Here is a 144,179-nt window from a genome sequence, read left to right as displayed (position 1 = left end):
AGTTCTTATGTTGCTACAACCACGAGCTGGTGGCCTAGTGGTAATTGCCGGATTACGAAAGGCTTCCTTAAAACTAAAAACAAAAGCTCTCAGGTTCGAAATACGTTGCTGGTGTGGAAGCCAGACTTGTGGCCAGGGGGGAGGCTGAAATGCCTCTGTGAGTCTTCCCGGCCCCTGGAAGGGGTGGATAACCATGGCTTGCCACCAATTGTCCCTTTTAAAAAAAAAAAAAAACAAAACAATTCTTATGTTGCTATGATTAATGAAATAGCAGTTGAATATCAAAGCGCCACGAACAAGATTACAAAATAGAATATTATTAAACAAACAAGAATGCCAAAACGGCTACAAAACTACATTGTGAATAACTTGTTTCTCAAACTAAATTACAATATTTATAGAGAACTAAACCTAAGAAACCCTAACTCGAATGGGCTAGGCCCAAATCCTAAACTAACAAGGAAAACCCAAATACTAAAATAAACATAAATATTGATATTTTTGAACACCCCCTATCAAACTCATGGCGGTACACAACATGAGTTTGCCAACAGACGATGTGGATGCAAGCTTGTTATGCTAATTTTCGATGCCAATTTTAAAACGAAATTTCATCGGTGCAACAGCAAGATTCCAAATTCCTTTGCTAGTGCCAATGCCAATGCCAGTGTCAATGCCAATGCTAATGCTAATCCAAGTTCAAGCTACCATGCCCAACCATCTTTTCTAGATTCAGATTTTGAATCAGTAAACAGAAGTACAACTGCTGCTACTGCAAGTGGTGATTTATGTGGAAATTCATGTTGTTGAGATAACTTAGGACATTGGGATTTCCAATGCCCTTTCCCTTTACAATAAGAACACTCATCCATAGCAACACCAGACCTCCCAATACAAGCCAAATAACAACCTTCTCAAGTCACCCAAGTTGGCCTTAAAAACAACCAAACCCCCAATATTTCTTTCATCCCCGTGTGGGCCTCTAAAAAACAATCAAGCCTCTCAAAAACAAACGACCACTATTTCTTTTTCTTTTTTTCCCCTTTTCCCTCCTTTTTTTCTCTCCTCTTTTATTTCTTTTTCTTTTCTTTTCCTTTTTTTCTTCTGTGCTAACAATTGCACAACTCTAGTAAACAGGTGCAGAACTTAAAACACATGCTGGTGTGAGATTTTAAGGAATGCAGGTCAGACGCTAGAGTACAGGGAAAGATGAACAATGACAACCCTTTTTTCTTTTCAAACTACTATGACTGTCAATACTGAATATCCAAAGACAAAAAAGGGAACATAAACAGAGTGACCAAAAAGAACAAAGGACACAGACCGAAGCGGAAGCGAAAGCCTAATCGAGACCAAAACTAAAACGACAAAATAAACTGATATCATACAAGAGCATATTGGACCCAAAGGATCGAATCCGCCCTAATACCAAGTCACCATGAACAAGATTACAAAATAGAATATTATTAAACAAACAAGAATGCCGAAACGGCTACAAAACTCCAAGAGACTACATTGTGAATAACTTGTTTCTCAAACTAAATTACAAGCAATATTTATAGAGAACTAAACTTAAGAAACCCTAACTCGGATGGGTTAGGCTCAAATCCTAAACTAACAAGGAAAACCCAAATACTAAAACAAACATAAATATTGATATTTTCCAACAATAGCGAGTTAGAAGCTGTCAGTTTGTGATTCTTCAGAGATTTACATCAAGTGTCTTTCTCTCTTCTTTCTCTCGTCTATATTGTATCCGTACAATGTAAACTGAGCATGAAATTTGCCCTTGCGCACTTGGATCAGTTTGGCTTCAGGTTAAAGTTGGGCAGGTTCGACACATCTCCAGATTGCAAAAGCATTATTCAGTTAATCTGTTTCCTAAATAGTACTGTCCTGTGCTTAAAAGTAGCAAGTTAGATTGATCGTTCTTCACAAAAGAAAGAAACATTCTGCAGATGAATTCTTTCAACTTAGAAATATAAGAATATCATTGTAGTTTTTAAATTAAATTTGAGTAACATAAGTTTTCCACATATAAGAAAGCAATTATTATATTTTTATATCTACATACAAATTGCCTAAAATTTGACAAAGATGACCCTTATAATTGTCAAGATTTTGCAGGTCAAAGCTAGTGCAAAACTTAAGATATAAACTATTAACAAAATTCTTAGAAATGAACTCGATGCTCAGTTAGACAATATATATATATATATATATAATACAATTAGATCCAAACAAGAATTCCCCTAATAATTCATGATCTTGATTCAAAGTTCAGCAAGAAATATTTTATTTTGAGTATTTCAATTTCCCAGCATATACATATAATTACAAATCCACGAATTTCATATGCCAATCTTTGTTTTTGGTTATTCATACATGTTTTGATATCTGGCTATACCTTTGTACTGGGAAAGATTAATTATAGGGAGAGATATTCCTTCTATTATTTTGCACAAACTTCAACTCGAACAAATTTAATTATGTTTTTTATTTAGTATCTAATTAAAATATAAATTAAAGGCCAAAAATATCAAAGTTTCTCAACTCCTGCTCTCTATCCTCAGCACTCCATTGGAAGTATTTGCTCGACGTCCCTCCATAGCGAGTGCTTCACGAGCTGAAGTGAGTCCTTTTGGCACTAACAACGCATCAAAGGGAGAGTAGTCGATCCAATCCTTGAGCAACTCCTCTTGACTCCATGAATCCGGTATCACCACGTGGCCGGCCACCTCCTCTTGGTGCCTCTTTAGTCTCTCATGCCCTAAGCTATCCATCTGAGGAATACTAACATATCCGCCGACAGCTTGCATGCTATGTGATCCCACAAGATTGATCGCGTCACTGTATTTGTTTCTTTTACCGGAAAATGCAGGATTCTGTTGGTTGCTCATGTGAATAAGATTGTTGTTAGGGTTAGGGCTTTCTTCCATGAATGAGAAATGGGTTCTCTTCATTTTGGAGCTAGCTAGCTCGGACTGTGGTTCTTCTCTATGAGATCTGCTAGGTACTTGAGATTTTATACACGGAGCTTGCAATGTGTTTGTTTGTGTGGGTGTGAGGGACTAAAGCAAAACTAGAGAGAAAATGGGTGGGGGTTTACAATACACGTCATGAAATATCGGGTTGTATGGTACGTGAGTTATCTACGTTTCATGCTAGCTTTATGGGTTTACATTTGTGTGGTTTAGTTCTCATAAGGGAAAGATTTGGAATAGTTTGTGTGTGTTACGGTCTGTGAGGTGGACATGTGTTTAGTGCATGATTTTTTAAACAGTTGGGAGGTTCGTCCAATGAGGTTGGTCGGTTGAATTGCAGGGCACATGAGGTGGAACAACCATTGAGCATAAAGAAATTGATTTCTGAATATGGCTAAGAAGTGGACGAACTTGACACAAAAGATTGAGATATTTTTGGCTGATCTTACCCCTAAAAACAACCTCTTTTTTTAATTCACATAAGTACTTAGGGTGGCTATTTGAGCATCCTTCAATTTTTTTAATAGAAAAATACTTGTTTTCTAAAATGAAATGATTGTTGAAGCCATAAATATAAGTTTGAGCGGTAACAACCGATCAAATATTGAGTAACGTTTCAGTAGCCAACAATCGACAACCCCCAAAATATTTAGTTGCTTTCCCTGAATACTTGAAGCCAATCATGAGTCTTGGAATTCATTAACAACCAGTTGAAAATGATGTAACAATTCAGTAGTGATCAATCGAAAACTATATAGGTTACACATAAGTTCAATTGCATTTTGCTGATACTACAAGCCCACCATGAGTCTAGTGTTCCACAAAACCAGCCTAAAATTATGCACATTTTAATGTACATTGCAACAGAAAATTCTCAACATTTTGGTAGCTTTCACTGAATACAGGCACAGTTGTATTTGTAAGCACTATCGTCGTTGCAAGCCATCTCGATTTCCAACGCAACTGAAATCTTCAACAATGGTGTAATCTATATATATTCATTATTATAGACATTTTCTTTTGTTGGAAGAATGTTTGCATTTAAAAACATATATATATATAGATAATTTTCTACTAGCATAAGTCCACACAGTTTGTGAGTAAGCAGTTTTTTATTTGGAGAAATTCGGTTTTCATTCCTTATTTTGCCATTTCATTGATTAAAACCTTATTTCTTTTCAATTTGGAAAATTTTATTTAAACTCGTGTAACTTCTTTTTACATCCAACTTAAATTTTAAATGTTAATTGTCTTTTTATCCTATTGCATAATTACTATTAAGTACAAAATAAAATTAATAATAAAACTCAAATTTATCAATAAACCCACACACTATAATTAAACTCTACCATCATTCCGTGTTTATCCTACGTTTATTCTGGCTAAAACCTAATAGTTATTATAGAGAAAAACAAGTTTTTTTATTGATGGATTGTGATTTTGAACTTTTGAATCCTATATGACTCGATTTATGAATTATTTGTTCATTTGATTTCCATTTTTTAGAGTTTAGAAGATGAGTATTTCGGTTTCAATTTTTTTCATCAATCCCGTTCTGCTACGATGCACGGACATGCCAAATAATTGTCGTAGTTGCTGCTCGATTCATGGATTTTTTGTAAATTGATCAACCCACTGCGCTCTAGTTGCTGCTCATTGTTGCACTGATGATGTTAAAAATTTGTAACCTCACTGTAGTCTGGATTTTCCATCTTCGTTTTGGTCGAAGAGCTTTGGGCTCTCCGTTTAAAACTTAAAAACCATCCACCGTCCAAACCTTAAGCTTTTAATCATGATGGATCCTACCCCTCAAAATAGGTTCTCTAGTAGGAATGATTACTTGACAAAATCATGCAATATATTAATGAGTAATGAAATTTTATAAATGCTTGCTCAGGAGTACCATTTACGAGTTTCAGGATAGGCTCCATGCTTGTGTTCAAAGTTGGTTGTGAGAGAGGATCAATCACCAATCCCGGATTTATTGTAACGATGTCGATTCCATTTTATTTTGCAAACTTCCAATAGCAACTTCCTCCACCAAGGTTTTTGAAATCATATACCAAAGCCGATGAAGGAAAAGTCTTAGTGAACACAACGAACATGCATTTAAAGCATAAAATATTTAACTTTTACACAACAAAAAATATATAAAGTTTGTAGAGATATTTAAGAACAAGATTGGGAAAGAGAAGAAAGTTAAGCTGTGGGACTTAAGGAAAATAAAATGCTTGATTTTGAGTTTTTAATTTTTCAAATGGGTGTAAAGATAAATTTACATATTGAATTGGGTTTGTGAGGGTATTTAAGGTAGTAAATTTGGGTTTAAAGAGATATTGATAGTTGAGTTAAAAACCAAATGGGTACAAAGAGTAAGTTGAGTGTAGAAAGAGGTTACATGGGTTTAAATAAAATTTCACTTTCAATTTTTGATCAAGGTCCTTGGGTATTAATAACATCAATACAATATTTTTTTTTATTTTTAAATATATTCCTTTAGTGTTAAAAATGTTACAGTTAGTATATTTATATTTATGGCTAAATTTTTTATCATATATTTTTATTTTTAGTTTGTACCCATTTCTAATTTGCAAACCTTTTTAAATTTGTACCAATTTTCGTTTTTAGTTTTAATTTGTACCCATATATTAATTTATTTTTGTGCCCATATTTTTTAAAGTTTTATTTGTATTTGTGCCCATGTGTTTACCATCACGTGACATTGTATAATTAATCAATGATAGAAAAATTACATATAGTATATATATGTTTTATGGCTAAACTTTGTATCATATATTTATATTTTTAGTTTGTACCCACTTTTAATTTGCAACTTTTTTTTTAATTTGTAGTATTTTCTTTTTAGTTTTAATTTGTACCCATGCATTAATTTATTTTTGCGCCCATATCTTTTAAAATTTCATTTGTACTCATAATTTTTTAATCTTTTATTTGTACCCTAATTTGTTTATAATGTACCCATTCTTCTTTATTAATGTACCACTTTGTTATATGTGAAATGTACCAATTTGTTTTGTAAAATGTACCAAATTGTTTAACACTATGGATACATTCTTTTGCCATTTATTATTTCTTATTGTTACATAGTTTTTATCCATTTATTCAATCAAAATGTTTGAATTTTTTTTATTGTAGCCATTTCTAATAGTATTATGATGAGTGATTTTAAATTTTAGTCAAAGAGTGTTAGAGACTAGGGACCATATCCAATTAAAGTATCCCTTTTTTTCTATTTTAGAAAATATATGGGAGAGAAAGAAGTTGGAGAGAAAGTTAAAGCATCTCCAAAGGAGATGTCAAATTTTGAACATAAAATTTAAATTTGACAGCCTATGTGGCATTTTGACATCTTTTAAAGTTGTATTGTCCACCCGATATGTCAAATTAAATTATTATGTTATTATATTATAAAATAAATGATTAAATTAATAAAAACTTAATAAAAGGCATTTAATAATTATGAAATCTGGACCATTCACCATTTCTTTTTAACAAGAGGGGGTTCACTTACCTCAATTAAACAAAAGGGAAACAGATCAACAACAACATTAATTGCAACGATGATTAAACCAAAAGAAAATTAATAAAAAGCATTAATAATTAATTTTGAAGCTGTTGTCAAATTTGACAGCAACTCTCTTGCTGCCAATCCATGTCATCGCCACATAGGATTTGACATTTCGGTTGGAGAACATTAGTGTGGTCTTTTTTTTACTGTTATAGTTTATGTGGACATTTTGACATCTCCTTTGGAGATGCTCTTAGAGATAAATGTGAATGAGAGAGGGAGTGAAAGAGAAAATGCAAGAGTAGAGAGAAGGTTTATGGCCCATTTGGTATCCTACTAAAAAACATTTATCATTTCTAAAATAATTCTTAAACCATTTTTTAAGTACAATTTTTTATAAGACTTAAAAACTTTTTCAATAAGAAATTCAAAATTATTTTTAAATCTTATCAATTTAAGAAATAAGAAGGGGAAAGAGAAGAGAGAGAATCCAAAGAAAGAAAAAGAGAGCAGGGAGTGGAGAGAGAATGATAGAGAAAGTTGAGGCTTGAGGGGAATAATTGGAAGAGAGAGAGATGAGAGGAGAGAGAACAATCATAATAAAGAGAAGAGAGATAAGGATGAGAGTGAAGAAAATAATAGGAAGGGAGAGAGGAGGGAAATGAAGTAAGGAGAGGAGAGAGGAGAGATAGAAAAAGAGGAGAAAGAAAAGATATCATATAGAAAGAAAGAGAAGAGGAGAGAGATAAGTTTAAAAACTGACTTTTTGTGTTTTTCATAAGAAGGCTAATATTTTAAGTTGATTTTGATTTCACTTTTTTAAAATAGTCCTACCAAACAAAGATTATTGACTTCAGACTCAAAAAATGTTTTTGAGTTAAAAAAATTGGATTCAAATTCAATACCAAAAATGCCTTAACTCACTCTCATTGGTTTATGCTTGTGGTCACCCTTGAGTACTAAAATAAAATATTTAAAGATAGTCAATATCACTTAGTACTACGGTCTAATGATATTCCTTTTCAGTTATAAGCAAGAGGTCTTAGGTTCGATTCTCGCCAAAAGGGAATTTGAACCACATTATTGCTAGCACATTATGAGGTTAAGCCCACCCTCTCCCTCTTAGTATGGATAATATTGTTTTTTAAAATTAAAAATAAAAAACAAAATAGTCAATATTACCCTCATATTTAAGATCCTATTAAAATAAACTTAATGATGTAATTTTCATGCATAGTAAAATAATAAAAAAATGATTTAACACCACCCAATCAAAATTATGCATAATTTAAAAAAGTATGACACTCATTATTATTGAACCCATGCTATTGTAATAGTAGTGTTCTAAGTATCAAACTTAGGTTGTCTGATTCCAATGTATAAGTATCATATTCATTCAAATTACTGTTGAAGACTTAAGTGACGTGACATAAGAGATATCCATTAAATTAATTTTCTAACTATTTATATCTTGAAATATACATAGCATTCCTCATGGACCAAAATCTAATTGATGAAAATATCTCATTGATTAAGTCCAAACAAAAATTAGTCATTTGTTTTAATACATTCGATATTCTACACTATGGGTGGAGGAGTGGGCTAATTAAACTTCATAATGGACTAGCCATATTTGGTTTGAATCATCTTTTATGAGAATTAAAACCTAAAACCTCTCACTTACAAGTGAAAAGAAATACCATTAGACAATAGTATTAAGTGGTGCAAAATTAGTCATTGATAGATGGCTAATTAGTAAAAATTTCATGAATTTTTAAAAGTGTGTTTGTGTAAGCTAGAAGTAAGGTTAGAAATGGACTAGGGCCATGTACTATTATATTCCTTGTAGAATTCCTAAACTTTAAGGGGGCGTTTGTTTGCCCTCATTAACTATCATTAGACTGGATTGGACTAACTATTAGTCCAATCCCATGTTTGTTATCATGCGGGACTAACGTTAATGAGATTAGCCTGGACTCGCCTAGACTAAAGGCATCACTAGAAGTTCTTAGCGGGAGTCTCAAAAAACCATGGGACTAGCTAAGACATGTCTCTCTCTGCTATCTGTTTCACTCTCTCCTTCTATCTCCCTCTCTCCTCATCCTGAACCTAGAATCACAAGACCTTATATTCGCCTTCCCTGTGTTAACGCCGAGCTCGCTGTCAAGAGGTAGTGCTTCTCCCTTGCTTAGATCCTCAGCTTCTTCGACTCCCAATCTTGCTATCAGCTCAACCACGCCTTTATCTGCTGTGACACTGTCACCAAACTCCACAACGCCTGTCAAAACTTAGAAGACAAAAACCTAGATGACAAATCTAGAAGCCTGTGAAAATTCAAAAAAAAAAAAAAAAAACCCAGATGACAAATCTAGAAGCTCATGAAAAATCCAGAAGTGTTTTATGAGAATGAGTGAAAAAGAACAGAATTTGATGATGAGTGAGAAAGTAGAGAGAGAGAAAGAGGGAGTTGGACGGGAAATAGGAGAAAAAGATGGAGAGCATTCGGGAGAGGGAGAGAGTGTTCTAGAAAAGTAAAAGGAGAAAGTAAAAGAAAAAAGGTGTAAAAGATGGAATTAATTTTTATTATTTTTATTATTCTAGTTTATAGTCGGATAATGCACCAAACAATTTACCAAGTCAATCATGCTTAGTCTAGTCTAAACCAGTCTAACTTAATTCATAAAAGTAGTTCAGTCCGAAATAGTCCAGTACAACAAAGTGAAGAGGAATAACACTAAATAATAGTACTATGTGGCAAAAAATCAGTCATTGATAGATGGCTAATAGTGAAATTTTCAAGAATTTTGTTTTAAATTACATTTACAAGTGTCTTTGTGTAAGCTAGTTCCTTAGTAGAATTCCTAAACTTTAAAGGTGTTAGTAGATATATAAAGGCACTACGAAGAGGAAAAACACATATTAGAAACATTTGACCATTTTTCTCTCTCTCTCTCCCGCATGCTCTCCCTAAATATATTTTACAACACGTTGACATGCGGTATAAAAGTTCTTGGGAGGAATCTTCAACCCGCTGTTTGGCCATCGTCAAACAAGAAAAAGGATCAGAATGCACAACGATTACATAGAATGTATAACGACAAATTAGAAGTGTAAACACATTATGCATAACGATACTGTTGAAAATTTTAAGTAGAAATTTCTTATGTGGGGTGTGTCCCACATTGACCATTCCCACAAGGTCTCCACGCTTTATAAGGTTTTATCTCTTATAGAAAGTGATTGGAAGATAGGCCTTGGAGAAGCAAATTGGGCTCACCCTTGGGATTGGGCTTTGGGGTATGTTAATTAATTGGTAATTAATATATAATTAATTATAATTAATATATAATTAATTATCAAAAGTTGGACCTTGGGCTCTTGGGCTCAGGCTCTAATAATTAAATTATTTAATTAATTATTTTTCGGATTTAATTAATTATTTTTAATTAAATTCGAATTTAATTAATTAATTATTTTTTATGAAAAGACTCATCCTTTCAGATGAAGTCTGAGAGTTCTTTCTAAATACATAGCAAAGCACCCCTCTGAAGAGATGTCTCCCAACAGTCACACCCCATTCTCATACCTGTTGCAAACAGGCATCCATCTGCATGGCATTTAGAACATAGAAAATAATAAACTTCATCTTCTACATTCCTAAACCTTCTTAGTGAGAGAACCACACTAAATTCGCCAGAAGTTAAATTTTTCGGTGCTGAAATTTTAACTTGATCGTTGAATCCAGGTGAAGCAGACGTCCGTAGAACTACAAGCATAGAGTAGGGACAAAATTTCTATTTCAAGGACATTGCGGTACGCAAGCCTCGATCTTCAAGTTGTCTGTTTTTATAATTCGTATTCTAGTTTATATTCTGTTAATTCCTATTTCATTTATTATGTATTAGCATATATAACTTATCACAGATTGTTAACATATATCCAACAGATACTTACAAAGAACCAATATTTAGAGAGAGGGGGAGGCATAGAGAAGAAACTTCACTCATAACAAAAGCCATTCGCCTGCGTTTGTAACAGCATTGAGGTATGTTGCACGATCATTCAAAAAACTACTACAATGGAACGCATGAAACATCGGCATCCACAGTTCAGTGTTGTGTTTTCTTTACCATGGTTTCAAATTCTTCAATCATAGATGTTATCGCGCATTTTCCTCACCAGGGGTTTGGCCGTGAGAACAAAATGGGGCATGGTGGCCGAAATTGTTCATTCACTTTAACAAAACCGTATATGCGGCGTACAAATTGTTAGAATTAGGAATATAACCCTGTTTTACTGAAAGTGAATCAAGAAGAAAATAAATGATTTCTTCCAACACAGATGAATGCAGTCAGAATGTTCACACCAGAACTAATAAAGCTTTTCTCATTCATACTCTGCACACAAGACATGTGCAAAGATATATCCGTAGAGAAGAGAGTTCACAATTCAATCTCAACCCTTCATGTAATCTATCCTATAAAATAGATACAAGTGGCAATAGACACTACTAAAAACTAAGATTACATCTCAGCTGTCCAATTGGTCTATAATCCAATGGTTCACATTTAAACTTAGAAACATTAAGAAAAACACAGCACACACACTTATATTCCAACACTCCCTTCTAAGTGTTGTGCTGAAATTACTCCAAGCTTCTGTCTCAGAAATTCAAATCGATCTCTGGCCAAAGCCTTAGTGAAAATGTCTGCAACCTGTTCCTCTGTCTTGCAGTACAATAAGTCAATTTCTCCATCTTGTAGTGCATCACAAATGAAATGAAACCTCATGTTTATATGTCTTGTCTTATGATGATGCACAGGATTTTTTGTTATGGCAATAACGGATGTATTGTCACATAAGATTGTAGTTGGCTCAACCTGTTCTTCACCATAATCCGAGAGAACAAATCGCAACCAAATTGCTTGTGCTGTGGCCTCTGCTGCACTAACATATTCAGCTTCTGCAGTAGATAATGCAACACTACTCTGCTTAACTGATGCCCACGAAAACACTCCTGAACCAAGATTAAATGCATACCCAGATGTACTCTTCATGTCATCCTCACTACCTGACCAATCACTGTCACAGTAGCCAATAAACATTGCTTCATTTCCCTTCTCATATGCAATACCATAATCAAGTGTGCCTTGAATATATCTCAGCACTCTCTTAGCTGTTCTCATATGTTTTCGAGTAGGACCATGCATGAATCTTGCTAACAAACTTGCTGCAAACATGATATCTGGCCTTGTTGCAGTCAAGTATAATAGGCTTCCAACTATCTGCCTGTATAGACTCTCATCAGCTTGTTCACTACCATCCATTTTAGACAGTTTATCATTCACAGCCAGAGGAGTAGCAACAGATTTACAATCTTTGAAACCAAACTTGTCTAATAGTGTCTTTGCATATTTCTTCTGATGCAAGAAAATGCAATTATCAGTTTGTATCACACCAAGACCCAAGAAATGATGTAACAATCCAAGATCAGTCATTTCATATTGTCTCATCATTGCAGTTTTGAACTCCATCAACAATTCTTTAGAATTCCCAGTGTAGATTATATCATCCACATATAGTGAAACAATAAGTATTCCACCTTTAGTAATCTTCACATATAAGGTTGCTTCACTAGGACTCCTTTGAAAACCTGCCTTAGTGAAATAGGAATTAATTTCTTCATACCAAGCTCTTGGAGCTTGTTTAAGACCATAAAGTGTCTTCTTGAGTCTGTACACCCCATCTTCCTTGTTTTTAATCACAAACCCAAGGGGTTGATCAACATAAACCTCTTCCTGCAATACTCCATTTAAAAATGCTGACTTCACATCTAACTGATAAAGTTTCCACCCTTTCTGTGCATCCAAAGCAACCAAAGTCCTTATTGTATCAAGCCTAGCAACCAGTGCAAAGGTCTCATTGAAGTCTATACCAGGCTTTTGAGAGTAACCCTTTGCAACAAGTCTTGCTTTTTTTTTCTGAACCGAGCCATCAAGATTCAGCTTAAGTTTATAAACCCATTTGACACCAATTACTGGTTTATCAGATGGTCTATCAACTAGCTCCCAGGTATTATTCTTTTCTATCATTGCAATTTCACTCTCCATTGCTTTCTGCCATGCTTCATCCTTGACAGCTTCTTCAAATGTTTCAGGTTCAAGTATACACAGATTACATCTTTCATACACTTCTGCAATACTTTTATATTTCAGAGGTGTGTGATCAACATCCTGTGGACCTGAATCAGATCTAACATGTACTTCTTCACTCTTTTCTGGTATTTCAACATCATTTTCAGAGATCTCAGCTTGACTCAACCTTGTTTCTTCAGTCTCATTTCCTTTCTCAATGAGATAGTCAGTAAATGGTATTGTAAAACTGCATTCCTTTTGTGCATTCCAGTCCCAACAAGCTTCCTCATTGAACACCACATCTCTGGAAATAATGACTTTTGCAGAGTCAATATTGTAAAGCTTGTAGCCTTTCTCACAACTGCCATATCCCAGAAACACACATTTTGTACTAGTCAAATCAAGCTTTTGTCTCTGCTGCTCTGGAATATGTGCATAGCACAGAGAACCAAACACTTTTAGATGTTTGATTCCTGGCTTTCTTCCACTATAAGCCTCAAATGGAGTTTTCTTGTCTAACGCCTTAGTTGGACACCTATTTAGAACATACACTGCAATGTTGACTGCCTCAGCCCAAAACTCTAATGGTATATTCTTTTCAAACATCATACATCTAGCCATCTCCACAATAGTTCTATTCTTCTTTTCAGCTACTTCATTCTGCTGTGGTGAGTATGCCACAGTGAGTTGCCTTTCCATTCCCACTTCTTCACAGAATCTATTAAACTCAATAGATGTGTATTCACCCCCTCGATCACTTCTCAGCTTTTTCAACTTATATCCACTTTGCAATTCAACAGTGGCCTTGAACTTCTTAAACACATTGAATACATCTGATTTGTATCTCAAAAAATAGACCCAACACATCCGAGCATTGGTCCACACACATCTGTGTGTACCAACTCCAATGGAACAGTAGCTCTACTTGTTGTCTCCCTTTGAAAAGAGTCTCTGCAATGTTTCCCAAGAGTGCACCTCTCACACACATTATTAATGGTCTTGATTTCTGGCAATCCAAGTACCATTTCTTTCTCCTGTAGTAGCTTCAGACTGTTGACATTCAGATGCCCCATTCTTCTATGCCAGATCAGTGTTGACTCATTTACACTTGCTTTTAATGCAAGATGCAAATCTGTTAGGAATTTCAAAGGAAAACTTCGGTTTCCTCTCATTGGCACCTTAGCAACCAAATTTGAAAGAGAACAATCATCATAAATTTCTTCTTTGTTCTCTCCAAAAATAAGGAAATACCCGTGCTCCATCATCTGCCCTACACTTAGTAGATTCTCTTTGAGACCTGAGACAAGCATTACTTCATGTATATATCTCCTTCCCATCTTTGTATCCACTACCAAACTTCCTTTTCCTATAACATCAACCAACTGTCCAGTTCCCATTTCTACCTTGGCAGTTATGCTTCTGTCAATGTCAATCAGTACATCTTCTCTACCAGTCATGTGGTTACTACAACCACTATCCACATACCATACATCTTCAATAGTCTTCTTGTCAACCTCATTACTTACATAGAACATAGTAGTTGTAGAAGGAACCTGAGCTGCAAAGTTTAGTTGCTGAACACCTTGAGCATTTTTCTTATTATTACAATCCCTTGCAATGTGACCAATTTTTCCACAACAGTGACACTTAGGCTTGCCTTTAAGAAAACACTCTCCATAATGGTACTTATCACAGTGCTTGCAAGGATTTCTTCCCTCTTCTGCAGCTACAATTTGCTTTCCAGATTGGTACACAGGCTTTTGATTCCAATTTTTGTATTTTGGCTTCCAATTCTTTTGGTATCGATTGCCTTGATTTCCAGAAGAATTGACAGGTTTGGGATTCACACTTAGACTCGCAAATGCTCTCTCAGTCTTGTTCTCATTATGTCTCTCCAACCTCTGTGCAAAACTTTTCAATGAGGTAACTACCTCTTGAACCTCAATCACATCTATATCCCTTGAATGTTCAATCACAGAGCATATAGAATCATACGCAGAAGGTAAGCTAATTAATAATTTTTGCACAATCCTCTCTCTAGATAACTCTTCTCCATAACTTCTCATTTGATTTATCAGATCGAATAATTTTGTAAGATAAACAGAAATTGATTCATCATCTCTCATTCTGGTATACTCAAATTCTCTACGAAGACCTTGTAGTTTAACACTTCTTACCTGTTTGTCTCCATGAAATTCTTGCATCAGAATATCCCAGGCTCCCTTAGAAGTTTCTTCGTGTGAGATCCGAGGAAAAATTTCATCGGAGACTGCTCCATGAATCAGCCCAAGCGCCTTGGCATCTTTCATGAGCTTCTCCATGAGAGATGCAACATCACTCGATCCCTCTTTCTCCTTCATCTTCAGATCTGAGTCAGCTCTCTTCGAATCTGAGCTCTCGATTCCTTTTTCAACAAATTCCCATAGTCCATAAGACTTTAAAATGGTCTTCATCCTTATGCTCCAAAATTCATAATTCTCGCCGGTGAATATCGGCGCTCTCAGCTCACCTCCTCCAGATCCTGCCATGTTAGACACAGATCTCGTAACTTCACAGATTCAATCTCCCAGATTAAACGATTGAACCTGGCTCTGAGGCCATGTTAGAATTAGGAATATAACCCTGTTTTACTGAAAGTGAATCAAGAAGAAAATAAATGATTTCTTCCAACACAGATGAATGCAGTCAGAATGTTCACACCAGAACTAACAAAGCTTTTCTCATTCATACTCTGCACACAAGACATGTGCAAAGATATATACGTAGAGAAGAGAGTTCACAATTCAATCTCAACCCTTCATGTAATCTATCCTATAAGATAGATACAAGTGGCAATAGACACTACTAAAAACTAAGATTACATCTCAGCTGTCCAATTGGTCTATAATCCAATGGTTCACATTTAAACTTAGAAACATTAAGAAAAACACAGCACACACACTTATATTCCAACACAAATACCAAGGAAGCATGGAAACTAATGGCACCAAACATCAAGAAGAATGAATAACACATGCAAGCATTATAGCCAATAAAGAAGGATGGTTGCATGAAACTGGTGATGTTTGATCTGGAATAGAAGTAAATAATACAGACAAACAAAAAATAGCCATTGAACCTCCACACAACACAGACCTGCATCAGCCGAGGGAGTTGGTCAACATCGGTTAAGCAATGCACTTACCAAAGAAAAACAAAAAAACCCAAGTCCCCCACAACAAAATAGATTTCTTACCAAAGAGAAAAGAACCTGTCATTTAAGAAAATAACATGATCTTTCTGCGCTGCTAGAACATTGAACAATTCATTTCTCCATAATTGTGGGATCTCTCTTGGATATTGCTTTATAGCACAACGTGCTAGAAATTCAGATCTTAAACAATAACCAATCACACCACCCAAAGCAAGCAATGGGATGGCAAGGAAGGCATATATGAGAAGAATTGCTAGAAGGGTGCCAAGATATAGCAACTGTATTGAGGATGGATGATGTTACGAACAATGGACCCAGTAGAGAATAGCTGTTAGATGAACACTCCTTTCCTGCAAATAAGCACTGTTTGTGTCAATAGATATAAAAAAAATTAAAAAAATACGATGCTAAGGGAAAGACTAGTCCTAGAACAATATGACGAAGAAAAGTACCCATCCTGTCACTGAAAATTGATTGTGGAAAGCAGCAGCAGAGTACCCAGCGATGATTGAAGTAAGAGAATATATAAAGACGAGAGAAGTGAACAAAGATCCACGATTTTACGGATATAAGACTCCAAAAATTGCTAGAAAAAGTAAGATATAAACAGCCTGAAGATTAAAAAATAAAAATCAAAGTTAAAACTAAAACAAAGGTTGAAAGTTGACACTTATGCGGTCTGCGTTTTTTTAAACAGTACTGAATAATCATAATATCCTACTGTAGATTAATATACTGATGCAGGAGCCAAGTTCAAAATGCAATATATTAGTCTGCAAGTTCATTGGGTCATAAATTATTCTTTAGAATTTCTAAGCATATTAATGTGGATCTTTCCAGATTCGTGTACCAATTAGTCTATAGAAGGAACTAGCTTGTAAGCTATTAAAATCAGTGTTAATGGAAAGAAATCTTGGATTTTCTGCTTATGTGTGAGGCACACCAACCTTGGAGTGATTCCAAGGCACCTTATGGGTGATGCCAAAGGATGGAGTGAGTCCAAATATCTTCTTGTCTGCCTAACTACTCTTATTGTCCTACATCTTATACATGTATGAAATTATGTGTGAAAACACATGTAGAAAGGTCACATTAGACTGTTCAACGTTTACAGCGGGTATGATGTCCCTCTATTCCATACGTGTTCCCTTCACGGTAAAAACAGAAATGAAGTGAAATATCTATCACCATGAAGCTTTGAAACAAAAAGATAATTGACTGAAGAATGATTAACCAGCTTACAGGGCAAGCAGTTGGGTACCCACGCCCAAGACAGCACAAAAATGTGGCTTGTTTGGAGTGTTAGTGTATAAACCATGAGCTGATTACATTTTAGTAGTAATAAGCCTTGTCTTTAGTTGTGTATCGACTTTGTTTATAAATTATCAAGTGTAGGGCTCATATTGTAATTTGTCTACGTGACATGTGTTTGAATCCTAGAATCCTGCTAGATGTGTCGCTGAGATCACTTTTGATGTAATGGAGAGAATCCAGCTGTATAACTAACCATTATGTAGTGCACGATTGTGTGTGCTAGAGAGAGAAATGGAAGCTACATTCCTCTGCGTATTTTGCAGAGAGAGAACCATCCATCCTTCTCTCACTTTTCAGTATTTTGTTCATTTCTTCAAATTCATACATATACACATTCAACTTTAATATGGCCTCAGAGCTAGGTTCGATCATTTGAATATGGGCGTAAAACTGTGAAACTTGGGACATTGTTAGAGCTGGTGAATCAAGCTACATCTAAGCTCATCCACGTCTGATGAAGTTTTCCAAATCTCAATTGTGATTGAAATTACTTGTTTCTGATACATCTAAGCTTAAAATGGATTTGGAAATTCCGAAGTTAGAACTCCGATCTTCTCTGGTGAGAACTACGAGTTCTGGAGAATCAAGATGATTACCATATTCAAGGCCTATGGGATCTATTATAGGGAGAGTATCATGGTGGTGATCAGGTACGACCGGTAAAACTCCAAAATCTCATACGTGAATTCGAGTATACTAGAATGCGTGATGTTGAGTCTCTATTTGGGTATCGTACTCTATTGAACGAGCTAATTAACCAAATAAAAATGTTTGGTGAGATTCTCTTGAATGAGAGACTTGTGCAAAAGGTTTTAATCAACCTTAGTAAGGTGTATAATCCAATATGTTTGGTGATTGAGAACACTAAGAGTCTAGCAATATATAGTTGAATTGCAAGAAGTTGTGGCTATATTATAGAGTCAAGAGCAGCGGTTTGATATGCATATTGCTGATACAATTGAGAGGGCATTTGCATCATTTTATGTGAGTCCAAAAGGGTAAAACAATGGTAATGCTTAATATGGTGTATTAAAATTACAGAAAAACTGGAACTTAAAAGGGAAAAAATGGGAATCCAAACCTAAGTTTCAGAAAAGATCATTTGCTAGTCCTGTACAAAATGAAAATTCATCAGGTTCAATGAAACAAGATATGGTAAAGCCTCAATGTAAATTGTGCTCAAAATACTATTTTGGTGAATGTAGATATAAGGGAAAGCCTAAGTGCTATAATTGTGATAGATTTGGTCATTAGGCTAGAGATTCTACTGCAAGCAAAGCCATTCAGAAGGCAAATTGTGCATACCAAATGGAGGTGACAAGAAACCTTTTCTATGCAAACAGTGTCATTACTCAGATAAAAGTAAATGGAAATTAGTACATTGACATCGGATGTAGTAATCACATGATAGGGAATGTTGATCTCCTTGTTGAGGTAAGGACTAACATTGCAGGAAAAGTTCAAATGCCTATTGGTAATCTGGTGGATGTTGCAGGAATGGGATCACTTGTGATTGATACAAACACTGGCAAGAAATATATCAGAGAAGTAATGTATTTACCTGGATTAAAAGAGAATCTGTTAAGTGTTAGGTAAATGGATAAACATGGATATTGTCTGCTACTTGGTGGAGGAATGTGCAGTTTTTTTATGGTCCATCACTTGACTATCTTATTATCAAAGTAAGGATGAAAGGAAATACGTATTATCCTTTATCCTTATTGCAGAATTATCAGGTTGCATTAGAGACCAGTGTAACTCATTGCACCTAGACTTGGCACAAAAGGCTAGGTCACTTAAACTTAAAAGTCTCAAACAGTTGAGAGAATAAGACATGGTTCATGGTCTTCCACACCTAGAAAAGATTGATGGTGTGTGTGAAGGGTGTCAACTTGGGAAACAACATAGAGATTGGTTTCCAAAAGAGTAAGCTTTGATAGCAAGTTATCCACCGAAGCTGGTGCACACAGACTTATGTGATTCTATGCAAAATGAATAAATTGCTGGGAATAAATACTTCATGCTGCTGATTGATCATTATACAAAGATGTCATAGGTGTATGTTCTCATATACAAATATAAGGCTTTAAATTTCTTTAGAAAATTCAAAGCAATGGTAGAACTTCAGTGTGGATTCAAAGCGTGAGAAGTAATAAATGATGAAAATTCCTCTCAACTGAGTTTAACAAGTTTTTGGAAACTGAAGGCATTCAAAGACAGTTATCAATTGCCTATACTCCACAACAAAATAGGGTAGTGGAGAGAAAGAACATGACAGTGGTAGAAATGGATAAGGTAATGCTTTATGAAAGAGATATGCCATATTACTTATGGGCAGAGGTAGTACACACTGCTGTGTATATTCTCAACATATCTCCTACAAAAGCTTTTGGAAATTTAACCCCTTTTAAAGCTTATAGTGGCAGAAAATCAAGTATTGCACATCTTAGAATATTTGGTTCTTTATGTTATGTGCATGTACCTGTTGAATTGAGACAGAAACTTGATGCAAAGAGTACCAAGGGAGTATTTGTGGGATATGAAAAATGTGAAAAGGGTTACAAGGTATTTGATTCCTATACAAAGAAATTGATTCTATCAAGGGATGTAGTTTTTTTATGAAGCTATGACTTGGAATTGGAAGGAAAGTTCATCAGGTTCTGTTGTTGTGACTTATCTTCAAAATCAGCCTAAGAGTGTGCCAATTATGAATATACCTAGGTTGAATGAAGTTGAAAAAGAATAATACAGTTCAAGAGATCTTTCATGCACAGAAAAACAAGAAAGTGTCTCTCTTAAACTGAAAATATAGCTCAACCCTATTATCATACTCCATTGAAATTGAGAAACATAAATGATATTCTTGCACAATGTAATCTCTGCATTGTGGAGCCATAAAAGTATGAAGAAGCTGCATAGGACGAGGCATGAATAAAAGCAATAAAAGTTGAACTATCTATGATTGAGAAAAATGAAACTTAGGAATTGGTAGATAGACCAGTGGATAAACCAATCATTAGTGTGAAATGAGTGTTCAAAATAAAACTCAATTTGGATGGCTTATTACAGAAGAATAAGGAATAGTTGATTGCTAAAAGTTACACTGAGAAACCTGGAATTGATTATAATGAGACCTTTGCTACAATAGCTAGTCTGGACACAATTAGAACTCTAATTACCTTGACTGCTCAAAGAAACGGGAACTTGTATTAGCTTGATGTGAAATCTTCTTTCCTCAATGGAAAATTGCAGGAAGAGGTTTATGTTGATCAACCAGAAGTGTTTAAGATAAAGGGCAAGGAAGACAGGGTTTATAGACTATACAAGGCTCTCTATGGATTGAAACATGTAACAAAAGCCTGGTATAGTGAAATTGATACATACTTTGCTCAATGTGGATTTGAGAAGAGTCAAAGTGAAGCAACTCTCTATAATAAGTCAATGGGAGAAAATGATATACTAATTGTATCGATTTATGTGGATGACATTATACACTGGAAACAATCAAGAAATGTTGGATGAATTCAAAAAAGATATGAAGAAGAAATATGATATGGCAGATTTGGGTCTCCTTCATCACTTTCTAGGAATATGAGTGATTTAGACCAATTCAAGTATTTTCATTCATAAAAGAAAGTATGCCACTTTTTTGTTGAGTAAGTTTGGGCTGAGTGACTGCAAATCTATCACAATTCCTCTAGTTGCCACTAATAAACTAAGTAAAGATGATGGTAGTGGTCCAGCTAGTGAAAAGAATTATTGAAAGATTGTTGGTAGCTTATTTTATCTCACTGCTACAAGGCCTGATGTGATGTATGTAGCAAGCTTACTTGCAAGATTCATGCACTGTCCCATAAACAAACATTATGGAACTGTGAAGAGAGTACTTGGATATGTTAAAGGTACTCTACACTATGGTTTGGAGCATGTAAAAGGAAAGAATGCAATGTTGATTGGTTTTTGTGACATTGACTGGGGTGGTTCAATGGATGACAACAAAAGCACATAAGGTTATGCATTTTCCTTTGGAAGTGGAGTTTTCTCATGGGCTTCTATCAAGCAAAACTATGTAGCACTCTCAACTGCTAAGGCAGAATACATCAATGCCTCATAACCAACAACTTAAGCAATATGGCTCAGGTTTGTCCTCGAGGATTTTGGAGAACTTCAAGCTAAAGCAACTCCATTGCAGTGTGATAATACATTTGCAGTCTCTATAACTAAGAATCTAGTGTTTAACCAAAAGACAAAGCATATTGATCAGAAGTATCACTTCATCAAGGATGCTTTGAAGCAAGGAATTGTTGATTTGGTCTACTGTCTTACCAAAGAACAAGTCACAAACATCTTTACTACAACTCTGCCAAAGGAGAAGTTCATTCATCTAAGAGAAAAGCTTGGACTTATATTAGCTCAAAGCTTACAGGGGAGTGTTAATGTATAAGCCATGAGCTGATTACATTGTAGTAGTAATAAGCCATGTATTTAGTTGTGTATCCACTTTGGTTATAATTTACCAAGTGTAGGGCTCATATTGTAATTTGTCTAAGTGACATGTGTTTGAATCCTAGAATCCAGCTAGATGTGTGGCTGAGATCACTTTAATGTAATGGAAACAATCCAGTTGCATAATTAACTATTATGCAATGCACGATTGTGTTTGCTAAAGAGATAAATAGAGCAACATTCCTCAGCTTATTTTGCAGAGAGAGAGAGAGAAAACCATCAATCATTTTCTCAAATTTCAGTATTTTGTTCTTCATTTCTTCAAATTCATACACATACACATTCAAACTTTAACATGGAGGATATATGAAAACATCGCCATGAATGTATTTCTAGCCAACCTCTTTGTCTTCTTCGTCATCCCTATTTGAGGACCTACAACAAGATTCATTACACTAAGTTGACCAAGTAAAAACATAATGTAGTTGGAAAAAGATTGTGAATAATGTATTACTTTCTTAGTTCATTCTTAAGGGCGTCGCATTATGAGTAAAGTAAGCAATCCCATCAAAAGCACAATGATGATAATGGAGTTAATGAATGAGAACCAATGAATTTTCTGGTGGACTGCTAATGAATGATAGAAATTGGGTAATTTATAGGATCGGAAAATGGATGTCGCTTAAAATATCATGATTATCATCCATGTGTGTTATGATCGACATTGTTATGATCACCCATGTTTATATCTCCCACTTGATCATTGTCAATGTCATGATCATGAGACAAATCTAAATCAAGATGGAAATCTTGATCATCCGTAGGAGAATTTTCTTCTTCCAAAAAGATGAACCAAATAAGTAGTTTCAATAAAAGTAGCATCTCCACTTTCGATCAATCCTTTCTTAGGATGATAAAAACCTATATTCGACACTATTATCAAGATATCCTATGAATTTACATTCTAAAGTCTTTGGTTGTAATTTATCTTGTAATGGCTTTTGAATGAGGACTTGTGCCTTACAACCCCAAACTTTTAAGTTCCGAGGGGTGTGGTTGTCTGCGATGGTGCAGTTTCTGAGAGTTGTTGCCACGAAGCTGCGTGGCCAAAGCTAAAGGCCGAGACCATGGCAGAGGCAGGAGCGAAAATCGTGGGTTCAGTCTCAGATTTGCAATAGTTAGCGAAGGATTACGAATCAATTCCAATGGTAGGTAAGTCTCCTTGGCTTAATGACCAAATCTCTTCAACGTAGGTAGGTTCAACATTATGTTTTTGTGGGTCTGAATTTTCTTGTGCATATTTGGCTTCTGCAACTAGCAATGCTGACTACAACGGATTTCTAAGGTTCTAATATGATTGAATAAACACTCTGGATGTAATTTGTTCAAATTCTGATAATGGTAATTATATTTTGGTAGTAAACTTGATGGATTTGAATTCTGAAATTTCTTATTGTTGTTCTTGTCAAGCGAAATGGTATGGGTGAGTATCGTTTGACTTGTTAGGTTAATTCAGGCTTGGGTTCAAATGGTTTGTAGGATGTGATTTCAATTAGGCTATAATGTTTGAACGTTCGGGTATTTTCATGAGTTTTGGGTTCTGTAAGAAATTCTCATATACCAATTTCGAACTTTAGATCAAAATTGGTTCCATATTTTCCTTATCCACCAACGTTCTCCTGCCTAATTTCTTCTCAAGTAGAAACTTAGTAAGAATGTTGTTGGATTTGTTACTTGACGAAGAGGAAGTCTTAAACGTAGTTCGAGACGTCCTCATATGAAAACTGGGCAAATTGTTATGATTCATAAGAAACTTGGCTCTGAGGCCAATGATTCATGAAAAAACTAGGTTTTATCATCTTGAGAAAGGATTGATCAAAAGTAGAGATCCTACTTTATTGAAACTAATGATTTGGTTCATCCAATACAAGAATTGAAATCTTTGGAAGAAGAAAATTCTCCTATGGATGATCAAGATTTCCATCTTGATTTAGACTTGTCTCATGGTCATGAAATTTACAATGACCAAGTGGGAGACATAAACATGGGTAATCATAACAATGTCGATCATGAAAGACATGGATAATGGTCATGATATTTTCATGGAAGATATAAATAGTGGGAGAAATGATCAAATTAGTGGGAGTAAAAGAAAAAGGGAACCATCTAGAAGATTAAAATATCACTTTGTTTTCAATCTTGAGGAGGTAGATCATTTAGTGGCTAATCCAGACTCGAGGAATTATAAGGAAGCAATGGATAGTTTCGAGTATGAACAATGGCAACAAGCCATGAACGAAGAAGACAAATTAATAGGGGTTGTGAGGTTAGATATACGCGCCAACTTTTGGTCTGACGTTGGAGTATTGGTGCGTGACAAATGTGGTGTGGATTGGGAGTCTTGGAGAGTCATCCCCAAGGAGCTGAAGATGCACTTGATCGATGAGTATGCGTTAAGTTATTAGTTAAATAAAAATTATGTTTTGTTAAATTTAATATAATAGTGAGATTTTAATGTATTAATTTTCGCATGACAGCCAAATTGGGACATTGACAAAAGTAACCCAAATCTGATGAAGGCTATCGACAACATCTTCAAGTCTCGTTTTCGAGAGTGGAAGTTTGATAATCAACGTGCGGCAGAAGTACATCGAGAACCATAATTACCAGCGCAAGAATAGAATAGTGTTTTATTTTTATTTTTATTTTTTATAATTTTATTGCTTATTTAATAATGAGATCTAAATTAGAAGTTTTTTATTATGAAAGGTTTAATTAAATATGTACTTCATGTTTATTTTGAATAAAATTAATACATTTTAATAAATATTTATGTTAATTAATTATGCATGAATGGTTTAATGAAATAAGTTCTTGATATACTAAATATTTATGTGGTTTGAAAAGAAATTGAAGATTGAATGAAAAAATTCAATTTTTTTTTTCAAAAAACGAAAAAAAAAAATTTCAAAAAAATTAATGTGCTACGAACTGTGGTTCGTCACGCAATTTTTTTTTACAGTTTGTTGCACAAAGTGTTCTAAAAACGTGGCAAAGCTAGTTAGATGGCGCCAAAAGTGGAAGCACCATGTTTTGCGCGACGATGCTTTCGTCGCGCAAAGTCTTTTCACTTTATTGAATTTAACCATAATGCAGGAAGGCAGAACCTGCAAAACAATTGCAGCAGCTGCCTTCCTCCTGAAATTTCAAGCAGTTCTATATGTGTTGCTGTTAATCTTGGACGTATATTTTCTTAACTAACTTATTTAATTTCCATTCTTGTAGATTGTTTTGTATGTAGTTTATAATTGTTGTGAGTTTATGTATTTGTATGCAAACATTTTTGTATGGATGTACAAAATATGGTTTGCAATGTTCATATGAGCTTAATTTCTCATTTGAGAATTAGTTGGATTTCGCGAATGGAAGCGAAAGCATGACTGCAGTCTAATTAATTCTTGAATTGTCCTAAAATTTTGGATAGTTTGAGAATGCACAGTTACATGTTGTATTTTGCGGTTCACGCAGTAAAGTTTGAACGTGGGAAATTTGGTAGCATCTCTTTGCGTTCTTTAAGTGCATCGTAGTTTTTTGTATCTATCGTGCACTTGAAGAACTGCAGGGAAATGCTGCCTAAATTCTCTCATGATCGAACTCTAATGTATTGTAACTATAAATTACAACACATAACTGTGCATTCTCGAATGAGATAGGACTCATACCGGAGGCATAAGGTGGCATATCATAATTGAAGTTGTTCTAACCCTTGTAAAAAATTTATGCTTGCCGGTGATATGGACAAACACTGGATACATAATCCTAACAGATGTGCTGATGATTATTTGGATGGAATAAATCAGTTCATTGATTTTGCAATTGCAAACAACGGGGTTCAACTCAAATTTGGTGTCCTTATAGAAAATGTAACAACTCAATGATTGAATATTTTGAAATTGTTCAATACCATTTAGTCAAAATGGGATGATGGAGACCTATACTACGTGGAATCACCATGGAGAAGAAATACAACATGCTTCATCCTCACACATTACCCGAGTAGTAGAGACAGTTGAATCTGTTGTGGACCTAAGGTACCATTTGGTACGTGGGATGGGACAGAACGGAGTGGGACGAGGCGTTCTATCCCACGTTTGATGTGCCTAAAACGGGTAGAATGCACTGTTCCACGGGACGAAATTTGGGTGAATTTTCGTTCCGCTTCATCCCCATGGAATGACTAGTTCCACATCCGTGGAACATAAATTATAACCTCTCCATCTCCTTCTTCTTCCTCCTTTTTTCCATCCGATGGGATCTTTGCTCCCTCTTCATTCCGTCCCGTCCTGTCCTGTCCCGTCTTGTCCCATTCCATTTCGTCTTGTCCCATCTGCATACTAAATGATACCTAAATGAACAAATTATGGACATTAGCAATGATGCTTTTCCAAATGCTAGTTCGAATATGAATGAGGAAGTAGAATATGACATCCCTCCCACCATGGACAGTGAAGTATTTGAAAAATATGAAAAACTATTCAAAAGTGCCAAGCAAGAATTATACCCCAGTTGCGAAGAATTTTCGGTGCTCATGACCATTGTTAAGTTTATGCATGGCAAAATAAAGTTTCGTATGTCGAACCAGTGTTTTGATTACTTTTTGGGGATTTTCAAGAGGATGCTTCCAAAGGACAATTGCGTGCCTAAAGATCATAAAAGTGCAAAGAAGGTGTTGAATGAGTTGTGGTTTATAATGACCTCTCCGAATAGAACAATTAAGATTCCACAAAAAGTCATGCGTTATCTCCCATTACAGCTCAGGTTGCAACGATTGTATATGTCAACACACACTGTAAGCGACATGGGGTGGCATAAGGATAGACGAGTGGATGACGATGTTATGAGACATCCTGTAGATGGATGGAAAGAGTTTGATCGACTGTACCCCGATTCGGCATGTGAGCCTCGAAACGTTAGATTGGGACTTGCGACAAATGGGTTTAATCTGTTCGGGGTTCTAAACCAAAACCATAGAACTCGGCCAATCGTCACAATTCCATACAATTTGCTGCCTTAGAAGTGCATGAAAAAAGAATATATGATGATGACATTGTTGATAATCGAAGATCAGAACATGTCTATTGGTGTTTATTTACAACCGTTGGTCATGAACTAAAATAATTATGAGAAAATGGTGTTCCCACGTATGATAAATCTACCAGGAAGATGTTCACTTTGCAAGCAGTAGTGATGTGGACTATAAACGATTTTCCCGCGTACACTATAATGTTTGGGTGGAGTACTAAGGGTTAGTACACATGCCCAGTTTAGGAATCAAATAGGGGTTTCAAATTGGGATTACCAACTAGGAAGGAGAGGCAGTCCCAAAGGAGAAAAGCACACTAAGGAGTTTCTAGGAAATTGGTAAGGGTTTCGAATTGGGTTCTAATCAAATAAGGGTTTTGAATCAGATCTATGTACTCATTGATTTGGGTTTCTAAGATTATTAATTTCTTTCTTCATATTAAATTGCAATTTTTTATTTGTGCAAGTATGATTTCAATGTATTTTTACAACTACCTTCTTTTTATTTGGTTGCTGAGTAATCCAAACACACAAATTGAGAGCATTATTGATATATATATATATATATATATATATATATATATAGGGTTTGCTTTGAAACTTGAGAGTGGGTTAGAAGTTTTAAAATGTGTTAATGGAAGAAAGAATGTTCTACAACTTCAGTTTTTGATATTTCACGATCTTGCTCAATTGCCAACACCATTTGGAATCTTATACTAAACACAAATATTTCAGGTTCCGATAGCAAAATTTAGTAGCCTTGTGTTTGTGGATGCAAATTTCCACCTTCTCCATCTTCGACGAAAATGCACCTGCAAAACAATTAACACCTTAGGTCAAGGACAAGAGCCTCATGTGCCCATGATGATTAGGGGGGTTTGGCCGAAGAACCTCTGACGTCAAAGTTAGAATTTGAGGGAGAAAGTGTTTAGAGAAATTTGGAGAGTTTTGCAAGAGAATTGAACTTAGGTTTTTGGAGAAATGAGGTTTTATTTATAAGGGTGTGGCCGGCCCCCTTTGGAGTGATGGGAACATGCCACATATGGTGGTTTTTTGGTGTAATTGCAAGATATTATGTAAAAATAATATCTTGCAATCAATTAGGAAATTAATTAATTAGGTTTTAGGGTTTAGGTAATTAATCCTACTTTGAATGAATAATTGAAGGTTACCTTGTGGGGAGGATTTGATGAGTATAGATGAAATAGGTTTTGAATAAATACCTATTTTGATAACTTTTGACCTTGATTGTGCCATGATTGTCCGCTGCTTGTGCGTAGAAGTTCCGATGTGCCTTAAGGATAATATCATCCTTTTGCACCCCAAAAGTACACGTGTCGCATCCATAATTTTCATGATTATTTTTTACTCCACAAATGCCCTCACACCTGTTAGGCTGCTTGTAGGAAATGCAGCAGGTGTAGAGATCTCCAGTTTTGATGCAGATTCTCACTTGGACTTGTAATTAGATTCTTCTAGGAAATGGAAATAAATCACCTCCAAAGCCTATTTAAGCCTACCCTAAGTAGGGCGACTATGTCTATGTCCCTTGTCATCTATAAACTTGGCCTAATGCCCATTTTTTCCAGATCGATTCGAACTTTTATTGTGTCCTTTGTTTTTTTCCTTGATGTCCAGTATAGTTCCGACCAATGTATCAAACACATTTTTCTCAACATGCATTACATTAATATTGTGTCTCAATTTTAATTTGAACCAATACGGGAGCTCGAACAACCTCTTCTTGTGTGTCCAATTTAGATGTGTGTTTGGTCTTGTCTTATTTACGAACTTGCCCAACAAAGCAAAATCCAACCGATTCACCTGAGCTAAAATTTCATCACCGGACCATTCTCTGGGTCTTGGCAGAAGCTATGTGCTATTGAAGAAGGCTGTCTCGTTTTGACGCCACTCGTGTCCTCTTTGCAAATTAGGCGTGCGTAATAGCCTTTAGTGCTCCACCCAGACATCATAGCATATGGAGGAAAATCATCATAAACTCTTTTTTCACGCACTTCCAAGGCAGTAAATTATACGAAATTGCAAAGATTGGCCAAGTGTTGTGGTATTGGTTTAGAACCCCGTTCAGATTAAAACCGTTCATCGTAAGTTCCAATCTAACGTTCCGGGGCTCATGTGAAAATTTGGGGTACAGCTGATCAAACTCTTTCCAGGCCTCGCCATTTGCAAGATGTCTCATAACATCATCATCCACTCATTTATCCTTATGCCACCTTATGTCGCTTGCAGCGTGCGTCGACATATACAATCGCTGCAACCTAGGCTTTAATGGGAGATAACGCATAACTTTTTGTGGAATCTTCGTTCTTCTATTATGAGATGTCATTTTAAACTGCAACTCATTACATATAAGGCATTTATCAAACGCTTTATTCTCTTTGTAGAACAAAATACAATTAGTTTTACACGTGTGAATTTTTTTATATCCCAATCCAAGATCACTCAGCACCTTCTTTGCACTTTTATGATCTTTAGAAGGCAATTGTTCTTTGGAAGCATCCTCTTGAAATCCCCCAAAAAGTAATCAAAACACTGGTTTGACATATGAAACTTTGTTTTTCCATGCATCAACTCAACAATGGCCGTGAGCATCGAAAATCCTTCGCAACCGGGGTATAATTATTGCTTCGCACTTTTTAATAATTTTTCATATTTTTCGAATGCTTCACTGTCCATGGTGGGAGGGGCGGCATCTTCTTCTTCCACATTCGTATTCGAACTAGCAATTGGAAAAGCATCATTGATAATGTCCATAATTTGATCATCTGGCTCCATAACAAAGTCAACTGTATCCACTACTCGGGTAATGTGGGAGGATGAAGCATATTGTATTTGTTTACCATAATGATTCCATGTAGTATAGGTTTCCATCATCCCATTTCTCACTAAATGGTATCAAATAATTTCAAAATATTCAATCATTAAGTTGTTACACTTTCTACGAGGACACCGAATTTGAGTTGAATCGCGGTTGTTTGCAATTACAAAATTGATGAATTGATTTATTCCATCTAAATAATCATCAGCACATCTATTTGGATTATGTATCCACTGTTTGTCCATTTCACCTGAAAACAAAATTTTTTTTTACAAGGATTACAACAACTTCAATTATGACATGCCACCTTATACCTCCGGTATGGGTCCTATCTCATTCGAGAAAGCACAGTTACGTGCTGTAATTTACGATTCCAACACATTAAAGTTCGAGCGTGGGAAAAATTCGGCAGCATCTCCCTGCAGTTCTTCAAGTGCACGACGTAGATATAAAAAACTACAAAGCACCTGAAGAACGCAAAAAGATGCTACCACATTTCCTACATTCAAACTCTAATGTGTAAACCGCAAACTACAACATGTAAATGTGCAATCCCAAACTGTCCAAAATTTTGGGACAATTCAAGAATTAATTGGACTGCAATCATGTTTTCGCATCCAACTAATTCTCAAACGAGAAACTAAGCTCATATAAACATTGCAAACCAAATAAGTTAGTTAAGAAAAATTTTAATTAATGGAAATCAAATAAGTTAGTTAAGAAAAATTATACCTCAAACTGTTGGAAATTGCACCAGGGGAAGGAAGCTGCTACAATTATTTTGCAGCTTCTGCCTTCTTGCAACTTGGTGAAGTGCATTAAAGTCAAGAAATTTGTGCAACCAACCCATCATTGCACAAAACCTTCAGCTTCAAATTTTTGGGCGTCAACCATTTAAGGACATTGGCTTGGCCTTCAACTTTTTGTGCACTTTCCCAAGTTTTTTAAACCCATTGCACAACGAACTACAATTCGTCGCGTTTTTTTTTTTAAGGACATTGGCTTGGCCTTCAACTTTTTGTGCGCTTTCCCGAGTTTTTCAAACCCATTGCGTGCCGAAATGTTGTTCATCACTCATTTTACGCTTTTTTTTTTTTTGGACATTGACAATATTTTTCCATTCACTCTTCAAATTTTTTTAAACGACATACAGATTTAATAAATAATACCATTTGTGCATATTTAATTAATATACATACTTTTTAAAATGCATTAATTTCATTCATAATAAACATTAAGTACATATTTAATCAAAAAATTTCATACAAAAAAACTGAAAATTCATATCAAATTATTAAATAAGCAAAAATAAATAAAATAAGAAACCCTGTTCTACTCATCTGCCGTTGGTTTGATGGTTATTGCTGTTGTGTTGCAGCGTGTTCATTATCAAACTTTCACTCTCAGAATCTCGACTTGAACACGTTGTCGATAACCTTCATCAGATTTGGGCCACTTTTGTCAATGTCCCAATTGGCTTGTCATGCAAAAAATTAATAAATTAAAATCTCACTATATTATATTTAACAAACATAATTATTATTTGACTAATGAAATTAACACATACAGCTAACTCATCAATCATGTGCATCTTCAGCTCATTGGGGATGGCTATCCAAGACTCCTAATCTGCAGCACGTTTGGTACACACCATTGCTCCAACATCAGACGAAAAGCTGCCGCACTTATCTAACTTCACAACCCCTATTATTTCGTCAACAGTGATTCGGTAACGACTCCCACCATAAGTGTGTCAGACCCGTACCGCATCTCTTTTCTTGTTGTCTATCAGCAAAAAATATTTTCATAATACTAAAGCTAAATAAAAACTTTATACAAATGCAAAAATTTCAACGCAAACCTTTTCCAGAACATTCGCCATCCGTTGTCTTTGAAGAACGAGCAGCATTGTCAGCCATTGTACCAACACTCAAAGAACAAACTGATTATACTCGTTAGAATTGTAAAGCTTTTCCAAAATGAAATGTGAAGAATAAGGAGAGTAGAAGCACATTTTTATAGGAAGGTTAGGGACTTTGTCGCTCAAACACCTGCAGTAAATACAATATTTATTTCTCTGATTCAGATTCACCAAAGACGTCGACCTAAAACTGAACGCCACTTGTGCGACGAAACCTTTGTTGCGCAAGGGTTTGCACAACGACAACTTTGTCGCGCAAATTATTTAGAGTTTACCTATTGTAATTATGAAGTTTACATATCTATGTTTACGTAAACTTCATAATTACAAACAAATTTTCAGTTATAATATGTATTCTAAAAATAATTACTACCTTAAATAAATTGATATTATATTCCATAATATAAAAAAATTAAAAACAAATTTTCAGTTATAATATGTATTCTAAAAATAATTACTACCTTAAATAAATTGATATTATATTTCATTCAATTAATACACTAAATAATTAATACCTTAAATAAATTGATATTATTTTTCATTCAATTAATACCTTAAATAAATTGGTATTATATTTGCAACGACCCGAAACACGAGTTCGAAGAACAAGGTTTTGGGCCGAGACTTCTAGGGGTGATTCAGATAATTTACAACCATATTTTGAACTCTAAGCAGGTATAAATTGATTCCTCTCATCGATTAGATAAAGTTTCATGTTTGGATCGTTTAATTTGGTGAAGAAATGATAAAGTTATAACGATTTAAAGTTTGCCCAGTTTCCGGCGACCTCCGCCACTTTCGAGTCATTTTCCGGTCAAATTACGATGAGATAGCCATTGTACAAGGTACCTATCTCTTCATCTAATCGAGAACTATGATTTTTTTTTTAAATCACTTGATTTCATTGCGTATTGACAAAGTTATGGACCTTGAAAGGTTGCCCAGAAATTCTGGCGAATTTCCCTGTTTTCCCGCAGATAGTCATCTTTCAGGCCATTTTATGGCCCTCTCCGGTGACTATTTGGACTACAAGCAGGGATAATTTTATTCTATACATCTCTAGCTTTGATTTGGTATATTATAAGTTGAATTTGGTTGAGAAACAAGTGAGATATGGAGCTCTAAAGATTGCCCAGGAAATCTGCAAAATTTGCAGAATCCGGTGAAGTTCCATTAAGGTCCTCCACTTGATTAGAATAGTAATCGATGATCCGACCGTTGGATCATCACCAAACTTTAATACTTTATAGTATGTAATATTTGAGGACCATAGGAACTTATGGATCGGGAATCTGACGTATGGATCTTTCCAAATTAGACTTGTAAATTCGTAAAATAAAACGTTGACCGCAACTTGAATTTGCAATTGGTGGAGATCCAACCGTTGGATCGTAATGAAATTTTAGTATGTTATTCTAGAAGCTTAATGTGTATCTTTGGAGATTACAGATCATAAATCCGATGAGCGGATCTTCCGAATTGAGTTACATTGTGGACCCTACCGTCGACCATTGACCGACGGTTGACTTTTGATCAATGGGTTACAAATCATTCTAGAACGTCCTTGGGGGATCTATTTTATGTAAGTTATGTGTTTTATCAATAAGAATTTTGAGATATGGTTTGATAATTATTCTAGGCACCGATCGTTCGTGATGCCTCGATGTTTGTGCTAGGGAGTTGTAGCGCGCACTCCAGGTGAGTGGGCTTTTGGTTTATATACATACATATATATGTTTTACATTTTCCCATAAACTGTTTTAAATAAGCGTATATTTTTTAAGTGCCATGTCATACTTGCATTTCATTTAGTATATGCATTAGTATGTGTATGCATAATATTGTATGACACTGCGGAGGCCAGGTAAGTTTCAGGTGAGTATTGTAGGATGATAGTGATTGCATTGTTTATGGTTATATGTAGATGCATTTAGAGCTCATTATCCTACACCCCGGTGTTAGTGCTCTTGCCCAAGGCCAAGGCACAGCCTTCACTTGATCGTTCACCTTCCGCACCGCACGCTCACCTTGGATCCAGTTTGGTGCCAACCTGTCATACAGACCACATTAGGTGGTTCCGACTCGTAGGTGACCCGCGATTCATCGTACAGCCTTCACATGATCATAAAACTTGAGCGTACTTATTTACACCTAGCCTGTCGTACAGACTAGAATAGGTGGTTCCGACTTGCATGTAGGAATTGGTTTATGAGCTATAGATTCAGCCGTACAGGTCATGTTAGGTGACTCTGGCTGACATATCATTTTATATTAATTCACAGCACCTGGCTTACATATTTATTACTGAGATATTTGGCACGGTACATACTTTGGTTTTCATTGCTCTCAAGCCTGATTTCTATATACGTATGTATTATTATTTTCTAAGAAATTTTACGGGTTTTATGGTGAGGTGTTATTATTTTTTTTTGGAAAGAGTAATGGTTTCAAAAAGCTTTGTTTTTACCCATTCACGTTTTTTGTTTTTTCGTCCCTCCAAGTTTTAGCTGTTGAAAGTTCGTATCGATGAGGATTCTTGGCAAACCTGAGTATAGGTGGCTACCTCTGAGGGTATGATGCTTACCCACACTACTGTACTTTACTTATGCTCTAACGTCGCGTGTGAAATGGGTTCATTCCCGCTCACAGCACACTCTTGTCTTTAGGCACTTTTAGGTTTAAATTTATTCACATTTTCCACATCACCATACTTTATGGCTTCGTCACCTTCCAGGTGTTAGCCAACACAGCTCGATTCGGAGTCCTAGTAGACATTCTGGGTCGGGGTGTGTCAATATTCTATTCAATTAATACCTTGAATAAATTGATATTATATTCCATTCAATTATTTAAATAACCAAACATGAATTAAAACATAATTAAGTCCAAATACATAACTTATAAAAATCAAATAAACCTTAAATTTAAATATTGTCATACAAAACATAAATTTAAAACTACTATTTGGATGATCCCCCATTCCGCTAGACTTCATAATGCCACCTATTGTAACCTCCCTCCAATGCATCCTCCATCAACTTCATCAATTGTTCGTTTGTATCATCATCAAGAGTTTACTTACACTGTTACACATATATGCAAATAATTAGTTTTAACAAATAACAAAAAAAATTTACAAAATTAATTATTGATCCATCAACAGTATACTTACTACCAATTCATCCATCATCGCCTTCTTCTCATTCTCGGGCACATCTTTCCAAAACGCCACTAAGTAGTAGGACAATTGTTCCCTATGGCTACAGCAATCGCATGCGCGAACTAAAAATGCTACCTCAAATCATTCAGGTAGGCGACGGTCACGCTCTGATCCTTGTTTTTATCCTTCATCTTAGCACAAACAAACTTGTGAAGAATAAGAAGGACAAAATTGTGGAGAGTAAGGAGAGCAGAAGCGCATATTTATAGGAAAGCTAGGGCCTTTGCGTGACGAAGGCTTTGTCACGCAAAAACCCTCACAAAATACAATGTAGATTCCTGTTAATTCACATGCATTGAATGCTCTAACTGAAAATTGATTGCAACTTGCGTGATGAAACCTTTGTCACGCAAGTGTTCCTTGGTTTCCCAAGTGTTGAATGTTCTGCCTTAGAAACTGAACAAGCTTTGCGCGATGAAGACTTTGTCGTGCAAAGCTTCAGCGGGAGCTTTGTTGTGCGTTTATTTTCACGCAAAAAAAAAAACGGGTTTTTCTTATTAGATTTGCACGACGACGTGCTTTTTTGCACGACGAAGATTTGTTCATCGTTGCGCAAGGTGTCATTGAGCGACGAAATATGCTTTGTTACACAAGTAGTTTTTCCTACTAGTGTGTGACATTACTGTTCTCTTTAGTTTTGGTTATAGCATGGTTTTCAATCTTCCAGTTAAGAGTATACATATGAAGTTGTATTTCATACGATAAAAGTGTAACATATGTATCTTTCTATCTTAAACTCACTCTCAATTGCTTTTAATTTTTGTTTCCAGATGTTAATCACATTTGTTAATCTTCTGCTATCCAAAATTCTATCTTCCATCGTTTGTTTTTCCCTTCCTTGTATCTATCACTATTACTGATAATCAAATGTTTTTTATTCAAGTTATTAGTCATGCAAGTTTGCACACTAAATAAAGTTTTCAAGACACTGAAGTTACGGTAAGCCATCATACTACCAATCGATTCTACGTCGGCATTCATCGACGGAACGTGGTTCAATTTCATCGCTAAGCATGATGTCAGTAGCTACTAAGTACGCGAATGTATCTTCGAATATCATCTCATTTGTATTCCAAACCTCATCCAATACTGCGTAGTGGACCAAAATCTCACGATTCTCGGGAGGTCGACATGTTTCGTCTGAGCATCACCGTAATCTAGAATAACCTCATGCGTTGGAATAGATGAGTGAGCGATGGTCAGATTCAAACTAAGGTCACTAGTTGGTGCCATTTTCCTCTTCCGGGGTTGTGAATCCTTTGAACCAAGGGATCTACCATGCTTCAGGGTCGGAGCAGATGATTGGCTAGCCATCAATGTACCTTACCGCGTGAAAGGTGCGGCCTCCCCACCTTCGAGGACTGTCCAGCCTTCCCAGGCAGGTTGTTAACATACACGGGGTACATCTATCCTTGCAGGTGTGTTTGCAACGGGAATATGTGATCTTGTCACCTTTGCTAGATCATTAAAAGCATCCAGCATGCTTTGAGCAATGCTCTAAAGATCTATAATTCGTCGCACCTCAGTTTCAAACTGGGCAGTGCGGGGATCTAAATGAGACATAGTGGGAGCATACCACGACAATTCGCGGCATTCTACGGGAACGTTAGCATGCTTATCTCCCCCTAACGACGGGAAGACTATCTCATCAAAGTCACAATTCACAAACCGTGCGGTAAGAAGATCTCCTGTCAAGGGTTCTAAGCAGCGAATAATTGATGGCAAATCATAACCAACATAGATTCCCATTTTTCTCTGAGGACCCATTTTGGTACGTAGTGCCGGGGCTATTGGCATATAAATGGCGCACCCAAACACCTGTAAATGAGAGACGTCGGGCTCGTATCCAATGACCAACTGTAATGGTGAATGTGGTTGAGTAGCAGTAGGCCTCAGGCGGACCAACATAGCTACGTGCAATATTGCATAGCCCCAGGCAAATACCAACAGTTTAGTTCTCATAACCAAAGTCTGAGCTATCAATTAAAAGTGCTTTATGAAAGCTTCTGCCAAGCCATTTTGGGTGTGAACATGGGGAATAAGATGTTCCACATCAATCCCTACTGACATGCCATAATAGTCAAAAGTATGTGACGTAAACTCTCCAGTGTTATCCAATCAGGTCGACTTAATCGGATAATCAGGGTGGTGAGCCCTTAGCTTAATGATTTGATCTAGATGTTTAGCAAACATGGCGTTACATGTGGACAAAAAGCAAACATGTGACCATCTTGTCGATGCATCAACCAACACCATAAAGTATCTAAATGGTCCGTATATTGGTTGGATAGGTCCACAAATGTCCCCTTGAATCCTCATAAGAAACTTAAGAGGGTCGTGAATAATCTTTGTATATGAGGGTTTAGTATTCAACTTCCTTAGAGAACACACTTTGCATGGCGGGAGTCCAACATAGGGATGTAACTTATGTCCATGTGAAGATTTGAGGATACAGCGCATCATGTCACGTCCAGGATGTCCCAAACGGTCATGCCAAAGAAACAAAGTGTCCTGGAACTCAGGCATAGGGTCGGCCACACTGTGGGCTTCTATGTTGCGAATGGTTGTGATGTACAACTCACTCGGCAGATGTTCCAACTTCTCGTGAATACGCTTCTGGCCATATTCATATAAAGTGATACAAAGAAATTTAGAACCATTGTCTTCAGTGGTTTCAATCTGATATTGATTATCTCGAATATCTCTAAAACTCAGCAACGTTCTTCCAGAACGTGGAAAATAGAGTGCCTCCTTAATGGTCAAGATTGTACCATTAGACAACATGATACGTGCCTTTCCGTATCCTTCAATCAGGTTGGATGAGCCTGAGAGAGTTGTCAAAAGACCTTTCTTGGGTATTAAGTTAGTAAAATAGTGTTGTTCACGCAAGTTGGTGTGCGTGATTGCACTATCTGCCAAACAACTAATTTCCCCACTAAACATACCTAGAAATAAATTGATTGAATTGGTCACATGCATAAATATAAGTCCATTCATTCAATTAAGCAATTCAAGAAAATAATATCCATTCCAATAACAATCCATAATTCAACACAAACCAAAACCAAACAAATTATTCCAAATACTTAGAAAAATTGTTCAAAATTAAACCATAAACCTAGAAAATAGGGGGGTAGGGCCGGCCACTCATAGTGGGTTCGGCCACTAGGGGTAAACACCCTAAAAACATGTCTAATTTATTCATCCATATGCGCTGACGCCTCCTAAAAATCTGATATCTCCATTGATGTAGTTGCATTTTCCGGATGATCCACATGTGCAAAGTTAGACTCACGACGGGAATGATACTTGGCAATAGCCTCAGGGGAAGCTCAACATACACATCATCAATGATCCCTTGATCCACATCGATAGCACATGTCCAGTTCAGTAGAAGCGGGTTAAACGAGAGCTTTGCCCTTGTTCTTAAAGTTTAGGGCCTTAGGAGCGAGTGGTGGACATTGCTGGGTCACATTTTTTCCCTTAGGTGTGGCACTCTATTGACCTTGGGCCCGTGGTTGGGCTTGCCGCCTATTGCCACGACCATGACAATTCTTTCATCATTTATGGCTGCTAGAATAGGTCGCATGCACTTTAAGCGAGGCGTTTGAGCCAGTGGGTCAAGCTTGATGATTCTACATCAAAAGGTGGTTCTGTTTTTCAGCGAGAAGTAAAACATAGATCAAATATGAAATCTTGGTGAATTTCTATGCCCTATATTGTTGCTGCAGGAAAATATTGGTGGCATGGAAGGTGGAATGGGTATTCTCCAAGAAATCTGATTCAGTTAGTTCCACTTTGCAGAATTTCAACAGTGAATAGATTCTACAAACTTCAGAGTTGTATTCATTCACAGACTTAAAGTCCTAGAAGCGAAGATGCTGTCAGTCGTGTCTTGCTTCAGGCAAGTATATGTCTTTCTGGTGATCGAAACGATCGACCGAAGCATGCCAGATGGTGCATGGGTCTTCCTCAGTGAGATACTCAGTCTGTAGTGCATCATAGATGTGTCTTCGAATAAAGATCATTGTAGTAGCCTTCTGAGCTTCATCAACAGGTTTGTCGGTGATAAGTGCCTTGATGGTGGCTCTAATGCCCTTTGCAGTCAGATGGAGCTTTACGTCTTTAAACCCACTTCAGATAGTTTCTCCTAGAGACTTCTAGAGCGGAGAAATCGAGCTTGTTTAAGTTCGGCATGTTCCTAAAACAAGGGGAAAAACGTGAGTAGTCATATGGTAAGTCATAGACATATATCGTAAAACATACAGGTTCTATAAACATGTATTGGTTTAATTTATGCATGAAAACTACAGGTTTCATGTGGTATGTTTTAAATGAAAACATCGGAGGCATTAAATTTGAAACTACAGGTTCAATTTAGTTTTATAAACAATCAGTTCATAATGAGAGGTTCTTGCAAGAAACACATAATGCAATATACTAATGTGAATATAATGGATTTGAGGTTCTTCGGGAACTTAAGTGTGAGAGCTTCATTACTACGAAAGTATGTGACGATTGAAAGTATAAAAATAAATTATTGAATCGTTAACATACAAAAACAATCTTCAGGTCAAGAATTAATGGACTGCAGGTCACTTTTAATTAATTCAATAAATCGGGCCATACGGGGTCGATTATAGAAGCTAAATAATATTAACATACGGGTTAAAATTATTTGGAATGCTAAAATAATAGCATTTGGTAAAAAAATATTGCCCCAAAAATAATTGGTCTCAGGTTGGGTGCCTTGAGTAAAAGGCATGGCCCAAAAAGGGCCTCGAGTGTGAACTTCAGGTCACGAGGTGAGGGAGAAACCCCAGCCGCAGCTAGGTTTCAATTTTGGTCCGAAAAGGAGGGCACGGGCAAGTCCAACACAGTGTTGGCCTGAGGGTTTTTGGTGCACAAATGCGGAGCCCAGCCATAAAAAGGGCTAGCTGCATGTGTGCGGGCCACAGGGACTAAGCCCAGCCATGTGGACTAGCGGGGAGGACACTGCCGTGATGCGGGCCAAGGCAGCAAATAGGCTTAGGGCTTTAGGCCCTGTCGAGGAGAAGTCCAGGCCAAGGCCTGGTTTTTGCGTGCATAATGATGGTCCGGTGGGTGTGCCGCACCATGTCCAATCCCCTTTTTTTTTTTCAAAATCCTCTAAGGTTTAGGAAACCCTAAATATGCTTCTAATTTAATTTGATACTTTAACTCACAAATTCCACATAACAATTTAATTGTGCGATGCATGAAACAAATATATATATTGACAAATATATGAACATATACAATATATATATATATATATCGGAAGGAAAATATAAATATAGAAGGGTTCATGCATCATGGTGAATGTTTTCATGCTTCGTGGACGTTTCAAATATCTTCTTTTATTTTAAGCGTACCTGATTAGCATAAAACGAATGAGCCTTTGAATTTGGCGAATGATAGCCTCCTCCTACGATGCGTCAATTCCTTAGCTTCTGGCAAAAGCGTGCTGATAACGTGTTGCAGGCCCATTTGATTGAACGATCTAGGGTTTAGAGAGAGAGAGGGGGCCGACAATATTTTGGGAGAAGAGAGAGTGATTTAATTGTGAGGTGTGTTTGATTCACCCCATTGTGCCTTTATTTATAGTAGTAGGATAGGTAAAAACATATCCCTTTAGGATTACAACATTTAATAGGTAATCTACTCCTAATAGGAATATAAGATACATTATCATATCTACTAGGATTTACACAATCACATTCCTATTCTAAGTATGACTTCAACATATTGAAATATATTGGATAACAAAAATTAGTTTATCTAAATGTTTACAACCAAATATATTATAATGAATTAAATGTAAATAATAATTAATACATTAAAATTAGGAAGAAAAAGAGAAATAATTAAAACCTCAAAATATAATTAATAAATGAGGTGATTAATGTATTAGGGACTAAAATTAGATTTGGACTTACTCATGGTTTTAGTCTAAAAGTCATCTTTGCCAAGAATTAGAATGAAGTTTCCTATATTTTTTTTTCTATGTGTTACATTTTGTAAGTTTATTTTCACTCGTTTTTTATCTGCAAAATAAAAAACTAATTTACAAAACGTTAACGAACATGCACTTAGTTTTTGTATAGGATGAGAAGATTAAAACACTCAAACCCACCATATTTTAAACTCAAATATAAGAATATATGAGCAAAATTTGAGTTTTGGATTGGAGAGAACATGCGTTATTTTGTTCTCTTGAGAATAATTGATATGAAAGTTATCTTGCTCTTCAAAATAAAAATAAAATCATGCCATATCACAATGTGAATGTGCGAATTGAGTGGGTCAAGATCTCTCTCCGACCAGTGTGAATGTGTATTGGGATGTAAACAATTTTAGAATTCAAAGGCTATGTGCCCCTGGGCAATAAATACAAAACCGTTTGCGTATTTTCTCTCTCTTTTCTGGTGTGCAAATTTGGCTTACGCATATGCCACCGCTGCGCTTGCTGACCACTTTAGACCTTCAAGTCCTTTCCCATTGCACCATGCATCCACTTACATATCGGATAAGAAGTAATAAATTTTTCAATATACATAACAAATATTGAAGGATGAGAGAATCGAACAAAAAATTTCAATTGTATAAGTAAATAGTCGTAATTATTTGAGCTATAATATAAGCCATTTGAAGTATCACATCATGACGGAGTCACATACAAGGTTACTTGATATTTTTTTTTTTAACAAACGATATTATATATAGTACGGAGGAGGGGGTGGTTCAGCCTCATAATGGACTTATAATAATGTGGTTAAATTCGTCATTGGTGAAAATCAAACATAAAACCTTTTATTTACAAGTGAAAAACCATAATACTAAGTTGCAAAGTTACTTGAGCTAAACTCAATCATAGCCTACAAGGAGTATCGAAGCCCAATTCCGCTAGCAAAACAATTTGGTAACCCACTAAAACTAGTAGCACATCTTGAACCCCAAATATTTGTCACATGTTGCAAACAAGAACTAGTTAATTTGTTAGATTTGATCAGTTTTGTTAATCACGATCTTCATGATTACTATCTAATAATATGGGTCCATTGCTAATCATTGGCCAACATAATCCTGTTGCCATTAATTGGTGTACGGTCAACGCCATGATCTATATATATCCTAAACACACCTATATACGTACCCTTCATGGCATCCCCTTCTAATATTTTTGAGTTACACTATTACCTATAAAAAGAAGCAGATTCATATGCATGTATCCTTACGAACTTGACACGCATGCAAATTACTTTGTTAATATAAAATGCAAGTTGGTCTGGTTGAAGCCAATAATATTTATAAACTAAGACTACCACAATTTCTATATTGTAATTATTTAGGCCAGATTGCTTAGGTGACAATCAATTATGACTAAATCCATTTAATTAACATATAAAACCCTATACACATACATAATTAAACAAGCAAGAGAACATATAAACAACTGCAGTTGGAAGGAATGTAAGATCTCTCCTCTCTCTCTCTCTCTCTCTCTCTCTCTCTCTCTCTCTCTCTCTCTCTCTCTCTCTCTCTCTGTGCATGCAATATACATAATAATCTGGCAAAGTTTGGAGATATTTCACGTGGAGAAGGTGTTGTAAGGTTTGTTGGGAACAAAAGTATGATTAAATACATATTTACCTAATCCATGTATACACTTGTTAATTTGAACCAAACCATGCACCTTTTTTAAATCCAAGCATTGGCATGTATATATCATATAAAGGAATAATTGGTAGAAGGCATATTTACCTACAAAGGTAGTAGATGAGCACAACATTATTTATCAATTTACATATCAATCTCTTAATTTCTTAAATTAAAAAGAGATAATGGGTCCATTCACAAACTCTCTCACTCTCTCTCTCCCCCATATATATTATATATGTGCACTATAAATTTATATATTTACCTCAATAATGCTTGTTGAGGATATACATTATCTAAAACCCTTATATTAATGTGTTTTTAATCACCCTCTGGGGATAGCAACCAAAGGAAATCGTTTGAAAGGCTAGCTCATTTTCCTTTATTTTTGTTGTGATAAAATTCTATTATTATTAGTCTAAATTGGTTTTACTTTTTTCTATATTTATGTATAAACTAATGGCAGTTTTAATTGGGTTTTTCCTAAAAGACACTAGGATTTGGTACAAACTGAAACAAACAAAAAAACAGCTAATGCTGGAAGTAGGAGTACTCTGTGAATCAAATCAAACGCAAATAATGAAATATACACATATATATATATACACACACACCCCATGGAGGCTACTGGTTAATTATAATTAGAACTCAGATAAACATATTACTATTAATAGTAAGGAATCTTAATGTGCCATTGCTTTAGGTAATGACAGGGAATGGATGTTGACCCATCAACAAAGCCTGATAAGACCAAACAAACCTATCTCACAAGGCACTGATTTAATATATATAATTGGGGTTTTGCTTGTAGATTATGTTATTCTAATTTTTTTTTTAGTTGAAATGGTATATATAATTAAGCAGAACAACTTTACAAAAATATTTATAAAAAAATTCTCTTCTTCCTCAACCTTCCTAGCTGTGAAAAATAAACTCAACCCCTTTCTTGAGCAAATAAAAAGATGGATAAAAAAGAAGCCTCTGCAACTTTTCTTTTTTCTCCAGAGTCCTCAGCTTTTACCATCTTTGTGAAAGAAAACCTTGTCTCATCTGTTATAAAATGTTGAATATATCCACTTTTTATTTTTTATCTACCAAGTACTTACATCCGTGAGGATCACAATATAAAGAACCAATGGCACATCACAGGCGGTTAGAAGAGAGAGAGAGTGGAGTAGGAGTCAGTGATTCCAGTGGGTTCTACACTTGATTCTCCTTTTTTCTTTTCTTTTTTTTGTAATTCAATATTATACTCACTGATCTAAAAATCCTGTATGGCCGCACTTAGGCGGTGAGACGGTTGGTCACCATCCCGATAGTTTATAGACGTTTGAAAATAAACAAAATGCGTCTAGACCCGCTTACGCTTAGCCCGCCTAAGCCGCCTAGGTCGCACTCTCATTTAGGCAAAAAATCGATAACTTTCATTTTGCATTTTATTTTTTCAATAAAATGTAAGAGACTTGTGAAATACTTGATGAATACTTGTTATATGCTTGTTCTCTATTTTCAATATGTTATAATAATTTATAGTCTATATGTCGTTTTATTTTGTAATTTATGTATACAATTATGTGTTTTTAAATATAAATAGACACATATCCATACAATATACAATAAATTTGTTTAAATCCGTCTAAACTCAGCTCATTGCCCGACTAGCCTATAATGTCTTTTAAAACTTTATTTATACTAAATAATTTATTTATTTTAAAAGAAAATTGTCCTTTTTTTTTTCCTGTTTTCAAACCCCACACACCACAGAGAGAGAGAGAGAGAGAGAGAGAGAGAGAGAGAGAGAGAGAGAGAGAGAGAGAGGCCTGTCTGCAACGACAAGATTTTCTGTCCAAAATTTTGATAATATTTACTAGGGACAGAGAAATAAAGGAGAACCCAAACACAAACACAAACACATCAATTTAGAAGCTTTCTTCATAGAGAAGTAGAGAGGAAGAGAAGTAGCAGAGAGATAAATAGATAGAGATATAAATATGACGGGCCCCTCTCTCTCCTCTCTCTCTCTCTTGTAATTTCTCTCTCTAACTTCCCTTTGATATTTGGTCTCTTTCAATTTGTTTTGGTTTGCTCCATATAGGCTTTGGTCTAGGAATCTAAATCCAAAAATTGAGGTAAAGAGAGCAAACTGAATAATTTCTGGGAAATTGTTTTCTTTCTTCTCATTCCCCCCAACTCCTCTGTTTCTTCTCTATCTAGCTAACTGAAAGGAATAAAATAAAATAAAAAAGTAAAACCACTTTTTGCGTGCGTGTGTGTGTTTATGGCTTTTATTTCTTCTGCTACATGTCCTGATTCCAGCTTCTTCTTTGAGTACAAAGATGAAAATGGTCTGAGAAAATCTTGCATGGCGGCGAGTCATCGAGTTGGAGACGCTACCGCCGCTACCGCCACTGCCACCACCGCTTGTTTGTCATCGGAACTAGGACCTTCCAATCAACATGTCCCTTATGCTGTTCTTCATGGGATGAATGCTCCTTCCACCAGTTTTCTGTACGAAAAATTCTCATCAATTTCCAAACTTTCTTTCAGATACTGCAATTTCAAGACTAATTTCGAATTGGGTTTATTTTATTTTCTGAAATTTCATTTAAAAAAAAATTGTTGTTCTTCCTCTGATCTGTTCATTTTTATTTTTTACGGGTTTCTGATAATTTTTTGCTTTTTGTTTTTGTTTTGTTTGGTTGGTACTTGGTAGTAATCAAGAAGGATCTGCCTTTGATTTTGGGGAGCTGGAAGAAGCAATTGCGCGGCAAGTTAGAAATGATGAAGCTCAAGCACGTATGCTTTCTACACCCCTCTCATCATTTCTCTCCTTTTGGTGACGTCTGATAAAGCATAACAAACTCTAACAAAAAGCAGAGAGAGAGAGAAAGAGAAAGAGTGTGTTTGAATATGTCTTCTGATCAGGGCAGAGCGAAGGGGATGGGCGGTTTCCATTTCGAATACAGTAATGATTCTGAGAGAGGAGAGTTGAATGGCATGTGTCTAGAAACTTGGAAAGCTGACCTGCATAGCATGATTTTTTTTACTGACTCCATAACTGCAGAAAAGTAGAGAGAGAGAGAGAGAGAGAGATAAAGGGATTAGGTGATGCCTTGAAAAAATCTTTATTTTCGTGATGTCTGAAAGATAGGGATTTTGTGATTCTTTGTTTGCAGCTTTATTTACAGGAGGAGGAGGAGGAGCAGGCAGGCCTGCTGCAACTCTGGAAATGTTCCCTTCTTGGCCAATGAGATTCCACCAAACACCAGGAGTAATCCTTTGACCCTTTTAATTTTCTTTTCTTCTGATATTTGATTTACCCAGATTAAAATTTGATTAAATTTTGGTGGCTTTTTTTATTTTATTTGATTTGTGATTTTGTAAAAAAGCAGGGGAGTCCAAAGTCAGGAGAGGAAGAAAGCACAGACTCAGGATCACAAGTGAACACTCTAACAACAACAACAACAAATCAGTTGGAATTGGAACCAAAATCTCCCATGAGTAAAAACCGTTCTTCCTCACAAGCTGCTTTTGATCAGAAGCATCTACAATTTCAACAGCAACAGCAACAATTACAGCAAGAAATGGCAATTAGTGACACCGGACCTAATTCACAAACCGCATCAGCTCAAAAACCCTCCCAAGAAAAGGTAATTAATTAACTTAATTACTGTTTTAATTAGAACTGTACTCTCTATCTCTAGGTCAGTCAGTCAGTCGATATCTTTCTCAAAAGATCTCCCATATCCCCAACAACTGAGGAAAAAGTTGGCATCTTCATTGTTATTATTACTGTTTCATCTCTCTCTGCTCTCTGTGGCACATCTTCATGAAATATTATGGCACAGATCCCCACAACATCAGAAAATCAAACAGAGTCAGAAGTTACCTGATTTCTGAACGATTTTCTGATAAAAATGTCTGACACAACAGAGAGAGAGTGTGTATAAACGCACAAATAAATAATGTATAAATAAATAAAATTAAAAGAAAAAGGCAAAATAGTAAGAATCTTCACAGTAGTTCTACCACTATTATTATTTCTTTGTTATAATAATAGAAATACCTACTTTCTTCACTCCATATGACTCAGACCAAACCCACATCGCAAAAATCACGTTTGCTGATTGCCTGCCTGCCTCGAACAAAAAATGTTTTGCAGAAACTCTGTCAGATAATTCTCTCTAGTCATTGTGATTTATTTTCTGAGAATCATATGTGTTTTTTTTAGTACAGAATCATATGTATTTAAACACAAAGGGCTTGCATTTTCTTCTTTTTTTTCCTCCAAAAATAGAGATTCCACCTTTTTTTCAGACATCAAAACAATTTGCTAACTAATTTACTCTCTCTCTCGCTCCCCCCCCCCCCCTTTTTCTTAATTCATGTTTTTAATGTTCCAGAGGAAGGGAGCTGGTTCAACATCAGAGAATAAACAACTTGATGCTAAGGTTTTAAACATGACAATATTCTTGCATTTTTTGTTCCACATTATTTTCCCAATTTATTAACTTCAAATTTTGAGCAACCATTTTTTTGTTTTTATTTTCGTGTAGACATTGAGACGTTTAGCTCAAAACAGAGAAGCTGCAAGAAAAAGCCGCCTCAGAAAAAAGGTATAGAGATGTCATTTTTCACACTGAAAATGTTTCATTAATTTTCTATAATGTTTAGCATATACTATTTTATTATCTCACATACCCACTATTTATTATGTTTTCCGTTGTTTAAAAAAAAAAAAAAAAAACACAACTACCGACTAATACTTTTTTCATTTGTTTCCTTGTCAATATATAGGCTTATGTACAGCAGCTAGAGTCAAGCAGGATAAAGCTTACACAGCTTGAGCAAGACCTTCAAAGAGCGCGCGCTCAGGTTTTATTGTTATACTATTAAAAATTATTTATTATATTTATTGATTTATTGTTCATTGGTTTTATTGTTAACCTATTAAAAATTATTTATTATATTTATTTATTTATTGTTCATTTTGTTAAATGTATTGATTTTTCTTTTTAAATTATTTAATTAGGGTTTGTTCTTGGGTAGTTGTGGTGGTGGTCTTGGCAATATCAGCTCAGGTGAGTTTCTTGTAGATTAATTAATGGAAAAAAGATGTTATAAAAAAATAATTGACTAGCTTAATATCTATTAACATTATTCTTTTTTTGTAATATTAAAGCTTCCAGTCAATTTTGGGAAACGAATTTAAGTCTATTTTTACTTGTACAAATCTCGGAGTTTGACCAAAGTTTTCAATATTGAGAGAGCTTGGATTAGGGTTTACGCAATATTTTAAGGGAGCGAATTTTTCCCATGAATAAAATGATTTGTTGTAGATTGTGGCCTTTACCATAGTGGTAGGAAGGAGTTGAGACATTGCATGACGCCGTGAGTTCGAATCTCGTCGGTGACTAATCTATCATTTAATCTAACAAAATTTATTATTTGACAAAAAAAAAAAAATGATTTGTTATATATTTGACCATTGTTTGGCCTTTTCCAAAACACAAAAGCCATTCCGGGGTTTAACTTTTATCCTTGCATGCATTATTGAAGCCCCGTGCGCATATAACTTTTTCAACTTGTAGCACAATAATGCACTCTTTCACCAAATAAATACTAATAACTAAAAATAAATTTAAAAAAAAAAACTAAACGTACTCTCAAAACATGTGGTTTGCTTTCTATATAATAAATTGATCTCGCTAGTAAATGATCATATGTAACTTGAATCTCGAACAATTAATGTGTATGCATGATTTTAAAGTGTTTATTATTGTTGTTGTAGGTGCTGCAATATTTGATATGGAATATGTAAGATGGCTAGAAGACGACCACCGGCAAATGTCGGAGCTCCGAACAGGGTTACAAGCACATTTGTCGGACAGCGATCTTCGACTAGTTGTGGACGGATATGTTTCTCACTACGATGAAATCTTCCAGCTGAAAGGAATGGCTGCAAAATCTGATGTGTTCCACCTCATAACTGGAATGTGGACGACTCCAGCTGAACGTTGCTTCCTCTGGATGGGTGGTTTTAGACCCTCTGAGCTCATCAAGGTTCAACCCTATATTCTGAAATTGTTATAGCATTTAGAATTCACCACTTCGGTAGTTTAACGAAAAACTTAGTGTATGCGCCGGTTATCTCTCTCTCTTTCTCTCTCTCTCTCTCATAATATGCATGCTACCATGTGATGGGTCTCATATTCTGAGAGGAAAGATATAATCAACGCATACAAAATTTACTTGCCTGTTACAATTTCTTTTAAAATAAATATTCAACTAGCCATGGTTCCTATCCTTGCGACTTATTGATTATTAATGTGTTTCTTTCTTTGTTATTAATCAGATGTTAATAGCACAGTTAGACCCACTAACAGAACAGCAATTCATGGGGATCTATAATCTGCAACAGTCCTCACAACAAGCTGAAGAGGCTCTTACTCAAGGTCTAGAGCAGCTTCATCAGTCTCTGATCGACACCATTGCCGGCGGGCCAGTCATCGACGGCATGCAACAGATGGCCGTGGCTTTGGGCAAGCTCACCAATCTTGAAGGCTTCGTTCGCCAGGTAGTTAATTACGATTAAATAATCCGACTTCCGACGTAAATTTCTTTAGCTTAAAAACCAAAGGCCATTTTGCTTACATCTTGCAAATTCATGCATGCACTTCACGTAATTAATCTCAATATTCTCTCATCATTTTCTGTAATCTCTTTGTTAGGAATTGCATTATAACCTGCAGATTATATTAATTTATCATTTAAGTTATTTGTTCTTTTAAACCCTAGGAGTTTTCTTCATAATTTAAATGAACCCTAGGAGGTTATTAGTTGCTATTTTTTGAAATAATTTTATACTTGTGTTAGCAAACTTTCCTGATGCTTTTTGAGAAGTAATTTGACTATAAGGGCAGGTCATGATCGAAAAATACATGCCTTGTTCAGGTGTTTTTTGAAAAGACTTGATCCTACTTTCATATTGCAGACCAGACTTGACCAATACATATGGATGCATGAAACCAATTCAATTCCATATGAACTGAAACCCTTTTCAAAATTATCAAAGGATTGATTAGATCTCACTTGACGAATCTGCTAACACCTTGGACATGATTAAGATTACATTAATGGAAATAAGTGACTTTAAATCCTTGATGGTGGTAAGGTCTAATATAGGATCCACCTATAAACGACTGCACGTCAATCAATCACGTTAATTACGTTTAGTTTTATATATGTTTATATCGTTAGAAAGGTGTTATTTTCGATCAAAGCATAGAACTTTGGTAGGTGACATCAAACGTGGTAGTTGATCTGAGTTGTCCTTCTATTCCAATTATTTCGTTCTATTCCTTATTTCTGTCTTCTTGTTTTGCGCCGCCATTCTCTGATATACGCCAGAAGGTTAAGAATCTAAGGGTTTCATTTCACACATCACCTTGATTTAACATTTAAATTGACTTTTAGTTCAAGCACTACTTAAAAATAGAAATGGGAACATCTATAGTGTAGTCAACTAGATATTGTATGTACATTTCTATCCCTTTATTCTCACCCATCACTTAGTCAAAGAAGTGATTTCTACACACGCTTTTTCATTTTATGCATATCCCTTTTAATTTAGGTCATTGATATTCTTTTCTGATCTGGTCAATAAAATTTCTTAAACATAACGTATGAAAAGTTAAAAATAGTATGTAAAAGTCATTCATTTTAATAAACAACTATCAAAGGTCTTGATGATCATGAATATCTCAATTGACCATTAGGCTTTCTATTAATCAGGTGTCACTGTCATGCTACTGGTCAAATTTTTGACATAGGTGTTATATAATATTATACAGCTAGATTGATCACATCCTCTGCGTGCTTGCCACGTATGCAATGCTTCATTGGGTCACAATAATTTCATTATCACCCATAATTTTGGGGTGAACTAACATGTATTTTTAGCTGAGGTGTCAATCAGGTTGCTGAATGCTAGGGTTTTGGTGCAGTTTTTCATTCCAAATGTTTCTTTCAAGAGTAGGTTTGAATGTGATGTTTGTTGAAAGGAAAACCGTAGCTAGACCTATCGAATGAATTTAAAATTGAAATGGGAAATATAAGCAATAAACTAAGTGAGGTTTTATTATTTTTCTAAACCATGATTGGAATAGTCCAAATTCATAAAAGGAACAAGTTTTCCAATTTCAACCATTTTGAAAATATTGTTTAAAGGTTGTGCCCCTTCCCTTGCACTAGGGACCCATTCGAAGGGCTACATAATGGTTCTTGTTTAATCTTTTATTTTTTTTTTAATTATACATGTTTGTTTTGTTCTTTTCTTTTTGTATTATTGGGTCTGTTATATTTTGTTTACTCTTAAGAATTAGGTTTCTCATTATTTGTGTTGATCAATTGCTCAGGCTGATAATTTGAGACAACAAACCCTTCATCAGTTACGTCGGATATTGACAGTTCGTCAGGCAGCGAGATGCTTTCTTGTAATCGGAGAGTACTATGGACGATTAAGAGCACTTAGTTCTCTTTGGGCATGTCGACCGCGAGAGTAAGATTTGCATAACATGATCATTACTTTCCGTTCAATTTTTTTTAACTTAAATGACAAGGGGTTAGTTTTTAATCACTGTTTATTATGTGTTTAATTTTTCTTGGCTGGGTAAATCCATGACAGTTTCAAGTTGACTTTGTCATGTACACATTTTCTAGGGTTTATTACTCTATGAAAATTAGTTGTTCTTTTCTTTAGGATGAGACTGTACAACTCTCTTTTGCCAGTATTTTATCTCCCCTCTTTCATTTGTTTTCTGTTTAACCACATTGTAACTTAAAACTACAAAATTGTGGTTCCTTTCTTTTTTTTTTTTGCAGGAAACCGTAGTATTATTGTTTTTGTTGCAGAAAAATCGAAAGTTAGCAAAATCTTATCATAGAGACTAATAAATAAAATACAATCCGAAAACTTTCTCCCTTTATACGTATAATGTGCTAGTTAACAACGATAACATATAATTACTGTTTATGTTATACTATGCATATGCAGGACCATGATAAACGATGATAACTCGTGCCAAACGACAACAGACCTGCAAATGGTACAACCTTCACAGAATCATTTCTCATCCTTTTGATCAAACCCCAGTAGCCAGCAGAGAGCTACTTTTTAGAAGAAGTCCTTGATCCATTATTGCCGGTGCTGGATGCTTCTAGCTTGATTAAGCTACTTTAGAAGAGATAGGACATACTAATTTTTTCTTTCTTATTTTCTATTTTCTACTTTTTATGTCTTCATGTAACTACGTTATCTTGTAAATGCAATTCAATATTTTCTGTGCATGAGAAGGTTCTTCCACTTGGTAAACAAAGAAAAAAAAGGATTAAATGATGAAACAAAATATATAATTGGTCAACCATACATATCTAAACTACCTTCTAACAAAATCCTCTTTGTCAACCAAAAGAGAGTGAAAAGATTATTCAGTCTTCTATCACAACAACAAAATTATGGTAATTTCACAAAACCAAATTTTGTTTTTTTTTATTTAAACCTCACCTACACACTATTAGCATATATCTAATATTATCTCGACCTAAACGGCTTTTGCATATATATTATCCTTTATAAAAAAGAATTCTCATTTTTTAGTAGAAATGGTGACTAGTTGTGGGGCTCATTTATACAACGAACTTCAACAATTTGAACCATTTATTTTTCAAGTCTTTATTCATGGATCATCCTTGCAAAAGACTTAGTTCAGTCTAAAATCATTTACTCATTTGTTGTCGTGATGAAATTTTAATGTGTGTGTGTGTATATATATATATATAATATAGATGACCATGAGAGAAAGGTGGCAAGTGAGAGAAGGACAAAGAAAGAACTCAATATGTTGCCATCGTCTAGTGTCTTTATCGAAAGAAGGAATTCTCGAAACGAAAATGGTTGTATTTTTTAGAGAGAGAGATAGAGAGAGAGAGAGAGAGAGAGAGAGAGAGAGAGAGAGAGAGAGAGAGAGAGAGAGAGAGAGGGAGATGGTTGTTGCACGCACTTCATTTATATGTAGTGGTTGTGAAGAAGAAGAGTATTGTAGTGTAGAAGCGACGAGGGTAGAGATATAATATAAACTGAGTTGATTGTCTTTTTTCTAATCGTTTGTGCACAAAAGTTGGATATACATAGAGGAAAAGTTTGGTTGTTAGTCTTCATTTATACTAAATGGTTGCAAATTAATCACAAATGGAGATTATTTAATCCACAAACGGACGAAGATGATGTGTGTGCATTCATGCCTAGTTTTTGAGAGAGAGAGAGAGAGATGTTTGACCTAAAATTATATGAACAAGGAACAATTCGCAGAATAGGTGGACATATGAACACTTGTACATTATAGAGAATGCGTCTGTCCATAATTTGATGAGACGTATTTTAGATACAAACTATACCTGGCAAAATTATGCACAAACAGATGACACTATCCGAGCATGCATGAAAATTTATAGAGAAATTAGGTTCACATCATTCTTTTTACTACTCCATTGATTAAAATCATATTCATTTTCAATTTTTGATCAAGGTCCTTGGATATTAATAACATCATTAATTATTTGAATAATAAAATATTTTTATTTTTAAATATATTCCTTTAGTGTTAAAAATTTTACAATTAGTATATTTATATTTATGGCTAAATTTTTTTTTTCATATATTTTATTTTTAGTTTGTACCTATTTTTAATTTGTACCAATTTTTTTTTCATTTTTAATTTGTACCCATATATTAGTTTCTTTTGTGCCCATATTTTTTAAAGTTTTATTTGTGTTTGTACCTATGTGTATTCCGTCACGTGACATTGTTTATTTAATCAATGATAGAAAAATTACCTATGGTATATTTATGTTTTATGCCTAAACTTTGTATCATATATTTATATTTTTGGTTTGTACCCACTTTTAATTTTCAACATTTTTTTAAATTTGTAGTATTTTCTTTTTAGTTTTATTTTGTACCCATGTATTAATTTCTTTTAGTGCCTACATTTTTAAAAAATTCATTTGTACTCATAATTTTTTAATCTTTTATCTGTACCCTAATTTATTTATAATATACACATTCTTCTTTATTAATGTACCACTTTGTTATATGTGAAATGTACCAATTTTTTTTGTAAAACGTACCAAATTTTTTTAACACTATGGATACATTCTTTTGCCATTTATTATTTCTTGTTTTTACATAGTTTTTATCCATTTATTCAATCAAAATGTTTGAATTTTTTTTATTGTAACTGTTTCTAATAGTATTATAATGAGAGATTTTAAATTTATAGGATTATAAATCTCATAAAATATCAAACAATTAATGTCAAAACTATAAAAATGTAAATATTAATTGTAATATAATGAGGTGTACAAAGTTAAGGGGCTTTGATCAAACTTTGAATATCATTAAAGTTTTAGTCAAAAAATGTTAAGAATTAGGGATCGCATCAAAAGTATCCCAAAATATTTATTTGGGTTGAGCTTTAACCGGCTGTACTGTGAATAACTGGTGAATTTGCTAGTGATCCGTTAACTAGCAGTTCATGTTTAGCTTTTCACTTGATAGCGTAATGGGTCTATTGAACTTTAATAGCTATACAATTAGAACATATTGTTGGCATGAGACCAAATTTAAATAAAAATGTAATAATATTTTGTTATATAATTATTCTCATTAATATATGTTTTATTAATAGAAGAATACAAAATAAATTATTGGGTCATTTTCTTTAAAATCAATAAAATGTTACAATATTAATTACAAAAGATCAACAATATTTATGCTAATTATAAATAATTTAATCAATTTTTTATGGAATATAAAGACACGTGGCAGTAGGTACAGTGATGATTGCCATGTCAGCAAATATTGTTAGAAAGATTTAGTTAGAATCTGGTGGGATTTGTTGAGAGATTTGGATAAGATTAGCTAGGATTTGGCTAAGATAGCTATGAGGGGTTACTTAGTCATTAAGTATAAAGACCATTTATAAAGCAACCGACTGTAATAACTTTCATATGTTTTCTAATACAAAGTTGTATTTTTCAGTAGCTCTAATCTTTCTCTTCACATTTCTTGGTTTTTCTGGGTTCTTCAATCTTTCACTTCTACAAGAGATTTAATCTTTGCAAATTATCATAGATCACTCATAATAGTTAATATGGTATCAACTATTCTACTGTGGATTGGTGACTCTTTTTTTTTTTTTAGGGTTCATTCGTGGCGCTAGAAGTTTGTTGTTCTTGAAGATTCAAGTTATGTTTTTTTGAAGGAATTGAAGGGATTTGCTAGCTTCATCAATGGTGTTGATCATCTGTGCAGTGAATTCAGGTGAAATTTTTCAGTTTTAGTTGAAAGAGTTATATGGGTTTTTCTGGGTTCTCTTTCTTTCTTGGTTAAAGTTTGTGAATCTTTATATTGTTGATTATGGCACGAAGCCATTTCTAGTTGTTGTTTGTGGCACGAAGCCATTTCTAGTTGTTGATTGTGGCACGAAGACATCTTTAGTTGTTGATTGTGACACGAAGCCATCTTTGTTTGTTGACTGAATTTTTCTGGGTTTGGTGTGTTTGGTTTTTGCAATTTTTCGAAGTTCTTGTTGACTATCTTCTGGATTGTTAAGATGACGTTTTCTGGTGTAAAAATCGAGGGTTTGTTGGGGATGTTAACAATCAAGCTCAATGATAAAAAAATTTCTAAGTGGGCGTTTCAATTCAAATCAGTCTTGAAAGGGTATAAATTGTTTGAACATTTTGATGGCTCGGCTGTTTGTCCTCCAAAATTCATCATTGATACTGATCGTGGGGTAACTAATGATATTAATGAGGCTTTCTTGGAATGGGAAACTGTTGATATGGCCTTGTTGAGTTTACTTCTTGCTACTTTGTTTGATGAAGCAATTGAACATGTTTTGGGTTGTAAAACTGCACATGAGGTTGGTCTAGTTTGCAAGATCATTATGCTTCTATCTCTAAAGCCTAGGTTATTACATTAAAGACAGAGTTTCAGACGATACAGAAAGGGGGTGATTCCCTTGATCAATTTTTGTCTAAGATCAAGAACATTAGAGATACACATTGCTGGTGAATTTGTTTCTGATAATGATTTTATACTAGCTGCTTTATCTGGTTTACCTAGAGAATATTCTACGATTAGAACTGTTATTCTCACTAGGGACACATCTTTTTCTCTGAGAAAATTTCGAGAACAATTGCTTTGTGCTGAAAATGAAGTAGACTTTGCAATGAGTAGTTTGACAAACAATTTTTCTGGTTTGTTTATGCAAGGGAATAATATGATGGCTTCCTCTTCTAGTTCATCTCAGGGTTCTTCTAGTAACTCTAATGATGTTCCTTCTATTACTGGAGGTATTATCACAAGGGTACCTAGTAATTTTGTGTCTTCTAGAATGTCATATGCTAATCCTTCTCAGGGGTCTTCATTTCAGTCTACTCAGTTGCCATATTATCCTAATGTTCCTATGATGTACCTTTCATATCCTGGTACTTTATATATGGCACCACAACCTGTTCCAGTGTATCCTCTTGAATTTCCTAATGCCTATGGCTTTGTGAGTAACAACAATGTACCAAGATCATTTTCTAATAAGAATAATGGTTCCAGACCTTTCTTTGGTTCAAAATCCAATGGGAATCAAAGTTTTAGACCTCCTCGGGTTGGTAATCAGAGTTTCAGGCTCTCTTCAACTTATGGTCATAAGTCTACTTGGTCTGGTAATACTTAATCTCGGTCGAGTATTATCCCTAAATGTCATATATGTTTTAAGAGGGGCCATACTGCTCCTAATTGCTGGAAGAGGTTTACAACTTCAAATTTTGTTGGTCAAGTTGTTGAATGTCAGATTTGTGGGAAATGTGGTCATTGTGCCTTAGATTGTCATCATCGGAATAATTTTGCCTATTAGAGGAGTGTACCATCTCCATCATTGATTGTTATGCAGGCTCAAGCTCCAGTTCAAGTTCAAGTTCCTTCCAATTTCCTGCCTAATGATTCATGGATTGTCGACACTGGTGCTTCACACCATATGATAATAGATGTGCATTCTCTTCAACAAATTACTCCATATCAAGGTAGTGCTCAAATTACCATTGGAAATGGGGAAGGTTTGCCCATTAAGTACATTGAATCTGCACACTTGCAAACCTTATCTCAATCTTTAATTCTAAGAAATGTCTTGCATGTTCCCACTATTGCAGTAAGTTTATTATCTGTTAAACAATTGTGTAAGGACAATTTTTGTTGGTTCATATGTGATGAGAAAGATTTTTTTGTGCAAGACAAGGTAACCAAAATTGTAGTTTACCACGGAATGAGCAATGATGGAGAGTTGTTTTGAATTCCAACCAAGTTGATTTCCGATTATGCAGTGAAGTCAAATAAATCGGTAGCTCTACTTGGTCAGAAAGTGAAGAATGAAGTTTGGCATCAAAGGCTTGCTCATCCAAGTAATGAAGTGATGGCTACAATGCTTAAGCAATCTCATATAGTTAGTACTCCTGATACTGTATCACATATGTGTTCTCATTATATCTCTAGAAAAATGTCTAGATTTTCATTTTTAGATAGAAAAGAAAAATGTTTGTTTCATTTCAGAAAATTCATTTAGACCTTTGGGGTCCTTCACATGTCAAGTCTGTAGAATCTTTTTTATACTATGTGAGTTTCATGGATGATTTTTCCAGATATATGTGGATATTCCCTTTGGTTAATAAATCAGAAACATTTGATGTATTTCAAAAGTTTTATCATTTTGTATTCACTCAATTCAATGTTGGTATTAAATGCTTTCAATCTGATGGAGGAGGAGAATTTATAAGTAAACAATTTAGTGAGTTCTTGAAACTTAAAGGTATTCATCACATGATCTCTTGTCCATACACCCCTCAGCAAAATGGGGTTGCTGAGAGGAAACACAGACATATCATTGAGACTACTGTCACACTTATGACTGCTGCATATTTGCCTCCAAATTTGTGGTTTCATACTTGTGCTTATTCTGTGTTTTTAATCAATCGAATGCCTTGTAAAACTCTGAACATGCAGTCTCCTTATCAGTTGTTATTTGGTGTTGCTTCATTTATACAAGGCTTGAAAATATATGGGACTGCAATTTATCCATATGTTAGACCTTATACTCATAATAAACTTCAACCTTGGGCTACATTATGTGTTTTTCTTGGCTATGCCAGTGGATATAAAGGGGTTATCTGTTATCATTTGCAGTCTAAGAAGTTTATAATTTCTCGGCATGTTATTCCTGATGAGGACCACTTTCCATGTAAGTCCAGTACTGGTACTGTTTCAGCTTCATCTGTTCCAGAGTTTCAGATATATTCTCCTATACACGGCTCTATAGATTTTGTCCTTCCTTCATCTCAGAATGTCCGAGTTGTAAGTGATGACAATTTGACTGGTTCTCCTAATGTTTCTTCCCTGGGATCAGTTTCTCTATCACAAGGTCTTCAAGATAGTATCTCTTCACGGAATTCTAAAACAACTCTCTCACCTCCAACTCAAACTACAGTGTTACATGTCCTTCATCCTGCACAGTTAGAGGTAATTCTTCCTTTTGAATTTGCTAATTCTTCTGCATCTCTTACTAATTCTGTTCCAAGAATGCAAACTAGTACTATTTCTAGACGAAATTATTCTAGTTACTTAGCCTCTTTACCAGAATTGTCTACCTTAAAGATTGATAATCACGATTTGTGTATGCGTGGTTTTTCATTTGTGGCTTAAATCCATGATTTGGCTGAACCAACATCTTTTAGGAATGTTGCTACTAATTCTCATTGGCAACAAGCTATGCAAGAGGAATTTGATGCTCTCCAAAGCCAAGGCACTTGGATTTTAGTGCATGCACCAACTCACAGGTCTATAATAAGTAGTAAATGGGTGTATAAGTTGAAGAAGAACCTTGATCGCTCTATTGCACAGTATAAGGCTCGTCTCGTAGCTCATGGGTATACTCAAAAGCATGGATTGGACTATTTTGAAACTTTTAGTCATGTGGTACGCCATACCACAATTCGGCTTATCATTTTTCTTGTAGCTCAGAATAATTGGGAATTACGACAGTTATATATCAAGAATGCTTTCTTGCATGGTGACTTGGAGGATGAAGTCTACATGAAGCAACCTCAAGGTTTCATTGACTCTACACATCCAGATTATGTGTGTAAGTTAGTCAAATCTTTATACAGTTTGCAACAGGCACCTCAAGCCTGGAATGCCAAATTTACAAGTTATTTACTTGCCATGGGATTTCAAGTATCTCAATCTGATACCAGCCTGTTTGTGAAATATGATGGAACTGATGTTATAGCTATTCTATTATATGTCAACAACATTATTTTGACTGGCTCGAATTTTGTCAAGGTTCAAGCAATTATTGCAGAACTTGGTGATGTTTTTTATTTGAAGGATATGGGCAAGTTATCTTATTTCTTAGGGTTACAAGTACAGTACAAGGATAATGGTGATATTTTCCTGAATCAGTCCAAGTATGCCATTGATTTGCTTCATAAAGCTGGTTTAGATACTTGCAAACCTATTTCTACACCTTGTAAGCCACATTCTCAGTTTCTCGTGTCTAAAGGTACTCCATTATCTGATCCAACAATGTATCAAAGCTTGGTGGGTGCTCTACAGTATTTGACATTTACTAGACCCGATTTGTCTTATTTTGTAGGTGTGGCTTGTCAATATATGAATAGTCCCATGACTGTGCATTATGAAATGGTTAAACGAATTTGAGATATGTTCAAGGGACTCTACATTGTGGTCTCACTTATTCTTCATCAACAGATAACTCTCTGATGGCTTATTCCAACTTTGCTGTAGATCCCAATATCAGACGATCTGTCACTGGTTTTGTGGTTTACATGGGACAAAATCTGATATCATGGCAGTCCAAGAAGCAGTCATCAATTTCTCACAGTTCTACTGAGACTGAATATAAGTCTCTTGCTCACTGTGCTGCAGACATTGCTTGGATTCATATGTTGTTGAAGGACTTGCATCAAATCTTACTAGATCCTCCTATTTTACTCTGTGATAATTTATCTACATTGGCTTTATGTTCTAATCATGTATTTCATACTCGGATTAAACATCTTGATACTAATTTCCATTTTGTTCGTGAAAGGGTACAAAAGAAGGATTTGGTTGTCCAATATGTTCCCACTGAAGATCAAACTGCTGATGTTTTAACTAAAGGTCTGCATGGTCCAATATTCTTCAAGCACTATTACAATCTCAGGCTTGGTTCCCAGCCAAGATTAAAGGGGGATGATGGAATATAAAGACACGTGGCAGTAGGGATAGTGATGACTGCCATGTTAGCAAATATTTTTTAGAAAGATTTAGTTAGAATCTGGTGGGATTTATTGAGAGATTTGGATAAGATTAGCTAGGATTTGGCTAAGATAGCTATAAGGGGTTACGTAGTCATTAAGTATAAAGACCCTTTATAAAGCAACTGACTGTAATAACTTTCATATGCTTTTCTTGTTAGAATTCCACTGTCCCACATCTGCCAGAAGGCTTGAGAACAAGCCCTTTAAATAGAATTACCCCACTCTAACAAATACCAAGGCCTTTTGGATTAAAACCCCACACCTAACGGATTGAGCAGGTGGCCAAGTTAGGACAATATTGGTGTTGTTGGAGTGGGCCCATGGTCTGTCTACCCAAAATTTAAAATGGTATCAGAGCCAGGGGACAGGCCTGTACATCCACATGAACTGGTGGGTCCCCTTTGAGCCCGAGCGAACGGGTGAGCCCCGACTTGGCTCCACGTAGGCCAAGAGATGCCACGTGAATGGGTGGGTCCCCATTGGCCCCGCGCGAACGGATAAGCCCTGACTTGGCTCCACTTGGTTGCCAATGTGTGTAGCTTCACGTGTGACCCATAAAATAGGGTCTCACGTGCGGGGGAGTGTTAGAATTCCTCTGTCCCACATCGGCCAAAAGGCATGAGAACAAGCCCTTTAAATAGAATTACCCGACTCTAACTAACACAGAGGCCTTTTGGATTAAAATCCCACACCTGACGGATTTAGCAAGTGGCCAAGTGGGGATAGTATCGGTGTTATTGGAGTGGGCTCATGGCCCGTCTACCTGAAATTTAAGATTTCTAATACAAAGTTGTATTTCTCATTAGCTCTAATCTTCTTTTCACATTTCTTGGTTTTTCAGGGTTCTTCAATCTTTCACTTCTATAAGAGATTTAATCTTAGCGAATTATCATAGATCACTCATAATAGTTAATAATTTTATTGTGCACTAATGTACCGAAAACAAACAATAATTACAATTGATGCTATTACATAATAGCTGACAAGTAGCCACTTTCTTAAATTTTTTATGTTTAGGAATAGGTTAAACTAACTGTCAAAAAATGCATTGCAGTTTATGTTCTGTACGACTACGTATTCAGACACGGCATTGCAATTTCCTTTTTAATAGTCAAATTAGTCACATATAATAGTCCAGTTATGTATGAGTTATTTCAGACTCCATGATAATACTAAAATGTAATATTAGATCTGATTAATCTAACTATAATAATACATGAATTACATCATTGAGGACATTGATTACATAGAACATGTGCAGCATCCCTTAATTGGAGACTAAGACCAATCATTGAGGACATTCAATGGTTGGCTTCCTCTTTCCTCTGTTTCAAATGGAAGCATGTCTAGGCAAACTTCGTGGCTGATGCTATTGCTAATGTGATAGATTCAAGAACCTTTGTGGTTAAATTAGAAAGGCAGATGAATATCGGCGTGACTCATTCAAGATTTCTAGCGAATGGTTTATAATTTTATAAAGTATGGTTTATAAATGATATTATCACAATGTGGTTACAGATTAATATTGTGCATCATTGGTTCTTGGAAATGTTATATGTTAATGATTGCGGTATTTTGCTAGAAAACGTACGTACTATGAGAAATGTCGGAATCTAATGAAGAATGAATTACGAATGACTTGATCCAATTTTAGGGTACGTAGGCAGTCTAACACAGAATTAGATGCAGTCGCGAAAGAAAAGAGAAGTTACTCCGCTATCGAATCATTAAATTCTGTTTTTGGTCATGTCTTAGAGGCGAGGCATGATAGACATACAGGTAATTGGTGATTTCACATGTTGATCCTAGACGTATCTTGTAATCAGGGCGTGATAGATTGCACCTCAAAAAAAAAAAAAAAAAACTATTGTGACTTCCTATTACATGAGCAGGTTCGATTGCTCTTACTCCCACGTTATCTTTGCATCGAACACTCTTCATACCCACCTTGTCAAATAATCTCCTTTTCGTTGGTCAAGTCACTGAACAACTAGATTGTATTGTATTATTGTTTCCTTCTTTTTGTTTGCTCTAAGATATCCAGACTCAGGCAATTATTGAGCGTGGCACTAAGAGGAAGGCGTTATACTATATGGATAGTGTGGCAACTAGCTGTGCACAGTTGTGACAATAATTAGCTTAAGAAGATTTGGTTATGGCATAGGCATCTGGGACATGCATTCTTTAGTTATTTAAGGAAATTGGTTCCTAATTTATTTTATGGTATTCAACACTCAAAGTTAAAATGTTATATTTACACTTTAGCTAAAAGTCATCGTGTTTCGTACCCTTTGAGTTTTAATAAAAAAAAGATGGTCATTTTGAATTGGTTCATTAAGATGTTTGGAGACCTTCCCCTATTGCTACTCAATGTGGATTACGTGGGTTTGTTACTTTTGTGGATGGTTGCACTAGGATGACCTGGGATTATATGAAGAAAAATAATGGTGAGGTTGGTTTTATTTTTCAGCATTTCTACTAGATGATACGCACTCAATTTTCTCTTCCCATCAAAGTCATTCTGTTGGACAATGGTGGTGAGTATATTTACTCATAGCTCTCTCAATTTTTTTTAATGAGAACAACATCGTTATTGAGGCTACATGCCCTCAAACTCCAAAACATAATGGCGTTGCATAACAGAAAAATCACCATATTTTGGAAACTTCTCGAGCTTTACTTATTAGAGCATCGATCGATTTCTTAATCTTATTGGGCTGATGCAGTTACATATGTAGTGTACCTCATGAATCGAATGCCCTCCCGTGTTCATAACTACCGCACTTCCTTGGCGGTCTTGGCAGACCATGTTGCTTTGTCTTCCATGTTACAACTATCTCCACGAGTGATTGGGTGCATAGCTTATGTTCACCTTCACAAGAACCAACACAGTAAATTGATGCTATGATTCATGTGCTCTCCGCTGTGTGTTTTTTAGATTTGCACCACAACAAAAGGTATCGATGTTATGATCCAGTTGCTCGCCATACGTATGACACCATGGATGTTACATTCTTTAAGCAAGAAATTTTCTTCTCCATGCCTAACACCCCTTATATGTTCTTCAGGGGGAGACACCGATTGAAGAACTTTAGTGATGTGATCTTGATAATGAGGCAGTGGTTGCGGACCATGCAGTAGGAAAGGAGCATCAACCTACGACCGAAGGCGCTATCTTTGCCGAAACAAATATTGGTCCGGAAGTGCACCGAGTCCATTGCGAGAGTAAATAGTTGCATCGAGTTCATCTCAGGAAAACTGAAAACTAATACTTTATTGTTATAAATAGGCAAAAGTTAGAGAAGTTAGAGAAATAACTTTTGCTCAAAGCGAGAGCGAAGCGGGTGTAATACATCACATTGTTTTGTTTATTAACTATAACAGAATGATTGCAGGTAAAAGAGAAATAGAAGAAAGCAGAAAATATTCTAACTTATCTTTCTTCTCTTATTGCTTTTGTATCCGTGTGTTTTGAACACTTGTAGTGCTTTATTTATATAGCAACTACCTTGAAAACTTACAAAAACTTCACTATTTAGCATATGAGTCTTTACTGTATACATGTGGGCAAACACACCCACTGTTTACAACACTTCCCCTTAGATGCCCACATATCAACATCAGTTGCCTCGTTAAAACCTTGCTTGGAAAAACCCAGTGGGAAAAAACCATAGCGAAGGAAAAAGAGTACAACTTTACTCGGATTATTGATATGGTGTTAAGCATGCTTATGTTGCCTCGTTAAAACCTTGATAGGAAAAACCCAATGGGAAAAATCCTAATCGAAGGAAAAAGAGTACAACATGCATGTATCATGGATGCTCCCCCTGAATTGTATCTCCCCCTGATTCCGCATTCTTCAAATTTGTAAGCCGATGTAATATGATTCTATGCACTAACTTCTGAAATGTGCACTTTGGAAAAGATTTGGTGAACAAGTCTACCAAATTTTCATTGGAATGGATTTGTCTGACTTCAATAACTTTAGCCTTCTTAAGCTTATGTGAACTGAAAAACCTTGGAGATATATGTTTAGTTTTATCACCCTTGATAAATCCTTCCTTCATCTGGGCAACACAGGCTACATTATCTTCATGGATGACAGTTGGAGTGTCTGTCTTTGAAGGTAGATCACATGAATTCCGAATGTGATGGATCATTGATCTTAACCAAGAACATTCACGACTTGCTTCATGTAAAGCAATTATTTCTGAGTGATTGGAAGATGTAGCAACTAATGTTTTCTTCATTGAGCGCCATGAAATTGTTGTATCTCCATTAATGAACACATATCCAGTTTGTGAACGGGCTTTATGCGGATAGGAAAGAAAACCAGCATATGCGTATCCAACAAGGATCTGGCCATTTGTGGACTTGTCTGAGTAGAAGAGACCCATGTCTGTTGTCCCACAAAGGTATCGTAGAACATCTTTGACTCCCTTCCAATGATGAATTGTTGGAGCAGAGCTATACCTGGCTAACAAGTTTACGGAAAAAGATATATCTGGTCTAGTACATTGTGCTAAATACAATAAAGCACCTATTGCACTCAAATATGGTACTTATGGACCAAGGACCAGTTCATCATCTTCTTTTGGATGTAATGGATCTTTCTTAATGTCCAAATAACGAACGACCATTGGGGTGCTAAATGGATAAGCCTTGTCCATGCCAAATCGTTTCAGTATTTTTTCAATGTAAGCTTATTGATGGACCAAAATTCCATTAGCACAATGCTCGATCTGCAGGCCGAGATAATATTTTGTTTTTCCAAGGTCTTTCATTTCAAATTCACTTTTCAGATACTCAGCAATTTTATTAAGCTCTTTAGGAGTTCCAACTAGGTTCGTATCATCAACATATACTGCCACTATAGCGAAACCAGTATTTAATTTCTTAATGAACACACAAGGGCAGATGACATTGTTGGCATATCCTTCTTTGATCAAATACTCATGGAGACGATTATACCACATTCGCCCAGATTGTTTCAGCCCATATAATGATCGCCTTAATTTGATTGAGAACATACCTTGTGGTTTGTTAGTCATTTCATGCAACTTAAGTCCTTCTGGGACTTTCATATATATGTCAGTATCTAATTCTCCATATAGATACACAATGATGACATCCATAAGTCTCATATCAAGTTTCTCTGAAACCACTAAACTTATTAAGTAACGAAACGTAATTACATTCATTACAGGATAGTATGTCTCTTCATAATCTATTCCAAGTCTTTATGAAAAACCTTGTGCAAAGAGTCTTGCTTTGTATCTTGCAATCTCGTTTTTCTCGTTGTGTTTCCTTGTGAATACCCATTTGTAAACTATGGCGTTTAGACTACTGGTCCAAAAACACTTCACCTTTCCAAGGAATTTAATTATGCCTGGATTACATCTTTCCACTTAGGTCAATCATGTCTCTGTTTGCATTCATCAACAAAGCGGGGCTCAATGTCATCGCTTAATATGATTTCAGTGGCTACTGCGAAAGCAAACATATCGTTGATGATTACTTCATTTCGATCCCACAATTCATTAGTACATGCATAATTTATGGAAATTTCTTTGCTTTCATGTACTTTTTCAGAAAATTTAGAATCATGAATTTGGGATTTATCATTCACTTTCCTTTCATGAATGATTTCATTTGGATTCAGTTGTGCCCTCATCTTTCTCTTTCGAATGGTTAAATCTTTTGAACCTGGTGGTCTACCACGCTTCAGGCGTGCACAAGATGAATCATTCGCTACCACTTTATTTTGTCCAACAGGGACATCAATTTTTACAAGTGCATTTGCAGTTGGTATATGTGACTTTGTCACTTTCAAAGCATCATTAAATGCATCTAGCATTTGATTAGCAATACTTTGAAGATGAACAATCCTTTTCACTTCATCTTCACATTGAGTGCTTCATGGATCAAAATGAGATAAGGTGGGAACAACCCATGTCAGCTCTTGCCGTTCTTTTGGAACGGTCTTTCTCACCCTAACGACAGGAATATTGTCTCATCAAAGTGACAATCAGCAAAACGAGCTGTAAACATATCACATGTTAAGGGTTCCAAATATCTAATGATAGATGGTGAATCAAAATCCACATAAATTCCCAGTATGCGCTAAGGTCCCATTTTAGTGCGTTATGGCAGTGCAATAGGCACATAAACAGCACAACCAAAAACTCGTAAATGTGAAATGTTTGGCTGATGCCCAAACACGAGTTGTATTGATGAGTATTAGTGGTTGGCTATGGGTCTCAACCGAACCAATGTTGCATCATGTAAAATGGCATGTCCCCATGCAAAGACTTGCAATTTTGTTTTCATGAGTAAAGTGCGAGCTATTAATTAAAGCCGCTTGATAAATGCCTCTGCTAAGCTATTTTGAGTATGGACATGAGGAACAGAGTGTTCAACATCAATGCCCAGTGTCATGCAATAATCATCAAAGGTTTGAGACATAAATTCACCAGCGTTATCAAATCGGATTGACTTAATGGGATAATCTAGGAATTGTGCTCGCAACTTAATTATCTGAGCAAGAAATCTTGCAAATGCTACATTTCAAATAGACAATAGGCAAACATGTGACCATCAGGTAGATGCATTAACCAAAACCATAAAATATCGAAATGGTCCACAAGGTGGTTGAATAGGCCCACAGATATCCCCATGAATTCTTTGCAAAAATGATGGGGATTCAACATCAACCTTTAGTTGTGATGGTCTAATTACCAACTTCCCTTGGAAACAAGCCTTGCAAGGGTTATCATTTGAGACATCAATGTGTCTGCTCAATAATATATGTCCATTAGGGTTGGTAATGATTCTACGCATCATGGTAGATCTTGGATGACCCAGATGGTCATGCCAAAGCATATAAACTTTTGAATCAATGAACTTCTGGTTCATGACAGTATATGCCTCAATTGTCTTTATGTATGTATAATACAATCCACTCAATAAACCATGCAACTTCTCCAATATACGCTTCTGGGTATCATTGGAGATAATGCATAGATATTCCACATTTTCTGCACTTTTTGTTTCAAAGTGGTATCCATTTAGACGTATGTCTTTAAAACTCAACAAATTTCGAATGGATCGAGTAGCGTACAATGCATTTTCTATGAACAATATTGTTCTATTTGGTAACATGATCTGGGCTTTTCCTGAGCCTTCAATTACATCTGATTGCCCTGATGTTGTTGTTACCTTTACTTTTGCAAGTATCAAGTTCGAGAAATACTTTCGATCTCGAAGTATTGTATGCGTAGTTGCGCTGTCTGCAAGACAAAAATCTCCACCATTGCTCTTGTTTTTAGAATAACCATAATTTTTATCCATGCTCTCTGAGTAATGGAAATTAGAGTTAAAAGCAGTTTATTCATACTGGAACACTACTTTTATTGAATTGAAAGTGCTAGCATTAAATCACAAGTGCAAATAACAAGAGTACATCAAACATAAATAATTTAATCGGACCCAAACACTTCATTCCCTCTTTCAATAATGAAGTCTGAAACATCCAGGTGGGTTGTGTTCAATTGTCCTGATAAATCGAACACTGGATCAGGTATATCCATCTGTTTAGCCTAGTCGAGGAAATTGGTCTCGACACCCTTCTCCTTGAGGGAGGCTTGATACAAATCCACCAGATGTTTTGGGGTACGACAGGTACGTGCCCAGTGCCCATTGCCACCACACCTAAGGCAAACTCCTTTAGGATTTCTAGGAGTGTTCATATGAGCTTTGCCTTTTTGACGATTTGCATTTTTAAAGCTCGGGCCTGTATTATGCCTTGGAACCTGGTTGTGAAACTGGACACCATGGTTCTTGCCCTTTCGGCCTTGCTTATGGCCATGTCCTCGTTTGTAATTATTGCCATGAGTGGATGTAATATTCCCTTCAAGGGAAGCAACATTCACTTCTGGGAATGGTGTTGATCCAGTAGGTCAGGACTGATGATTCTTCATTAGAAGCTCATTGTTTTGCTCAGCTACAAGGAGCACAGATATCAACTGGTTGTACTGAGTAAAGCCTCGCTCTCTATACTGCTGCTGCAAGAACACGTTAGAGGCATGAAAAGTGCTGAAAGTCTTTTCCAGCATGTCTTCCTCAGTAAAGGTTTCTCCACAGAGCTTCAACTGGGAGGTAATTCTGAACATACGAAAATTGTACTCAGCCACCGTCTTAAAATCCTGGATCCTTAGGTGAGTCCACTCATAACGAGCGCTCGGAAGAATCACCATTTTCTGATGATTGTATCTATTTTTCAGTGCCTTCCAGAGGGTTAGTAAATCTTCAACCGTGAGGTAATCGCTTTTCAGTCCCTCATCAAGGTGGCGACAGATAAAGATCATGGCCTTTGCCCGATCTTGAAAGGATGCACTGTTATCCTCCTTAATAGTTTCTCCAAGATTCGCTGCCTCCAGATGAATCTTGGCATCCATTACCCAGGTAAGGTAATTTTTCCCTGTAATATCCAGGGCAACAAAATCAAGTTTTGCCAAGTTCGCCATTTTCTTTTCTTAAAGAAAAATGAGGTGTGTAAGAACTTGCAATAATTTGTATTCTGGAGGAATATATTGTTAGAACTTCTGGTTCTTACAAATTTTTCATTTTGATCTTTAGGCCAAAATGATAAACACTTGAAACTTCAGGTTCGAGATTTACATGATGAATGAGGAGGGCGATTGTACCGCACCATTCTCATTGAATAGCATATGATGGGCGATTATTCCGCACCACTCAAGCAGTAGAAATTTAAATATGTAGAGCAGGGTGGGTGATTATACCACACCACCTAAAATTGCAATAAAATTAAATAGCAAGCAAATTTAAATATGCAGGGTAGGGTTGGCAATTTTACCGCTCCATCTAAAATTTGCAGTAAAATTAAATCATCAGTCCAAGATGGGCGATGATACCACACCATCTTTGATCGAAGCAAAGATAAATAAACATTGGGTTAGAAATTAGGAACTGCACCAAACAAGAAATCAAAGATATACGTAACTGTTATGTTGAGAACTAAAAGCAGGCATGGTGCGAACAATTCTTCACGAGGGTATATCCAGCAGGTGAGGCAGAGGAAGAAGAAGAACGGTAAAATCCTTGAAGGAAACATTTTTTGTGATAGCTCGTCCCGAGATATTTTTCTTGATGTCGTGAAATGTCGATTCTACCCTTGAAAGTTGAGTTGTGTTGTGTAAATAAGCTAAGAAATTAAACAATTGAGTTTACTTATTTTCTTCCTAACCTTTTGGACCCAATTAGAACTAAAGGTTCTAATTGTTTTGGTTGGTTGTAAGAAAATTTGGACCACACACACATTATCTCTCCCGTTGACTCCTTTTCTCTCTCTTCCCTCTCGGTTTTCTTCTACTTTCCGTACAAGCGTACGGACGAACTTCAAACTCTCCCTTCCAGTCACGGATCAAGGCTGTGAAGGTAATCTTTGTGATCCTTGTGAGCTCAGGAGCTCACCTATACCCTTGGTTGGGCGTGAAGACCTTATTTTCCCGAGAACCGAATAACCTAGTTTTGGGTCACTGTTCATGTGATCGTGAATGTGAAGTTTTTAGAAGATTTTAAGCTACTAGTGAGCTTTAGGACGTCTTCGTGAAGCTCGGAGAAGAAAAACAAAGTGTTTTGGACGTCAGGAAGTCAAGTATGGCAAGTTTCAAGTTTGGCCAGATTATCGAGGTTCCTCCGGCGAAATCCCGTGGATTTCAAGGCTTGAAAGTGATAAGGTTTTGTTCTCCTAGTACTAAGCTTCATTTTGAGAATATTCCATTAACGGAATATTCCTAATAGCAGTTAAGTTTCAGTTAGGGTTTGGCCACACGTGGGGGCGCGTCTGGCCGTGCCTTGGCCGGCGCGTGGGAGGTTGAAATTTTTTTCTAAAAATATGGGAATGTTCCTGAGGTTGAGTAGCTCATGGTGGTATATTCAATATCCCATTTGAGCTTTGTATGAGAAGTTATTTCCTAGTTTTGTGTATGTGCTTAAAATAATGTTTATTTAGTTATTTCACATATAGGTGAGACTTATCCTGAGGACGAACGCCATTAGTCGAGGCTCGGGGGCTACGACCCTTCGACATATCAGTGAGTGGGCTTTTGGTTTTCCGTATATACCTATATACTTGAGATTTTTCCCAGAAAATGAATTTGAATGATTATATGTTGTGAAATGCCATTCAAAGTATCTGTCTATTTTATTATACATTAGTAGTTGCATATATTTATGATTGGTGTTGCGAATTCACAGGTAAGTGCCAGGTGAGTTTATAAATTAAAGGTATGAGATTGTTTTAGTTATGCAATGTTTGATGTGATGTATTGAGAGCTCATAAACCTGCACCTCGGTGTTAGTGCTCCTGCCCAGAGTTAGGGCACAGTCCTTCACATGATGTTCACCTCCCGCACCATATGCTCGCCTTGGATCCAAGTTAGGTGCACAGGCTTGTCATTCATACCACTTTAGGTGGTTCCAACTCGTAGGTGACCCGCGATTATTCGCACAGCCTCCACGTGTTCATAGCACTAGAGCATATTTATTTTACACCTAATCTTGTCGTACATACCACTTTAGGTGGTTCTCACTCGTGTGCAGGATTTGATTTGATATGATTTAGATTGGTTATGAGCTATATACTCGGCCGTGCAGATTGAGTTAGAGGGATTTGGCTAATGCGATATTTGACATTGATATATTTTGCCTAGATTATTTATAGCATTGCATTGAGATACTTTGGCATGGTATACTTCTTTGGATTTTCACCTTGAGTATGATTTCTGATACAGTTTATTATTATTTTTCTAGGAAAATTATACAGGTTTTACGGTTAGGGGTTAGAACTTTTGAGAAATGAAATGATTTTGAAAAGCTTTGTTTTTTCCCACTCACACCTTCTGTTTTGTGCCCCTCCAGGTTTTAGGTAGAAGTGCTTTGGTGGATCGCGGGGATTTCGGCGGTGATTCTGACAGAACATCGTAAATGTAGGATCACCCTTGGGTGTTGTGTAATTGGTACTTGTCCTGCTTGACTGCACTTAGGATATTTATGCTCTGGTTGAGTGTTTCACACTTAATCTCGCACTAGCACTTTATCTTATCTAGTACTCTAGTTGATTTGGTTTTTATTTATTCGTAATTCCTTTTATCTCTATTGATTCCGCATTGTGCACATGGTTACGTCACTCCCACATGACGGCCAGCATGCCTCAATCTAGGTTGAGGTGTGTCAGTTTAAATTGTCACATCCCGGCCCGGGCCCCCACACATCCCGAGCTCGACTTCACCGTAGCACGATATTGTCCACTTTGGGCCCCGACTACGCCCTCACGGTTTTGTTTCTAGGAACTCACACAAGAACTTCCCAATAGGCCACCCATCATGGGATTGCTCTCGTGCGAACTCACTTAACTTCGGAGTTCCGATGGAACCCGAAGCCAATGAACTCCCAAAATGTCTCGTGCTAGGTAGAGATGGGAATATACATATAAGGCTTACAGGATCCACTTCCCTGGGTGATGTGGGAGGCTACAATCCACGCCCTTTAGGGGTCCGACGTCCTCGTCGACACACTTCCGACTAGGGATTGACTCTGATACTAAATTGTCACATCCCGGCCCAGGCCCCGACCACGCCCTCACGATTTTGTTTAATTTTGTTGTACACATGTGTCTCTACTGTATAGATGTGAGCAAACATACCCACTGTTTACAACATTTATCTAATTTTGCTGTTGTTGAGCACTCTTATTATTTGCCTCCTATACAGAATCGTGGCAAGCCACTAGTTAGGTATTCACCAAGGGAAGATTAGGTATGCTATTGCTTATTTCGTATCTGCTTATCGACTCTCACCACATTACAAGGCAATGGTAAGCCAAATGGTAGCGAGCTTGTTTGGATGTGCTTTTAAAATGACTGTAAGCGTTTTTGATAAAAATATTTTTGGAAACAATCCTTAGTAAAAATGCTAATAAATCCTGGAAAATCATTTAAAATGCTTTCTAGAAAAAACACATAACTGATATTTCTTGTAGAAAGCACTTAAAGTGCTTTTGGAATTCAAAAATAGTTTCTCTAAAAGCGTTTGCAATCATTTAAAAAGCGCATCCAAACGAGAACGGATTGAATGACATAATTAGTTATCGAAAAAAGTTTGGTAGGAAACTTGATTGTGTGATGTTTCGATGAAGTTATAAGTTTTCGCATTATTTACGATTTTGTTTGGTCTTTTATTTTCTTGTTACATCCGATTTACTCAATCATTACATATAAAAAATTATTTTGAGTAATTACCTAAGAAAAGACCCTATGTGATCATATAGGAGGAGTTGAGAACTCAAGGACCCTTTTTAGTGGCTCGTCCCAAAAATTTTAGGACTGGCTCTAATCACATACATACTAACAAGCCTATATATTTACAAGATAAGCAAATACTGACACATTTCTTCATAAATCTTTCTGTGAAGATTTGGTACCACTGTAGTTGAAGTTGATTAATTACTCTAATTAAGCCACCATATTAGTAGGTTTTAAGCATTCTAAACTATGTATTACATCTACTTTTCGGCCCATCACAGTCGACATGGAATAAATTATAAACAATCTAGGGTTGGCAAAATCCATCACCATCACCATGCCCTTGTTATTCCCTGGCTACAAATCTAACCCTATCTTCATTAACTTTTTGTTTTTGTCAAAGATTTAAAGCATTCGTCTTTTTAGGTTAGGTATGATTTACCAAAGATTTAATGCTGCATTCGTCATTACTTTTCAGTAAAAAAGTGGGAGGCAAAATATTAAGCGTTACATTTGTGCTTCATCCAATTAGGGTGGACTAGATATTCATGCAAATTTATATAAACATATATACGGTTTTTTTTTTTTTACAAATGAAAGATATACTAAATTAATCTCAACTACGGAGAAAAAAATTAAAATTCAAGTGTGGAGGGTTGAGCAAACAGTTCTAGCCAACTTAATTAAACCTAATTACTTGATGAAACCTAATGTGAAGATTCAAAATACTTGAATTAATTATGCATAAATTAATCTTGGTTTTAAAACATATAACTTCTGTGTTAATTTATATTAGAGATTCTTTGGCAATTGGCATGTTGACTAACAATGCTTGTCTAGCAGACCAAATCCAATGTTTGCAATTGATTTATATTTTCGTCTAGAATAACAAGCTATTGACTTGTCGTTGGTAGATGATGGTTTTATATATTATATGTGTATATAATATTTAATAAATTTTAAACATATGGTCAATCGTTTTAGTTATATTTAATAAAGTATTAATAATCATACAAACAGATATTTGTTTATCGTAATGATCTTTCCGGAAGAAACATACAGAATAATGCAAATTCCCAACAACCCCTTCCTTCGTGACAACTGATTTGATTATGTAGGGAATTACAAAGGAATTTAGTGTTATCCTTTAAGGGCAATTGGGAGGTGGCAGTAGTAACTGGGTGAGAGAGCAATACCACGAAAACGATCGAGAACATGGCCAACAAAAAGTCAAAATGATCATTCACTAAAATGGTAATGTAAGTTGTGCTCACTTTTCTTGTAGTGAACACTACTTTATTTGAAAATGGAAATATATATAATATTTCAGGTCGTTAGTTTCTCCGATCAGTTTTAATAGTCTATTAACAAAACATGCCAATTGTTACTAAAGTTACAGAGTATGGTAGATGCCATTTTTTGAGCTCACACGGCCATGATCTAAATCATCTATTTTTTAAGGTCTACCTTAAAAGATTAAGCACTAAAACCATTATGTAACTATTTTACATGATGGCTTGAGTGTTTAATAAATATACTAACTAGTAAGTGACTGAAGATTTTCGGTTTAGCTGATTTTTGTAAAGTATCATGAACGTAACAAAACTCTGCATATTTCCAACATAAAATTTAGGGCTTTTAGATGTAAGGCTATGATAACATATTTTAGCGAAATCAGCTAAATCGAAATACTACATTAGAGAAAAATACAACTTAGTTTGTCACACCAAAAAAATTCCACAGCTAAAGATGAATTAGAGCATGACAAGTGGATAGATGAAGTAATATTTGTATTTATGTTTCTATATTTTTGTCATAGTTCACCGAGAATTTCCGCTTTGAGATTTCAGAAAATTGAAAAGGATTTGAATAGCCATACTTCAATCTTGCCAGTAGAGACACTAAGAAATGCATGCAATTTACAGATCATTATTTTGGGGATCAGTCTAGAAGTACAATCTAACGTCTGCAATCGTTACATTTACTCTAGTTTAAAACGAGATCTACCCATTGTAAAGATCCATTAGATCACTATGTGCAAGATCTAAACATTAATTTGCCGAGGAACTCAGTGGTATGTACATAAAAGAAGAGATGCAGAATAAGAGCTACCTTTCAAATTATAATTAGTTTCAGTCCTACATTTTGACAAGTGAGACCAAATCACTTTGCAGATATGCAGACACAAAAAATTACATCAGTGGGAGTAATGCCTGGTATAATTCTCCGGAAAAGAACACCAACAACTTTTACAATCAAAGAAAACAGATCTGGGTTTCACAATCAAATTTCTTCAATTACCTCGATATTCGTTAAACGATTACAATCTGGAGTGGTTAGACTAACATGATTTCAATCTTGGAATTAGTATTGGATTTGCGGTGTAACCGCAGGAAGGCGATGAGGGTGAAACAAATAGTTTAAACTGTCTCACATAAGCATCAACTCTGAGAGATCATCCATTGGTATTTCGAGGCCAATGGAATCATGATCTTGCAGGCCATCTTCGTCAAAGTTCAACCATGTACTGAGATCTTGATTCTCTTCCAGTGAATCTAATTCAGGTAGTTGCAGGTTTGCAAAATCAGCGGGTTCATCTGCCTCTTTGGACGAAGGTGTACGAGTATTACTGGGTAATGACGGGCCCACCCCACTCCTTGTATTGCTGGCATTAGCAACCGATTGACTTGGTAACTGAGTATTCTTTTGCTTGGAATTTCCTTTTGTTTTGAATTCACTTCCGGAGGAGTCCAATGACGTGCGACCAGCTCCGCTGGGCAAATTATTTCTTAAATTATCTGAATGTCGGCCCTTTTCTCTCTCATTTTTCTTTTCCTGTACTTCGTGATGAGTGTCGTCAAGAGCTGAAGTTACCATTGAGGAGGCACTTCCACCAATATCAGTAATCAGCACTTCCCTCTTCTTCCCCTTGTTCAAGTTCAACACTGAACCATGCTTCGAAGAAGCTTGACCAGACGAGTCAATGACAGCATGAAGAGCCACTGATGAATCCCTTTCAAGATTATCACCACTTTCGAGATTATCACTATGGGAATCATATCTCCCACTCACACTGGATGCTGCCCCTGCAAAATCAAATGGAACAACACATCTTACATTTCTATTTACTTAGTACCCCACAACAATTACTGATTTCAATTTCTGAATGATATAGTTAGATAAATTTTTCCCTAAAACCGGAATCATCTAAGAACAAAAAAGGAAAGGGTAAAGAAACATATAACAAAGGTATGCTCTGCAAGAAAACTCGCAACTTTCATGGATATAAATTAAATAAAAAGCAGTTATGAACATCATAACACGAGTATTTAAAAGTCTAGTCGACATACCGGATCTCTTGACTTCCGCTTGATGGGAACCTCCATTGCAGGTATTACTAGCAGTTCCAGAGCCAATACAATCAATAGATTTTGCAGCACTGTTGCATGATGGTTCAGAGAATATAACCTTCTGTAGTTCAGGATCACTAAAGCAACTAATTCCCCTTTCTTCAAATTTTCGACATCTAGAAAGTGTACGTTTGAGAAAAGCCAAAGCTACTTGTTTTGAAACCTTACGTACAGCATTTTTTGAACCATAATTCCCATGGGAAGCCTGTAATCATTAAGTTTATGGAAAATGTTCAGTCATCTATCATATGCCAAGGTTCACCATTGGTCTGCTTAAAATTTCACCTTCTACATGCAATTATGGCAGACATTAGAATTCCTCATAAACATTCACATAAAGTTGGCATTAAATTTTCCCAGCCCTGTGCCACCCCACCCTAAAAGACATATATCATGCCAACTACATCAATCAAGGTACCCACATCATTAACAAAATTATAGAATAAAAAGCACCACACCCACCTCAAACCATTGCCTAATGAGAAAGATGGTATTGCCAGGCACATGCACTACGGATTTTAATATAATATGGGAACAAAGAAAGATTGCTCAGTGCAAAGAGGACATGAATCGCTGTGGGGGCTGTTTGTTAGTACTCCAAGTGATTTCCGCGATGGAAGTATGGTGATCTCCAGCGGACAATATTGTTGTTAATATTATGAGGACAAATTTGAAATAAAATATTATTAAAAGGGGATGGGGAAATAGAAAACTGAGTGGAAATAGAATCACTCAATCCAGGGTCCTAGGACCGGTAAAATTAACCAACGTAACATGTGCACTGTGAGGATGTGAACGTAAAAGAGTCTCACATTGGTGAAAGGAAAAACCTTGCAAGAGCTTATAAGAGGTTGGGCTACTCCCCATATCGCCAATTGGTTTTATGGTGGAACCCCAACTTTCTTCATGACTTCAGAGCAGGCTGGTCCACGTGTGAAGCCCAACGGCCACATGTGCTCCACGTCACCCAATTCGTGTTGTCCACGTGTTTGGCTTGAAAATTCGCCACACGTGAGGGGGCATGTAAGGATGTGAAGGTAAAAGAGTCTCACATTGGTGAAAAGAAAAACCTTGCAAGGGCTTATAAGAAGTTGGCTTACTCCCCATATTGTTGATTGGTTTTATGAACTTTCTTCATGCACACAACTTAAGTGCAATGAATCATTTATAGGTCGAGATGCTAGAGTAATTTGCCCACAGGCAGACAGCGAGAAAAGTGAAACCGTAATATTCAAGGTTCACTACCTATATAATCACAAACGTATCCATTGCTACTACATTAATGACTTATTTGTTTGAAACTTAGAAGTAGGCATTGCCTAATTTTATTTGTGCCTAACTTTATTAAAATTCATGTTTTACTTTCCTTGCTCACATCTGTCAATAAAGGCAGATTATGCTCCAAAATTCTATATTTGTGAATTTGTGAAAAACAACTTAAAACGGATGAATAATTTGAAAATGAATAAATAAAGCTGAAAATAGAAACTAATTACCAATCGTTTTCTGTAAGCCATCTCAATAAGCTGGTCCATTGCAACTAGTTCAGTTCTCCTGTGATACGAAACCATATTAATCCAAAATATCATGGCTGAACTAAGAAAATAAGGTAAATAGTACAATACGTAAAACTGCCAAGGCATTCTCAATCCTACCATCTTTCTGTAGCTCTTTCTCTCTGGATAGTTTTATCAATTTTTGCTAAGTTTTTCTTCTTCCTCGCAATCTATTAGTTACATAAAGAAACATAAGAAACAAGAGAAGGAAAAATTGAAGGGGCTTTATAATTAGAAAAATCAATGTGGAAAGTCAATAAGATGCATAAATACAGTGACTCATAATTCACATAGCTAGTCCATACAAGAACATCTATGAAAAGGCAACCTGTTGATGCAGCTCTTGCTCGAGTCCCATTATATCTTGATTAATCACGTCTTCTCCCTCTGTTAGATCAGGCTGCAGCAAGGCACACACCAAAGGAGAAGAAACAGGGAGAAAGGTAAGAAATCTGGATAAAACACCAAAAATTACTGGCATAAAAGTTTTCCAACACACTTATAAGACAGATGAAGGCGTGAAATGAATGCTTACCAATCTCTCCGGACATAAACCAATACTCTGTAGCTCCAGAAGAAGCCTGTCATCCAGGCACATCAACTGATATTGGCAGTCAGAGGAAGGAAAGCTAGGAGTATCTAGTTTCCTAGGTTGCAGTTGCTCCACATCAGAATCTGAAAGGTCATCATCTCCATGCCACTGTTCCTGGCTGTGTAAAAAACTGGACATGTTTCCATTACCAAGTGTACAAGTTTTAGCGCTTCCATCACAAGAAAGTCTGTCCAGCATGCAATATTTCTGAGTCAGAACATCTACTTTCGACTCAACTTCAGATTCCATTCTGTCCCAAACTTTGGGTTCAACATCAATATGATTCTGATTACATGAACCACAATGAGAATCATCAGTAGCACACCACAGGTGTATATTTTTCCCTTCACTCTGATGGTAAAGTTCTTCACTTTCACCTTCTTCAATCAAAGCAGAAAGAACTCTTTGGTACAATGGAGTGACCTTTTCCAACCTTTTCATGTCAAGTTGTTCACATAAAGCATCAGTCTTCAATGAATCTTGACTAAAATGGCTCCCTTCTCTTTCCCCAGAATGCTTAGGGACTGCTCTAGGCATCAAAACTTCCTGAACGAATTAGTTCACAACTAATCAATATCCACAAAAAAGTTCGACCTATTTCCTATACAGCCTTTTTCTTTTTTGCTTTAGTTGAGTAAATAAACTGTAAAGAACTGAAAATTCAATGGATTGCATAAAAACAAATGAAAGTCACGAGAACCATGGCTAATTATATTACCGAAATATTGTATTCATCACTAAACATCTGAGACAAACTCTCACCAAGCTCCTCTGCAAAACTTAACTGATCCAATCCAACCAATATACATAGGGAAAATAATTGTAAGTGTCTGGCCCAAGGATACTCATTAAATTTTACATTCATCAAGGTGGCCAATTTAATACCTGCTGCTGCAAGTAGGATATGTCCTCTGAGCTGAGAGAACCAAAAACTAATTCCATTTTCTTCCAAAATGGACCAGAACAGGCAAATTCTACAAAAACCACACAAGCTTAAGTCAAAAGTATGAATGTATGGCACAAATATGCTGCTTTTGATAGAACTGTTGAACTCTCTGTGTGTGTATTAAAAGGTCAAGAAGCATACTACTAGCATTACGAGCAGAATTGGCAGCCAAAAATAGTTCTTCATGATCATCATCAGATTCACCTGATAAGGACATGGCAACACATATTAAAAGGTATTATTCCCAAATTCTATATTTAACACAAGTGTTTCCACCATATTTCATACAGAATTAGTTAAATAAATTATGCAACCTGCATGCCAACAAAAAAATAACATAAAATGAAAAATAACAAAAAAAAAGTCTATCAAGGGGCAGAGCGAAAATCTAGTTTCGCATGCAAAATTGAAATACTGATTTCAAATCCGCGATGCCCATGAATATCAGTATACTTCGAAGAATTTAAAATGCAAAAGACAAAATAGAAAATCAACTTTCTTAAAGCAAAAACATTTTTAATGCTACCTGTGAAATCTGACGAACCATTGCATGTTGAAGGCCCAACACAAGTTAACACCTTGCGATCTTTAATCTTTTTTGAGGGTGGACGACCTGTTTTACTAAGTACCATAAAATATCGATGAGATTTCAGTCAAAATACTAAATTCATTGACACAATACATGCGGGACAGATAAGGCAAAGTCTAGTTACCTTTTATTCTTATCGGACATCGGTTTCAGGCCTTGAAGAGACTTCGTGGTTGGTAAATTCTCTGATTTCTCCATAGTTGGAGGACTCCCAGGCCTTGTCAAAGATGAACCCCTTCCACTTCTTCCTTGTCTTCGCACACTATCCCCAATTTCTTTAGTTGGTGACTTATTCTTCTTGTAGGGGAATAAGTGAGCCCCAACTTTTTGATCTGCAGCTAAGGAAATTTCAATGCTGTCCATTCCCTTATCTTTCAACTTGTTTCCCCTAGCTCCAGATTCTTCACTTCCAGATAACCCAAATGGAGATGAAACGTTCTGAAGTTCTCTTTTAGATTTCGGGGTGTGATTATCTAAACTGCTCGTAAGTTGTGATCCGTTGGTCCCAACAGAAGAAGTTCTAGCACTAAAATCAGAAGTTGCAGAGCTGTGACAGGAAATCTGAGCCTCAGCATTGTTTGGTGTAGGAGCAACTAAACTTGTTCTCCTTGTGCGAGAGTTTTTATGCGGTCTCTGACCAACCCACTGAGCCATAGGTTGTATGGAAGAACCACTCGACATTGCACGGTTTTGATTACTCATAACACTTGCCACTTTGCCTTTGTTTTCACCAGCAGGCTGTTGCCAACCTTGACAAGGTGCAGACGGAGAGTGAACATTAGGCGATGAGTCTAGATTCATAATGGAACCAGTTCGTGGCGCCCTAGAAACCTTTCCTTTTATCACAGTATTAAGACTGCCTACAGGGTTCTCCTCCTGAATATTTAGCCTGATGCACAGAGCCATGAAAAAAAATATCAACAGCCTAATTTTAACCTCTAAAAGTGAAGCTTGCAAATAACAGAGTCAAGGTTATGTGCTGGTTTTAATCACACAATTCCTAATGACTTCAAAGTATGATAGGATGATAACAGCACGAAACACATACTTAATGTCTCCTTTCACAACCCTCTGCTCTAACAGAACTGAACGGTCTTTTGGAACAGGAGCATTTTCCAGATCATTCTTGAGTACTGTACAAGTGCTGAGATTACTCAACTCAAAAGATGGTTCTGACTTGTTGATTCCCCCGACTCCAAGTGAAGTTTTTAATCTGCAATAATGAAAAGAAAGAATATTAAAAAGGAAAAATCATTGTCATTTCCTTTTACCATTTCCAAACGTGGATAATCATAAAGAACAACTGCAACAACCGTACTAGTCCAAAAAATTGAAAAGTAAAATATTTGCCCAACCCAAAAGTCTCTCTATGCTCAAATACTAAATAGTAAAAAACTGCAAACCTCAAGCAGAATGACAAATTAGAAAATTTATTTTGATATTTTACATATATGTCTACCTGACACCTTGTACATCACAAGAGCGTAGCTTAAGATCACCGCTCAGCTTTGGATGCGTAGCTCGTTGTATATCCCGTTCGCCACCTGTAATTCTATGACTCACTGCTCCTACCGAACGTTTCTTTTTTACTTTTTGATCCAACCCTTCACCTCGAGCAAGCAATCTACGGGACTTTTCTTCAATCCTAACAGAAGCCGCATTAACAGCCTGAGGCATTTTTTCATCCTTGTCTGTGACTACCTGCTGCCTTGAGGTAGCAGCTGACCTAACATCTGCCTGATATCATAAAGAAAATGTGCACATCTTAAGATATGTATATAGAAGTTTGCACTGATCATCACCTAAAGAAGCATGAAGCTAAAAACTAAATTAAAAGAATTAATTTAGTATAGAATACTGGTCCACTAAATGCATGAAAACTCGTCAATCAAGACAATTAATCGTGACAGGAATCTGACTACAAAGCATGAAAACACACCAATTAATTCATATAGCCACAGTTTAACCATTACATGCATGAAACCTAGCCAATCAATCTAGTACAGAATTCTGGTTTTAAAAGTATGCTTGAATTAAGCTTCTCTTATTTTGTACTTGCTATGGTTTTTTTTTCCTTGAAATATAAAGACTAAAGCGGGTTTGTTTCTTATGAACTACGAAGCTAAAGTAGAGCAACATTAAGAAAAAAAAATTGCTAAAGGAAATCTAAATCAAATATAGCTTTTGCTGCATTCAATGTCGTTTAAAAATAAATAAAAAATTGCAAGTGACACGGACCTAATTAAGTTGGATAAAATCACAAGTAAATCTGAATACTAACCCGCACATCAGCCACTGACGTCCTAACACGTTTGTTGAACCCAACACTCTTGGTCCTGTCTTCTAATCTTTGAGTCATATTTTCACGAGGATTTTTATAAATCTGACTTCCCAGTTTCACTATGTTTACTCCATTGGACCTCTCACTTGATGAAAGATCACTACGCTGTCTCTTCTTTGAGCTTAAAGCTTCTTTGTACTTATCCAATTTGAAAATAGATTCACGCAACATTTTTGCTCTGTCCCTGGTAGAAAAAAAAAAAGATTGTTAATATATGTTATCGAAATTCTTAGAACATTTAATCATTTCATGTAACGATGCGATAATCAAAATATCAACAGAGATGATTTACTACAATTATGTAATTATCAATGGAGATGAGTTACCACCAACATCAATGGAAATGGTTTGCTGTAAATTTACACTTAAATATAAACAATACCAAGCAGCACAACTTCAATTACCAAATGCACCATTTTGATTGAGCAAACATCCTTAATTACTTTCGAGACACGAGCAACAGCCTCAATGATGTATAATTCAGTTGCAAAAACTGTCAACGCGAGTAGTAGTTGTAGGGTGAACACACAATACCTGGCCCTTCTAGAGGCATCTTGCACACTTTCTTTGAAGTGCTTTAGCTCCTCAGTTGCCACCGGAGGTGGAGGTTTCGAATGGCCAACTCCAAGAGAATGGTCATCTGTTATACTCCCAAGAGGAAGGCCCAGAACCCTACTTAGTTCTCCTGTGCGGGTGTACTTTTGATTACTTAACATAATAGGCTCCAATGGCAAACATTGGGGCAAAGAAGGCATAGTTGATGACGGTGTTGCACTACTGCGGTTTACATTATTCCCAGAATTTAGCATTAGTCTCTCGGTTCCTTACCTAAGCAACTTCTGAACCTGTCCTAAATCAACTCGAATATATTAGTACCTGTTATCACATAATGACCAACAAAAGGAGTTAGCGTCTTATCAAGTACCTACCTGTGTCAACAAGCAACTACACTGCAGTAAGCTAAAATATCCACTAATTGAAAGTGCAAAATGCTAAAGATAACTTCTATTCAACAAGCATATAATGCCGGTAGCTAGATCCAAAATGGCCACTTGAGAGAACCAAGAATGCAAGCTCAATTGAGCCTCACGAAACCCTTTTGCCTATTTGGGTAATGTTAAAATTTACGGCATCAGAAACGCAAGCAGATGTTCTTTAATTTCCTTTTCCACAACTCTCTGGGTAACCAAAGCTGAAGATGTCTAGTTGGATCAAAGCCCATTGTACTTTGATCACATCTTTGACATTAAAATATCAAATTTTGCTATAAAAAAAATTTTAAAAATAAAAACAATCATAAATTACTCCAAGGGCAAACATTTCGACATAACGAAATTTTAACTTCTAAAATCTCCATATTCTTCGCGAAAAAAGAAATTTAAATTTATAAAACAAAACTCCATCCAACTACACCCAAACCCTTTTGGCTCAGAATTTTAAACTTACATTTTCCCTTAATTTCCCGGGTTTTCCAGCAGCAAAAACTTACATGAGACTTAGAAAGAATTAATTAATAAAAAATTAACAAATCCAAACAGCATGCTGAGCCCTAAGCTGACCACAAATAGAAAAGCTAGGGTTTGGGCTAAATTCAGGCCAAATTTAAACGGAAAATATATGAAATGAAGAAAATTTGAAAAGGGAGGATTGGAAGAGTACCTGAGATTCAAGCAAGTCAAGATCAGATTAAAGTTCAAACCACGGCAATCGGGGAAGGAGGAGTACGTAATTAAAGCGGGAGAGATTAAGTCGAGCTGTATATATATATATATATATATATATATATATATATATATATATATATATATAAAGTTATAAACACACACGTTTTACTCTGTATAAAATATAAATACGCACACCTTAATAATAAAAGACTAGAACTCTCCTCCTCTTTTTTTCTGTCCCCTTCTCTCTCCTCCTATTTAAATAGTTATGATTAAGCCACGTCAACATCTTATATTAATTTTTTATAACAAGAGAAAGACAAAATAAGAGAATGTGAGGAGAGGGGATGGAAAAATGAGGGGAGAGAATCATAATCCAATAATAAAAACGTATACTGATTGGTAACCAATAAAACGGATAGAGGTTAGATTTTATTTTAAAAACAGTATGGTAATCATTTCGTTTTTAATTTTTTGTTTAAGTTCCAATAACTACCTAACTCTTATAGATGATTTTAAATTGGTCATAACCTTTTAAAATATTTTAAATAACTACCCAACGTTTTGAAAAATGCATATTCGTTTTTTTATTTAATGGAACTAGTTGGTAGTTTCGCCAGAACAGTCTACCCTTCCAGGAGTCGAGAATATTTCCGCCTCCTCCTGGCCACCATCGTGGGATTCAATAGCATTAGGAATCAAACTCAAGACGTGTCATGTAGGATACGAGCCTAATTCGTTCCCAGCTACTAGGTCACCCCATGGTAGTTGAAAAATGCATACTCGTTAGGTCACTAGCGTTAAGTGATGACGTCACTATCATTAACTAATGATGTCATTCACGATAAGTCATGGTGTGAACAAATACTAAAACTAATTTTTACTAACACGTCATTTACAGACTTCTAAACTCCCAAATAAACTCCTCTTAGTAAAGTTAAACACTAATTTTGTCTAGTTAACAGAGATAAGTTTGGAGACTTAGAGCTCTATATATGATATGAGAGTGAGATCCCACATCAATACTTGTTCAGATCATCACTAACGTTCGTGACCTAATGAATACCTAATTTTTAAAACGTTAGGTAGTTATTTGGAATTCTTATTTTTAAACCCTATTTGGAATTATCCTTAAAAGTTAGGTAGTTATCCATACTTCACCCTTTGTTTTTTTTTTTAACTGAAAACTTGTATTGTAACTATTTACTTTATTGATTTTTCAAAATTTAGCTGTCAATTTTTATTTTTTTGAAAACTAAAAGTAGTTGTCAAATAAGTTTTCAATTTTTTATTCTCAGAAAAATAGAAACTAAATACGAAATTCACTTTGAATTTTTTTGTAATTTTATAGGAAAGTTTTAGTTTAAGAAATGAATTATACACAAGATGGAGAATGGTGGTTGTGTATTTGCAATCACGAAAGGAAAGATATGTAAGATTTTGTATTTTGTATGGTGCGATCTAATTTCTCTTCCTGTTTTTCGATCCTTATGTTAGACTTATTTGATAAATGAAAATTCAAGAGCTACAGTTGCTCAGTAAAAGAACAGTTGCATTTCACAAGGGAAAGGGGATGTCCTTCCATAAGGCATAATAAGCATAGAGAGGCGTATGTGGCATGTTGTCGTTGGTTCAAGACTTTTAGTACAAACCATTATCCCGCCCATCAAGTCAATTAGTCGTTTGTTTTAGACGTTTGATTTTGGGAGACGTGATGAATATGGTAATTAAGAGCCTTCACATTTTGCATCTCTAGAACTTGAAGGCTATATAAATAGAGTGTGTTGGAACCCCAGTCCCACATCGGACAGAGGGAGAAGAGAAGAGTGCTTTAAATAGAAATACCCCTCTCTAACTAACATCGAGGCCTTTTGTGATAAAACCCCACACCTGAGGATTGTGCAGGTGGTTAAGTGGGGACAGTATCGGTGTTGTTAGAGTGGGCCCTCGGCCCGTCGACCTGAAAATTTCCACATGGTATCAGAGCCAGGAGGCGGGCCCGTACTGCCACGTGATTGGGTGGGTCCCCGTTGGCCCCGCGTGATTGTCCACGTAGGCTAAAGATGCCACGTGTTTGGGTGGGTCCCTATTGGCCCCGCGTGATTGGGTGAGTTCCGACATGGCTCCACGTGGTTGCCGATGTGTGGAAATTCACGTGTGACCCATAAGTGGGGTCTCACGTGCGGGGGAGTGTTGGAACCCCAGTCCCACATCGGACAGAGGGAGAAGAGAAGAGTGCTTTAAATAGAAATAATACCCCTCTCTAACTAACATCGAGGCCTTTTGTGATAAAACCCCACACCTGAGGATTGTGCATTTTGTGATAAAACCCCACACCTGAGGATTGTGCAGGTGGTTAAGTGGGGACAGTATCAGTGTTGTTAGAGTGGGCCCTCGGCCCGTCGACCTGAAAATTTCCACAGAGTGAACCACCACATTGATTGTATCTACCCTACCACCATTGTTACCATAACATCTTACCATCATCGTCGCCACCACCACCACTCCCTACCATCATCGTCGCCACCACTACTCCAACCACCATAACTGCAAGTTAAACATTTTTTTTCCTTTACTAAACGGTTTTGTACATGAAATTTTGAACATGAGGTTTACTTTAGTCATATACATAGCTAGTTTTACATAAAAAAACAACCCCAACACTGTGACTCTACTTTTCCCATTCAAAACATTGTTAAAAAAGATCATGTATTATGCATCGACCTGTGACGAAATATAAAATTATTTATCGACTTAAATAGAATTTCTTGATAAAAATATATTCTGATTTGGGCTAGTCCGTTATTCATTTTATTATTGCAGCATCATCCACTTATTTCTACAACCATATCCTACGTATGAAAATTGACACCAATTCCCTTGTTGCTACATATTACAAATACAATTTACATATTTTCTTGATCAACTTTTTGCCACCTTGTGTGCCCTTTTGCCACTTTGAATTTCATTCACTACGGCAAGCTTACAGCCCTCCTCATTGTCCTCAACTTTTCTGCCAACTTTTGTGCTCTTGTGGATTGTTTAATCTCCTTCCTCCTCAATACCTGCCATATGTAAATGACACAAGGTTTGTTAGAGTAAAATGTTGATTCTGGTCCTGTAATTTCAATGACGTTCCACCTTTCGGATTTTCACAATGTTAAACTTGTACTGTGCTGCTTGTTGCAACTCAAAGACAATGGCTTAAATTCATCAATGCTTTCAACGAAATTAGCATGTCGGTGGTACATATGCAGGTAAGTTGGGTTTTTTTCGAGTTGAAAAACACAATGTGCCCTTGACATGCTAATTTTGATCAAATTTGCAACGATATTAACTTATTGTCTTATATTAACTTATTGTCTTTGAATTGAAACAATTAGTAAACTAAGTTACCATCATTCTGATTACTAAAACTATAGGTATCAAAGTGCAACTTCACCAAACTACCGGGACCAAAATCATAACGTAGAGTTTTACTAGTTACCTCTTGCTTGCGCCTTTTTTCAGACTCGTCCTATTCCAAATAAAGGTGAAAAATGGTTCATTAGTGAACTTAAAAAATTGTATTCAAAGCAAGAGAAAGAATTTTCTTGTGTATAATACCACACTTTGCTTCAGCTTTGTGTTCTCCTCTTTAAGTTGATTCAACTCAGCTTCCAATTCCACAGTGTATGCCTGTAAGTAGTAATAATAATGCAGATTAATTAAGGAGAGAGGAATCTTGGATTCCATTCAAGTAATCATATACATTTCTCTTCTACTACAGGATCCTCGGGTACGCAATATTATTAGGTCCCGGCCCACCATAGAAACCATTTAACCGTCTAATTATTATCATAATCATTTAAGTGTTTCACTAACAAAATGTTGTGTTCGTTCATTTATATCGCAGTTTGAGGTCTATATGGTTTTTAATTTGACTAACTCTTTCTACGGATGATCCTTCGATGGAGACTGAAAAATAGATAACTCATAAACTAATTATATATAATGTGGAGCGGGCCTCACTGTGCATATAAAGTAGCTTTAACTAGTTAGTAACTAAGTAAGGCATTGACTACTCGTTTGGACCCATCATTAACTACCTGAACAGTTCATTTTTTTAGGTCAACAATCAAATATCATCCTTTAAAAAGTTCACTTGAAGCAGAAACATTTAGCCATATGATTACAGTCGTGAACATTTCATCGTTTATCGACAATGTTGGGTCATGTTGAAGATGTCACAATTTGAAAACTACACTTCTTTTTTTTTTTTTATTTGAGTGAATTTTTGCAAATATGATCTTGTAGTCACAGCCTTCACAATGTTAGGTTCATGATCAAGGAGGAAAGAGACTCGAGACGTCCACTTTGGAAAAAGTAATGCCACTGGCCTAAATAGCAAGGATAATGCAAGGATCTTTTACAAAACAAATTTTAACGCCCCATAGTGTGATTAATTGTAATGTATTTTGTTTTTTTTTTTTATACACAAGCTATAATCTACCAAAACAATTTACAATTTATGGAGGGGATGCGAACTCAAGGTGTATAGGGGAGCATATCTGCTCTAGCCAATGTGGCTAACCCCATGTATAGTAAGAAGTGTGAGATTTTTCAGAGTGCTAATAACATCTCTTTTTGTGAAGGGGAGCAACATGGAGTTAGCCACACAATGGGCCAACCATAATCTGCATTGAACTTGCAACAATGTGAGTTGAACTTGGAACCTCTCATTTACAAATGGAGAGGATACCACTAGACTCTTGTAAAGTGATCATCTACAACAACGTAAGAGTACCGACTAACTATTGTTCTAGTTGTTCTAGTCGAATACTCTTTTTCATTTTGTCAAGTGATGTCCCAAAGTTTGATCCTCCTTATTAATCTTGGATTGATAGCTCTAATACTGTCATGGCATATATACTGTCAACGTGTTTCACACTTGGGAAAGTATATCCTTCTGTTTTGGTGCTCTAGTTATGTCATTAACTTGCTAATATTTGTTTTTATCGTAGTTTTATTTGTACTTTGACACTTTATTTTGCTTGGTAACTCTGGCAAATCTTAAGTTTCCAATTTTTCGTCATGATATATTACTTGCAAATTATTTTGTAAAAGGATTCAATATTGGTAAAGCCACAACCATAAGTTTCATCGACGATCTTCATATGCATTTTATAAGACTATAATTGACTATAGTACCTGTTTCCTGGCACGAGACCTAGCTGCAGACTCTCGATTCTTGATCATCCTGCGTTGCCTCCGCTCCACTACTACCTCTGGTGGACCGTCTATGATCCTCTTCTTGTTCTTTGCCCCACCCCCGCTACTCGATTCTGGCAAACTATGACATTTCTCAATGTCACTAAGACAAAATGATTCTCCCATGCTCTGTGTACCAAACATTGGGTATGTAGTACCAATTGGATATCCATTTCCGGAAAATAATTCGTTTTCCATAGCGTTTTGGGGGTTTAAAAATGCTGAGGCAAACACTTGCCCCCCAATTCCAAAATCTGCATCAAATCTGTTACCACAATGCAGTTGAATTGGGGTGCTTGCCACTCTCTTCTCAGAAGGCTTGGACTTGGACGGCGACTCTTGAACAACCCCAGCTTTTACAAGGAAATCTTCTAGGGTAATTTCTCCGATGGTTTGCTGGCGCTGCGGAGGTCCAGAAGGACCAGAACTGCCAATGCTGCTGCTGGGGTCATGGAATCGTGGTCGACTTTTGTCAATTTCAGACCACACCTCATCTACAGTTTTCTTGCAAAGCGGGGTGGGAATACAGAACGAGCCCTGTCGAGACAAAGTCTTGGGCTGGAAAGTTGTGTCCTTCTCATTGGCAGAATCTTGATCACCTTTGCTTGGTTCTTGGTCTTCTTCGACGCTCCAAATGTTGGCAAGGAACTCGTCCATGTTCATGGACCCGAAATTCCTCCCACTCTTGCATTGAATTTCATCAAGAGTGAGTGAGAATATGGAGTTGTGTTTAGTACTATTCGTTGAAGGATGAGAGCTGTCTTTCGACAATCCTTCTTGTTGTTCTAGCGGCAGATCAAGTTCCATGTTGTCATTACCATTGTGATCATAGCCAACGCTTCCAGACTCTTCAGAAACCACCATTTTATCATAAAATGGAGCAAATCATGTAAGTTATGTTATTTTTAAGGTAAGATGCTTAAATCTTAAGCTTATATACAACGATAAAGGCTGAATTAGCACCTGCACCCAAAAAAAACCAGAGAAATCAGTTTTGAGTCTCTGCATGCAGTGGAGTTTCAGTGAAATAAATTTCCAACTTCATCAAATCAAAATAATATTAATACCCCAACAAAAATAAATCAAAAGATGACTAAAAAAACAGGCACGAATTCATGTTAGGGATCAAGAAATCTATGCCATTTTCTTTTTGTTTTTTCTTTCTGGCTAGCATTTTCATCAGGGAAATGATAACCGCACACCTTATTTCTCCTCTGCACACCCCACTTCATGCCTTGCCATTTGATTAAACAAATTAAACAGAAACAACGGCCAAGGTTAAATTGTGCGCGCGCGCGTGTAGAGCTGTTTTAAGAGCATTCACCCTACGGCCGAGACCGATTAAGAACACTTTCATATCACAAAATTATATTAAATCGCTGATTACTTTTTCCAAGAAATCAAATACCAGAATTTTCAAGTAAATAAGTAAAAAGGAAGAAGAAAAAAAGTACCTGAGGGTGATCTGCTACAATGGAGCCGCAGAGAGCATCCCCAGGAGGGGACTTGAATGGGAGGAGGGAGGAGAGTCTGCAAGTGTAACTGCCATTGTCATTGCCACTGCCGCTTTTATATTTAACTGGGGTCCTTTTTCTTGTGTGGACCCCGCATTGTTGTGCAGTTGCTGGACACGTTCGGTGCCACATGCCCGTTTTCTTCTGGGGGAAAGTGGCAGAGTTAGATGCTCTGCTCAGCGTTTGATCATGTCAGTCACCTGGGTGTGATCAACATTTTAATCCCATAAACAGCCAACATTTTAGTTCGAAAATGCTAATTTTACATGTGGCCTTTACGATTGATTTGGGTGACTAGCACGCGCTACACTTTGTGTGTCGAGGCCATATTTATGGTCGGTTTGATATTGCTGTATTTTTTTATACTATTTCTGCTGTATTTTAAGAATAATTAACTGAGCATTAGGTAAACTGTATTTTTTAAAATGTTGTGAAAATGAAAAGCAGCATAAAAACGTTTGGTAAATTTTAATGTAGACATGGCATAATTGTACATAATAATAAAAATGGACATGATAGTAGGGGTGATGACGACGATGGTGACCATGGCAATAGTTGTGATGGTGGGAGTGATGGTAGGCTGCAAAGATAACAATGGTGATAGGATGCCGGCAACGATCATGGTGGCAGTCGTGGTTATAGTTGTGGTGATAGCGGTGGCTATTGTGTTTATAGTGATGGTGAAGACGGTTACGGCAATGATGATAGTGATAGTGGTGGTAGGTAGGAGACAAGCTTCTTCATCCCTACCGTATGAACTCATCTCATCTTTCACATACTAATTTTCTACATGCTAGTGCATTGTGAGAACCCTTCAGCCGTACACATTAAGCATTGCGTAAAACAAACCCAAACGACAGTTCATCAAAAACTCGACCTGCGCCCCGAGGATTATCCTTGAAACTCTTTGTTTTTGGCCTCGAAACTCTTTTCCATTGAAATTCTTTGGCGCACACATCATTTTTTGACTGGCTTATGAGCTCATTTTAGGAGAATGACATACATAAAACAGATTTATCGCCACTGTAACATCTTAACAATGACAATAAACCCGTTCCATGTAAATTCTATTTTAGACAACCAAACGTCTTTTTTCTTTCTTTCCCAGAAAGTGATTTTCACCCCCTTTTCACAGACCCCGCTTTATTTATAATCATAAGATTGAATAACTTAAACGAAATCAACCACCGAAATTAACAAGATTATGTAACAGATTAAAAAAACGCGTGTGAAAATGACTTCTCTTTTTCTATTACATATGTATTGTATATATAGGACATAGAAAAACAATAGCAGGTAAAAACATGTACTTTTTTCATTTTCTTTCACGAAAGGTACACAGCTGATAACTCCATTCATTGTCAAAGAAACCAAAAAAAGAGACAAAAATACGTGCTACATAAAACAACAAGAGAGTTAGAGCAGAAAGGGGCAGTAGTTACAAAGTTCCAACAGAAGGTTACGAACTTCATTCCGACAGGATGGCAATCTCCCCATGAACTCGATCGGAGGTCCCCGCGCTTCATGAGCTTTCACGTTACAAATTGTGTTTTACGTCGAAATGGGACCTTCATTTATCTTTGTTATCATCTTGTGGGAGTTGTAAACCCATTAGCCCAAGCAAATTGGAAGCAGGACCAGGAAGGCCTTGTTGACTAGAAAATGAATCGAGAAGACTCTTTACGAGATTCACATCCACATCCACAGGAGTGAAATCCTCCTCCATATCTTCTGTGGCATGTGACGTTCCCTGCATACACAAATTCAATTCATTTATCATCCCACGAACAAAAAGGTTATCTATTAAAACCAAGTTCATTTTGGAAGAAAACTGCATGATTTAGTGCTAGTCCGAGGAATTATGCAGGCCGTAACCCTTCAGTCAGACCACATGTATAGCCACAAAGAGTCTCGCTGAAAATTTTCAGTGAGACCACCATGTGTGACAAACAAAAAACTTTGGAAAGCTAAATTTATTTACTCATACGCAACCATATGAGGTCAAACATATAAGAATTAAAAAAATTCAACCATACCTCATCTTTCTTTGGAGCTTGTTCATCAGCACGAACAAAACTTTTCTTGAGGGTTGTAGATTTCAACTCTTCATTTAAAGCATCAGAATAAGAATGCATGAAAGTATCTTCTCCATCCTCACTTTCATCTTCAGACTCATCTGTGAGTAGCAAACCAAGCAGCTTAACAACATTATGATCATGCAACTCAAATCAAAACATCACTCCATCAAAAAAAGCATCACATAACAAAGTTGGGTCGTCCTTTAGATTCGTATAAAACTTGCGATGTATCACTATAATCTCCCTTTTTTTTGCATGAAATTTCAGTTTTTACACAAGTGATGAAAGGAGAATCTTGGTTGTTGCTTCACAATTTCCATGAGCATGAACAACATAACTCAGTTTTCTTTGTTCGGGGTTTCAAGGGTTATGCCAAACATCCTTCTTTAGTTTATTAGATGATAGAGAGCAGACAAATAGAGGCATGAAAGGAATTAGACAGCAAGCTGTGCCTCTTTCCTTTAGAGGGAGGGCAAAAGAATTCCATCTACAAGCTGAAATCGATATTTCTGAAAGCCCTATAACAGTTTGTCGTGCATTCTAGAAAATATTGCATGTCCTTTCAAGAACATTTTAAATGTTGAGCATTTATTAGATAGTTGTTTAAATTTAACACAAAAGGGTTTCAATTAAACCTGTGTGCTTAGGAATGGTTTTCTTTTTGTTCCTTGTTTTTTTCCTCTTGGTGAGCGCGCTTTGTTGTTGTTGTTGTTGTTGGTGAGCGCACACAATTTACTCAAAGTTTTCAATTTTGAGACCATTACAATATTTGAAAAATTAAGTCTATTAAGGGAATGATAGAAAGATATACAACTTACCGAAGTCCAAGTCGGATGAGGACCCTTCCTCATTATCATCATCACTAGCAGCATCCTCGTTGCCTTCAAACTTCATTATTGATTCTAGATCTTTATAGAAACGATCCACGTCAAAGTCCACTTCTTTTAGGTTCCTTCAAAAGAAGATTATAAAATATAAAACAATCAACTGCGTGCTCATCTTTCAATCAATTAATAAACTCACCAACATCTAAAAACTAACTTAATACAAGAGTCTACTCATAAGTGACCGGGAAACTTTATCAAATTCATGAACAACCAGAGCTTGGGAACAATCACTTCACATAATCAAGCTTGTAGCTTGATATTGAGCTTGGTTCATCAAGGAAAGTCACTACAAGTACTCACTCTAGATTACAACAGCAGTAAGACTGAGCAAAGCAAGAGCTACATGGGCTCAAAATCCGCACTAAGTTTTAAGTAACTTTGCAGGTAACTTTAGTCACACAATCTAATCCTACAATTACTGTACATACATCGAATCCAGCAAGCAGAATTTTTGCAACTGCAAACCTAGGAGATGCAAGTTTATTTCTTAGATAGGAGATACATTCTAAGGGTCACTGCACTACATGATGGCAAATGGGAGCATTTAAAAATTAGCCGCCACCACTAGAAATATATGCTCATTAATGTTATAGTGATCTTATTTCTGTGTTTGCTGAAAAAAATGGAACCAAACCCATGAACAATTGACATGGAAACACAAGTACACTAACCTGCTCTTGGGAACCTCAGCTCCCTCGTAGCTTGACATCTTCTGGACAAATGCCTGCATGGTTTTTGCTATATCACCCGGATTGAAACCATCAACGTTAGAACTGGATGATGGACCAGCATCGTCCTGCTCTTTTGACTTCTTTTTCTTTTTTGAGTCATAATGTTCCATCTCCTTTTGTCTCTCCAAAAGTTCTGAGTTCAACTCATCCTCTCCATTGTAAAGCCAAGAATCATCGTCAGAAGGCGGAACCTGTCGACCCCTAAAATCATCTGCTGAATAAGGTAAAGCCAGAATCTCATCTATGCGTCTCACTGGAGCACTCATCATCTCACTGCAAGAATGGTAACGCCTTAGTTAATTGCCAACACTTGAAGAACAACAAAGATCCAATTAAGAACGGCATCTAAACGCAAATGACATTCAACCCAATTTAAGTCTTTGCATCTAATATCGACAGAAGCATAATGCTTATACATTACTAACATTTCATAAAACAACTATACTACCACCACAATGATAAAACCATACGTACCTTGCCCTCGAAAACAAAGCACTACTGCGATAATACTCCTCTGCATTCTGCATCAACCTCTGGTACTCTTTCGATCCGGGAAGCAACCCTTCAAAGTACCCACTCCTCTCCAAAGTCTCCTTAAATGCCTCCCAACTACTGCCTTTCCCTTCCAACCCTTCCTTTCTCCTCTGCTGATACATCATCTCCATCCCACACGCAATCTTCATCCCCAATTCGGCCTCCATAAACGCTGCCCCATCCTCGCTCCTATTTGGCATTGGATAACTCTTGGGCGCCTGAAACGCCTGTTGCACCAGCTGAGCGTACATTGCCCTCGACATCTTCACCGATACGCACACCAACTCCTCCTCCCTCCCTCTGCTTAAGAACCTCTCCATCTTCGCCGCGTACTTCATAGTATCGATATCACGGTCGTAGAAACCCTCAACGGCCAAGGCAATCAGGCACGGTTCCTGACTCAATACCTGCGCCACCGCCGCCGGAACCCTAACCCTAACCACATGCATATTCCTCCTTGCCTTTTCCGGATACTCCAATATCCGATTCTTCACTGCAAGCTGAACCCGTTCAGCTGCAATTGCCTCCTGCCCGAAATTCACAATGAAATTCAAGGAGTCGGTGAGGGTTGGGTTCGGGATTCGAGCTTTGGGGACGATGTGGAGTTGGCCTTGGCGAATAAACACGCGATTGAGGCTGTTTTGGGGGTTGAGCCACCGAGGGAGGTGGTAGGCGGCTTCGATGAGGAGGAACTCGCCGTCGGAATCCCAGACTCTGATGGAGAGGTCGCGGAAGGTGGAGGAGATATGGAAGAGAAGAAAGACAATGAACCACTCGTCTTCGAAGTTGTCGGCGATGCGGAGCTTGCCGTGGAGGTGGGGGAGGTGGCGGTCGGCGGAGCAGAGACAAGACGGTTTTGGGAGCGTGGATAGGGAGAGGGAGAAGGGTTCGTGCTGCCATATGTAGTCGGCAGTGAGGGGAGTGAGGGTTTGGAGGATTTGGAGGTGGAGGGATTGGAGGGAAGCGGTGGTGGTGGAGGAAGTCAGGGAGGAGTCGGGAAAGATGGAGTAGAAGACTGTGTCGTCCGGGAGTCTGGAGGCTTTTTGGGAGAAAATGGAGGAAGCTGATGGGTTGGGGTCTGCTGGTGGTGGTGCTGCTGCCGCCATTGTTTTGCAGTGTGTCACTCGGTGCTGCATATTTCTGTAGTTCTGCTGCTTGAGCAAATTTTCTTTAATCAGAGAAATAGTACTTAACTAAAAATCTATTATCCGTCGTTCAACTCATTAAAATGTATGTATAGTTATAATCATTTTTGTCAATTTTGTTAGAATTTTATTAAAATAAGTTATGTTAGAAAAATCATTATTACAATTGGGATTCTCAACTCATCAAAATGTATAGCTATAATTATTTTCGTCAATTTCGTAAGAATTTTGTCAAAACGAGTTACGTTAGAATGATCATTGCTATAATTGAGTTAAAGTTGAGGACCATTGCTCCAATTTGGTCAAAAGTAAAGGGATCATTTCTCCAGTTGGATTAAAGGTGAGGGACCAATAATAATATATTTTTAGTTGATGGACCATTGCTACAATTAAGTTAAAATTAATAGATCATTGCTACAATTTACTCCTAGCGCTTTTTAAGAACGTTCTAGCCTTTTATTATTATTATTATTATTATTTTTAACGATGAACGTTCTAGTCTTAAACAATTGACTCTAAACCTATTTCAAGAGGGTGGTGGAACATGCGAAACTAATGCAATAAATTATTACAAACAGTTGGAGTCCTAAAGATCTAATTATATCTTTAAATAAATGAATTCCAATCGGTCCAAGTGGATTTTCAAAATAATAGTATCTAAGATTCAAATTTTAACTCCAATTGACAAAGGTTGTCAACCACAATATTCTTCTTCTATAGATATGAACCAACTTGCAATCCGTTGTCCACCTTTAATTACTATTCATCTTTTTTTTTTTCATTTTTTTTTCTTACACCTTGTTAAATTTTGTCTATGATTTTATTCAATTCTTTCTATCTGACAACCAGAAATTGAGAGTTGTGTTGAAGTAAAGATAGGTACGTGGATAGTGTCATCATTTATTTTATCGTCTATTTTAATATAAATATATTGTTATATTAAAAAACAATATTTTCGTCTCATTCTTGTGCTTATGGTTCAATGAAGTTTGCCTGACTAGAATACAACTATTTAATTTATAATACACACCAGATTCTAGATTCTTGCAAATGGCCAACCAATATACAAACTATCTAATTCTACAATCGCATGAATTCTAGCCAATTGTTTTGTGTGTTTATCTCTAAAAGTTTTGTACAGGAGAAAAAGAAAGAAGAATGTCTTCAATCATATAGGTTATTTCATATCATTTCAAAGCGAACAGTTGTATCTCTTTATACAAACGTTTTTAATATGGGGTACAATTTGGGCAAGCCCAAATCACAGCAACCAGCAGCCCAAGCATTATCCTCATTCCAACAAACCCAATTCTAATTACTAATCTAACTTACAATTTACAAACCTATTATGCCACTTAAAACTACGGTCTAGTAGTGTTCATTTTCATTTGTAAGTAAGAGGTCTTAGATTCGATTTGTCAACATCACAAAAAAGTTAGGTGTTTATAGTCAGGAAAGTGTCATTTTCCATATAAAAGAAAGAAATTGTCTTTGCCCTTTAGATCTTTTCTTTATCATTCATGAATAAATTTGTTTGCAACTCGTCATTCATAAGATTGGAATTTAAAACTCGTTACTTAGAAATGAAAGGAATGCTATTAGATTATAGTACTAAATAGCTCTGCCTTGCATGAGTTGAACCAAAGACATTTCATCTACAAGTGGAGACAAATACTATTGAACCACGCTGCCAACCTTTTAATTTAATTGAACTCAAACTTACTTAGGGGACAATGCTTAGGGGAGCTCACGAAGCAAAGAACTTTACCCGGGGAAATAAACTGACATATTGACTACTAAATAAGTTGGGGATCAAGCCGGTGTCAGTTAAGCAGTTTTTGGTGATGCTGAGCAGAAGCAACTAGGTAACTCAGACATGAAGCAGTATTGAATGAGCTTAAAGAGGCTGTCTTTGATGCCGAGGACTTGTTGGACCACATCAAGACAGAAGCGTTACAACGCAAAATGGATGCCGAAGAAGGAGCTGGAGCTAGCTCAAGTAAGGTACAACAGCAAGATTCTTTAACCTGGATAATAACTCATTTCACAATGTGAGCAAGGCTCGTCATTTTTCATATATGAAATCAAATAGTGTTGATTTCAAGCTATTTGACTTTTTATATGATCTAATCAATGATTCAGAAATAAGCAGAAGTGGAAACATTGGAGGTAAAGAAGAAGGTGGAGGAGCTTTACCTCTTCATGAGCTTGATATTCATGCTTGTCCCAAATATCAGGGAAACTACCGTTACTTTTCTTCCCAAGCCCTAAACGGCTGGACTTATACGATGTTAATATAGAATCCTTTGCTTGTTCAGAAGAATCTATTAAACTCGTATCCCTCTGCCAGCTGAAATTGTCCAGTTGTTCAAATTCGGTATGTTTTGTTGGTGGAATGTTGGTTGCACCCAAATTGACGGAGATATCAATCTCTCGATGTATGAACTTGTGGTTACTGCCAAAAGAGATGCACATATCAATCTGTCTATGTATGATTGTAACCTAATGCACCTGTGTACATAATACAAGGCATGCTTTAAACACACTCCGAATCCTTTCTGATAAAAGTCTACTAATTAAAAGCCTATATTGGTGCATCTGAGATTACAGTGCTATTGCCAGTCCCCTACACGTGCAAGAGCGATTTCTGACTATTCGTCCATGTGGAGTCCACACTTTGTCACCGGCCAGAAATCATCTACACGCATGTAGTAACTGACCTTAGCCAAATGCCTGAGCTTTAGAGTAACTGTGTGTAACGGAGCTAGGTTAAACCACAATTTACCGGCTTCATTACTAAGGTTATCTTTAGGTAAAAAAGATGTTACTTGAGAGAATGGCAAACTCCGCTGATATATGAGATGGATGGATAATTTTCATAGCTGCCAAGGTAGTCACCTGGTAACACAATTTCCGTACCGTGAAGAGAACGACGAGTTCTACAGTTTCGATCAAGGTAGTCACCTCTCCCAGACCTTGCGTAAAACGGGAGCCTTGTGCACTGGGTACGACCTTTACCCTTTCATGTACATACATCGTTGTATCAGAAAAAAAAAAAAATTAAGTTCATTTTGACACGAAAACAAAATTAAAGTCAGAAGACTCAGAACAAGAAGTTAATGAGTATTTTGACAGGATAGGACAGGAAATTCCATCTAATCATTCCTTTTCTATATGTTTATGAACAGGAAAGTGTCGTTTTCATATATGAAAGAAAGAAATTGTCTCCTTCCAAATAACAACAAATCAACAAATGTAATGTACATGCTTTCAATGAATTAACCATTTACACAATCAATACTAATCTTTGGCACACTTATGGAACAATTTTGGGTATATTAGGTTTGTAATGGGGATGTTCTTCTCCGAGCAAAAGGGCCCTCAGAATCGCCTCACATAAACCGGTATAATGCACAAGCAAATGTCCGCCATCAGGAACTTCGTGATACTGAATCCAGGGTAGCTTACTTGAAACATATCTTTGAAGTTCAAACGGCACAACTTTATCTTCGTAACCTTGCCAGATGTGAACAGAGCGCTGGTTTTGCGGGAATGGGTTACTGAGATCCATGGGATCAAAATCCCACGGTGTGAAAGCCAATTTGAAGTCATGATGCAGAGTATCGAAAACCACTCGTTGTCGTAGCTTCTCCTGTGGGTGTGCATACATAAACATTGTCACAGTAATCATGATACAGAAACGATTAATATGTAAATCGGTTCATAGGAAGCAGCCTTTACTACCACACACCATGGAGTGCACGTTATGACTTGGTTTTACCTGAGTGAGCATTGGGAACCCTGGTATTACTTTCAGGACATCCATGTCTTTGCTGTTGAAGAATACCGGGTTTCTTTCCATGACAGACGTTGAGGGGAGCCATTTCTGAGTAACCCACCACCGCAGTAATCCCGGGGCAAATTCTGCAAACAAGAGCCCCCAATGTATGAGTTTCCTGCGGTAATCATCCTTTATTAGTTTCTCGGGAAGAGAAGGCCACCGGTAATTCACAACTGGAACTACTAAGGCCACACCTGCGAGCCTACACAAGCGAATGTGATATAAGAAATTCGAATAGCAGAAAGTCATGAATCTAGAATCCAAAATTCAGTGTATTTACCTGTGTGGTATATGTTTGATGCAACTCCAGGTGGAATACGATCCCATTGAGACTCCAATGACATAAAACTTTGACCCTAACTCTAACTGATCGGCTAGCTGTTCGATGTCAAGGGCTTCACTCTTGACCGAACGCTTTGGATTCGGATCACTTTCTCCATAACCAGCCCGATCGTAGAGCAGGAAATATATCCCCAACTCATCAATTAATTCCTGGAAACTGAAGCATTGTGAAAACCCAACCCATTTCGACATTTTTCTTTAAACTGATACTTTAGAACTGCTTCTTTAACCGAACCATATGATCAAAATTAGGAATTTTTGTTGTAAACCAAGTGTATATTTGAACTCATAAACAAAGAAAACCCAATGATATTCACAAGCATAAATATTTCAATTCGTTGACTTTTGCAGATACAAATACTCTGAACAGATTTTTACCAAACTCAAAAATTCAATTTTCTTTCTTACTTGATCAAGATTCATAGTCTTTTGATACAAGCGATATTGGGGAGAGGGAAATCCAACTCAAAAACCTAGCGAGGGACGAATGCTCTTAACCAACTGAATTGTAATCCCGTCGCATACATCCCTCATTTCATTGATTTCAATTGTAATATATCTCCTACTTGAATTTAAACACAGAATTTGCTAAAACCTTGAGATCAAAAGGAAGAGTAGTTACTTGGGGAGCGAGGAAACTCATTTCCTTTGAGCTTCCAAAGCCATGAACCATGATGATCTTGTAGTTTGCCTTGCTCTTGGGGACCCCACTTTCTCTGTAAGCCAGATGCCGTCCATCTGCAAGCTTGATTCTTGGTGAAGCTGCAGCAACTTCTTCTGCTTCTTCAGCCACATCACTTGGTTTTGAAATCTTCCCTGAAAACCCAAAACCAAAAAATGGCAGATTAATTTAATTTCTTGGACCCAAATATTCGATTGAAAAAAACAAAAAAAAAAGATGAAAACTCACCGGGCATGATTTTCTCTGTTGGGTTTCTGGGATTTCAAAAGATTAATTGGTGATTAGTGTAATTCTGTTTTTTTTCGTTTTTCTTTGTTTTGTTTTTTTTTTTTTTTTTTTTGAATTGCAAAAGCTTGATGGGCTTTTACTTTTGTATCCAGAAAAGTGGCAGTATACCTGGATATACTTTTGAATGTTCCCCTACTATTATTTTATTTGTATATGTACCCTACCAATTTTCTATCTACACCCGTTTCCATGTTATATTTTTTTCACTAAGTTTCCATTTTTACCCCTCACTCGTTCCCTTCTTTTCTTTTCTTTTTCTCCTCTCCCACCGCACTCCGTTATCACCACGGACGAAAACCGCTCTAACTCGGGCGACCACAGCCACGACTTTGATGACGCATTGGCCGACACCAATCACCCCTTAGACTATTTAATATTTATGCTTAGACTATTTAGCTTTTTTTTCCTCCTCTATGAATTGGGTATTCGGCTACCCTTACATGTTATATGCTTCATTGCGACAATCTCACTGTTTCTCGTCTTGCTACTATTCCAGTTCATCTTACTCACACTCGCCACCTTGAGCTTGATTGTCACTTTGCTTGTAAAAAGGTTTGCTTTTGATAGTCATTGTGTTAATTATATTTCTTTTACATTTAATTTAGACAACATTTGTAAAGCTGACATCCTTTAATTCCCACACTATATTTGGACAGTGGCAAGCCAAAACCTACACCTAACAAGTTGCTGGCTTTTCAGCCGTTGTGCGCTAGCCCCTTACTAGTAAAGGGGTTGCTTGCTGTAGCGCGCAATGTGCTAGTGAATAGGAAAAGCGGGTCAAGATTATTAATAACAAATGGAGACACCGAGAACATGTTCGATGCCTTATCCTTATCTCCTTCTCAAAAACTGTAAATGATGAAAATCCTATCAATAAAGATTGAGAAACTTGTAGGTACCTTATATTAATTAAAAGGGAACAACAAAAGATTAGATACACAAATTTGAAATGCACTACATGATTATTATTATAAAAACATATATTAAGGATATACAAATGCCCAATTTGCAGAGCCCAAAGAATTGGGCTGAGAATATTTTTTGATTTATCAATCATTTGTGAGATTGAAACGGCAGCTTCTGCTGCCGTATGCCAGCTCACATCGCCTGTTAGTGAGTTTGGTAATTTGATTCTAACCAGCTGATGTATAGCCATGTGGCACATGTTAGCTGGCAGCCTGTACCACAAAATACAAGAAAAACTTCCAATTAAGAATTAATTCGGATTATTATTTCACAAGCCATGTAATGAGTTAACGTTTTATTTATTACAAGCGATATGCAGTAATAATTTACACTAAGGCAAGAGGGTGGAGAGTGTTTGTTGTTAAGGTCTAAAGTGAATAATTAATTTTAATTTGTTTAGTTATTTATGTGACAATAGCTGGCTAGAGATAAATGATTAGGATTAGATTTTTAGTCTTAAGCTCATATGTGAGCAAGTGGCAAGGTCTCATATGACTTTGTTTATTCATGGTTAGATGAGCTCATAGGCAAAGCCGGCTTTGAGGGTGTGCAAGTGATGCCACCGCACAAGGCTCCTTAATTCAGAAGGACCCTTGATTACGATTATATATATATATATATATATATATATATATATATATATATTTAAATTTGCAATGATAAACCAAATTCTTCTTGTAGTGTGACCATGAACTGGGGTCAACTCTACCCAGTGGTGTTTTATTTATTTATTTATTTGTTATTTAAAGCATGGCGTTTATTTTGTGTTTTATCTTAATTTCTTTTCTGTTTCATTTTAATTTTTTGGGTCTTTAAAAGCATGAGTTGTGTTTTATTTTTATTTTTTGTTATTTAAAGCATGGTGTTTCACACCCAAAAACATAGAAGATGTAAATAGTTATGTAGCCATCACACTAAGATTCTTTTTTATAGATCATCTCAATTATATATGATCATAATTAAAATGTAGAAGAAAACATAGAAACCAAATGTTAGACCTTCTAAGGGCTTTTTTTTAGGTATGTAAAAACAAAGAGTCTTGAACCCAAAAACATAGAACGCAAATAGGTACCTAAGCACTACACCAATTCTATACTTTTTAAGGGCCTCTCTCGGAGTCTCGCACAGTTCCCCAATCTTAGGACTGGCCCTACTCATAAGCTCTCCTATATTCCCTATAGTCTAACGGCATTTTGTACTGATGTGATGAATGTGAATATACAAACACAGAAAGCATGACTTGTGCTCTCTGAGATTTGGATCCAAGTTTTGCATCACCATTTTTCTCTCTATGCAATTCTTCTTGCTGCTAATACCAACTGAAATTATGATTGAGTTCCCAGAATCCAACAGAGAGAGAGAGAGTTTGAATTTGAGACGTCGTGAGTTGAAGAAGAAGACTCTAATCACCAAGCCACCCAGGTACGGACCTTTAAAATTAATTACAAAACAAGTTCACTTATTCTAAACTCCGCTAAAACACAAAAGAAAACAGAGGATGTGTCCACATCCCCTATCTGCACTTGGAGCAGTCTTCCAAACACAAATCATTGAACCACCCTTAAATTCATAATTTCGTACGAATAAATGAAACCATTTTATTTTATTTTTTTAGCAGGATGTTAGCATGCGAATTTACTTTTTTCAGAGAAAACATCAAGAGCAAAAACTACTTTTGCAATGGACTAGTGTCGTAAGAGCATTTACTTTTGCACACAAAGTTTCGTGTTCGTTCCCTCAGTTGACAATATCAAGTGGTAAAAAATGTTCCTACTTTCTTTACCTCTAATAGTAATCCTAAATCTAGGGTTTACCCGTGCACTATAATATTCTTACGTTTATAGTTTCTTGCTTGTGGGACTTCGGTGCCTCACTTTTAACATGATTCTAATTTCCAAGCACAAGACAAGACCTAATTACAAAGAGCATTGCAAATACACACAACTTTTTTTTTTTTTTTTTACGGGTTTTTAATTGTTTGCGCGGATCTTGTCTTTTTTAGTTTAGCCATTTAGGGTGCGTTTGTTGCATCGGACTATCTCAGACTTGATTAGCTTCAGGGACTAAACTGGATTGGCTTAGACTAGACTAAGCTGGATTAACTTAGTGAAACGTTTAGTGCAGTGTCAGACTAAAAAGAAGGATAATTAATAAACTATAATATTATATTATTTATTGTATATCTAATATTATATTATAATTTTATTTATTTTATTATTTTATGAAATCATCTACCTCTCTCTAATGGCCAATATTTTTTTATTTCTAGAATCATCTCTCACAAAACCTATTTTCCTCCGCCACTCTCTCCCTCCCCTCTCCCAGTTTCACCATTTTTGTCTAGAATATCTATCTCTCTCTAACAAATTCTAGAAGGCACGACAAATCAATTCAAAGATTTCGGTTTTGGTCGAATTGGGGTTTGGGTTCTTGGTGGGGTTAAACCCAGATGAGAAATGGGCCACTTAGGTTGGTTTTTTCTGGGTGTTCCGGGACAAATTGGACGATGGCTTGGACGGCTGGACTGATTAGGAAGGTTACTTTCTTCATCTTCCTCTTCTGGTGTTTGTGCTTGGATGTTGGTGGGTTTTATTTTTGGGTTATGCGTCGGATTCCATCGATTCAGAGAGAAAGAAGAGAGAGATAGTTGTTAACTTTGGAGGTGGCTGCTGGTCTGGGAGGTGGGTGGCTAAGGGTAATTGCAGACTTACTCTTCTGGGTTTTCTGGGAGATGGGGAAGTCTACAGTCGTTGATAAGAGGGACGAAGCAAGAAGGGGCGAAGCGGATTAGCAGTCCGCTCAATATTGGGGGGTCTCGCTAAGACCGGCTAGAGAAGCCTTTAGTTTGGGCGAGTCCCTTCTAGTCTCATTAAAACTAGTCGCAGCGCCTAACAAACATGGGATTGGCCTAATACTTAGTCCAATCCAGTCTAGTGAAAGCCAGTGAAGGCAAACAAACGCACCCTTAGAGTTATTACTTTTAAGTTATGTTCAGATGTATGTTTTGTAAACATCTTTTATGCATTCTCAAAGTTATTTGAATGAATATCTTTATTTCTTAAAAAATAAATAAATAATTATTTTCATGAACTCAAAACTTCTTCCAACAAAATAAACACGGGTGCCACATTATAATGGCTCAAATAGTGCTACTTTATTCAAATTTCATTAGTAAATTTCGTGACTGGCATTATTAAGCTACAATGTGATATATTATGAAATTTTCTTGCAGTATTCAGTATATATAAAATTGTATGGAAAATACACAAGTCACATAAGAAACCTAAAAAAAAATATAACCAAAAGACGTAACATACAAAGGTTCTTCTCCGAGCACAAGTTCCCAGAAAATGGCTTCACATGTAGCACTCTCCTGAATCAATAGATGACCACCATCTTCAACATCATGGTACTTAATCCATGGTAGCTTCACAACATACCGTTGTCATTCATACGGGACCAGTTTATCTTCATTACCCTGCCATAGGTGAACAGAGCCTTTATTATGAGCAATGTTCGGCGCTAGGGGGCTGTCCACTACCTCGATTAATCTTTAGAAGTTTGAAAATTAAGAAAGTGCACTTAGACCCACCTAGACCGCCTAGACATCTGCCTAAACCGCCTATCTCGACTCTCACTTAGACATATAAAATCGATAACTTTTATTTTGCATTTTAATTTTTTAATAAAATGTAAGAGACTTGTTGAATACTTGGATAAACACTCATTATACGGCCGTTTCCCATGTTTTCAATATGGTCTAATACTTTATAATCTATATCTCATTTTATTTTTGTAATTTATGTATACCAAAATAATTATGTGTGTTTTTTAAGTATAAATATACACTTATTTATACAATATATAATAAATTAGTTAAATCCGTCTAGTCTGTCTAGATGCTAGACTCCAGCTCGTTGCCCGCGACTAGTGCCTAGCATATTTTAGAACCTTGATTATGAGGAAATGGATCTTTCAGGTCCATGGGATCGAATTCCCAATTGCCAAAGTGCACTATTAGGTCCCTGTGGAGATACTCATCAACTCCTTTGTTGTCTTTGTCTTATCTTGCAAACACTAGTGAAAAACTTTTTTATGTGTTTTATATCACACTATTTGGTAGGATTATGGGAGCGTTTTTTGCGTGGGTGGCTCGTTTACCCCCATTTTATGTTCATTAGTTTCTTCATGGGTTCTTCCTCTTGGTGGTGGTGGCGGATCTACCATGGCAGCGCATTTGCTATGGTGGAGCATTTGTTTTTCAGATTTAAGACTAGCAAGGAATCCCCCCTGCGCGATTATGCGGGATTGAAAACCGTACATAAAGTTTGTATATAGTACTATTTGCATACAAATGATAATACTTGATGTGTATTACATACTATTTGCATACAAAAGATTTGATAGATAGCCTTATTAAAAATCGTACAAAATCTATAAACAATCAGATTGAGAGGCATAGCTGCATCTTGACTTTGAACTCTCTTGCATATTTTACAAAAATTAAAGACTAAATTAAATTACAAAAAACCCAACAAAATTTAATCACATATTTCATCTGGGTAATTATCAAAATCGAAAAAAAAAGAAGATTAAAAGGGTCAAAGGAAAGAATTAGGAGAAGAGTTAAATACTAATAAATCAAAGACATTTGTGATTAATGACTATGAGTATAGTCAATCTGAAAATTTGTGATTAATTACTAAGAGTTAAATACTAAAAAAAAAAACCTTAAACTCTCTTGCATATTTTACAAAAATTAAAGACTAAATTAAATTACAAAAAATCCAACAAAATTTAATTACATATTTCATCTGGGTAATTATCAAAATTGAAAAAAACAAGAAGATTAAAATGGTCAAAGGAAAGAATTAGAAGAAGAGTTAAATACTAATAAATCAAAGACATTTGTGATTAATGACTATGAGTATAGTCAATCTGAAAATTTGTGATTAATTACTAAGAGTTAAATACTAAAAAAAAAATCGAACAAAATTTAATCACACATTTCATCTTGACGTGTATTACATACTAATCACAAATTTCATCTGGCTAATCTCCTACTTCATAAATCTGTAAGGCCTAATGACTATGAGTGAATCTGGAGATTTGATATAACATCTCAAAAATTGAATGAATAATTCAAATAAAATGAAATCAAATTAAAAGAACCCATAACTTTAGAATTTTTTTTTCCTAAACCTTGAAAATTTGAACGAAGAATTCTACAAAAAAAAAAAAAAAAAAACAGTACACCAATCTGATAAAGACATGAATAAATTCATTTCATAAAGATGAATTCATACGCTCAACACAGTTAATCATCCAAAAAGTAACCGAAGTTATCCACAACTTGACAATTCATGGTGTAAGGATATATTTCCAACAGTTCTTTGTCATTTGTTTGTATGCATTTACACCTGCATCTGCATTTACTGCAGATATATTTGCACATGCACACAGTTTTCCCTCTTTGGGTTTGATGGAGTGTGCAGCCAGTCATACTTGCTAGAGAGTTTTTGGTTCGAATTGAAGTCGAGCAGGAACGAAGAGATGGATGAGGAAACTGAATTTTCTCGCTGTGCTATCGATGAGAATGAACGAGAGCTAAGAACCCGGCAGACTGAACGGCAGCCTTGTAATAACACAAACTAAGCAAGGGTAAAGTCAGAACTACACTGTACTTATGAACAGTGTTCCAGACCCCAGTTGTTTTTTCACTTTTAGTATATATTGAATTTTTGTAGTTAGGCTAGCTCACTTTGGGCTTTATGTTGTTCTGGCCTTCATGCATGTGCTCACGCTCATACAGAAAACATTTTTTGAATCACGGCATGCTACACGTGATTTATACGTTTTAAATGTATTTATATACGTAAATTGACAAGAGGAAAGTCAAATATTTGAAGTAAATGAATAATCTTAGATCATGCTAGAAGAAACCTCTTATAAACCAATTAAAGCAGCTGAATCCACATAATAAAATCAGTCTCTATAAAATTTACATTAAGAATAGAGAAGATAATATTCAATAAACAACTGATTGAATCACATTATTGCTAGCCCATTGTGAGGCTAATCCCACTATCTTCCTTCTTAGTGTAGATAATATCGTTTGTTAAAAAAAATCATTTGACAACTAATTTAATCACATTATTATCCGTGTGCGAAAGACCTTTTTTAAAACCGGCATTACACACTTCTTAAGATGTTTTGAACGTGTTTAAAAATAGAGAAAATAATATTGAATGAATAGCTGATTGAATCATATTATTGCCAGCCTATTGTGAGGTACTAATTAAAAAAAAGCACAAAAAAAATTAATTATTAAAACAACATTGTTAAAATGATGAAAATGCTCCTGCTTTATTTGATGCATTGTCTTGTGGGCGTTTTTGTCCAATTATTTTTGTTGAAGCTTGGTGACACCAAAATCACAATTCACCTTTTCCATTAGCTTTATATATAGAAGATTTTTGTTGGGCTTTATGTTGTATTTTCGTTTGGGCTATACTTGTATGTGGTTTGCCTTTGGCCTTTCTATCTCTTGTATTAGCTTTTTTAATTAGGGATGTGCACCCTTAATAATTTATGTCCGTTGATCTTCTTCAATTCATTCGATTTGACGGTTGAAAATTAAAAAGGTATGTGAGAAGTAAAATGGGGTGTGTGGATATCACATCCCTTTAATTAATGAAAGTTATCTACTTTGACAAAAAATAAAAAATCAAGTACAATTACTCCATTTTTGTATAACCTTACTTTACTACCTAGAGTATCATGGTAACTTGACAACAATGTTTCGTTGGGTCTATGTTTGTTTACTTTTAATTGACAATGTCCATGAAATTTGAAGTCAACAATTAACGTAGTAAAGATTGAATACCATTAAATTAATTGATTATCCGTATTTTATAAGTTAAATAATTAAGTATTAAGTAAGCTTTTACTAGAAAACCAAATTGAAATTATTCCAAGGCAAGGCAGGAAAGAAAAAGGTACCTCTCTTTGGGATGAGTTGCTTGCGAAAATTTCTGTAAGATTCTACATGGCGTTTGTTGAGGAGTATTGGATGATTTCTAAGGGAACCACTTCTGGGTCATCCACCGACATGTCCCAATTATCTACTACTCAATGACGTTTTCCTAAAAGTATATTACTATTATGGGGAGCTGATTTTCACGCATCTTTTCTAGCCTCTCATAATTTTTTATTTTTATTTTTGTACATCAGATTTGAATAAATCGAACTACATTGGACTGAATAAATCAAATTACTAATTTAAGCTATTAGGAAATGTGTTTCCAATGTATATTGATGAGCCAATTTCATATTACATATTTCACCTTATTCTTAGTATGTTTTGGTATTTATTTTGGTTGAAGTTTGATAATTTACTTTATATTTTCAACATAGGACATTCGATTTCCTCTGGAGCAAAACATGATCAAACGGAGGAATTTTGGAGTGATTCAAATTAGAGGACGTTCTTGTGTTCCTTAGCTTGTTCGTGTCAAAATTTCAGCAATTGCTACCGAGCAGTTATTTTCTGACGATAGAATAAAAGAGCAATGGGCGATGCTGGAAAGCTAAGTTTTTGGGCTTAAATTGCGTTTTTAGAGTCCAATATGATCTCAGATGAGTTCGTGGTCTTCTGGAGAAGTGTTCAGAATAGTTAAAGCTTTAAATCCAGCTATTTTGAGCTAGTTTGGAGCTGATATGGGTCCAAAATGTGGCTGTGCAGAATTTTGGACGAATTTACCAAGTCAATTTAGGATTATGTATCCTAGTTTATTTCAATTTATTTGGGTTCCTAGTCTTATTCTAAGACCTTTTACTGAGGATTCAATTAGAATGGTATAAATAAGCCTTTTGGCTGGCCTAGTTTTTCTTTTTTTATGCAATTTTTGGAGAGAAGATTTTGGGAAAAGCTTAGAGATTTCAAGACTTATACTTTCAAGGTGTTTTCATTCTTTTTCAATAAGAACTTTGTGATTTTTATTATGAATATGTGTAACTAATCTTCTCTGATAGAGTGAGGCCATGATCCTTAGCAAGAATATGTAGTCTCTTTTTAATTTGCTTATGAATTTATGCATGCAAGTTCTGAATTGTTAATCACCGGTTTAAACTATCTATTTGTCTTAGTGATTCACGACCATTAAGAAATTTAGAAAAGTAATTTGATGCAATTTTGGAGGAGGGTAGTCCCTAAAATTGACTAAGGCTGTGTAACTTCTTAGGATGGACGACACGTCTTAAGGATTATATGGTTTTTCAAAAGGTTTTCACAAAACTTAATGAGTCTTGCATGTTCACATTCGATTTGGACACCACGGACGAGTTGCATGGAGGTTCCAAGTAGGATACACTTTAGGAAAACCTAACCTTCAAAATATGCATGTGTAATTCATAAGTAATTAGAGGAACTACATAGGATTGTTAGGGTGACGGCGGAACCCTAGTACTTTCTCACTTTGAATTCTAAAAAATTGTTTCCTTTTTCCTTCTTTAAAATTGAAGATTTTAGTTAACCTTTTTATTAAATTCGTTTTTCTTGATTTAGGTCATTAAATCACCTTTTTCCAAAACTTTGTTCTAAGTAATTAGTTGAGAATCGATTTCGAGTTAATCTATTTAAATTAATCCATGTGGAGAACGATCTTACTTGAGCCAACTATACTACGATAATCTTGTTTCTCTTGCAAGTATTTTATGTGTCCCTTTTTGCGCAAGTGGTAAAAATCCTATCATATATCAAGTAAATACCCTCCATCGTCTTCATTCTATATATTGTACATGGAAACGCAATAAAATGTAAATAGATGAAAACGTATAGGTGCAGCCTTAACCAGCACCTTGTAAAGTTTATGGCAGCCAGGAAACGAGCCAACAACATATATACACATATATACATACATATATACACATATATACATATATATATTTCCTTTTGTTTTAACAGTTTGTTCTAACAGAGAAATAGATCATGAAAGAAATAAAGTTAAAAAAGGAGTGAGTAGCCTGCCTGTGGGGTACGCAACGCATTTGATACAACTCCAAATTGCATGAGTTGGGCCCAAGTTGTAATTGATCAGCCAGTTCCTGAATATCACAAGCTTCACTTTTCACTGAGAGCTTTGGGTTTGGATCACTTTCACCACACCCAGCCAGCCCTATCAATTGCCAGAATATATGAACTCAGATCGTCCATCTCATCCTGCGCGCCAAAGCCAATTAAGTTCAAGTTCCTTTTTTTTTTCTCTTGGTTCTACGAGATTTAAAATATAACGAATTTCGGAATTTAATATATAGATCACTTATTCTATCTATTTAGGTCTGCAATAACTGTTTGGACCGAGAATGGACTAACCTAAATTAGAAAGCCACAATCATGGGCCTAGTAAAAATCCCTTAGGCCACTGGGTTTTAGCCCAAGAAAGGGTTGATTTGACCGAATCTTTATGAAAATAGGATTGTGTGAGGATTAGATCAGATGTGGCTCAGTCGAGTCTTAGGCAATTTGAAATTGCCAAGGATGATAATAAAGCCCTGATTAAAATGCAACTTATCCCATGGATTAGAATTCATTTTTTATCAGATAAGAATGAATTAATCCCACAATGGGGTCAAGTTCAGAATCCTAGGTTGTAACAAAGAAGCCGAGACTGGATGAAGATGAAGGCTTGGCTAAGAAGGGAATCAAAGAGATAAAGGGAATATTCAAGTACATGCCAAGCAAATATAGTCCCATCAAAACTCTACCTCGGCAGACTTGTTTATCATAAAGGCTATCCCTATAGTAGAAGAGGTTCTATGACGTGAAAAGCCTTTCTTCAACTCAACAAACAACTCAAACACTCTATGCCAAAACCCTATCCCTAAGCAAAACCCTTCTCACACCCTTGAGAAAAATACTAAATGCCCTAACCCTATCGTCAACACACCTTTAGTTTGGATTAACAGTATTGTGTTGCAACCGGCGACAACTTTAGTTTGGATTAACAACACTAGAGTCGTAGAATCAAGAAATTTATAAGCATCTTCAGTTTAGATTAACATCACTGCTTCTGGTTAGTTGGTTATCAATCCAAGTCTTAACCGGCGAAGAATTCTTAATTCTTTCGCCCATAGAGGTCACTTCATTAGCTTTCCAGCAAAGTAAAATATTATATGATTGGTTACTCTCAGGTGCATTTTGTAGTTCAGCATTTAGATTGCTGAACCACGTTCACAATAAAAATGCTCATCTACTTTGAGTACATGTGTCCCTACAACCTGATACTGATTCGGCGCACCTATATTCTTATGAATATAGTTGAGGTACCCGAACCTGATGCCGAAGATCTTGAACTTCGCAATGAACTAGGCAACCCTGTCTTTAAGTTCTAGAACCCTAGGCTGAAAGGTGTTCCTTTAATCTGCCGTAGTCGCTTAAGTGTAGAAGTCATTAAGGCATTCGACACCACCACCATATTTATTCTACTAACCCTAATGAGCACAGTTGCGAGTTGGCACGCCGACATTCATAAGAAAGACCTAGTTAACTCATAATTACTCAACCTACGCGCCACATAGGCTTTGTAATTTTTAAGGTCAATACTACCATAATACGGCCTGCATTCCAATCATAAAATTTTACTTATTTGTTTTATTTTGATGATCAATTAGTCTTATTTGTCTTCTTTTTTTTTTTTGGAGAAGATCATTAACGATGCATCTAAAGGGTGAATGGTACTTTCCAATCATTGAACTAATGTCATTTGTCAAGAAATAAAATTTCATACGTAACTAAAATACCCAAACATAAAAAGAACTTGGACATTCTTAATCAATTAACCTTGAAAATTAAGCTAAAATAGAGTAGAGTCCTCACTTAAGATAACCACGTGAGGGGAAGACGAACGATGAGGGCAAGAATGCACTGAGCAGAGCAAGCTTTCTTTAAGTGCACGAAACCCTAGTTCTTTAGGGATAAGCGTTCTTTCAATCCTAAGGCTTCTAATAAACTTCCTTAGCTCATGCAAAACCACCACACCATTAGAAACCTTAGATTAGCAACTTCCACTTTCTAAAAATTCTTGCCTAGGCACTAGGTCGTTGGTTACCGACCCGATTAATCCCTAGGCATTTTAAAATTAAGAAAGGATGTCTAGACCTGCTTAGGCGTCCACCTAGCTGGCCTAGGGCCTACCTATACCACCAAGACACGCCTAGGCATTGCAAACTTGTAACTCTCACTTAGACAAAAAATTGATAATTTTCATTTTGCATTTTATTAATGTAAGAGACTTGTTGAATACTTGTGTGAACACTCATTATATGCTTATCCCTATGTCAATATGTTCTAAACTTTATAATTCATATGTAATTTTATTTTGCAATTTATGTATTCCAAAACAATAATTTATTTTTAAGTATAAATAGGCACTTAATTATACGATACTTAAATTTGCCTAGTCCGCCTAGGCCGCCGCCTAGATCTCGCGTAGACACCTAGGCGCTAGGCCCCAGTCCGCCGCCCGACTAGTGCCCACCATATTTTAAAACCTTGGCTACTTCAAAGCCATTTAGCCAAGAACAACCTCTCATGCCAAACTAGTGGGCTTTTAGCTCCCACACCATGCATCATTCGTGCAAGTCATAATTTATTATGATTACTTAATCATTCCGAGTGTTTGTTAGTTTAACAAATATTCTTCAAAGCTGTTGAAATCAGCGAGGGAAACACTTTGTCAGCGCCGAGGGAAACACTTCATTAGTGTCAAGGGAAACACTTTGTCATCGCCGAGGAAAACACTTCATCAGCGTCGAGGGAAACATCTCATCAACAGTAGAAGCATCTCATTAGCACAAGAAAAACTTCATCAGCGCTGGAAGCACTCAACATAACACCAAACCAAGCACCCAGGAGCTACTGGAAAACAACAAAGCATTCCCTAGGACTTGCTTTTCCTTCAGGATGCTTTAGGTCTAGTCCTCGCTAACTCAGAAACGGTGGATGTTAAGGTTTTGGTTCGTCCCTTTACAACACAAGCACATCACATCCTTCAACATAAAAGCCCCCCAACAATTGTATTATATAATCAAGACATCATTGGCTTTTGATGTCGACACGTGTTGTGCTGTGATTGGCCTCCTGGTTGGAGGGACACTCTTTTGGGTTCTTGACGTATAACGTTGACCGGTGCTCAGTAGTTTCAGGATTGGTCAAGTATGGTACAAACAATGCTCCCCTAAGTTCCCGAGTGAGGGAAGCTCCTCGGTTGGGGACTTGCAAGATCCAAGCCATTGAGTAATCACGAAACTTCTAAGTACCGAAGTGTGGTATCATTTTCACTTGCCTTATCTGTCTCATATGTAGATGTGGCATCTTCTCTGGAAATACTTTTCCTTCATCCAGGAGTGGTATCTTTAACCGATAAAGATGCACAAGGTAATGTATCAATTTCACTTGAAACTTACTTGTAGTTTCGGGCTTGGTCAAGTGCGATACAAACCCTATAGTAGGAGTCCCCCAAGTCGCCGAGCTAGGAGATTTGCTGAAGGAGGTAACAGACAAGGTAAGCAATCAGACTTCCAAGCAAGCAACCTGGATTGGAGGTTCGACTTCGGCTTCCGGTTGATTGTTCTCATTCTCCTTGTGTCGTAAACAGCAACAAGGATAAAGAGAAGCAAATGGAGAAGAGATGATATGAGATACTTTTGCTTTTGAAGAAGTAACTTTCCATAGACTTATTCTTGAACTGGGCTGGAGGGTCTTTTGGTTTCTTCCAAAGTATAAGGCCGACTAAAAAAATTGAGGGTTTAAACAAGTTCATCAAATCTAGAGTACGTTCGACCCTGATGACATGTGATACTTTTGCTGTTGATAAAGTAGTGGATGTATCGGCACATGTTCTATTACGCTTGTCTCCATATGCTTCCTTGTATCCTTCTCACTTGCCCTATCTGTTCGTCAAGCAGATGTGGTATCTTCTTTGGAAGCATAAGATGTTAAAGATGAGTACTCGAGAGCAATGCCAGGTAAGTAATCAGGCAAGGGGTTCTAGGCAGTCAGTTCCTAATTGGAAGCTTGATTCCAAGTGCTGACTGATTGCTCTCTTTCTCCTTGTCTTGCAGGTAAGAACAAGGCTAAAGGAAACGACAGGGAAAAAGCATAATATGGGTTACTTTTGCTTTTAACCCTGATGATATGAGATACTCTTGCTCTGGTGTATCTTGTTTGCAGAGATATTATCGGGGGGAAAAGAAGCTGAGTATTTCGAGAGACTCTGCTGAGAGTGCCCTCTCAGATGTGAAGAAAAGTTGAGCATTTTTTTATTTGCAGGTCTGCCTGGCTGTGGAGGATGGAGGTCGACATATATAAGAGTCTCCCTAACAACAAGTAGTAATGCTATTCCTTTACCCTTCTTGGTCATAGCAATGTAGTGGGAGTTGCAAGCTTCACGTGTTTTAACTTTGTCAGAGCACTGTGAAAAACTGGTCTGTGGTATCTGGAAAGCTGATGTTGCGTGTGAAGATTGCAGACAAACTTTATCCAAGGAAATATGGCTCTCGAAGTTCAGAAAGCGGTGCCTCTTCGGTTTTCGAATAATCAATCCTGTCAGGGGTCTGGCTCTCGAGATTCAGAGAATGATGCCTCTTCAATTTTTGAGAAAGCAATCTTGTTAGGAGTCTGACTCTTGAGATTTGGAGAGCAGTGTCTCTTCGATTTTGAGAAAGTAATCCTGTTGGGAGTCTGGCTCTCAAGATTCAAAAGGCGGTGTCTCTTCCATTTTTGAGCACGTAATCCTGTTAGGATCTGGCTCTCGAGATTTAGAGAGCGGTGCCTCTTCAATTTTTGAGCAATCCTGTTAGGAGTCTGACTCTTGAGATTCGGAGAGCAGTGTCTCTTTGATTTTTGAGAAAGTAATCCTGTTGGGAGTCTGGCTCTCGAGATTCGGAGGGCGATGCCTCTTCGATTTTTGAGCAAGCAATCTTGTTGGGAGTGTTTCTCGAATGTGAGTAAAGGTTGGGTATTTTTGCCAGTCTGCCTTGCCACGGAGCACGGAGGTTGACACACATTAGGACTTTCTAGTTATCAAATAGTGGTGCTGTTCCTTTACCCTTGTGGGTAATAGTAGGGTAGTTGGACCTTCAAAATTTGTGTCTAAACTTTGTCAGAGATCTTTGGTAAAGTTATCTGTGGTACCCGAGGAGTTGATGTTGCGTGTGGAAAGTAGTGCTTCTTCGGAATCCAGAGAGTAGTGCCTCTTCGATTTTTGAACCAACGACCCTGTTGCCCTTTCTTTTATAAAGGCACCAATTGTGTGCAAGAAGTATATTCAGAGAGTTATTACTTGTAGGAATTTTCCCTTTACTTCATGGATTTATTGCACCTCATTTCTCCTTCATCATTTCTGAGAATGTTTGGCCCATTCGACCGTCATTTTGACTTGAACTTTGGTGAAGAGGCAGCCATGCCTTCTCAAGATAACATATGGTGTCCATCCTTCTTATCCCCTACTGGTCCTCTTACCGTTGGGGACTCTGTTATGAAGAATGATATGATCACTGCGGTGGTGGCCAGGAACCTTCTCACTTCCAAAGATAACAGACTACTTTCCAAATGGTTTGATAAGTTGGCTATCAAGGATTCTCTTCTCTCAGTGTTCAGTGTGTAGGTTCTGTGTCTAATATGGCACAACGCCTATTTGCTTAAACCCGCCAAGTTGAATCATTGGCGGCTGAAGTGATAAGTCTCAAACAGGAGATCAGAGGGCTTAAGCATGAGAATAAATAGTTGCACAGGCTCGCACATGGCTATGCTACAAACATGAAGAGGAAGCTTGACCAGCTGCAGGAATCTGATGGTCAAATTTTACTTGATCATCAGAGGTTTATGGGTTTGTTCCAAAGGCATTTATTGCCTTCGTCTTCTAGGGCTGTATCATGTAATGAAGCACCAAATGATCAACCTTCGGTGCCTCCTCCTTCTGGGGTTCTGCCTTGTATTGAAGCTCCGAATAATCACCATCTGGTGCCTTTTCTTTCAGGGGCTCTACCGACTGCTAAGACTTCTCCTCAGCAACCTTTACGAAGACTCCCTCTTGTTTGTTTATTTTGATTCATGTATATGTACATATTTTGATTCATTTGAACATATTGTGTTAAATACACCAAGGCCTTCTCCACTAAGTACTTTGAATTTGTCCTTTTGTTGAAGCTTGTATGTTGAAGCTTGTATGTTGAAGCTTTGTGAGTGAAGCATGTAGGTTGAGGTAGTGCTTCCTTAATTTCCCGAGTGAGGAAAACTTCTCGTTTGGAGACTTGAAAAATCCAAATCATTGAGTGGTCGTGAGACTTCTGAGTATCAAGGTGCAGTAGCATATGGTAGGAGTCCCCCAAGTCTCCGGTCGAGGAAGTTGACGAATGAGGCATTTCCTTTCTAAGTGGTAGCCCAAAACTCCTTATTCATATATATTTGTTATGAAAGTTGTTAGGCCCAAAGAAAAAGAAGCCTAGGCAATTTTTTTTTCGAATTTTTGAATTTCCGAATTTTTGAATTTTCGAAAAAAAAAAAAAATATATATATATATATATATATATATATTTTAAAGCTTTGTAGGGTAATATGAATTGATTTTGCTTCACACTATCTTGATCAAGATAGTATGAAGCTTTTGTAGGTGAAGCTTTTGTGTTGAAGCTTTGTAGGTGAAGCTTTTGTGGGTGAAGCTTTTGTGGGTGAAGCTTTTGTAGGTGAAGCTTTTGTAGTGGGTGAAGCTTTTGTAGGTGAAGTTTTGTTGGTGAAGCTTTTATGGGTGAAGCATTTGTTGGTGAAGTTTTTGTGGTGGGTGAAGCTTTTGTGGGTGAAGCTTTTGTTGGTGAAGCTTTTGTGGTGGGTGAAGCTTTTGTGGGTGAAGCTTTTGTGGGTGAAGCTTTTGTTGGTGAAGTTTTTATGGGTGAAGCTTTTGTAGGTGAAGCTATTGTGGGTGAAGCTTTTGTGTGCGTGAAGCTTTTGTGTTGAAGCTTTATAGGTGAAGCTTTGGAGTTGAAGCTTTGTAGGTGAAGCTTTTTTGTTGAAGCTTTTGTAGGTGAAGCTTTAGAGTTGAAGCTTTAGAGTTGAAGCTTTGTGGTTGAAGCTTTTGTTGGGTACCATGAATTGATTTTGCTTCACACTATCTTGATCAAGATAGTGTGAAGCTTTTGAGAATTTGTAGTTGTCCTCCATTGATAAAGTTTTTGTTGGTGAAGCTTTTGTGGTGAAGCTTTGTTGGGTACCATGAATTGATTTTGCTTTACACTATCTTGATCAAGATAGTGTGAAGCTTTTGAGAATTTGTAGTTATCCTCCCTTGATGAAGCTTTTGTTGGTGAAGCTTTTGTGGTGAAGTTTTGTTGAATTTCCCAATTTCCTCTTTTTTTTTTCTTTTGGGAAAACTAGAAATTTGTTGAATTTCCTAATTTTTTTTTTTGGGAAAATTAGAAATTTGAAAATGTGGGAGAGACAACATATACAAATTTTGCTTCCACACTGTTGAGCAAGCGATTGTGATGTAAGCCACACCTTGTAGTAGTCGAAGGTTTGGATGAACCATATAAATTGAATTTGCTTCGAACAGTCTTGATCAAAAGTGTGTGGAGCTTTCTACGAGTTGTAATTGCCCTTCATTGATGAAGGTTGTATTGGCACCATAAATTGGTTTTGCTTCACACTGTCTTGATCAAGAGTGTGTGAAGCTTTTGAGAATTGTGGTTGAACTCCTTTGATGAGGCTTTTGTTGGCACCATAAATTGGTTTTGCTTCACACTGTCTTGATCAAAAGTGTGTGAAGCTTTTGAGAATTGTGGTTGCCCTCTATTGATGAAGCTCTTGTTGGCACCATAAATTGGTCTTGATTCACACTGTCTTGATCAAGTGTGTGAAGCTTTTGAGAATTGTGGTTGCCTTCTATTGATGAAGCTCTTGTTGGCACCATACATTGGTTTTGCTTCACACTGTCTTGATCAAGAGTGTGTGAAGCTTTTGAGAATTGTGGTTGCCCTCCATTGATGAAGCTCTTGTTGGCACCATAAATTGGTTTTGCTTCACACTGTCTTGATCAAGAGTGTGTGAAGCTTTTGAGAATTGTGGTTAAACTCCTTTGATGAAGCTCTTATTGGCACCATAAATTGGTTTTACTTCACACTGTCTTGATCAAGAGAATGTGAAGCTTTCTACGAGTTGTAGTGTTTGCATTGTTACAGAGGGGAAATGTCTGAAGCAGATGCAAGGGGGCTGAATAACTTGATCTTCGTATGCCATGCACTGAAGTTGTTGTTGGCTTGCAATAAGACTTTGTTGGTGACTATACCTCTTGTTGGGCATAAGTACTCCCCTAGTTGAGTTGTCAAGCTTGAGGGTTTTTTTTTATTTGTGAATGCTAGGAGTTCACATGTACAAGTTGTACCACTCGTCTTTTGGTGGGTGGAATGAAAGGTGAGGTTCTTTCATCACTTGGTTGATGGTACGAAGGTGAGTTCCTTCATCACCTTTCATCACATTTCATCACCTGGTTGGTGGCACGAGGATGAGTTCCTTCTTCATCTGGTTGGTGGCATGAATGGCAAGTTGCCAAATGATATTAGAGTACGGGTTGTATATTTCATCACTTAGTTGGTGGCATGAAGGAGAGTACGGGTTGTACATTTCATCACCTGGTTGGTGGCATGAAGATGAGTTCTTTCTTCACCTGGTTGGTGGTATGAGTGGCAAGTTGCCAAATGATATTAAAGTACGGGTTGTACATTTCATCACCTGGTTGGTGGCATGATGGAGAGTACGAGTTGTACATTTCATCACCTGGTTGGTGGCATGAATGGCAAGTTGCCAAATGATATTAAAGTACGGGTTGTACATTTCATCACCTAGTTGGTGGCATGAAGGAGAGTACGGGTTGTACATTTTTCATCACCTGGTTGGTGGCATGAGTGGCAAGTTGCCAAATGATATTAAAGTACGGGTTGTTCATTTCATCACCTGGTTGGTGGCATGAAAGAGAGTACAAGTTGTACATTTCATCACCTGGTTGGTGGCATGAAGATGAGTTCCTTCTTCACATTTCATCACCTGGTTGGTGAGAATAAGGGCAAGGTGTCGAGGCACATTGTAGCAAGTGTCGAATGACACAAAGTATGTTGAACCCTTTCGAAGCACAGTTGGCTTATGTATGAATGTGTTGGAATGTATGATTGAAAGAATATACTGTGAAGCTGTTCGTTTATTTGTATAGTCTTGTTGACATAGACTTTGTTTCATGTTGGAAGCATTCATGTTGAAGCTTTGAACCCGAGTGTTTCATTGCTAGGAATGTAAGAGGATTAGGACCGAGTTGTCTAAATCACTTCTTTATTGAATTTATGCTAAATAGTCTTCGTTGCATAGGATGCCGAACGGGTGAAGCTTAACACTTGTACAATGTGAGTTTACTTGTAATAGTACTTCAAGTGATCAGCGTTCCATGGATGGCCAAGGGTCTTGCCATCGAAGCTTCTAAGCTTGTAGGAGCCAGGGTGACTGATGCCAACAACTTCAAACGGTCCATCCCAGTTTGGACTAAGTGTTCCTTCACTGGGGACTCTATCGCAGAGTAATATTTTCTTCAATACCCATCCCCTCACATTGAAAGAATGAGGGTTGACCCTTGAGTCATAATAGTTGGAGATGCGCTGCTTATAGGCGACATTCCTCAAGTGAGCCTGGTTTCTGTGTTCCTTGACTAGATCGAAGTTAAGGGTAAATTGTTTGTCATTTTCGCTTTGCACGTAGTTCTAGACTCAAAACATTGCTTGCTCAAGCTCAACTGGGACAACTGCCTCTGTACGAAAGGCAAGTGAGAATAGGGTTTCTCCTGTTGATGTCCGATACGAAGTGCGGTATGACCAAAGAACTTAGGGTAAAAAATTCTGGCCAACAACTTTTAGCTTTGTCCAAGCTGGTTTTCAAAGTTCGTTTGATTATTTTGTTAATGGCTTCAACTTGTCCATTAGACTGGGGATGAGCTGGGGAGGCAAAATATAAGTTGATGTTGAACTTAGAGTAGAACATCCTGAACTTATTGTTGTCGAACTGTCGCCCGTTGTTAGTGACTATTGCATTGGGAATGCCGAATCTGCAAAGGATGTTCTTCCATACGAAGTCTTCTATTTTTGCCTCAGTAATGGTTGCCAAGGGTTCTACTTCAGCCCACTTTGTGAAGTAGTCAACTGTAACGATTGCATAGCGAACCTTGCCCTTCCCTGTAGGTATTGGGCCGATCAAATCAAGTCCCCATTGGGCGAAGGGCCAAGGGCTAATCATAGGAGTGAGCGGCTCGGGAAGGGGTGAGGAATAGTTGCGTAACGTTGACATTTATCACATGAGCGAGATATTCTGATGGCATCTTGGTAGAGTGTTGGCCAGTAATATCCTTGGCGAAAAGCCTTGTGTGCTAGGGATCGAGATCCGGCATGATCTTCGCAGACTCCTTCATGTATTTCCCGAAGGACAGTTTCCGCCTCTGCGGGCGTAAAGCATCTTAGGTATGGTAGGTTAAAACCCCGCTTATAGAGTTGGTCATTAATGATCAAGTAATGGGTAGCCTTGTATCGAATATGCTTAACTTGGACTTTGTCATTTGGAAGGGTACCATAAGCAAGGAATCTATAAATCGGGGTAATCCAACTATCCCTTTGTTGTAAGTTGCATACTTCCGTAGCCATGGTGCTTGGTGCTGCCAACAATTCGACTTGAATTTTTCTCCCAATCTTGTTTTCCACCGCTGAGGTGAGGTGAGCTAAAGCATCTGTATGACTGTTTACCGCTCGAGGAATTTGGGTGATCTGGTAGTGGAAGTGCTGGAGCAACAATTGTGTTTGTGCTAGATATGATGCCGTGGAGCTATCTTTAGCGTCAAAGTTGTTAGTGACCTGGTTAACCACCAATTGGGAGTCATTGAAGATATCAATTCGTTTAACCCCAAGGTGTTTGGCCAAACGTAAGCTTGCTAAGAGGGCTTCATATTCAGCTTCATTGTTCGACACCTTAAATTTGAAACGAAAAGCATACTTCATCGCCACTTTGTCAGGTGTCGTATGTACTAGTCCTGCTCCACAACCCTGTTGGTTGGACAAGCTATCAACATATAGACTACATGTTGGGGCTGTTGGTTCTAATTTCTGAGCTTCTAAGGGTAATGAAACCACTTCTTTAGGCGTAGAAACAATGTCAACAAGATATGTGAAGTCGGCGATGAAGTCTGCCACTGCTTGGCCTTTCTCAGCTGGCTTTAGTTGGTAGGAGATGTCAAACTCACCCAATGCTATCGCCCATTTGATCATTCACCCGGAAATGTCAGAACTTTGGAGTATTTGTCGAAGATGATGATTGGTAAGCACGATGATGGAGTGTGCTTGGAAGTAAGGGCGAAGTTTTCGAGCAGACATGACCAATGCTAAAGCCAATTTCTCAATGTTGGAGTATCATGTCTCCGCATCTTGTAAGGCCTTCCTAGCGTAGTAGACAAGCCGTTTGACATTACCATCCTTTCAAATGAGAACGAAACTTACTGATGAAGCCGATACTGACAGATAGATAATGAGAGTGTCACAAACCTCAGGTTTGGAGAACAGAGGGGCTTTACTCATGTAGTCTTTGAGGTTCTTGAATGCGTCAGCATATTCATCAGTCCATGTAATGTACTTCTTACTTCCCTTAAGTGTTTTGAAGAAAGGAGCATATCTGTTTGTGGCCTTAGAGATGAACCTAGTTAAGGATGTCACCTTGCCAGTAAGGCTTTGAATGTCTTTTAAAGTTACCGGTTCCTTCATGTCGAGGATTACTTTGATCTTCTCGGGATTAGCCTCAATGCCTTGTTGGCTTATCATGAAACCTAAAAATTTGCTAGAGCCTACGCCGAAGGCACATTTGTTGGGGTTTAACCTCATTCGATACCTCTTCAGAATGGTGAAAGTTTCAGATAGGTTGGTGATGTGTTGGTCAGCATGTTTATTCTTGACTAGCATATCATCAACGTAAACTTCCATGTTCTTCCCAATTTGTTCGGCGAGCATTGAATTGACCAGTCTCTGATAAGTTGCTCCTGCATTCTTTAGGCTGAAGGGTATAACTTTATAGCAATATAATCCCCTGTCATTATTGAAGGCTGTGTGTTCTTGGTCTGGAGGGTTCATGAGGATTTGGTTGTATCATGAGTAAGCATCCATGAAGCTCAGAAGTTCACACCCTGTCGTAGAGTCTATAAGTCTGTCTATGAGAGGAAGAGGAAAGCTATCCTTCGGGCATCCCTTGTTTAGATCGGTGTAATCGACACACATTCTCCACAAGACCTTTTGGAGCAAGAGATTTTCCTTGGTCGGATTCTTCTTAACAAGGACTACATTTGCTACCCATGTTGGATAATTAACTCCACGGACGAAGCCTATGCCTTTGAGTTTTTCAACTTCTGCCTTCATTGCCTCGTACCGTTCAGCGTCATAAGATCTTCGTTTCTGTCTCACTGGCTTGGTCTTGGGGTTAATACTTAAGCGATGACAGATGATATCGGGAGAGATACCTGGCATGTCCTCGTATGACCAGGCGAAGACCTCAGTGTTCTTTTGCAAAAAAGAGATTAATGCCAACCGAATGGGTGGTGACAAGGTAGTGCCAATCTTCACCATGCGATCCGGATAATCTTTTGAGATAGAAACCTTCTCCAACTCTTCAGCGGGTTGTGCTTACTGGGTGAAAGAGTCATCTCGAGGATCATCGGGTTGACTGTTGCCACCGTGAAGATCCAAGTTGGCTTCGTCTGGGCTGGTCTTTATGACTTGGTCATATATAGAAAGGTTTTCTTTGGGCACATGTAGGTGTTGTTGCTTGACCGAAGTGTTGTAATATGATCGTGCACTAAGTTGATCTCCTCTGATGTAACCATTGCCATAGGGTGTTGGGAATTTCATCAACAACATATGTGTGGATACCATGGCCTTGAGATCATTGATGCCTATGCGTCCGAATATGACATTGTATGCCTTTGGGCAATCAACCACCAGGAAGTTAGTGGTAATGGTAGCTGTGTAAGGGCCTATACCAATGGTGAAAGGTAAGTGTATGCTCCCCAAAGGTTGCACGATATCACCGGATAAGCTTATCAGAGGGGAAATCGAGCGATCGAGCAAGTGTTCAGCTACATGATAAGCTCATATTTATATATATTTTACATCAAATTCACTTCTCTTTTCTTAGTTAGTTCCTTATATTTTTGAGCTATTTACTTTGTTTTTGTGTTTTGTGGGATTTGTCAAGCAAAGAAAAGAAATAACACAAGTGGGATTTTAAGTGACAAATTCATCAAAACTGCCTGTGCAGATCAGCTGACTTTGGAAGCAAGTTTCGAACAGCTCCGAATGAATTAGAAAATGAACCTTATATTCTTGGAAAGCTACGGATGTCTATTTTCTGGAGCACTTTTCGGATTGCTAATATCATTTTTCTAGAAGAAGTTATGGCTGTTTAAACAGTGAAAGGTTACCAAGAGGCTGAGCAGTTTGTAACTGCAATGAAAGCAATAAACCCAATAAATCTAGCAGCCAAAACTTATGCAGCCAAGAACAAGTCAGCTGACACCTTTCAAATATCAGAGGAAATAGAATTAAAATTGAGGATTAAGAGGGAGAAATTGGCATAAAGGCTACCTAAAGTGTTACAATTGTTTTACCACATTTCCTCTCACTTATTGTCATCACTAAATGGCTATTAGTGGGTGAGTTAAGGAGAAGAAAATGATGCAGCAAGAATTGGTTTAAAAGCAGCATTGGGGAAGGAAGGAAGGGGGGAAGGAGGCCTCGGTCGATTTCTTTCGGTTCTATCTTCTCAAACTCATGTCTATCTTTTGTTTTAACTTAAGGATTGTGTGTAACTAAATTTTTAGTAGTTAGGGGCTGTTTTGAAGCCCCGAATATGATTGCAATTTTGTTATGACATTTCGTTGAATTACTTTTATGAATGGATGAAAATTGGTTCACTACTTGTCTCATTGATGAATTCTTTATTTGTTTTCTATGGATGCATACGTAGTAAGCATATCTAGGATTCTAATGCTATGAATATGTGTGTGCCTGCCCTTGTCGAATGAGGACCTACATATATTCTAGAGTAGTACTTGTTAATTGCGATTAACATGTGAACCAATTTCTAGGATAAGTAAGACAACGCCAGTACTTACGATGCCTTGTGATGACTCAAACTCTTTTCGTTCTTAATGATTTCTACTTGTTAAATCTATGAACACGCCATTCTAGATTGCATGCTAGGGACTAAGTTAAGTTGAAAACGCCATTCTCTTAACATACTAATAGGTTGAGTTCCAACATTGAGCCAACTTGAGCATCTTCATCCGGAAATAAAAGGAATTTGAATGAAACATAACATGTTTGCATGATTATTTGGTGGTGGATAGCAATTCCCCTAACTCGTTTTTCTTAATTTATGAACTATTTAAAATTTGTTTCTGTCCTGTTTTTGTTCAATTTAATTTAAATAGAAAATCAACTCCAAAAATCCCAAATATTTGTGTGAGTGTAGCTCTGTGTGTCTAGTGTTGTCATATAAAATTTCGTAAACTTTAGATAAGCGTAAGTCAGTCTAATAATTATTTTTCGGTGGCTGGTCAGTATGGACAACAGCCCAGTTTTTGTGACGTTTTAAGTAGTTAGATAAAACAATCTTCTGCGGGAAAGACCCTTATTTTCATATGCTACAATTGACAAATCTTAGCTTTAATAAGGAAAATCAATAGGGCATTTGTGTGCTACTTTGTGGTGTGCTTTTAATCCTATCACTACATTAAGTGCCCTAAAAGCTTCAGCAAACATGATATTGACCAAAGCCCCTGTGTCTACCAGGATTCGTCGTACTTCAAAGTTTGCTATCTGAGCTTCCACGATCAGTGGGTCGTTGTAAGGGTAGATGATACCTCTTTCTTCCTCAGGGTAGAAACATATTGGATCCCAGTTAGGCTTTTGATGCTTACCTCCCCTGATGTCTTCCACGTGAAACACTTGGTGGCCAGACCTTAAAGCTCGTTCACTATTTTTCATGGCCCTGTTGGAAGATTTAGATATGGGTATGCCACCACTTATGGAATATATCACATTCACCTGGCGTTGGTTACAGTTACCCCTTGGAGGGTGAAGGAGGAATTGATAATTTTTCCTTCACGTGCCAAAGCTTCAATATGATCACGAAGGGTGATACACTTCTCACCGTCATGGCCGTTATGCTCGTGGTAGCAGCAAAATGTGCCTGTATTCTTCGTGGGCTTGTAATCCGGGTGCTTCGACTTTGGCTTCGGTATCAGGTGTACTATGTTGGGGTAAATGGCCACGCATGTGGCGTTCAAAGGTGTGTATGCCTCATACCTCGGGGTAGGGGCTGTCCTGACACGTGTTTGACCCACTCGTTTGTCTTCTGGCGAATAATATACAAGTCATCCGCAGAGTGCAAGCGATCGGTCTGGAAAATGTGCTGAGAAACAAACAGTTTCCTCAATTCCTCAAATGAGTCTACCGTCTTAGGTGGAAGACGACAATACCAGTTTAGAGCTCCTCCAGAGAGGGTGAAGGGGAAGAGAAGACATTGCTCTTCGTCAGTGTGTATCTGGTATGCCATGGTGGACTCAAAGAGGTTAAGGTGTTCAATCGGGTCCTCATTTCTAGTATAGAGTTGCAAGCTAAGCTTTTTCTTTGTCTTTGCCTGGAGGGGATTGTCAAGGATCCTCCTTGTAAGAGGGCCAGGCCTAGGTTGGTTCCAATTAGGTATCTCAGCTTGTCGTTCGGCTTTCAACTTGTTTACTTCTTTAAGGAGCTGTAGGATAAGAGGGTCCTGAGTGGAGTCATGTACCATTGGAGCTTTCTTTCGTAAATCTCCATCTCCTCTTAGAAGTAGGAAGGTTTGATCAAGAGCATGTGATTTTTCCTTGGACTCGCCGTACTAACTTCTAGGGCGAGTCTGTCGGAATACTTCCGAGTCCCCTGTACCTTCATGTTCCTCTGGGACTTGTCGTTCCTTCCCTAGATTGGCAGCTTGCCTGGGTCGTGGAAGGGGACCGAGTCTTTCAGAAACCCTTAGGTCATTGATTTTCGAGCATATGTGGAGGGGATTCTCTCGACGTTGCTGTAGGAAGTCTCGGCAGTCACAATAAACGGCTTTCGATCCTTCCAACCCTTTTGCAAGGAGGTGTCTTCCTCCACTTCTCCTGCTTCGGGTCGAAGCAGCTAGGTTGAGAGAAGTCTCATGTTGATCAATGTTTTGATGATTAGCTCGCTTATCATCAGGGATTCCTGATAAGCTCATATTTATATATAGTTTACATCAAATTCACTTGTCTTTTCTTACTTAGTTCCTTATATTTTTGAGATATTTACTTTGTTTTTTTGTTTTGTGGGATTTGTCAAGCAAATAAAAGAAAAATAGCACAAGTATGATTTTTAGTAACAAATTCGTCAAAACTGCCTGTGCAGATCTGCTGACTTTGGAAGCAAGTTGCGAACATCTCAGAATGAATTAGACAATGACCCTTATATGTTTGGAAAGCTACGGATGTCTATTTTCTGGAACATTTCGCGGATTGTTAATATCATTTTTCTAGAAGAAGTTATGGCCGTTTTAACACTGAAAGGTTTCCAAGACGCTGAGCAGTTTGTAACTGCATTGAAGGCAATAAATCCAATAAAACTAGCAGCCAAAACTAATGCAGCCAAGAACAAGTCAGCTGACACCTATTCAAATATCAGATGAAATGGAATTAAAAATGAGGATTAAGAGGGAGTAATTGGCATAAAGGCTACCTAAAGTGTTACAATTGTTTTACCACATTTCCTCTCACTTATTGTCATCACTAAATGGCTATTAGCGGGTGAGTTAAGGAGAAGAAAATGATGCAGCAAGAATGGGTTTAAAAGCAGCATTGGGGAAGGAAGGAAGGGGGGAGGAGGCCTCGGTCGATTTATTTCGGTTCTATCTTCTCAAACTCATGTCTATCTTTTATTTTAACTTAAGGATTGTGTGTAACTAAATTTTTAGTAGTTAGGGGCTGTTTTGAAGCCCCGAATATGATTGCAATTTTGTTATGACATTTCGTTGAATTACTTTTATGAATGGATGAAAATTGGTTCACTACTTGTCTCATTGATGAATTCTTTATTTGTTTTCTATGGATGCATACGTAGTAAGCATATCTAGGATTCTAATGCTATGAATATGTGTGTGCTTGCCCTTGTCGAATGAGGACCTACATATATTCTAGAGTAGTACTTGTTAATTGCGATTAACATGTGAACCAATTTCTAGGATAAGTAAGACAACACCAGTACTTACGATGCCTTGTGATGACTCAAACTCTTTTCGTTCTTAATGATTTCTACCTGTTAAATCTATAAACACGCCATTTTAGATTGCATGCTAGGGACTAAGTTAAGTTGAAAACGCCATTCTCTTAACATACCACGTAAGAAAGAGTAATAGGTTGAGTTCTAACATTGAGTCAACTTGAGCATCTTCATCCGGAAATAAAAGGAATTTGAATGAAACATAACATGTTTGCATGATTATTTGGTGGTGGATAGCAATTCCCCTAACTCGTTTTTCTTAGTTTATGAACTATTTAAAATTTGTTTCTGTCCTGTTTTTGTTCGATTTAATTTAAATAGAAAATCAACTCCAAAAATCCCAAATATTTGTGTGAATGTTGCTCTTTGTGTCTAGTATCTGCATATAAAATTTCGTAGACTTTAGATAAGTGTAAGTCGGTCTAATAATTATTTTTTGGTGGCTGGTCAGTAGGGACAGCAACTAGTTTTTGTGACATTTTAAGTAGTTAGATAAAACAATTTTCTGCTGGAAAGACCCTTATTTTCATATGCTACAACTGACAAATCTTATTGTTAATAAGGAAAATCAATAGGACATTTGTGTGCTACTTTATGGTGTGCTTTTAACCCTATCAATTCCCATGTCGAAGGAAGGTGACCTTCCGTGTTGGGGGGCACCCAGATGATGGTTGATGTCCACAGGGGTAACGAGCTCGCGTGTTTGAGTACGCCTAGTTTCAAGAGCTTCTCATACTGCTCCTAGAGGACCTCATTCTTCATTGCTATCTTGTTGTTCTGAGTTTCTAGCTCATTGACTTTAGCTTGAAGAATAAGCCTCTTTCCTTCATTCTTTCGTTGCTTCGCACTAGGTGCAAGATGGGTGTCATTCTGTGTGTTGTGGCTTCCTTCGCTCCCAATGTTGGAGAGGGATGCCTGGTCAAAAGAGAGTGTACGAATGGTGGAAACCAGCTTGACAGAGCTGAAGAGAGTGGGAATAAGTGTCGTTCCCACAGACGGCGCCAAATGTTGATGCACAAAATCGGTGAGGACTTTGGTACAACATAAAGTGTTAACTTTGTGAGCTTCGCTAGATTGCTCCGGTCACTAGTGTGGGTAAGTATTCAAATGGATAGAGACAAGGAAGCAAACACAAGATGTACGTGGTTCACCCAGATTGGCTACGTCCACGGAGTAGAGGAGTTCTTATTAATTGTGAAGGGTTTATACAAAGGTTCAAGCTCTCATTTAGTGAGTACTAGTGAATGATTTAGTACAAATGACATTTGGAAATATTGTGAGAGAATGATCTCTATTTATAGAAGAGAGTTTCTAGTTTCATTTTGACATTGACACGTGTCGTGTTGTAATTGGCTTCTGATGTTGACACGTGTCGTGCTATGATTGGTTTCTGATGTCGACACATGCCGCGCTGTGATTGGCCTCCTGGTTGGAGGGAAACTCTTTTGGGTCATTGACGATATAACGTTGACCGATGCTCAGTAGTTTCGGGATTGGTCAAGTATGGTACAAACAAATTTATTACTATTAGATTTTAGTATTGGTTAAAATGATAAGTTTATTTAGCATTTATTAACTCTTATTTCCCCTAAAAATAGCCATAAGATTTTAGACTTTTCTTTTGCTATGTAAGCTATATGACAATTGAAAATATAAAAGAGCCCAAATGATTAGTTTTTTTAAGCTTAAAAAACTAAAACTCTTCATGTGCTATAGCCCATCGGAGCCTTGTACTTCCGCTAGTGCTTTTGAGACAACAGATGTGTACATAAACAAATTAACAACTTATGAATTCTTTGTGCCACAGAAGTAAGGTGATGACAAAATTTTATTATGCAATGCAATACATAAGATCTTTAATATACATTGCAACATAAGTCACATTAGTTTTATATAAAAGTTTACCAAACACTCGAACACCGTTTTTTTTTAATTTATTAAAAGTACTTTTACAAAAATATGTTTTCCAAACACTTACTATTTTATTTTACAACTATTTATTCTCACAATACAACAGCATCAATTTTTTAAAAAGGCAGAGTAATACCAAACTAGCCTTCTTAAACAAAATTTGACGTTGAAAGGTTTGAAGAGGAAAAAAGAAAAATGGTTGATATAGTACAGTGAGGAGACTCAGAAAATTTGGTACGTGACCAATACTTGGTGTTTTTGAGAGTTTATGCAACATCTCTAAATCTTTAGGGCAGAAAATTGCGGTATTCCCAGCCAGGATACTTAATGAAGGGAACCATTTCTGAGTCATCCACCAATGGAATAACCAAGGCGTGTAACGTGCAACTCGGAATGTTCATTGGTCTGATAGCTGCAGCCTACCAAGGGACTCTCTTGCTAGATCAGCAGGAAAGCGAGGCCACCATTAGTTCACATAAGGAACTACCAGGGAAGCTCCAGACAATCTGCAAATAATGTATCAGTAATATTAGATACAAGCTTTCCTAACATAAACGAGAGATATTGACATTAAATTTTATTGAAAAAATAGGCAAAACTCGTAGTCTGGTAGTTAAACTCGGTGTCATGCCTATGTGGTATGTATTTCAAGCAATTCCAAACAGGTTAAGCTCCCATTGAGATTCCGATTACATAGAATTTAGACCCAATCTGCAACTTGTCAGCTAACTCTTGAATATCAAAAGCTTCACTCTTCACAGAACGTGAAGGATATGGATCACTCTCTCCATAGCCAGCTCTGTCAAAGAACAGTAAATATATAATTAACTCCTCTATAAGTTCCTGAAAAGAAAAACAGAATAAAAGGCATTCCACTTCTATTAGGAGGAAACGAGAACGAGGTACACGAATGATGCATCTTCCAAATTTATACTATAGAATGTAAATATTTAAATGGAAAACTAACCAAAAGCCCCTGAAAAGTTTCCTTTTAATCATAAGGACAAAAGTTTTCAGAAATACCAAGGTTACCCTTCACACATCCGTACAAAATTGGCCAAGCTTTTAGTAAAGTTCACATGGTGGGGCTGACATTTTCAGAAAATATTTGCATGCAAAAGCTAAGGTGGCAAACATTACAGCAACCAAGACAACATGGGTTCACATGTCTTTCAGCCAGCTTTCAAAAACAGTGCTGACAGCTTTCAGAAACAGTGTGCTGTCACTAATCAAAAGATTGTAAATAGATGAAATAATATTTTGTCTTTGAAGAATTAGATTTTGTATATAAGGGAGCCTTTCCTCCCATACAGAACACCTGAATACCACACACATCTCTCAATATCTGAAAACACCATACACTCAAACATTCGTAGCCTTTATAGCATCCTTGTAAACACTTATTTGTAATCACTTTCTTGTAAACAACCATCTCTATAAACATTCCATATATCAATAAAAGTTCAAGTGTACATATTCAAGCAATCTCCAAGTCTTAAGTAAGTTTTCTTTTCCTTCTTTAGTGTGTTTGTTTAATTAGACTTCTAATCCAAAATAGGGAAACACTATTGTTATTATATTATTAATCTGCTAAACTGACGATCATACTTTGTTCGAGCACTCTGTTATAGTTGAATGTTTGCCATACAAATAACTGAACATCAACCAGGGTACCTCTGAGTTCTTCGTAACTCTGAGTTCAGCCGTTAAGGCCTTATACTTGTACTGTGAGTGGCCGTCATGCTGAAACATGTCGAGTTCCATGTGCAAGGTTCTATGTCTAGTTGTTATAATGGTCATCCGACTATTTAGCCGAGCATGCGTTGCGAATTATCTATTTAACCGAGCATGCATTGCGAATTTGGTATCAGAGCCAAGTTTAGCATTTTAATAATATAAGCATAATAGTAAAGTACCTTGAGGATAGAAGTCATTAATACAACTGATATCATATTTGTTTATTGTATATGAACAACAAATATTATTGTCCATGTAGACCCTGTCAACCACAATTACCAGGTATTTATTGTCCCAGACATCCAATTATAACTAGCATAAAGAGAAGATTAGTATATATATCCAAAAGAATTATTAGTACTTTGAAGAAGCAAAAGTTTTATCTTGGATATCTTGAACATCTTTCATTTATTCGTAAATATAATAACACAGAATTGCAGCATAAAGTTTTAGAAGCAAAAAGAACAACAGATCAAGTTTTAGAGACATTAAGAGAAGAAATAGAGTTTTTAAGAAACCAGTTAGCTGTAACCCTAGAAAAGGTAGACTGTAGTTTATGATAGATTATCTTAATTTAGAAATTAGTGAACCTCAAAAAAGAAAAATAACTTTAGACCAAAATAGTTTAGTTTGTTATTTTCCATCAAGAAAGCATAATCATATTTTGCACAGTGAAGAAAATTCACAAGCCAATACTATTGTAGATCTTATTATTAGTCAAGCAGAAAATATAAAATTAGAAAATAATAAGTATAATCATTTGTTAAACCAGTTGTTAGAACATTTCCAGAAAAAACTCCATAAAAATAATTAGACAAAATTTAGACTATATTACATCTCAGTTAGAAGATAATAATAGAAATATTCAAAGGTTTCCTAGCAAAAGGGAGATAAAAGAGCTTGTTGATCTTATAGATAGTAAGCCGAAGCAAGTAGAACTTAGATCATTAGAAATAGTTGAACAGCTAAAATCAGAAGTTCAAAAAATTCAATTAGTACAAAAAGAGTTAAGTGAACAAGTAGATAAGTTACATAATAAAATAGATATATTATTAGTTTAATGCCAGATTCTAGAACTAGCAGAAAATATATTCAAGCTTTGAAAGAAATTAGTAAATTAGATAAAGAACCAGTAGGATTAACAGATTTTTCAACACAAGTATCCAGTAGTAATATTCCCATTAGGCAAAATAATTTGATTATCCAATTAGTTTTAAGTTTAGCTGAAAAATTAGATCAAGTTGAAGAACAAATAGCAGAAATAAACCAAGTTTTACATAACACATCTTCATCACTTCCACTATCCTTGCTAGATAAATTAGAAAATTTAACTTTGAGTGCAAATAATAATAGAAGACCTAAGCTAAATCCTTTTGATAATAGAAAATGGAACTCTTTAGAAAAAAAGGAAACGAAGTAGTTAGAGCGGAAGATATTTATCCAAATGAAGAAGAAGCACAAGAATTTATTCGAAGAGGTTTTGAGAGAACACATAAAAATAAATATAACTTGTATCAATTAGGTTTATTTGAAAACAGAAGGAGAATTGTAAGCAGCATCAGTCAACATGAAGTTAGCTGTATTGATAAAGAAGTCACACTTAATCTAATTAGTAAAGAAGCAGTTACTCATTTGAGAAAATCCCATTTTAGTCAGATTCATATAGGAACAATATTAATTGGAATAGCAGGATTAACCAGAGCACAAGTAGGTACAAAAGCTTTAGTATACATATATGATGATAGATGAGATAATCACCAACAAACAACAATAGCAACAGCTGAAGTAGATTTAAGTTCAAACTTAGCAGTTATAAGTTGTATTCCAAATTATGTTATGACGATTAATGAATTTAGTAAATATATTAAAGTGAGCATAAGAACAAAAAATTATAATATGAAAGGAGAGTATAAAAATTTGTGTATTAGCTTAATGTATATAGGTAAAGTGTTTGATAGATATAATTATAAGTTTAATTTAGAATTTCAAAATTTAGTTCAAACATTTGGCAGTAAATATGTAAATATGATAGAAGCAAAACCCGTAGATAATAGATTTTTAGAATGAACTCAGTGGACATTGCCTAATTTACAAGTAGCACCAAATAGACAACTAGATAAAGTACAAATATATGAAACTAGTACAGGTCAAGCAACAATTAGGTTTAGTAATTATAAGCAACTAGAAAAAATAGAAGAGGATGAGAGTGAAATTGAAAATGAGAGTATACATATGACTTTTGATAATTTAGATATTAATTTAGTTGAACAAAATTTTGATCATATTGTAGATAAACTTATAGAAGATATTGATCATTTAGATGAAGAACAATATTTGGAAAAATATAAGACATATGATTTAGGACTACATAAAATTTCAGACAAAGAAATGAAAATTTTAATCTTAGAAATAGGAGTAGAACACTTTTTAGGATCAAAAGAATATAATAATTTATTAGAATTGAAAGTAGAATGTAATCCAGCAGAAGAAAGTAGTACATCAGGAGTAGAAAATCCAGGACACACAAACAGAACCGATCAACAATTTTTAAGACCAACAAATGAACAATATAATGAAAAAGCAAAAGTAGACTATATGGAAGAAAGTATGATAAAACCTAGAAAAAATAGGATTCCATATTTGAGAGGGTTAGAACAAATTAATATAGCTGGTAATATATTAAATTTAGATAATGTAGATCCACAAGATTGGGAAAGAACGATTGAGAGATGGGAAAAAGGCTGCGTACATGCATCATTAATGTTAGATTTTAGTAATTCACAAAACATGTTAGATTACTTTGAATATACTTTGGATGGTTTGGTTTTTGATTATTTCCAGTCATGGAAAGTTCAAAATCCAAAACAACATCAGGCAGCTAAAACACATTTTAATATTGATGGTTTTGTTACCTTGATTAAACAAGAGTTTTTAGATCATAATAGGTTAGATGGCAGAAGTGAACAAGAACAAATAAGAGCAATCAGAAATTTAGAACAATTACAAATTTGCGATTTACAGTATATAGCTGAGTATACCACAGATTTCTTTAAATATTTAGGAAGAATAGGTAGAATTAGTGATATTAATTTATTAGATACTTATATGACAAAAATAAAAGGACCAATAGGTGAAAAGATTTGGAATGGATGGCAAAAGCATTCGATGAAAAATGATATTGCTATAGGACCTAGAATTCAACATGTATATGATATACTTAGACACAAGAGTATAGTCAAATAAAGGCTAAGAGACAAATTAGGAAGCAATTTTACATGAGTTGTAAAAATATAGATTTACCACAACAATATGATTGCCATAAGAAAAATAAGCATAAGAAAATATACAAAAAGAAATATAAGTTATATAAACCCTACAAACAATATAAGAATTTCAGTATAAGACCTTCAAGAACATATAGGAAAAGAAAATATATTCCAAAACAATTTAGAAAAAGAAGTGGCAGACCTTGGATTAGGAAATATAAAGCACCAAAAGATAAGAGCAGTTGTAAATGTTATTCATGTGGAGAAGCTGGACATATTAGATCTAAATGTCCAAAATTAGGTAAACAATCGAAAGAAAAAGTACATTTGATGGAGTTGTTTAAGTTAGAAGAAGGTGAGGATATTCAGTCAATATACAGTTTAGATAATTTAAGTGATAATGAGAGTATTTATAGTATAAAGAGTATTAACATGATAGATTCAGACTCGGAAGATTCAAGTAGCACAAATAGTGATCTAGAAGAGTATATGTGTGCATTCATAGAAGAACAGCATGAAGAAGAATATAAATACATTAATTTAGGTTGGCCAGAAAAATGTCATAAGTGTAATAAATTAGTTGCAAATAAATACTACAATACATACTCGATATTATGTGAAAAATGTTATAGTAATAGGTTATTAGAAGTTAATTCAGCAGAATCTGAAATATTAGGAAATATTGTTCATAGTATAGAAAAACCAAAAAATAGTTCTTTAATCACTATAAATTGTGAAATAGAATTAGCAAAAGAACATAAGATACAAACCATAGCTATGATAGATACAGGGAGTACAAAGAGTGTCATAAGAGAAGAGTTAGTACCAGAAAAATATAGACAAAAATTAGCAAAACCAGTAAGAATAACACAATTTGATGAGAGACTAGTTTACTTAACACATTGTATAAATAATGAGTTTATTAAAGTAGAAAAACAACAATTTAATTTAGCATTAACATTTGTTTCACCAGTAGGATCATATCCATTTATTTTAGGATTAAACTTTTTGAAAAGTGTGCAAGGTTTTTTATTTATGAACCCTAACATAACATTTTTCAAAAGAGGCATTACAATAACTAACAAAAGTAATACTGTAGAAGCATACAAAAACATAAGTATAGAAGAGACTAGTGGCCAAGATAGTTATCATTTAGAAAACTCAAAAGAAAATGATGAGCATAATAACGTAGAAGAGTTTGATGAAGACATTTTTGAACATGAATACCCGATTTTAGAAGAAGGAACCTGTATAGAAATATTACAGTTAGATAGACCAAAGAGTTTAGAAGAATTGTTACAATTAGCAGAACAAACTAGGATTATAGGAGAAGACCCACAGTTACATTGGAGCAAAAATAAAATACTAGCAAAATTAGATATAATTAACCCAGAATTAACTATGAAGACGGCTGATATGCCTTGTAGTCTAATAGATAAACAAGAGTTTGAACAGCAAATAAAAGAGTTGTTAAATTTAAAAGTAATTAGACCATATAAGTCTAGACATAGATCAGCAGCATTTATTGTAAGAAAACATTCGGAATTAAAAAGAGGTAAGGCTAGAATAGTTTATAATTATAAGAGATTAAATGATAATACATACGAAGATAGTTATAAATTAGCAAATAAGGATGAGCTTATAAACAAAATTCAAGAGAGTAAATATTTTAGCAAATTTGATTGTAAATCAGGTTTTTGGCAAATAAGATTAGCAGAGGAATCACAAGGTTATTGTAGTATAAACGGATCTCGCAAGGTCATTTTCCACAGGGATTATTAAATAATTCGAAACAAATCAGATTCCAATTAATGATTGTAAAGTAGAAATTTAGATGATTGATTTTATAACCTACTTAAATTAAAAACGAATTTAACTATTAATGATAAGACAATCTGCAATATTAAAACTAGAGAGAAAAGAAAACAGTTTTGAGAGAAATCAAATTAAGAAAGCACTAGGGTTCCACCATCACCTAACAATCCTATGAATTTTTACCAATTACTTATGATCTACACATGCCACTTTGAAGGTTAGATTTTCCTAATTCATATTCTACTTGGAACCTCCAACATAGAACGTATATCTAATATGCAACCCGTCCGGACGTTCGGATCAAATATGAACATGAAAGACTCATTATGCTTTATGAAAATCCTTTGAAAAACCATGCAATCCTTAAGACGTGATATTCATCCTAAGCGAAATTACAATTATTAATCACAAGAAGCCAGCGTCAATTTCAGGGAACCTTCCGACCAAAATTGCATCAAATTACTTTTCTAAAGATCCTAATGGTGATCAGGCATTAAAACAATTAGATAGTTTTTATCACGGTGATTAACAATTCAAAGTACGCATGCAATCGATCATAAGAAATTAAATAAAAATCACATATTCATGCTAAGGCTCAAGGCTTCGCCCTAGCAAAAGAAATTAGTTCCGCATATTCATAATTGAAATCATAGAAAATATTCTTAAGAAAAGGATTGAAAACACCTTCAAGTAGAAAATCTTCAAAACCCTAGCACCTCTCTCTGTCTCCAATATTGCATAAAATAAAGCGTCCCCTAAAACTGTAGACGGCCAAGCAATATATCTGCTAAGCCCCCACACAAACCCTAGCAAACTAAAATTAATAAAAACCCTAAATAAAAATAGTAAAATTCGTCTAAAATCTGAACAGCCACGTTTTGGCCCATAAGCTGCTCCAAAACTGGCCCAATGTAGCTGGATTTGATGTTTGGAATATTCTGAACACTTTTCCAGAAGGCCACGAACCCATCCGAGGTCATCTTGGGCTCCAAAAACGCAATTTAAGCCCAAAAACGTCATTTTCCAATACTGTGCACTGCTTCTTTATTTCATCGCCAGAAAATAACCGCTTGGTGGAAAAATCCCAAATTTTGATACGATCAAGCTAAGTGACTCACGAACGTCCTCCAACTGGAATTACTCCAAAATTCGTCCATTTGGTCATGTTTTGCTCCAGAGGAAGTCGAAAGTCCTATATTGAAAATACAATTCAAAGTATCAAAATTCTTCCAATATATTAACCAAAATATACTAAGATTAGGATAAAATATATAATATAAAATCTACTCATCAGTGGACAACCTTTACTTGTCCAGAAGGACATTTTGAGTGGCTCGTTATGCCATTTGGACTTAAAAATGCTCCATCAATCTTTCAAAGAAAAATGGACCAAATTTTCAAGAAATATGATAATTTTTGTAGTGTTTATGTAGATGATATTTTAGTACATAGTAAAAATAAAAATGAACATAGGAAGCATTTAGAGATAGTATTACAAGAATTTATCAATAATGGAATTGTAATTAGCAAAAATAAAATAGCATTAGAAAAGCAAGATATAGAATTTTTAGGAATGTATATCAAGTCAGGTACAATCCAATTACAAGATCATATAGCTAAAAAGGTGTTAGAATTTCCAGATAAATTAGAAGATAAGAAACAGTTACAAGCATTTTTAGGATTGCTAAATTATGTAAGAAATTTTATCCCTGATTTAGGAAGAAAAATAGCAGTATTACACAGTAAAACTAGCAAAACTGGACAAAAATATTTTAATAGTGAAGATATTAAATTAGTTCAAAAAATAAAAGAAGAAATTACTAAACTTAAGCCATTAACATTACCACTAGATGATAGTTACAAGATAGTCGAAACAGATGCTTCGTCATTAGGATGGGCAAATATATTATACCAGAAAAAAGATAGGGAGTCTCCAAAGTTTGACGAACAAGTTTGTAGATATTCCTCAGGAAAGTTTAGTGATGTACAATCAAGATTACCATCAACAGATTTAGAAATTTTAGGGATAATTAATTCACTTGAAGCATTTTCTTTATTTTTACATAATGAAGTATTTACGATTAGAACAGATTGTCAAAATATAGTTTCTCATTATAACAAGATACATGCTAATAAACAGGCAGCCCGAAGATGGGTTAATTTTGTTGATTCAATTACAGGAAATGGTTTTAGACCAATTTTTGAACATATAAAAGGTAATGACAATACATTAGCTGATATCTTATCAAGATTAATTTGTTGAACATGTATGGAATATCGTGGACCATCATCAGCAAATAGCACAAGGCCGCAAGGCAGAAGAGTTTCTTTCAATGGCATGATGATGCATCATCAACCTCCACCATTCAGTGGATTTCAAAATAGTATGAGCAAACCAACATCACCACCAGTACCCACGTTCAGCTTTAATGGCAATATTGTTGAAGGAATCAGAAATCCAACTCTGAGATATAGGTCAAGGGTACCGGGGCTTTCTGATAGGCAGCAGGTTCTCTTAGATAATTTCTAGAATATCCAAATTAAGCAGCCAAGCATGAGGTTAGGTCATGAAAAATTAATTAGAGCCTTGGAACAAGAGTTTGATAGCTTTAATTTTAATTTCCACCAAAACCAGCAGCATATTCATTCTCTTGAGCACAACCTTCAAGCCTTCTAGGGACCATGAGTCATTACTTGGTAAGTTTACCAAAATGAACCAAGAACTCCAATCTCTTAGAATGCAGCAAAAGGAAAGTGATACCTTGAAAAGAGAATTAAAAATAGGTTTGGAAATTGATCATCATAAGAATAAAGGAAAAGAGGTTATTGAACCTATAGAACAAGAGGCTAATGAGCCCATAGAAGAAATTAAGATTGAGCTCTTAGAAGAAGACGTTGAAATGGAGCAACATCAAAGTAATGATCAGCATTAGGTTCTGAGTGACAAAGAAAAACAAGAAAAATATGAAAGTTTTCTTAGGAATATATCTTCAGACTTAATATTAGATGATGTCTTATTAGAAGAAATTTCAAAGGCGAAACTAAGAATAATGCCAACAGATATGCAAAATGAGATCCTGAGCAGAGCATCACAGTCCATGAAAGAGTTACAATTACAATTACAATGCGCCTTGTATTAGTCCATCTTTGATCCAAAACCAAGGATGGATATTATTACAAAGATGTATCCTCCATGTCTTTGTGATAGGAGAATTGTATTTGTAAACCAGAGGTTAGCGTAGCTGTGGCCAGGATTAACATGAGAGATTTTAAATCATGGCATTTTAGTTATGAGCATCAGGAAAAGCATAATGTGGTAGAAGTTACCCCTGCCTTACTATTAGAGTTTGGTTATCTCGATAAAATATTTATTAACCATATTCCTCAACTAGAATCATTTCCTGAAAAACTTATAAAAGTAGCAGAAGATTATCTAGAAAGGTGGAAGGAAATTTGCATAAGTTTTATTAGTAGTCCTCCAGATTGGTATGTACATATGCATAAGGAAAAAGCTAGGCATATAGCCATGATCAATGAAGAGTCATTTAGACTAAACCCTATCTCCTCACATAGGTGGACTCCTTCATACAAAGATATTTTAAAATTTAAAGGGATCCAAATGTTTGCTTTAGATGAGTTTGAAGATTTTAGGTATGACATGGTACTAGTAGCAGAAGAAGAAGAGATGTATATTTACAGCAAGACAAGAATCAGTCATCAGCCTTATTGGAAGCCCCAAAATTTCAAAGAAGAAACAACAGAAATATATTACAAGGTGAAAGAAGATAGAGAAAGAGATGCAGAGCTAGTAGAAGGCGATGAACAATATTGGAATAATTTGTCAGAAGAAGAGCTGCATAACATCGACAACATGATGGAAGCCTGAAGAGTTAGTTGTAAAATTAGCATAAGTTTAATAGCATAATAAAATGATGTATTCCCAGACAGAAATGTCAACATCTTTGTGGACCCCGTTGTAATGGCATAAGAGTAAATAAAGAAAAGTATTTAATCCATTATGGACCTTTCATACACAAAATGTCCTTATAATTAAGAATGAATAGTTCCAGGCCCTTTTCGTTAAAACCCCCATATTTAAATCCGTCAAATCTGCCAAATACATGTTGAGCTGTAGAAGACCAGAGAGAAGTTCAATATTAACATTAACATTAACATTAACATTAATTGTCTCTGCATACATTCAACATATGGCATAAGCGTTGAGTCTAACTTCATATCCTGATAGTAGGTAGAAACACGGATGGATCATTGAATCAGAGTGAACAAATGTTTCAATACTATTTACTTATATTCAACAATAACCAACTTCAGTGAGATCATTTCCTTTTCCTAATATTTCATGGAACATAAATGAGTGCTCCTATCTATCCATCATATTAACTCGATGTTGCAGTATATCCATATCAGGTTGGTAAAAGTTATAACAACTAATGCAGGATTGAAAATAAGTGCGAGTTCATACTTGAGCGACGGGCAAACTCAAATCTTTGGAACTTAAAAAACCATGAATGACAATGATCTTGTGTTTCGCCTCTTCTTTTGGAACACCCAATTCCCTGTAGGCCAAATGCCTACCATCACTGAGTTTCACTCTAGGAGAAGTGACAGGAGGACCGCCTGGTGATCCACAAAATATATGCCCACCCTAGAAGACCAACTGTCAAAGCTATTGCTACTGGTCCTATCATTTCTGGGAGACAATAATACACCAGAGTCTATCATGTTAGTAACACAATCATTGAACAAATATATAAATAATATTTGCTTTTGCTGCGTGGTACAACATAACGAATCCTTTCAAGATAGATACCTGGGTCATTTGATTTTAAGATTTAATCCCTAAAAAAATAGGGAATGCAACTCAATTTATTAGTTATGTGCATATAATACCTAATTGTAATAGAAGCAGCAAAAACGCTCGTAAAAACATACCGCGTCAGATAGAATTCTATAGAAGGAACAAGAAAGTATATCAATTTAGTTCCAAAATATGCAAAAATCGAATCCCAAATTCACTTTCGTCACAAAGATTAACAACTAGTTCTTCAAATACACAAGTGTTTATATCTTTGAACACAGATAATGGCATTTGGAACAATCAAATGCAGGTAAATCAGGATTTCAGCAAAACTATAACAACCCAACTAGCAAAAATATAAGAGGGCTAGTGCCGTAGTGGAAATCAAGCACCGTTATGGCCCTCCTCACCCGGCTTCGAGGCTTCCCCCGCCCCTTCCCCCCGCGAACCCCACCTAACCATTGACCCAACAAAAAAATAACACTAGCAAAAATTAAAAATAATGTAATAAAAATGAAAGAAAAAAAGAAACTGACCTGAAAATAGTAGAAAAGAAGTAGGTCTGGTCTTGCTGTGTTCCAGCCTTGCTGAAGCAGCTGATAGATTCTTGCTCAACCACCTAGCAAGTGAGTTTTAAACAAAATTATAAAATCAACTAAATTAATAAAAAAAAATTCCCAAAATCCTGGAAGAAATCAAAACCCCACCTTAAAAAAACAAGGAAGAAAAAAAAAACATTGGGAATATCGCTCTGTTTCTATAGTGAGGATTTATTGCTGGAATATTGCTCATTCCACCCCTTCTTCCCTCTAAGAACCAGTCAGTAAGTACAGACAACACATGTGACTGAAGAAGACCCACAAGAAAAATTGAACGACTAAATGACATGCAATAATGCCAGTATGCCACTCGATTTTGTTCTATTTATTTTTAGAGGAAATGAGGGTGAGACGTCAAGAACATGCTTTTCAATACTCCCCTTCATCATCTCTTGATTTGGTAATTGGGATAAAGACAGGTGAACACAATTAAGTCGTGGAGTTGTGAGAATCGTGACAAAAACAAAACCAGACATAATGATTTCCGTTTCCTCATTACGCACTCTAATATTTCAATATAAGAGAGGAGTGCGGGAGGAGAAATGCACTCATCATTTCCCCAACATCAATCGTATGGTACTGAAGTTTACTTGCTGTCTTTTTTTTTATCACATGTGAAAAGGTTCAATGGAACAAAATTTTCAAAACATAAACAGTGTTGCCCATGAGATCTAACTCGGGCAACAGTGTGTTATTGTATATTCTATGAAGCTATAAGAACAATATTGCAGAAAGAGAGAGAGAGCTGAAGATATTTTTTTGTACTGATTACTTAATGAAGAAGTTATTACATGAATGAAGTATTTATACAGCTCACTAGCTTCTAACAAACTAACTGCCTATCTAAGATTTAGACAAGTGTCAACATCTCAAGTGTACAATCACTAGTACTATAACTCTATCATCCCCCCCCCCCCCAAAAAAAAACTCATGCTTTGATAATCCAAGCATGAGATTGCTTCAATGAATCTTAAACAAAGGTGCACATACATCAATCTCGATGTGCTTTGTTCGTTGATGTTGTACTTGATTGAAGGACAATGCTATAGCAGATAGATTGTCACAAAAATAACACAGGTGGTGTTGACACTGTAAGTTGCAGAAAACTGAGAATCTATTGAATCCAATCAAGTTTAGCTACGGTTGTAGAGAGCACCCAATATTCAGCTTCAGTGGAAGACCTTGAGACTGTCTGTTGCTTTTTAGAAGACCATGAGATATGATTGCTACTTAAAAACACGACTAAACCAGTAGTATACCTCATGTCATTAGGGTCACCTGCCCAGTTAGCATCACTAAAAGCCTTTAGTGTCAAGTCTCTTTTGGAATAAGTGATACCACATTCCTTGGTACCTTTCAAATATCGCATCATTCTTTTGACAGCAGTCTAGTGAGAAATCACGGGATTTTGCATGAACTAGCATACTTGATGTATATTCTATTAAGCTATAAGAACAATATTGCAAAGAGAAAGAGAGAGAGAGAGAGATGAAGATATTTCTTCTTGATTACTTAATGAAGAAGTGATTACATAAGTGAAGTATTTATACAACTCACTAGCTTCTAACAAACTAATTGCCTATCTAAGATTTAGACAAGTGTCAACATCTCAAGTGTATAATCACTAGTAGTATATCTCTATCACAGTGGAGGTGAAAAAGAATGCTAGATTCAAATTCTATATTTTTTTATAAAAAGAAATACCAGAAAAATGAGTTTCATTCCAACTAAAATGTGGTTGCAAATACGTGAGATACGAAATGTGGCCTCTTTAAAACCTTGCCATAAATAACCTCCAAAAGAGGAAAAATACTTATATTGACCCACTCATATGAACAATATTAGGAATTTATTTCACAAATATATACAAATTGAAACAACTTATAAAGATAAGCGAATAAGATCGCCAATGACTCTGTATAAACGATAATAGGAAGCTCACCCTCTTCCTCTTTCTGTGCCACATCTCTGCCCAAATCGGTAGTCGCTATCATCTCAACTATGCATGTGTTGGAGCATAAGCATGGCAGCTGGTTCAATCACATAAGGTTGCTGCAATGGAGAATAAGAAGGAGTTTGAAATTGTTCTAAGTGTTAGTGTAGGTGTCTATCAAATTGTGTAATGAACGGACAAGATTAAAACATCTTAATGGTGCATATCTTGCCACGTGTCCAGTTAGTTAGAATTTAA

At 36.3% G+C, this 144,179-nt stretch overlaps 6 protein-coding genes, 2 long non-coding RNA genes and 1 pseudogene across 17 annotated transcripts; 2 read left to right on the top strand and 7 right to left on the bottom strand.

Moving 5' to 3' along the window:
• Window positions 1-44,138: 44,138 nt before the first annotated feature.
• Window positions 44,139-51,687, top strand: LOC126617476 (transcription factor TGA9-like). Of its 7 annotated transcripts, none has more exons than XM_050285564.1 (13): window positions 44,142-44,365; window positions 44,676-44,847; window positions 45,053-45,135; window positions 45,516-45,610; window positions 45,729-45,989; window positions 46,743-46,790; window positions 46,896-46,955; window positions 47,137-47,214; window positions 47,372-47,420; window positions 48,131-48,402; window positions 48,695-48,916; window positions 50,757-50,899; window positions 51,395-51,687. In XM_050285564.1, exons 2-13 carry the CDS (start codon window positions 44,702-44,704, stop codon window positions 51,480-51,482), a joined length of 1,545 nt encoding a protein of 514 aa, XP_050141521.1. In that variant the 5' UTR covers window positions 44,142-44,365; window positions 44,676-44,701; the 3' UTR covers window positions 51,483-51,687. The 7 variants fall into 7 exon arrangements, with proteins under 7 accessions (XP_050141517.1, XP_050141515.1, XP_050141521.1 ...); XM_050285562.1 differs by having other exon boundaries at window positions 44,142-44,468; XM_050285563.1 differs by having other exon boundaries at window positions 44,142-44,468; window positions 44,656-44,847.
• A 16,040-nt stretch (window positions 51,688-67,727) lies between these two features.
• LOC126617014 (uncharacterized) lies at window positions 67,728-68,225 on the bottom strand. The gene has a single exon (XM_050285099.1). It carries the CDS (start codon window positions 68,223-68,225, stop codon window positions 67,728-67,730), a length of 498 nt encoding a protein of 165 aa, XP_050141056.1.
• Window positions 68,226-69,287: 1,062 nt separating this feature from the next.
• On the top strand, window positions 69,288-70,831 carry LOC126614609 (uncharacterized). The gene is made up of 3 exons (XR_007620454.1): window positions 69,288-69,527; window positions 69,823-69,884; window positions 70,711-70,831. It is a non-coding gene; the product is annotated as an uncharacterized LOC126614609 (long non-coding RNA).
• A 3,355-nt stretch (window positions 70,832-74,186) lies between these two features.
• Window positions 74,187-83,320, bottom strand: LOC126615659 (uncharacterized). The gene is made up of 16 exons (XM_050283524.1): window positions 83,185-83,320; window positions 82,060-82,401; window positions 81,466-81,709; window positions 80,644-80,921; window positions 80,233-80,397; window positions 79,309-80,073; window positions 79,122-79,216; window positions 78,737-78,799; window positions 78,535-78,623; window positions 78,368-78,433; window positions 77,593-78,195; window positions 77,386-77,457; window positions 77,157-77,227; window positions 76,998-77,055; window positions 75,442-75,706; window positions 74,187-75,177 (listed from the first exon to the last, which is right to left on the bottom strand). The coding sequence occupies exons 2-16, from the start codon at window positions 82,332-82,334 to the stop codon at window positions 74,522-74,524; spliced, it is 3,765 nt and encodes a 1,254-aa protein (XP_050139481.1). The 5' UTR covers window positions 82,335-82,401; window positions 83,185-83,320; the 3' UTR covers window positions 74,187-74,521.
• A 1,729-nt stretch (window positions 83,321-85,049) lies between these two features.
• Window positions 85,050-85,605, bottom strand: LOC126614582 (uncharacterized). Its single transcript, XR_007620443.1, has 2 exons — window positions 85,527-85,605; window positions 85,050-85,491 (listed from the first exon to the last, which is right to left on the bottom strand). It is a non-coding gene; the product is annotated as an uncharacterized LOC126614582 (long non-coding RNA).
• Window positions 85,606-85,916: 311 nt separating this feature from the next.
• Window positions 85,917-90,001, bottom strand: LOC126614581 (ABSCISIC ACID-INSENSITIVE 5-like protein 1). Of its 3 annotated transcripts, XM_050282227.1 has the most exons (6): window positions 89,894-90,000; window positions 89,642-89,764; window positions 88,380-89,402; window positions 86,796-86,867; window positions 86,677-86,706; window positions 85,917-86,254 (listed from the first exon to the last, which is right to left on the bottom strand). In XM_050282227.1, the coding sequence occupies exons 3-6, from the start codon at window positions 89,301-89,303 to the stop codon at window positions 86,162-86,164; spliced, it is 1,119 nt and encodes a 372-aa protein (XP_050138184.1). In that variant the 5' UTR covers window positions 89,304-89,402; window positions 89,642-89,764; window positions 89,894-90,000; the 3' UTR covers window positions 85,917-86,161. The 3 variants fall into 3 exon arrangements, with proteins under 3 accessions (XP_050138184.1, XP_050138185.1, XP_050138183.1); XM_050282228.1 differs by lacking the exon at window positions 89,642-89,764 and having other exon boundaries at window positions 88,380-89,287; window positions 89,894-90,001; XM_050282226.1 differs by lacking the exon at window positions 89,642-89,764.
• A 1,242-nt stretch (window positions 90,002-91,243) lies between these two features.
• LOC126616518 (protein ecdysoneless homolog) lies at window positions 91,244-95,362 on the bottom strand. The gene is made up of 5 exons (XM_050284592.1): window positions 94,124-95,362; window positions 93,590-93,922; window positions 92,850-92,983; window positions 91,990-92,129; window positions 91,244-91,703 (listed from the first exon to the last, which is right to left on the bottom strand). The coding sequence occupies exons 1-5, from the start codon at window positions 95,317-95,319 to the stop codon at window positions 91,524-91,526; spliced, it is 1,983 nt and encodes a 660-aa protein (XP_050140549.1). The 5' UTR covers window positions 95,320-95,362; the 3' UTR covers window positions 91,244-91,523.
• Window positions 95,363-98,477: 3,115 nt separating this feature from the next.
• On the bottom strand, window positions 98,478-100,586 carry LOC126617501 (uncharacterized). Of its 2 annotated transcripts, XM_050285594.1 has the most exons (5): window positions 100,422-100,586; window positions 100,134-100,327; window positions 99,450-99,661; window positions 99,110-99,371; window positions 98,478-98,980 (listed from the first exon to the last, which is right to left on the bottom strand). In XM_050285594.1, the coding sequence occupies exons 1-5, from the start codon at window positions 100,426-100,428 to the stop codon at window positions 98,645-98,647; spliced, it is 1,011 nt and encodes a 336-aa protein (XP_050141551.1). In that variant the 5' UTR covers window positions 100,429-100,586; the 3' UTR covers window positions 98,478-98,644. The 2 variants fall into 2 exon arrangements, with proteins under 2 accessions (XP_050141551.1, XP_050141552.1); XM_050285595.1 differs by lacking the exon at window positions 100,422-100,586 and having other exon boundaries at window positions 99,450-99,668; window positions 100,134-100,274.
• Window positions 100,587-104,730: 4,144 nt separating this feature from the next.
• LOC126617013 (uncharacterized) lies at window positions 104,731-143,357 on the bottom strand (annotated as a pseudogene).
• Window positions 143,358-144,179: the final 822 nt, after the last annotated feature.

Source organism: Malus sylvestris, chromosome 3 (assembly GCF_916048215.2).
Source record: "Malus sylvestris chromosome 3, drMalSylv7.2, whole genome shotgun sequence".
NCBI classification, from domain to species: domain Eukaryota; kingdom Viridiplantae; phylum Streptophyta; class Magnoliopsida; order Rosales; family Rosaceae; genus Malus; species Malus sylvestris.
This window is presented reverse-complemented; position numbering and strand designations above follow the sequence as displayed.

Coding starts and splice junctions, on each gene's coding strand:
- LOC126617476 (XM_050285558.1), top strand. CDS start 44,618: ATGGCTTTTATTTCTTCTGCTACATGTCCTGATTCCAGCTTCTTCTTT. Junction 47,421..48,130: donor TCTTGGCAATATCAGCTCAG/GTGAGTTTCTTG, acceptor TTGTTGTTGTAG/GTGCTGCAATATTTGATATG. Junction 50,900..51,394: donor TGGGCATGTCGACCGCGAGA/GTAAGATTTGCA, acceptor ATGCATATGCAG/GACCATGATAAACGATGATA.
- LOC126617014 (XM_050285099.1), bottom strand. CDS start 68,225: ATGGATGCCAAGATTCATCTGGAGGCAGCGAATCTTGGAGAAACTATT.
- LOC126615659 (XM_050283524.1), bottom strand. CDS start 82,334: ATGCTAAATTCTGGGAATAATGTAAACCGCAGTAGTGCAACACCGTCA. Junction 78,196..78,367: donor GTGATGAATACAATATTTCG/GTAATATAATTA, acceptor TAATTCGTTCAG/GAAGTTTTGATGCCTAGAGC. Junction 77,056..77,156: donor GAAAGAGCTACAGAAAGATG/GTAGGATTGAGA, acceptor TTCGTATCACAG/GAGAACTGAACTAGTTGCAA.
- LOC126614581 (XM_050282227.1), bottom strand. CDS start 89,303: ATGGTGGTTTCTGAAGAGTCTGGAAGCGTTGGCTATGATCACAATGGT. Junction 86,707..86,795: donor CAAAGCTGAAGCAAAGTGTG/GTATTATACACA, acceptor TATTTGGAATAG/GACGAGTCTGAAAAAAGGCG. Junction 86,255..86,676: donor AAAAAAGGCGCAAGCAAGAG/GTAACTAGTAAA, acceptor TACATATGGCAG/GTATTGAGGAGGAAGGAGAT.
- LOC126616518 (XM_050284592.1), bottom strand. CDS start 95,319: ATGCAGCACCGAGTGACACACTGCAAAACAATGGCGGCAGCAGCACCA. Junction 93,923..94,123: donor GCTTTGTTTTCGAGGGCAAG/GTACGTATGGTT, acceptor CCATTCTTGCAG/TGAGATGATGAGTGCTCCAG. Junction 92,984..93,589: donor GCTGAGGTTCCCAAGAGCAG/GTTAGTGTACTT, acceptor CTTCTTTTGAAG/GAACCTAAAAGAAGTGGACT.
- LOC126617501 (XM_050285594.1), bottom strand. Junction 99,662..100,133: donor TGAGTTTCCTCGCTCCCCAA/GTAACTACTCTT, acceptor TTCAGTTTCCAG/GAATTAATTGATGAGTTGGG. Junction 99,372..99,449: donor ATCAAACATATACCACACAG/GTAAATACACTG, acceptor TCGCTTGTGTAG/GCTCGCAGGTGTGGCCTTAG.